The following is a 131,261-nucleotide window of genomic DNA, read 5'->3' as shown; positions in this document are numbered from 1 at the left end:
CCTGGCAGCAGCATGAGGAGGTGGTACAGGGGCCCATGACAGTTTACGGGCCTGGCAGCAGCAATGGGAGGCCGTACAGGGACCCATGACACACTCTGGACCTGGCAGCAGCATGAGGAGGCGGTACAGGGGCCCATGACAGATTACGGGCCTGGCAGCAGCATGAGGAGTCGGTACGGGGGCCCATGACACACTCTGGACCTGGCAGCAGCATGAGGAGGTGGTACAGGGGCCCATGACAGATTACGGGCCTGGCAGCAGCATGAGGAGTCAGTACGGGGGCCCATGGCAGATTACGGGCCTGGCAGCAGCAATGGGAGGCCGTACAGGGACCCATGACACACTCTGGACCTGGCAGCAGCATGAGGAGGCGGTACAGGGGCCCATGGCAGATTACGGGCCTGGCAGCAGCAATGGGAGGCCGTACAGGGACCCATGACACACTCTGGACCTGGCAGCAGCATGAGGAGGCGGTACAGGGGCCCATGACAGATTACGGGCCTGGCAGCAGCATGAGGAGTTGGTACGGGGGCCCATGACACACTCTGGACCTGGCAGCAGCATGAGGAGGTGGTACAGGGGCCCATGACAGATTATGGGCCTGGCAGCAGCATGAGGAGTCGGTACGGGGGCCCATGGCAGATTACGGGCCTGGCAGCAGCAATGGGAGGCCGTACAGGGACCCATGACACACTCTGGACCTGGCAGCAGCATGAGGAGGCGGTACAGGGGCCCATGACAGATTACGGGCCTGACAGCAGCATGAGGAGTCGGTACGGGGGCCCATGACACACTCTGGACCTGGCAGCAGCATGAGGAGGCGGTACAGGGGCCCATGACAGATTACAGGCCTGGCAGCAGCATGAGGAGTCGGTACGGAGGCCCATGGCAGATTACGGGCCTGGCAGCAGCAATGGGAGGCCGTACAGGGACCCATGACACACTCTGGACCTGGCAGCAGCATGAGGAGGCGGTACAGGGGCCCATGACAGATTACGGGCCTGGCAGCAGCATGAGGAGTCGGTACGGGGGCCCATGAAACACTCTGGACCTGGCAGCAGCATGAGGAGGCGGTACAGGGGCCCATGACAGATTACGGGCCTGGCAGCAGCAAGAGGAGTCGGTACGGGGGCCCATGGCAGATTACGGGCCTGGCAGCAGCAATGGGAGGCCGTACAGCACCCTATGACAAAATGGAACCCAGCAGCAGTGTGAGGAGACCTGAAAGTGGCACATGGCAGAGTGTGGCGATGGAGACAGCAGCAATGGGAGGCCGTACAGGGACCCATGAGACACTGTGGACCTGGCAGCAGCACGAGGAGGCGGTACAGGGGCCCATGACAGATTACGGGCCTGGCAGCAGCATGAGGAGGCGGTACGGGGGCCATGGCAGATTACGGGCCTGGCAGCAGCAATGGGAGGCCCGTAATCTGCCAGCACCCTATGACAAAATGGAACCCTGGGCTGGGGCAGGCAGAACCGCCGTATCTTTATCACGGTTTTCCCAGGCCACCGAATGGCGACGCTGCATATGCTGACGCAATGCTGTAGTCCCAACATGGGCCCCCTGGCCACGCTTGACTTTCTGGCCACATAGTCGACATACGGCTACGTTTACTTCCTCGGGCGGCTTGAGGAAAAATTGCCACACCGCCGAGTAGGAAACTTTGCCCCCGCTACTCCTCACTGGCTGACTGCTACTTCCTCCGTGCACACCGGCACCACTACTGGCCGTGGTGGTAGGCTGCAGTGGAGCTGGTGCTCTACTCCGTGGCCGTTTGCCTCCACTGACACTGCTGCGACCCTGCTGCCTCCTGGCAGCAGCAATGGGAGGCCGTACAGCGACCCATGACACACTCTGGACCTGGCAGCAGCATGAGGAGGCGGTACAGGGGCCCATGACAGATTACGGGCCTGGCAGCAGCATGAGAAGGCGGTAGGGGGGCCCATGGCAGATTAGGGGCCTGGCAGCAGCAATGGGAGGTCCGTAATCTGCCAGCACCCTATGACAAAATGGAACCCAGCAGCAGTGTGAGGAGACCTGAAAGTGGCACATGGCAGAGTGTGGCGATGGAGACAGCAGCAATGGGAGGCCGTACAGGGACCCATGAGACACTGTGGACCTGGCAGCAGCATGAGGAGGCGGTACAGGGGCCCATGACAGATTACGGGCCTGGCAGCAGCATGAGGAGGCGGTACGGGGGCCATGGCAGATTACGGGCCTGGCAGCAGCAATGGGAGGCCCGTAATCTGCCAGCACCCTATGACAAAATGGAACCCTGGGCTGGGGCAGGCAGAACCGCCGTATCTTTATCACGGTTTTCCCAGGCCACCGAATGGCGACGCTGCATATGCTGACGCAATGCTGTAGTCCCAACATGGGCCCCCTGGCCACGCTTGACTTTCTGGCCACATAGTCGACATACGGCTACGTTTACTTCCTCGGGCGGCTTGAGGAAAAATTGCCACACCGCCGAGTAGGAAACTTTGCCCCCGCTACTCCTCACTGGCTGACTGCTACTTCCTCCGTGCACACCGGCACCACTACTGGCCGTGGTGGTAGGCTGCAGTGGAGCTGGTGCTCTACTCCGTGGCCGTTTGCCTCCACTGACACTGCTGCGACCCTGCTGCCTCCTGGCAGCAGCAATGGGAGGCCGTACAGGGACCCATGACACACTCTGGACCTGGCAGCAGCATGAGGAGGCGGTACAGGGGCCCATGACAGATTACGGGCCTGGCAGCAGCATGAGGAGGCGGTAGGGGGGCCCATGGCAGATTAGGGGCCTGGCAGCAGCAATGGGAGGCCCGTAATCTGCCAGCACCCTATGACAAAATGGAACCCAGCAGCAGTGTGAGGAGACCTGAAAGTGGCACATGGCAGAGTGTGGCGATGGAGACAGCAGCAATGGGAGGCGGTACAGGGACCCATGAAACACTGTGGACCTGGCAGCAGCATGAGGAGGCGGTACAGGGGCCCATGGCAGATTAGGGGCCTGGCAGCAGCAATGGGAGGCCCGTAATCTGCCAGCACCCTATGACAAAATGGAACCCAGCAGCAGTGTGAGGAGACCTGAAAGTGGCACATGGCAGAGTGTGGCGATGGAGACAGCAGCAATGGGAGGCGGTACAGGGACCCATGAGACACTGTGGACCTGGCAGCAGCATGAGGAGGCGGTACAGGGGCCCATGGCAGATTAGGGGCCTGGCAGCAGCAATGGGAGGCCCGTAATCTGCCAGCACCCTATGACAAAATGGAACCCACCAGCAGTGTGAGGAGACCTGAAAGTGGCACATGTTTGGGTCATGATTCATGGCGGATTTAGTCAGTTGTGTCAGGAACTGGTGGTTTGAAATCCAGACTAATCCACGCCTGATTCATTTTCACAAACGTGAGTCTCTCCACACTTTGGGTGGACAGTCGTGTCCTCCGCGGAGTTACAATACCTCCTGCCGCACTAAACACGCGCTCCGATGCCACGCTACTGGCCGGGCATGACAGCCTTTCAAGGGCAAATTCAGCTAGTTGGGGCCAAAGGTCAAGTTTCGTTGCCCAGTAGTCAAGGGGATTGTCTACCTCGGTTGGCAGGGTGCTGTCCAAGTAGGCCCAAGCCTGTTGTTTGAGCTCCTGCTCCAGGTCCACCTGATGCTGCTGCTGCTGCGGCTGGTTAGTAGTTTCCTCACTGCGCTGGTGAAGAAAGCTACTCATCATCGACTGCAGACTGAGGCAGCCGCTGCTGGTGGAGCTGCCACTGCTCCTACCACCCCACCCCTCCCCTGCTGCCATGGCAGCGGAACGCGAGCGCACAGGGCCCACAGTGTCTGAGGATGGACGTTGGCGCAGAAAGGCAGAGACCAACTGACTACATAGGTGGTTTTTATAGTACGTTATTTTGGCCTCCCTCTCAGCAGGTGTGAAAAAGGCCACCATTTTGGAACGGTAGCGAGGGTCCAACAAGGTGGACAGCCAAAAGTCATCCCTCTGTCTGATGGTTCTTATTCGGCTGTCGCTATGCAAGCAACCGAGCATGCTATGGGCCATTTGTGCCAAGGAATGCGAGGGACTCCCTGCCTCCATCTCCACAGCATACTGCCACGGTGCGTCTGGGTCCTTTGTCTCCTCCTCCTCCTCTACCAGATGCTCCTGCTCCTCCACTCCTGTCCGCTGAGTGGAAAAACCACCCATTTCACTCAATAATTCCTGAGCACCAATGTCCTCCTCTACCTCCTCCTCTTCTTCCTGTCCTGCCCCCACAGGGGTCATGTGGCGTTGAGATCTGTGCGCCACGTCTACCGCACCCTGACCAGCCATTGTTAACAGCATTTGTTCCAGGACGTGCAACAGAGGAATGACGTCGTTCATCCCATAGTCCTGCCGACTCACGAATAGCGTGGCCTCCTCAAAGGGCCTGAGCAAGCGGCAGGTGTCACGCATGAGCTGCCAATGGCTGACATCGAAGTTACACAGGGGAGTACCTTTATCCGCTTGTAACATCAGGAAATCGGTGATGGCCTTTCGCTGCTCGTAAAGGCGGTCTAACATGTGTAGGGTTGAATTCCACCTTGTTGCAACGTCGCAGATCAGGCGATGCTGTGGAATTCCGTTCTGCCGCTGCAGCTATAGGAGGGTGTGCTTTGCGGTGTAGGAATGGCTGAAATGCATGCAAAGTTTACGTGACATTTTAAGGATGTCTTGCAGTGGGATGGTGGATTTTAGGAACCGCTTGACAACCAGATTGAACACGTGAGCCATGCATGGCGCATGGCACAACCTTCCTTGACGCAGAGCAGACACCATGTTCTTTCCGTTGTCGGTCAACATGGTTCCGATTTTCAGTTTGCGCGGAGACAGCCATCTGTCGATTTCTCTGTTCATTACACTCAGAAGTTCCTCCCCTGTGTGACTACGTTCGCCAAGGCATACCAGGTGCAGCACAGCGTGACACCGTTGCGCCCTGCACATGTGATATGCCGGTCGGGTAATGGGACTTGGCACGGGGGTGGCGGCTGAGGACACGGCGGAAGAAGAGGTGGTAGAGGCGGACATCTTTGCTGGACCAAGGACGTGCAAACGTGGAGGCAAAAGCGGCGTGACCTGTCCAAGTTGCTGGTGCGGCTGTGCCGGCACCACGTTCACCCAGTGGGCCGTAAATGACATGTACTGTCCCTGACCGTAGTTACAGCTCCACACGTCGGTGCTGCCGTGCACTTTGGCAGAGACCGACATGCTCAAAGACTGGCCCACCATCTCTTCTACATGTGAATGCAGGGCTGGCACTGCCTTTTTGGCGAAGAAATGACGGCTTGGCACTCTCCACCGCGGCGCGGCACAAGCCATCATTTCTCGGAAAGGTGCTGAGTCCACCACTTGGAAAGGGAGGGACTGCAGCACCAGCAACTTGGACAGGAGGACGTTCAGCTTCTGCACCGTCGGGTGCGTGCTCGCAAACTGTTGTCTCTTGGAAACGGATTCCAAGAAAGACTGCTGACGGAATCCGTGAAGAGGAGTAGCAGGAGAAGGAGCATCTGAACGAGCGGAAGATGCCAACGAGCGACAACTCCCCTCAGCAGAGGTGTTGGACCCTTGACTGGCTGATAGAGGGCGATTGACGTCGGGTGACGGAGCAAGTAACGGAGCGGGTGATGGAGCGGGGGCTGGGGCAGGCAGAACCGCCGTATCTTTATCACGGTTTTCCCAGGCCACCAAATGGCGACGCTGCATATGCTGACGCAACGCTGTAGTCCCAACATGGGCCCCCTGGCCACGCTTGACTTTCTGGCCACATAGTCGACATACGGCTACGTTTACTTCCTCGGGCGGCTTGAGGAAAAATTGCCACACCGCCGAGTAGGAAACTTTGCCCCCGCTACTCCTCACTGGCTGACTGCTACTTCCTCCGTGCACACCGGCACCACTACTGGCCGTGGTGGTAGGCTGCAGTGAAGCTGGTGCTCTACTCCGTGGCCGTTTGCCTCCACTGACACTGCTGCGACCCTGCTGCCTCCTGGGCAACCCACCGACTGTTTTGCTCACTGCCAAGCTGGCACCCTCTTCTCCTGATGATGCAGAAGAAATAGCCTGATGACGACGAGGCTTGCAAGTGCGATCAGCCTCCTCATCATCAATTAGGGTCTCCGCCTTACTACTAGCCCCCTCGGCTGCGTCTGGGTCAGGAGACAGACCTGTCTCTAGACCGGCTACCGAGCCACTCTCCTCGCCAGTACTTCTTCGCCTGGCTGCTGAAGAGGCCGATGTCTCCCCCCGTTCCTGACCGCCCTCTGTTAGCTCTTCCTCACTGTACAGTGGGGCTGAGCCCACAGCATGCGATACTTCGCTTGGTGAGGGAACACCAAAGGACAGGGGCAGGTAGAGGACACGTGATTTCAGTGGGCTTGCTCCCGGGCCATGCCAACTAACGGTTGTGTCTGACGTACACACCGACCGTTGGCTGTAGGTGTCAGAGGTGACCTGGGAAGAGGAAGACGACCGAGCCAACCAATCGATGACGGCAGGGTTGTTGGTGGAGACACGACCGCTGGATGACACCGGGAGCACTGGCCTCTGGCTGCGACTAGTGCTGCCTCGACCCCTTCCTCTGCTGCCACGTCTGCTCGCTCCTAAAACATGGCCTCCTCTGCCACTCCTCTGCGTGTTGTCTGACATACTCTTTAATTCAACGATTCTGTGTCCCTGAGTAACGATTCTGTGTCCCTGAGTAACGATTCTGTGTCCCTGAGTAACAATTCTGTGTCCCTGAGTAACAATTATGTGTCTGTCCCTGAGTAACAATTCTGTGTCTGTCCCTGAGTAACAATTCTGTGTCCCTGAGTAACGATTCTGTGTCCCTGAGTAACAGTTCTGTGTCCCTGAGTAACAGTTCTGTGTCCCTGAGTAACAGTTCTGTGTCCCTCAGTAACAATTCTGTGTCTGTCCCTGAGTAACAATTCTGTGTCCCTCAGTAACAATTATGTGTCCCTCAGTAACAATTCTGTGTCTGTCCCTGAGTAACAGTTCTGTGTCCCTGAGTAACAGTTCTGTGTCCCTGAGTAACAGTTCTGTGTCCCTCAGTAACAATTCTGTGTCCCTCAGTAACAATTCTGTGTCCCTCAGTAACAATTCTGTGTCTGTCCCTGAGTAACAGTTCTGTGTCCCTGAGTAACAATTCTGTGTCCCTCAGTAACAATTCTGTGTCTGTCCCTGAGTAACAATTCTGTGTCCCTCAGTAACAGTTCTGTGTCTGTCCCTGAGTAACAGTTCTGTGTCCCTGAGTAACAGTTCTGTGTCCCTCAGTAACAATTCTGTGTCTGTCCCTCAGTAACAATTCTGTGTCCCTCAGTAACAATTCTGTGTCCCTCAGTAACAATTCTGTGTCTGTCCCTGAGTAACAGTTCTGTGTCCCTGAGTAACAGTTCTGTGTCCCTGAGTAACAATTCTGTGTCTGTCCCCGAGTAACAGTTCTGTGTCCCTGAGTAACAGTTCTGTGTCCCTGAGTAACAGTTCTGTGTCCCTCAGTAACAATTCTGTGTCTGTCCCTGAGTAACAATTCTGTGTCCCTCAGTAACAATTCTGTGTCCCTCAGTAACAATTCTGTGTCTGTCCCTGAGTAACAGTTCTGTGTCCCTGAGTAACAGTTCTGTGTCCCTGAGTAACAATTCTGTGTCTGTCCCTGAATAACAGTTCTGTGTCCCTGAGTAACAGTTCTGTGTCCCTGAGTTACAGTTCTGTGTCCCTGAGTTACAGTTCTGTGTCCCTAAGTAACAATTCTGTGTCCCTCAGTAACGGTTCTGTGTCCCTCAGTAACAGTTCTGTGTCCCTGAGTAACAGTTCTGTGTCCCTGAGTAACAATTCTGTGTCTGTCCCTGAGTAACAGTTCTGTGTCCCTGAGTAACAGTTCTGTGTCCCTGAGTAACAGTTCTGTGTCCCTGAGTAACAGTTCTGTGTCCCTCAGTAACAATTCTGTGTCTGTCCCTGAGTAACAATTCTGTGCCCCTGAGTAACAGTTCTGTGTCCCTGAGTAACAATTCTGTGTCTGTCCCTGAGTAACAGTTCTGTGTCCCTGAGTAACAGTTCTGTGTCCCTGAGTAACAGTTCTGTGTCCCTGAGTTACAGTTCTGTGTCCCTGAGTAACAGTTCTGTGTCCCTGAGTAACAGTTCTGTGTCCCTGAGTAACAATTCTGTGTCCCTAAGTAACGATTCTGTGTCCCTAAAGTATCTGTGGCCCTAACTCTGTCCCTAATACAGAGAGGTCTATCTCTCTTGAATGATCGGAGGCAAATGGAGAATTGTAAGATGGCCGCAATTTATAGCTCCACCATTACACAGTGCTGGCTGGCTGCTGATTGGCTAATGCGATCACATGTCATGAATGAATGCATTATGGGTCTGCGCGCCTTCCCAGAGATCCCCGCTCCGTCGCCACACATGTCGCCGCCATTTTAGGAAAAATTTCGATTCGCGCATCCGAAGTCTGCTAATTTTCGGATTCGACGCGAATCGAATTTTTCCTAATATTCGAAACGAATTCCACTTCGCCAAGTTCGATTCGCTCATCTCTAGTCATCCAGGTGTCACCTCCAGTCTAGAAGCTGCTCTGTCCTTTCAGATGCTAATTGGTGAACATATGTCTCTGACTGAATACTGAAAACAGATCTGTAATAACATGGAATGAAACTAAATTTACAATGACATTGTCAGGAATGGACTTGCCAATAATGGTGGGACTCACCTGCCTTGTGGGCTGCAGTACCAGGGCTGGCCAGCGGGTGCTCTCAGCAATCAGAGACTCTACCCTGCAATCAGCCAAAACACCTGAGGCTGATTGCAGGTGTATTTAAGGGATGGCCAGACCTGCAGTCTGTGCCTTGGTGTGTGTTTTTCCATGGGCCCCTGTATCTTGTTACCTGCATTCCTGTTCCTGTTCCTGTCTGACTGATTTGTTGCCGACCCTGATCAAGAAGGAAGAGGCCGGTTGCTGGGACAACATGTTTCGCGCGCATGCGCTTTGTCAAGTCTTGCTCCAGCAAGAGTTCCCCCCCTCCGTCTCTCCACATCGTGGTGACGTCATCCAGGACGCTGGGACGGGCCGTCCATCTTGGAACCTGGCTTCCTAAAGCCACAGGCTGGTTATTTATTATTGTTTTACCATATGACTTATTAAAGGCACACCTCCATACAAGGTGTATTATTTTTATCACAAAACTACACAGCGCCTGGCTCCTGTTCATAGCTCTTCCCCTGGGGCAGACAAAAAAAAGAGCTGGAGATGAGAGACAGAGGTGAAGCTCCAGGACATCACTCAGCAACAGTCTCAGCTGAGCCTAGCTATGGACTTCAGGCCAAGAGCCAGAATCAGCTTGTGTAGCAGAGAGGCCAGTGCAGCAGCTTTCTGAATTCAACAAACTACTTAAAGGGAGTGTGTACATACCAGCCATCAAACTCAAAGTAACAGAGAGGACAGTGTAGTGCAATACTGTATGTGTCTGGGACCAAGATGACTGCTTTAGTGCAGTGCAAGACAGACAGGAGCAAACCCAACATCTCTTGCTTAGGTCAAGAGCAGCCAGTTGCCATGCAATACAGCCAGGTGCTGCATCTGCAACTTTAACTTTTGGAACTTTTGTTCATCATTTCTTCTGCGTCATTACTCCCACTGGTGTGCAGCTCAGTTTGGAGTCAGTTAATAACAGTCAGAAAATTTAGTAGGTCCTCAGATGTTCATTTTAAGTTTCTTCACTTATGGGCATTCCATGTATCCCCAATCCCCATCCAAGTTAATCATTCTACAATAAACCCTAAATAATAACTCCGGGATAGGCAAAACAAATCACCCATTAGCACACCCTCCTACATAAAATAAACTAACCTGTTTATAAAAATTCTCCATTAAGGAGAAAAGTCTAACTGAATTTTCATGACCTTATCTCAGTGATTCAAATGATAACAGCATCTGCTCTGCCAATCAGGAGGTGTAACAGCAGGGATTACATCAAATCCTCTCTTCTCTCTACAGTAAAAAGAGACTACAGTTCCCATCAACCACAGGGAATTGTAGTGAATGTGGGCAGGTACACTAGGCCTGTACATGTTTAATGTGTCTGAGTCTCGGTTCGCCCACCACTGCAAGTGGGGCTGAATTACTTTGCTGCTTTCTGGAGAAAGAACTACAGAAGGGACGTGCCAAGACCTTTGGCTGGGGGAATAGGAGGCATAGCAGCCACTGGTCTTACAGACAGGAAACAAAAGAGAATTAAAGGCTTGATTTTAAAACTAATAGGCTATTTAAGATCAATAAGGACATGTATAGATGTTTTAGCCTGGACTTCTGCTTTAAAACTAAATCATTTAGACTATTTACTAAGCCATTGGAAAGAGTGGGGAAACTTCCTGTCACTTGGCTGTGGGTGCTGTGAGGGGAGAATAGGCTTTAAATCCAGCTGCTCCTTTGGGGATACAATTAAGTGCAGTTATCCACAGCAACCAATAAGAACCCATCTACTGCTGATCTCACAAAGTGATTCCTGTGGGCAATAAAACCTTGACAAATGTTCTACATTTTGGCTGGAGCTGGATTTAAATGAGACCCATAGCAACACCACAGAAAATATATTGAGATGACTGTTTCTGTGAGTAAGCTTGTGTTGATAGAAAATGCAAATTGCATTTAGGAATATTCTACTTGCATTTGACATACGTTTTAGACTCATCATTAAATCTTCATCATTTACAGTTCATTAACAGGTACATCTGACCTGTGGTTGTTCTAATTTTGATGTATATTTACCTTCTAAGCTGCATCAACCTTCTTCAGGCTCCATGCACACTAACATTTTTTATAAGCCCAAAAAAACCTTAGGAAAAAATGCTGGATGAAAAATGCTAATAGCTTTTTGTTCCAGCTTGTAGTAGTGTTTTAGTTGTGTTCAAAAGCTTTCAGGAGCGTTAGCATTTTATTAGCGTTTTTACAGTGCATGAACAAAAAAAAAAACTGGAAAAAAGGTGTTAGGAACATTTTAGTAGCGTACAGGAGCATTTAGGAGTTTTTTTGAGCTTTCAAAACGCTCCAAAAACTCTACAAATCAATTTAGTTTTTCTGCCTCTAGTCGCTGAAGCTCAAAAAATGCTAATAGCCTAAAGTAGTGGGCATGGACACAATTGTTGCCACTAGATTTTAGTTAGGGGTATTAGAGTAAAGGGGGCTGAATACAAATGAACGTCACACTTTTCAGATATTTATTTGTACAAATTTTTGAAAACCATTTCTTATTTTCCTTCCACATTACAATTATGTGCCACTTTGTGTTGGTCTATCACATAAAATCCCAATAAAATACATTTACATTTTTGTTTGTAACATAACAAAATGTGGAAAATTTCAAGTGGTATGAATACTTTTTCAAGGCACTGTATGTTTGTGCTACTCCTAATCATGGCCCTGAGCTAATGGTTCATTTTTCTCATAATTTATAGTTTTGTTTTACTCTTTTTGACTCTCTAAACAGCAAGCTCCATATAGAGAGAGCAGGCCTAGTTTAAAATGGAAGTAAAACCTAACTATTACTATTCTTAAAATTGTTCTCCCCATCCTCCTACCTATCCTGCCTACCCTGTTTAAAATATCTGTGTTCTTTCTTACTTATTTTTAATATGCTCCAGTCTGGCCACGTGATCTTGCAGTTCGTTTCCCTGTGTCTGAGAGGTTGCTGCAGGGGAGAAGAGGAAGTGCTGACAGCAACTGAGCCATGGGAGCCTATGGGTGATGCCATGGCTCCTGGAATTCACATCTGTTGTTGAGTAGTCTCTTACACATTGGAGGCGAAGATCGCATGACCAGTGTTGATTGAAAATACACTATATTGCCAAAAGTATTGGGACCAGGTGTTCCAATCAGATCCATGGCCACAGGTGAATACAATCAAGTGCCTAGGCATGCAGACTGCTTCTACAAACATTTGTGAAAGAATGGGTCGCTCTCAAGAACTCAGTGAATTTAAACATGATACCATGATAGGTTGCCCCATGTGCAATAAGTCCATCCATGAAATTTCCTTGCTACTAAATATTCCATGGTCAACTGTTAGTGGTATTATAACAAAGTGGAAGCAACTGGGAACAACAGCAACTCAGCCACGAAGTGGTAGGCCACGTAAAATAACAGAGCGGGGTCAGTGCATGGTGAAGCACACAATGCACAAAAGTCGCCAACTGTCTGCAGAGTCAATAGATAAAGACCTCCAAACTTCATGTGGCCTTCAGATTAGCACAACAACAGTGCTTAAAGAGCTTCATGGAATGAGTTTCTATGGCCAAGTAGCTGCATCCAAGCCTTACATCACCAAGTACAATGCAAACTGTTGGATGCAGTGATGTAAAGCACGCCACTACTGGACTCTAGAGCAGTGGAGACATATTCTCTGGCATGACAAATCACGTATCTTTGTATGGAAATCTGATGAACGTGTCTGGGTTTGGCGGTTGCCAAGAGAACAATACTTGGCTGACTGCATTGTGCCAAGTGTAAAGTTTGGTGGAGGGGGATTTTGGTGTGGGGTTGTTTTTCAAGCATTGGGCTTGGCCCCTTAGTTCCAGTGAAGGGAACTCTTAAGGTGTCAGCATACCAAGACATTTTGGACCATTTCATGCTCCCAACTTAGTGGGAACAGTTTGGGGATGGACCCTTCCTGTTCCAACATGACTGTACACCAGTGCATAAAGCAAGGTCCATAAAGACATGGATGAGCGAGTTTGGGGTGGAGGAACTTGACTGGCCTGCACAAAGTCCTGACCTCAACCTGACAGAACATCTTTGGGATGAATTACAGTGGAGAACTGCGAACCAGGCCTTCTTGTCCAACATCAGTGCCCGACCTCACAAATGTGCTTCTGGAAGAATGGTCAACACTTCCCATAGACACACTTTTAAACCTTGTGGACAGCCTTCCTAGAAAAGCTGAAGCTGCTATACCTGCAAAGGGTAGGCCAACTCAATATTAAACCCTACGGACTAAGACTGGGATTCCATTAAAGTTCACGTGTGTATAAAGGCATGCGTCCCAATACTTTTGTCAATATAGTGTATGTAACGATACAGATCTTTTTTATATATAGTAAGCAGGATAGGTAGGAGGAGGCAATATGTTTAAAAATAGTTTATGTAAGGCTTTTCTTCCACTTTAAATAATAGAAGAAATGTTTTGTTTGCTGAGCAGAAATGATCAAAATTGAGAACTTCCATTTCACTGAAATGTTTTTTAAAAAACGTGATTTTGGTAAGTAGAAGTGTTTTTTTTTTATGGTACAGTGGGTTTTATATGCATAGGCAGGTGCAGCCTATTTTCTCCATAGTAGGTGGCACTTGTGGTACTGCAACTGGAGGGGAAGTCTAGGGAAACTTGGTTTCTCTATGGTTCCCTCAGTTTCCTGGAGCAGCATTCTGGTTGGCTACACTGCATCCAGGTGACCCTGGCAGCCATCTTGGGTCATGTAGAGCCAAATCCCTGCCCCCAGGCAAGCACTGTTTTCAGTTTGGGCCTACTACTGCTAACTCTCCTCTGCACTCCGGGCCCCTGTGTGTTTACTGCTGTGGCATCACACGGCAGCTAACCAACAGCTAACCAACACTTGGCGGCAGTCAGCAGGATATGCACCCACCTATACTAGGTTCCTGCCCAACTGATCTTGGAGTTGGCTATCAACTCCCTGGAGGATGACACCTGCAGAATGGTGATGGTGCTGTCAGAGGATGCCCAGTCTAGCCTGGAACAGACTAGCCTTGAGGGTATGTTTGGGTAAAATGTGACAGTCCTCGAGTTGAGGTGGAGGTTCTTCATTCGCAGACAGTAAAAAGCCTCACCCATTTTTCTGGTAGCCCTTGAGAACCTGTGGAAGAAAAAAAGGATGAGCACAGTTGAGCCGACATCACCACCTCAGATAAGCTGCTGGGAGAGCAGCGTCTCCACCTGCTATGACCATGTATACTAAGTGAAGAGTGTTCTACAAAGACGACCATGAAGAAACCAGCTCCACGGATATTCCACCTGTGCAGGAGGTTCCTTAGAAGTGGTACCTGCCACCCCTTTAGCTATAGCCTCCAACCCCTGTGGGCCTGGAAGAGGCTGGCCCCAGCCTGGGGTCTATGGACAATACAGAAACCTCAGCCCCACAGAATGCAAGTTCTGCTAAATCCCTGTACGGTACAGTAGCCTCTAGCCCAGAAGTAGGGTATGCAGTTGGCTCTGCTGACCCATAATGCTTTGGAGCCACAGAAGCCTGAGTAGAGGACTATGATTCTGGCTGTGACCTCACATAAGACGTGCTTTCCACTGTCCAATTAGGTCTAACCATGGATATTTACATGCAAAGTATTTTGTTTAAAAGTTTTTTGCATTGATATTTGCATTATCACTGTTTACACCATTCTGCATTGTGTTCAATGCTGCGGACAGTATCAAGGGGGGGAGGGGCGTAGGCAAGTGCAGTCTATTTTCTCCACTGTAGGTGGTGCTCATCCAAAGCGGTACTGCAGCTAGAGGGAAAGTCTAGGGAAACTTGGTTTCTCGATAGCTACCTCGGTTCTCTGGAGCAGCGTTTGGGTTGGCTACGCTGCATCCAGGTGACCCTGGCAGCCATCTTGGGTTATGCAGAATCTTTTTAGTCCCTATCCCCAGGTTTTGGCACACATTTGCAAAGCATACCCATCTAGCAGGGACAGCACTAATGGTAGGGACAGGCTCTTAGAGGAGTATGGATAGCTCAGGACCTTCATCTGCACTTCAGCAAGCTACCTTTTGGGTTGGACTGACCAGGCCACCCCCTTTGGCAAAAGCTGTCTTCAATTAGGGCCTACTACCACTGACTATACGCTGCATTGACTGTAAGTTCCCGCTCGGGTGAGCTCCCCCGTTGGGTTGTTGTACTGTTTGCAATTTCTTCAATGCATCAGTTACTGCATTCCAGCCCTCTGTGTGTTTACTGCTGTCGCACCACACTGTATCTACCCAACATATGGCTCCTGAGCTTTATGTAAGATGCTTTCAAATATCCTTATCCCATACTGGTGCCATAAAATGCCTTCCCTTTAGTCTCATTATTTTAGTTTTTCACAAAAAAAAACAGAATTGACTAAAAACACCATATATTTTGGCATTTTTTCATGCCCAGAAAGCACCAGCCCGTAGAAGTGAATGGTGCAGCTGCATGTGCAAATTGTCATGCAATTTCATTGTTTGAAATCACATGACAAATGTCATTGTCCACAAAGGAAGCAGTCAAATCGGTGCAACTCTGACTCTGATTTTGAAAGTGCACTACTTTGCGCACGTTCAGGGGAGACTTGCATAGACATTTGAGCATAATGTTGCACAGATGTCTTCCAAGTCGCACCTAAAGTTGCACTGACATCCAACTTTGAAATTGTGCGAATTCAAGTGAAGTTGCAGGATTTCAAAGTCGGATCCAGTGTGACCGAATATTAACAGTACCTTACAAAAAAGTTGCACTAATGTAATATCATTTTAATCAGTGGACTTTGTTGCTTACATTTTCGAGTAAATTTATGAGGGTGTGCAAATTACATACATTTTGCTTTAAGAAAAATCACAGAAATATGTATTTTTCTAATCTTTTCCTGTTAATTCCCTATAAAAGCCAATCAAGTAAAAATATACATCCAAATTCACCACCAGAATAAAGCCCTATCTGACCTGAAAAAATGTATAACATGTTAGGATAGACCATAAACCCTAAAACATGTAATGTGCTGAACCAAAATATCACCGAAATAGGGTCCTACTGTTTCTGGGACCCCTACGTCAGTGTGGGAGAAGAGGCTCTGGAAATGCTTCCTCCTGCCTGCAGCAGACCAATGACATCATCCCTGTGTAGTCAAAGTCACTGGGCTGGATCTCAGGAACTACTTTCTGATGATATAAGACAGATTTCTTGAATAATGATGCGGTATAGATATTGTAATATAGGGGAGCCAAGGATCACCAGCCAGCCATATTGGTAAAAGCAAACAGTTCTTTTATATTCTAAAGCAGGCAAACAGGAAACAACTTTCCTTTCATCCCTCATAAAATTTGTCCCTTAAAAGTTCCTGCATGACTCAGGGGTCCCAAAAAGGAGGTCTCTACTGCTTAGCAACTGTGTCCCAGTCACAAGCCAATCCACACTGCTCACCCAGTTCTCCTGCTCCACTCCATCTCACAGGCACCTTCTTCCTGCTCCATTTCAGGTCCCTCCTGCAGGCAGATTAAGCCTTTCAGGACCACAGTTAGGTAAGGCTTTTTCCTACCCAAAGTCTTTCTGAGCCTCCGAACTCCGGGTCCCAAATGAGGTTCTACCAATTGTGAGAGAACTGTAAATCAGTTTTCTCCTTTCCAACTGGGCCACCACAGAACCCCTCACCCAGCATTGGTGAGAACCTCTGAGTACTCAAAAAATGTCTTTTATAATCCCCCTTAAAGGAATCTCAACCCAAATAACGAGGACACATATTTCCAGTCCAGGTCTCATCCTTGGTGTCTTGTAGAGTATGTAAAATAATTATGTATATTGTGACATGTAAACGTTATATTCAAGTCTTTGTTATATTGGTTGAAACATTTTCCCACGTGCCCAACTGAACCACTGTGTTTGCCCGGCGTAGCCGGAGGCAGGCGTGAACCAGAAGTGATGTATGCGGAAGTGCGGTCTATGGTTGTTAACTTCATATGTGATGTTAATGGCGTTTTTACAAGTTTAAACATGTAAGTGTAATATTTTTAATAAAATTCATATATTGGAACATACTGAACTATTGGAGATCCCTCTGTTTCCTCTACATGGGTGAAGGAAATTTGATCCTAAGCGACCCTTAAAGGGACCAGTCTTGTAATTGGGTCCAGAGACTGGGAGGAAAGAAGGAGGGCCCCCAGTGGTCAGAAAGTGGTGGCGAACCAGGAGAGTGAAGGAATCCCAGTATATTAACCAGTATAAGTGCATTCAAATTTATTAAAGGTTAGAGTTCTGTGAGCTCTGACTTGGCACAACCTGAATGTATGCAGCACTTAAAGAGACGGTGATGGTCTTAAGAGCACGCAAGAAATCCTATGGAATTTTGAGGGATATTTGATGTAAAACCTCATTCACTTTCACTGTCATAACTCTTATTGCATGGACTTATTTCAATGGACATTTTGTTTTTTAGCATTTATATACCACGTCATATGCACTGTATTATGCACATTCGATTATTTGATTTATTTTTCATTTTATTGTTTTCATTTGTGATCATTTGTTAGATAAATTACTTTAATACATGTTTTCACATTAGCAGCGCAGCATTCAGCATATTGGTTTTATTCGCAATTACGTTGTGGGAACACAACTTTTGATGCTAGCAGCAGCTCACAATACATCATTTAGTACATTAACTATGTATGTATTTAGGTATTTACCTTGATTAATACCATGTTCTCCTACCCACACCCATGGTAAAATTTGGAAATCTGGCAACCCTGGATAACCTATTGTGACCCCAAGAGGTTTGATACCCTCCTTGTGGCTTCCTATAACACTTTCCCTACAACAGGAGGATGCTCAAGCAACTGGACTTTCCTTTCTTCCATTTTTCCTTTTCTTTTTTCTTTCTTTTTCCTCTAGTTATTTCTCTGCTCAGTTCCTGCACTCACCCTAACTGATTTTTATCCTTTCCCCACCTCCTCTCCCCTTCTTGCTTCCCCTCTTCTTATATCCTTATCAACCCTTTTACAATTCACTACCCTCTCAATTATGCATGGATATAGCTGTAGAATCCACCTTTCCTTCATGCAATTGATGTTACAGTGATAATGCTCTGACCAGGGGCAGACTGACCATTTGGAAACTCGGGCACTGCCCGAGGGCCCGGGGTCAGTAGGGGGCCCCATGAGATGCCCCTGGTACCTTTTTCATAGGCTTTTTTGAGTTTGGACAAGGACACAGGGGCCCCATGATCCCCTATTGCCCGGGGGCCCCATGAGTTGTCAGTCCGCCCCTGGCTCTGACAATTGACATTCTAATCTTTTGCCCTATTGTTATTGACACCAGCCCTGGAAAAAGGCATATATAGTTTAGCTATTATAGCTCTTAGGATCACTTTTTGATCTCCTGTCCTGCAGCTTGTGCAATATGTCTTGTTGCCTTTGTTTTGATTTCTGTCATTTTTATTGCCTTGCCTAAGGCTGGAATGCCTATTATTATGTCAATCATCCTTCATTATTCACAAAGTTTCCTTCTTTCTTTGCCAAAATTCAATAAACATTTTGTAAAAGAAAAATATTCCTCCTTTTGAACTCATAAAAACAGGTGTTTACATATGCGAGATATTATATTGATAAAATGTTTACTAAGTCACTTTGTAATATTTACGTCACCTACCTAAATAAAGCAGACAGCAGCTGTGAATGATTTAAGTGATATTTTTATTAGACTAATGAATATTTAAAAACACTTTGATGAATAAAACAAAAAAAACAATCCGTACCCTTTACTTGTGCACCTTCTGAGTATAATTATAGTGTGTATAATGCATAATACATATTTGAGAACTTTTGTGAAATATTGTTTGAGGTGTGCCATTTTTTTTTTTTTTTTCAGTTTGCTAATGTTTTATTGCTTTTATTACTTATGATATGATTTAAATATTTGGATATGTTTGATTTAACAGCTTGTATAATCTTTGACACAGATTTTTAAACACTGAAAAAAGAAAAACAACCTTAGAAGAATGTTATAAAAAACAACTGAGTACCACATGACGTTACAAAATAATGTGTCATCTTAGACACGCCTGATATGACAGTCCAGGAAAAAACAGGTCTAGGCGTTACCATACCTGCATGTTAATATGTATTTACTAAGTGTGTGTGGGTGTGTTTGTGTGTGTTTGTGTGTGTGTATGTACCTGTCATCAATACAGATTAGCAGAAACAGATAGATAAATAGTTTGAAAATATCGATGGAACATCGTGACAACCAGAGACCTTCTAGAACCAAATAATTATTTATGGTTGAATTTTTGTAAAACAAATATTGATGTATTTAGAAATAATAAGACCAAACCATACTCTTAAAATTTATATTTTATTTTATTTTTTGGGGAAAGTGTTCAATTTCAACAGACACTTTCATAGTTTTAAATGATTTCCATGTACATTAACACAATTGTAAAAAAAAAACATGCTGAAAAACTAGAATACAAATAATATTCTACCTGTCACCATCCAAAGATGCGTCATTGGTAGATTTTACCATTTAGTACTGAGAATTCAGGAGGTGATTTGCAATAAGATCAGGGAAATTTCCTTTTCAATTAATTATCCATTAACATTCTAAGGTGCTTAAAGTGAACACTTTTAATTGTTTAGTAAGTCTGTCCCTCACTGCTTTGTAGAATGATTTTCTGCTGTGTGGCTCTCAGCGCTACTTACCTTCTGCAATCCAGTGCCACCTCTGCTTTTATAACATGGGGTAGCCTGCACTTCTGGGTTTTACCTGGACTGTCAGGGATATAGCCAACCAAAAAGGTGCCTTCCCCTGAAAGGTTCCAGCCAATCAGAATAGATGCAATCAATTAGGTTGGTGCTCTTTTCTACCTGTCAGGACTCATTCCATCTGAGCAGCACCCTTCTCCCACTGTCGGGTTGCAGACAATTAGATTGGCTTTCTTTCTTTGGGCTACCTTATTTAAACTCAATGCAGCTCTCAACTTGATGCCCTAGAAATAATTTTGCAAGCTAGATGCTCTAATGATCTTTCCAATATCCTGCCTGCATCTTGTCCAATGTGTCTGTGTACTGACCTGTGGCTCGCCCCTGGTTATCCAAGTTTGCTGCCTTGACCTCTGGCTTGTTATGATTATCTGTGTCTGCTGATTCCTCTGAACTCTGGCAAGTATCCCAATCATGCACATCTGCAGCCAGCCCCTACCTCTGGACCTTTGCTTGATGACCTATTCTGCTCTATCATTGTCGGCAGTTTACCTATCTACTACAGAGATACAAGATTTCCTGGTGTCTTCTAACTTATGGTCCATGGTGTTGAGCAGGGTGAACCCAGGGGTCAAGACTTGGGGTCAGCACCCAGCTAAGTCCAGACTTCATTTAGAGGGTTCCTGGTGAATACTGGCTGGCTCTAGGCTTTGCACCCTAGGGGATCACACATCACAAGCTCTCAAGAGGAGCCATCCATGTACTTTGGCAACTGATGATCTGTTCCTGTGTGATCCTATTCTAGTTCCCAGGTCTTATCTCTATCAATATGGTTTCTCCTTCGTAGATCCAGCTTCCAGGTTTAACTTGTTCCTTGGTGCTTCACTCTACTAAAAGCCAGCTGTCAACCTACACATCCCAGGTCTGCCTACTGCCTTTTACTGGCTATCCCACTCAGTGTAGCCGGAGGGTCCACACTGGTGAAGTCATCATTCTGACAGTTCATCCTTGAAGTATAGACAACAGACTTTGCCCACCAGATAGTGACTACTAATCTTAAAAGTGTGTAGAACTCAAACTCATGAATGCCAAAATATAGCTTTTGGGTTGCCCCATGTTGATCAATATATACACATACTTGGTTGTGCTATAATTAAGAGTAAGCTCCAGGGCCTGGCAGACCCCTCACCAGCTTCCCCTTTCACCTTGGAAAACGTTTAAAGTGTTACTAAACCAAGGACCCTGCATTCATTATATCTCCCACAGTACACAGAACAAGGAAATTAAATTATTTTATATATATAAACTGCTAAATATCTTTTCTCATCAGTAGTATATAGCAGTCTGTGACAGTGTCCAGCTAAGCACTGGTTAAAGCTTGTAGGAGGAGTTTTCATTCTGCTTTGACTGTCCTATGTGACTGCATAACCCCTGATCCTCTATCTGGACCTGTGCTGATCACAGGCACCCTCCCAAAGATGCACCCTAGCCATACACACTAAACTGAGCATGTGCAGAGTGACTCCTAGAGCTCTGTACTATCAGCATATAAATTGGGTACTATGCAAGAAGGGGAGGATCAGAGAAGACAGAATCAAACAGCCTTTTTACAGAATGTGAAGGATTAACACCTAAAGTTCCACAGTTAGTATAACAAGTATGCTTTACTGCTTATACAGACTGAGTTTACTGTTGTAGGTTTAGTAACACTTTAAAGGGAAAGGATCATTCGTGATTTGGAGCTTAACTACTATATCCTGCTTAAAATAAACCTGTTATTACAGAAACATGGAAGCTGTCATAGATGACCTCTTTTTCTGGCATTGTTAGATTCCAGCCATAATGCTGGCACATGCTAAATCAGTGTGGCTCCTAATCATGTGATTACCAAGACAGCCAATCGTAGTATTCACATGCAGGCTGAAAGTCATTCACAAAAATAAACCAGCAACCTGAAGATAGCAGTATGCCTACTGTATATTTAATATAGTAACTGTCAGATACAATTATAGTATGGAGAAAAATATACATATAAGTAAAACCTAAAAAACTAGAACAAAATAACACAACATTTTTCCCCACATTTTTATCTAGTTGTCAGACTTTAATTATAAAAGATGTTCATGTCCCTTTAAACCTGATTTAGGTAGGAAAATGAGCATATAATTATTGTCAAGGTACCTAGGCTTCGATAATGGTCATGAAGGGGGAAAAATAATCTGGTCTTTTTGAATCTGAGAGCTTATTCATAGTCTTATTAAAGAAAGAAGAAGAAAAAAAGTGGATCTTTCAAATTATGACCCCTCAGCAAATGAATTCATTTGGCTATAAAATATAAAACAAAATCTTTATTTGTATACAAATGGTTAAAAGGCCATATAGAACATTATATTGATGTATTGTATATCTATACTTTACTCCCAAATCGGAGGCTACATCAAGAGGCAGTAAGTGAATTATCTAAATACAGTATATAATATATTGCATTGATATCTGTACATCTGGAAAGTTCACTTACTGGCTCTTGATGTAGCCTCCTATTTGGGTGTAAAGTATAGATATACATCAATATTTATTGTGCTGTGTAGCCTTCTATATGGCTTTTTACTATTTGTATACAAATAAAGATTTTGCTTTATATTTTATGTTCTGTATTTTATGTTATGTTATATTTTAAGTAATTAAACTGCTGAGGTGTCGTACCTTGAAAGTCCTGTCTTTTTTTTTTTAAATCGTCTTTCTTTGGTATGGACTTTATGGGATGTAGTGTGAATATATGCCCAGTGTACTATATCCCCATGCTTGCATACAAAGTCTTAGAAGTACAGAAGCCAGAGTCAGCATTAACTACTCTGAAATGGCTGCTTTTGTATTTATCTCATGATGTGGATGGCATCATTATCAAGACAAAGTTGCACAGGACCTTTATCCAAGGCATGCCTTCACTCCAAAGTTAAATAAGACTCCAATGTCTATTATTAAAGTAGAAAACTAAATCCTTCAATTATTTTAGTGTTAGGTTGAGCTGTCATTAACTAAATATTATATGCAATCATTTATTTTTATTCTCAATAAACAAATGTACAAAAGTGCCATGCAGTTCCTCTCACATACTGTGAATCATAGCATACAGGTAAATACCTTTATTATACTACAAATGCAATGCTACATTTGGCTGTACATTTCAACACATAGCTGCGGACAAAACAAGCTTGAACAACTACTGGCTATACTTAGATTATATATGGTTTAAAAATGATGCTTTGCAAAAGCAATCTGCTAATAGCTAACTCCATTTCCAACATTAAAAATACATATAAAAGCTTTACATTACAAACACATTAGTGGGACAACCTGCTTTATTCCCTTGTTTAAAATTCTGTTCCAAAACTGAGCAGAACAAAGTGAAGCTAATTTTCAAAAGTCAATACTTAGGATTACAGTGGCTGTTTTATCTGCCATTACAGGTATCAGAGACAGATTGCTTGACTAAACAAAGGGGCAGGGGTAGTGAAAGGGAACAAAAAATCAAATTCTCCCAGCATCAGTCTTGAATATGGGTTGTTTTTTAGATGTGACAAGGCCTCTTTAAGTGCTGAACTTGCTTAAAGTATATTTAAAGCCAAAACTTTTTTCTTTCTTTTATGTCATTTTTTGTTAATGCCATTAGGGAGATTTCCTTTCACTTGCTGCCCTGTAGGTTAAATGGGCAGTGAGGGAATATTATTACAAATGTGAGGGAAATCCTCTTTTAGACCATTGTCATGAGAAAATGTGTCCCCGTTGGAAAATTTCTCCTCTATCGATGTTCTGTTGGCAACTTTCATTCTGGGTAAAATTGGTAATCAGGACTATTAGAGATAGAGAATCTCCCTAACAGGGACACAAACAGCAGTAGAAAACTGAACGTGATTCATCACCTGGCTATTCAAATCTAAAAAATAGGATTTTTGTACCTACTGTAAAAGCATTTTCTTGGAGTGTATTAAGGGATACAGGAATTGTTGGATAGTCTGGTTATACCTTCACCTACAGGAGAAATGGACACTGGTAACAACAAATAATGTTGTCCAGACTAAAAACCCACCCATAGCATGACTCGTTTTTGTAGCAAAGTAGTACCAAGACTAAGAAAATAAACAAGATGTTGATTGGGAGGCAGGACCTGACAATCAGGATGATTGCATCGAGAGGGTGTCATGACATCTTCCACAGCCCAAGAAGCTGACATCTATCTTGAGGATCTTCCAGAATAAGAGAATGAAAGTTTTCCCCTAGAGCTGGGTTCCTGAGCCACCAGGCCAAGGACAACCTATTCCTCAGTGCCAGCTGTATAGGTCTGTCCAGGGACACAACTTACTTATCCTGTGACAACAGAATGTTGCATTGTAGAGGCCTAGAGTGAAACTGGGCAAATGGAGCTGCCTTGAAGGAGGCTATTATTAGGCCTAGGACATGCAAACGCAAAGAGCTAGCAACTCCTGGACTAAAAACCTGAACCTGAGACCACAAATTCTAAATATTCTTCTGTGGAAGATATATTCCAGCCTGAATCAGTTCCAGCAACAATTTCTGAATTATCGCGATTCACTCAAACCACTTCAACTTCTAGACAGTCAAAGCCACATTTCCCAAAAGAGCCAGCACCATGTTCTTTCAATAGGAGGTTGTCTAAGCATCCCACAATAGTTTAGCAGGGTAAATGCTGCACATTGGTGGACACCCAAAGTGCAGTCAGGTGTAGAAACGTGTAGTGCCCAACAGCAAACTGTAGGAAACATAGATATGCAGGCAGGTGTCCTTGGATTATGGATTCAAATAAAGACATTCAGAGCTTTGAGATCCAAGATGAGGCAAATTCCTCCTTTGTGTATGGGAATGCTGAACAAATTGGCTTAACCCCCCTGAAACTGTTTTACTACAGGAACAATGATACCTTGATCCAGAAGACCTGAGAGGGCTTGATGAAGACCTGATAATCTGTGGCGTGACACAGGAAAAATTAAGGTGAGAAACCAAAAAGGGGGCAAGGAGCAAAACTCCTGAGAAACTATGTCCTGGTCCAAGCATCAGAGATGCAAAGTTGTCCAAGCACTGCCATCATTCTTGAAAATGGCAGCTTATCTGTATGCCAAGGAATACTTGTCTGAGGATTTGATAGAGTCTAAATGCCAGGCTTGGAGGGTTTCAAGGAGGTAGCTGAGAAAAAAAATGAACATTTCTTAACAGTCAATGAGGGAAAGACTTGTTTAGCTTTCTTCCGCTGAGGAAGATAGGTGATGTTGCTGTCACTAGTGTTCTAAATACATAATATCTAGAATCGATCAGAAGAGACGTTGTCCCTCAAAGAACATGCAGGTCAAATGCTTCTTAAACAAGAATTTTGCAGTCCAAGCACCTTAACCAGGGAGTATAGGTCTGAATACTGACAGGAGACCCATGTAGTAGCCAAACCAAGAAGCTTTTAGCAGACTGGCACAGCTGAAATTAATAATGACAGCTATTTGCCCACATGATGTCCATGGTTTGACAAGCTGACAACCCCAATAAGAATAAAACACATTCTCAGATGTGGGTGTAATAGTCACAGACTGAATTCAGTCTAAACAATTCTTCTTTCACAGAGGGAAGATATTCCACATCTAATAACAAAACCACCTAAGGTCCTGACTCAATCCAGAAAAGTCAAGCATGTCTGTGTCAGTTTTAGTAGAAGGGTTCAGATGCCCATGGGTCAGAGGTTGTCCCCAACAGACAGTTAAACCAGACCATAAGGAACTTCCTTCCCACAGGAGCCAAATGGGACCAAGTTCTGTGGTGCACTGGCATTAGAGCAACCCCACTTCTGTTCACAGAGATAGAAGTGAAGGGCAAACAAAGCATGCTAAGTGTTAAGCACCAAACTAATTCCCCAACTGTCTAGATGTACTGCAATGCCAGAGGCAATGAGGAGGCTTGTATCTGGGCAGTATGATACCCACTAAAATTACATAGAGACCACTGAAAAATGAACAAAATCCACTGGTTGCTCGGGGGGGGGGGGGGGGGGGTGTAGGGTAAATCATTAGAAACAGAAACAGCTGCATCATGGTACGTGGAGCTATCTGAAGTTGACTGTGTAATTCCACACTAAGAACTGGGTGTACACATGGAAGAGACACAACATGTGAAGCAAATGTGCACCTTAGACTTTTAACACTGCTTATCCCAGTTTGTCTCCTTACTATGCAAGCAATCATAACGGGTGTGCATGATCAAGTGTGATCCCTGCTGACTTAGAGCTGCATCAACAAGCCAAGCAGATAAATAGAAGGGATCCTCTGTGTGGCCAACATGCAAAGTACATAAGGTGTAAGCAAGCTGAGAAAGAAAAGGATAATTTTAAGCAGTCAACTATAGTTGCTACTGTAGTAAATACCCCATACCTCACCTCAGTACCAGACAGAGGAAACCTAAATTCAGCATACGCCTGCTAGACATTACAGGAAAACTGCCTTAGCTCTGCACCATTAAGTGCATAAGGAATCCCAAGACATGCTAGCATGTGTGAACTGGTACATAAATGGGTAAGCACTGCCGACTTCAGGACTGTCGCAGAGAGAACATCAGTATAGATATTGAACTGGGAACCAGTGGGGGTTGCCTAACTGAAGAGCTGTTCTGACTGGAGAGACTTCCAGGATTTAACATATCGGGCATGAATCAACCAGGGATCATTGGCTGATTGGACAGACTTCCAGGATTTAACATATCTGGCATGAATCAACCAGGGATCATTGGCTGATTGGACAGACTTCCAGGATTTAACATATCTGGCATGAATCAACCAGGGATCATTGGCTGATTGGACAGACTTCCAGGATTTAACATATGTGGCATGAATCAACCAGGGCTCATTGGCTGATTGGACAGACTTCCAGGATTTAACATATCTGGCATGAATCAACCAGGGCTCATTGGCTGATTGGACAGACTTCCAGGATTTAACATATCTGGCATGAATCAACCAGGGCTCATTGGCTGATTGGACAGACTTCCAGGATTTAACATATCTGGCATGAATCAACCAGGGCTCATTGGCTGATTGGACAGACTTCCAGGAATGAACATATCTGGCTTGAATCTACCAGTGCTTGTTGGTTGACCTGAGTGACTTCCAGGATTTAAAATATTTGGCATGAAACTACCAGCTGTTGTTAATAGTAGAAAATCTTCAAAACAACAGAGAAAAATACATGTGAAAAAAACATATCCAATCTCCTAAGGACATTAGCAAATGACTGGAGCATAATGGTTGGTGATGGAGTTATTTTGTGCTGGTCATTAGTTATTTATTTATTTTGCCAGTGTCTATTTCTTCTGCAGCGGGTTGAATATCCAAACAGTCTAAGAAGTCCCGTGTTCCTCCATGGATAAGAAAGCTCTGCCTTTAGTTATACTTTAAAGTGACCTGCTTGGGGAAAGTTCAGTTTAATACACCTTTCCCAGCAATGCATATGCACCTTTCCTTTCCTTCCATTATGTTCAGCCAAGAACAGAAGATGCTACCCTGTGTAAGCTGCAAGTCACTCAAGTCATACTTACATAGAGATATGGTCTTATCCTATGTGACGACGCTTACTGATTCGGACAATGTTGTGTGAGTCATATGCTCATTCATACCTGAAAGTACCCAGCATTTTGTTTACTCCTACCGGCCCTTGGGGAGTGAAGGAAATGTAAATATGTGCTGCTGGGGATGGGGGTGTACAGGCAAATCTGTGGTTTTGCCTCAGTGGCAGCAGCATAGCCAGTTGCATGGGACATAGTACTGCTCTGCTTTCAGAATTACCACTGATCACCGGTGATTCGTTCCCCAATCAGGGCACTATAGCGATGACACAAATGCAATGAGGCATAATAGCACTAATACAAATGTATTGAGGGTGCTATGGCACTGACACCAGTGTAAGGGAATCACAATAGCACTGACACCAACATAGTGGGCGAAATGACTTTGCTTAAGGTCAATACTTTTATTTTATGGCATAAAAAATTAGATAATATAATAAAACAGTCTACTTTTTGCTGATGTATCTTTTGGTTCTAATACTGTATGGTAATCACTAAATCAAGTAACATACTTTCCTTTTACATGCATTTCTACTAAAAGTGCAATTATTCGATGGTAAACATAAGGAAACTGAGATGACAAATGACATACTGAGCACATTCCACATGACTTTATGAGTAAAATGACTTGGTTAGTTACAGTATGCTAGTAATTGTAAAGCCCAGACACTTTTTTTTTATCTTAATAAAGTGGCAAAGGGTTTAAAATATTTCAACATTTTATTGCAGTCTGAGTTCCTGTTTGGGGGGATTTCTCACTCCCTATTTCTGTGACAGGAAGTGATGGGAAATCTCTCCAACATGGGACACTGACACCAATTAAAACCTAAGAGCAGTTCAAATGTGTCCTCACTCTATCAAAATATGGCTAGAGGTGGGTTTCAAATCTTTAGAGCATCAATACATTTTTGTAGTAGAATTCCCCTTTCAGCAGAAGTACCCAGAGAAAATGTACGTATTTAAAAAGTGAGCATTATGCTGCAGTAGAGCTATGCTGCAATATTCTAGGCTCCAATAATGAAAAAGGTTTCAAATTTACCAGTTTACTGAATAAATAGTACATGTAACATGATTAAAAGACAATGAAGGTTGGTTACCAGGACTCCACATTTAACAACTGGTATCCTTTGATTGAAAAATATCTACATTTAAAATTGGCTATGAGTTGTCTTATTCCAGATCTGTATGGTGTTAGCTCCACCTTGAACTTTATCCTTTCTTTTGGCTTCAGGTAAGGAACCCTGCATCAAACATAAAAAAAAATAAAATTAGAAGTCATGATAATAACACCAAACTGGGGCAAAGCTAGGCCAAAATAGTAAGATGTCTAAGGCATAAAACATATCAGGAGACTGGAGGAACGTAAAGTGTTACTAAACCCACAACAGTAAAATCAGTCTGTATATGCAGTAAAACATGCTTGTTATACTCACTGTGGAACCTAAGGGGTTAATCCTCTGCATTGTGTAAAAAGGCTGTTTGGTCCTCTCTTTTCTGCCCATCCTCTTGTTCAAATGTTCATGTCTTATCTCCTGATAAGACAGACTGAATCCATAGCCATTCTGCATATGCTCAGTTTGGTGTGTATTGCTACAGAGGTTTTATTTTTTTCTTGGGAGAGTGCATGTGATTAGCACAGGGCCAATCAGCACTGTGCAGACAGAGGGTCAGGGGTTCTGCATCCTCTTAGAGCAGAAATAAAACTCCTCCTACAAGCTGTAACCAGTGCTCTGCTGAACACTGATAGACGCCACAAGACTGCTATATACTGCTGATGAGAAAAGGTATTTAGCAGTTTATATTTACTAAAATAATTGCATTTCCATGTTCTGTGTACTGTGGGAGACCAGATATAGTGAATGCAGGGTCCTGGGTTTAGAAACACTTTAAAGGATAAGTTCACCTTTTAGAAAAAAATAATAAATGCACATTTTTTGGAAGGTAAAAAAATGTACATTAATTATTTTTGTCTGCCTGTAAACCATTGCACCAGCGATCAGATTGCTGGTGCCATGCAGGTCTCCTGCAGATCTGTAAGTATTTCTGCATGCTTGTGCGGGATGTAAGAGCAAGCAGATATACTGACTGAAGAGTCAGTGAACTAAAATGGCGCTTAATAGTGCCATGGTGGTCCATTGAGGACTACGAGCTGACAGCTTCTAAGGCTGTTGGGACTTGTAGTCTCTCATTCATAGATGACTGTGAATGATTGACGCGGCCATGTGGGCAGAGTCCCGCACGGTGACTTTTTTTTTTAATTTGACAGCTAGCAAGGGGGGAGAAGATCCCCCTCACTAGCTGTCAAAGTGGGGATTGGGGGGGATTGGGGGCCGACCTGATCATAACATGTTACATGTTACACCCTGATTATGGGTCTAACATGTAACATGTTACAAAAGGTGAATTTATCCTTTAATTTGGTTTGTACAAGCATCAAGGGAAATGTAGGATATGATGAAACCTTTAAGTACATTAAGAGTGTAAATAAAGTTCAGCAGGGCAGTATTGTCAATATGACCTTAAATTGGCAGGAGGAAAGTTTTTAGAAACTATTATTTTACTGAAAGAGTAGAGGATGCTTAGAGTCCACAGTAAGAGCCCATTTACATCACACATGTTGGACCACATTGCTTAATGCCAGACAAAATTCATTGTTTCTAATAGGCTGAGTTCATACCAACTTATTGCATTGGTTAGCGCATTGTGAAAATGGAATGTGCTGCATTTAAGCACGTTGCAACACTCTGCAATGCATTACAGCACGCCACAACACTGATCAAGGATGGAAAAGGATTGTATTTTGGCTCCAACCAGGATCAATAATCCAGCACATCAATGCAACACTTTAAAATGATGTACATTAACACAAAGCAATGTGTTTACAATGGATGGCAATGTACATCCACTCAAGTGCATATAACATGCACAAATGCAACAGAAGTGTTATGAGTCTAACATGTTTAGGATAAACCTAGGTCTATTCACATACAGAAATGTTAAAACTCTTCTAAGTTTATTTTCCCTTACAGTAAAAGAAAGCAGATTCTTAAAATAGTGGTCAGAGCTTGAACTAACAGTCAAGGATACGGTCACCCATGTAACAGTTGCCACAACTGTTATTATGCATTTGACACCAGAGAAAGACCTTTCTGCAAAAATCTACACTCGCCGGCCACTTTATTAGGTACACCTGTTCAACTGCTTGGTAACACAAATTGCTAATCAGCCAATCACATGGCAGCAACTCAAAGCATGTAGACTTGGCAAAGACGACTTCAGCAAGTTCAAACCGAGCATCAGAATGGGAAAGAAAGGGGATTTAAGTAACTTTGAATGTGGCATGGTTGTTGGTGCCAGACGGGCTGGTCTGAGAATTTCAAAAACTGCTGATCTACTAGGACTTTCATGCACAACCATCTCTAGGGTTTAAAGAGAAAATATCAATATGGGAGACAATGGTCAACTTAATAAGGAAAATCTCAGGGATAAAGATAGGATTAGATACAGAAGTGTGCTTATTACATAATACAGAGCTACCAGTAAATAAATACAAGGATTTGGGTATATGGTACTATGTGAATGCAGCAAAGGGTTTGATACCTAAATTCTGGCATAGTTCAGAGGTGCCAAGAGAAAAGGACTGGGTAGAGAGAGTGAATCAGATTAGTAGGATGGAGAAATTGTGCTATATCCAAGAAGACAAGATGGAGGTATACAATAGGAGATGGGGGAAATGGGAAGATTTTGTACATCAAACGAATATATGTGAAGCAATGGGAAGTGATAAGTGAAGTTACTTGGTTTTTTAGGGAAAGATGTAAGACAGTGGGTGGGAGTTGGGATGTGGTAGGGAGGAGGGGTAGAGGGAAGGGATATAAAAAGGGGAAAATAGAAAGATATAAGATTAAGAATTTTATATGTTATATGAGATTGTTGAAGAAATGTTTTGTTATGTTTTTTTTTCTTTTTCCCTTTTTTATATGTATATATATATATATATGAAAAATTAATAAATATTTGAATTAAAATAAATAAATAAAAAACAAAGAGAAAATATCCAGTGAGTGGCATTTGTGTGGACGAAAATGCATTCCTGATGTCAGAGGTCAGAGAAGAATGGGCAGACTGGTTGCTGCGATATTCAGATGGTAGGGTCAGAATTTGGCACAAACAACATGAAAGCATGGATCCATCCTGCCTTGTATCAACAGTTCAGGCTGGTGGTGGTGGTGTAATGGTGTGGGGGATATTTTCTTAGCACTAGCAAGTTGTAGCTATGAAAGTGGCTGATGAATGTACAGTGAAGGAAATAAGTATTTGATCCCCTGCTGATTTTGAATGTTTGCCCACTCACAAAGAAATGATCAGTCTAAAAATTGAATGATAGATGTATTGTAACACTGAGAGACAGAATAGCAACCAAAAAATTCAAAAGAAATGTATGTCTAACAAATTATGCACTGATTTGCATGTTCATACAGTCATTTCACGTCAAAATATTAAAGGCTGGTTTCAGGATATACTTGAAGGGGTTATATTAATACTTACACTGCCAACAGTTGCCTGTCAATCAATCCACTGCCTTCCACTACTAAGGTGCAGTCGGTAACCGCCATATGAAGTGGGTTGGTAAACCGGATCTCCAGAGCCATTGTTTTGTGCAGCATAGCAGTAGATAGAGGCTGAAAACGAAAAGATGACAGTCAGTCATTTCAGTTGTTTCTACACAGTATTCTATGCTTCCTTATTCAAGCTTATCAATTTAAAGATCCTGCAAAGTCATAAAAATGTTGATCTGCCAGAAATGCATTCAGCTCAGTCCTACTGTGGGCAATCTTGTGGACTAAGGGTTATCAGCCCTTCCCAGTCTCCCTGTTCAGCCACCTGTCTTGGCTTTGTCCAGCTACTTGTAATCCCAGCTGAAAGATCTCTCCCAATCTATGGCAGGATTTCATTACAATAGGAAGAAGGGTCAGCCGCACACCAGAGGATAGATGAATATAGTGTTTATTTATTGATCAATAGGACACACAAAACACCAGGACATGAATACAGGACCTGTTAACGCATTTCACACAATCTCATGCTTAATCATAATAATAATAATAGTTATGATTTAGCACGAGATCGTGTGAAACGCGTTAACAAGTCCTGTATTCATGTCCTGGTGTTTTGTGTGTCCTATGGATCAATAAATATACACTATATTCATCTATCCTCCGGTGTGCGGCTGACCCTTCTTCCTATTGCATCATGTGTGGTGGCGAGCCAGAGCCTGCACCTGTTGTGGATTGATCTGGATTGTTTGCCTGAGCGGTATACCTTTTTGTTCTTAGGATTTCATTACAAATAAATATTCTATAAACTACTATGGAAAGTTCAGCAAGCACAGTGCTTTCAGAGAAAAGCGCCTTATAAAACATGTTACAATGTGTAAGGATTTTTCTTAAAGTCCTTGCACTTTAAAGTGGTTGTAAAGCTCAGACATGAAATATGAACAAACCTTATCCTTCTATAGTGTGTGCTTGTCTCTATTAAGAGCACTCACATATATGCCAACGTGCCGGCCACTTTTTGCACGGGTATGAGAGCCTATTCATTTGAATGGACTCCTGTGCCTGTGACACACAGGAAAGAAGTCCCTGCACGGTTGTGTTTTCCTGTCTGGGCGGCGTGCCATTAGAACTAATGGCACCTGCACGCAGGTCCGAATGTGAACCTAGGGTAAGTGTCATTTCTGTGTGCTGCTTTGATCCTCTGCTATCATCATGAATCACTTCTGACAAGTTTTCCTGCCACCAAGAGAAAAATGGTGACAAGGGAGGGACCTCCCACACTTTAACAGCCTCAGCTCTGTTCCTGTGTGGTGTGTGGAGAGGGGTGTATCCCTTCCCCCCAATCAACTCTCAGAGCTCTCCTCACTGAGCTCTGCACAGTGTAACTTCAGGTCTCTGCCGTCCTTTTGCTGACAGCTCAGACAAGCTTTACAAATTCTGGATATTGAACAGGTATAGAGTTAAGAAGACTGCGGGTAAACAGGTACAACTTATGTAGGAGGATTTATTTAATCTCTGTGTATCACCTGAGACCAGTCACTTCACTAGCTATATGTAAGGGTTTACAACCACTTTAAAGTGACTTATTAAATAGACAAAAAAAGTTGTGTAGCGCTGGGTGCTACAATGAAAGATCGACTTCAGGTTGACCTTACACTGCAATTCCCTGATGACATTTTTCTCCCTTGCTTAATCATTGACATTTATTCTCTACATTTTTTGGACTTATCTTCCACACCATAGGTGTTTTTGACCCTTGTAGTGCCATGAGGGTCTAGCTGTTTAGGTCCTGCTATAGCATAATGAACATTCTGTGGTCAAAGATAGTCATTTATTTGTAGTCCTGGTTGATACAGTCCTTTTGCTGAGCCAAAGCACAAATAATTCCCCTGTTGAGATTTTACAGTTGGTGTTGGAGAACACTTCCACAAACCATTTCCATAATTACTACTTCTATATTAATTGATAGGCCAGATTCCATTGTAACAATAATTTTGTTAGTTCCTAAACAAGAGTAACCACATACCTGTGAGTGGGTGGGGGTAAACGATCTGGTTGGATTGTTTTTTCCTGATTTATGACTGAAGAAGTTAAATGAATAAGTTCACAAACTAATTTGCATAAGTAATTAAAATATATTGTCTACTTTGACAAACTGCCAGTTGACCTTGCCATTCAAGCAAAAACACAGGCATTCCTACATTGGGAGCACTTGAATTGCATCACAGTTCTGCATAATCCTCTGGACCAAGGACCCTCAGTCCCACTTTTCTTCTTTACTGTTCTTCTTTTTGTTCTGATATAAAGAACTTGGTAAACAAAATTAACAGAAGTGTAATATTGCACTAGACCTTTCCCGCTACACCTTTAAATGTGTGCATTTATTTTCACACTTGAGTATTAAGAAAAAGAGGTGTCAGTTAAAATCATAGGACCCCATAGCAAAGTTATGACAGGGTCCTCTCCCTCCCTGAGTTAGACATCAGTTTCTAGGGTGATAAATAAACTGTTACAAAAAAAGTGCCCTAGAGGGGGGCTGACTTACATAAACAAGAGAAAGAGGGAAAGATTGTCCTGGAGACCTTAGGAGACTGTTTCAGGTAGATAAAGACTGTCCAGGAGAGGCTTGGGGTGCAACATAAAAACCTTTCTGATGGGCTTACAGGGAAGCATCCTGTTTCTCCCCTGACTTGGACAGAGGGAGAGACGGTCTTGCAGACGCTTCTACGAACACATAAAGTCTGTCATGAAGATGTTATGAGATTGCCCTTGGAAGAAAAGGGCTGTCTTGGGGAGCTTTAGGAGAGGCAAAAGAGAAAAAAACCTTCTCTGAAGGTCCTAAATGGAAGCATCCAGTACCTTTCCTGCTTTAAAGAGATGGAGAAGATGTCCTGGTGACATTAAGAGACTATCCTGGGGCCACAAAGAGACTGTCCTAGACACACTAAAACTCTCTTGGGAAGAGAATGACTGTTATGGAGAGCTCTGAGAGGGACAAAAGAACATTTCTGAAGGGCCTACAGGAAAGTATCCTGTTCCTCGCCTAGCCAGGGATAACTTCAAAAGCCTAATCTTGTGATTTTTTACTGTCACTTTTAAGGAACTGGCCACTGCAGTCAGTTCAGACTGGGAAAGGAACATCATAGAGTTATGCTAAACATTTTTAAAGCAATGTCAGCAAATCTTGTTCTACTCAATACAACCTGCTTGGTCCTCCCTCATCCCTGGGCCCCACTTCAGCTGCCTAAGCTGCTATTGTTATAGTTTATATCTTTGGGAAAAGTAGTGGTGACGAAGGCATTAGTGGGTTTAATCAATCTTTTTTTTGCATGAATTCTTTTTGGCCTTCCTAAAATGGGATCATGGCAGGGATCTGTGCTTTACCTATATACATTTCATTGACTATCTCCCTCTTTCCTATCTCAGAAAACTGGAAGGTTTGGTCATGGAACCCCTGTTGATTGGGATCTTTAGTGTCACTTTCTCTGCTATTCCATATCCAAGACTTGTATATCTATTACATATCAATACATGCTTTCATTGCCTTTTTCTATATGTTGTGGGGACTGGAAGCAGACTCTCCTAAATATATGTTTTTGTACATGTATAAATATTTATAGCAACAGGTCAACCATTTTATTCTACCACAAAAACAAAATTAGGACTTTCTGGGCGGTGATCTCCTATAAGTTTTGTGTTCAACATACAGTACATCTATACTGTCTTTTTATATTACCTTAATAATAATCGGTGGATTCTCCAGCACAAGATCCTTAGTGACGACCACTTTTGCTCCAAATGGTAATTCACAAAGGGCAACCATTTGAATCATATTACCCTCATTAAGACCTTTGCTGTAGTGGGAGTATGGTATTTGCAAGGAAATATGTGCATCTGGAAAGAAAATATAAGTAATAAGAACTGGCTCGCAAAAAAGTAAGCATACAAGGAAATGTGTAGTAATTAATTGTGTTTGCAATAAAAGGTTTTCCTGCCCGCTTTAAAACTGTCTGCAAGTTCACATACTAAATGAATTATCTGCTAAATTCTATATCACCTGCATTAAAGTATGAAGTGGTGTGAATGTACCATATGTTGGGGCATAACTAGAGGGGAGGCAGATCATGCAAGCACTACTGAGGTATTGAAGTGTGCTCACTTATATTAAAATACAGTAACTAGACACAATCCATTGAGATCCACTATAAAAAAGAGACATCCTAAAAACCCGTTAACCAGAGGAAGGTCAAAAAACTTGAAGCGAAACTTCACCCAAAAGGGAAGTTCTGCTTTTCCACCTCCTCCTCCTCTACCATTTTTGGACAGTTTTTTTTTTGGGGGGGAGAGTGGGTACCTGTGACATACGGTCACTTTATCTATTCGCCCCCTCTCCGGCCACAACCTTTGGGATACTTTACAGGTCCCAGAAGGCTGCAGGACCATTCACAAAGCGCAGTGCGGTTCTTGCATGCACAAAGGACAACCGGCTATGAAGTTGAGTTGCAAGGAGTTACAGCCCGCTGCCCACAGGGACCCAAAGACCAGTGAAGAACCAGCTCAGGTGAGGATGGTGCTGGATCCTTGGACAGGTAAGTGTCCTTTTATCAAAAGTCAACAGGTGCATAATTTGTAGCTGCTGACTTTCCATTTTTTTGTTCCTAGGGTGAAGAACCACTTTGAAGCTTGGTACACTTAGTTCATTCTACTATGACATCTGAATAAGTAGTTGCCTACAGGGTATGCTCTACGTCCTATTGTAGAATATTCCAAATTTTTCTTACTCTTTCATTAAAGAGCCCTTTCCATATGAAAAAGTAAACCAAGGGGTGTCCTCATGTCTTTGGAAATGAACTCAGTTTGAACAATTTTCTGCAAGGAACTTTCTGTTATTAAACAACAGGGGTGGGCATTTAATTTTCATAAGGGGCCATATGGGAAACGGGGAGTGTTGTGGAAGACCAAACTTAATTTTTCTAAATATTAATTTTGAACTGGGAAGGTCTATAACTACATAAACATGTAGAAAAAAAACACCTGTTGTTAGGAATAAAAGGTACAACTGCTCATGAAATATGTCTCTTCCAGGCAGGTGGTTGGGGGGTTGTTTTACCACCATCCGGCCATCCACCTAAATTGTAAAATAACAGTTGGACAGGGCGGTTCACATTTTTAACTCAGGGCACAAACTTTGACAAGTGGCACTGCTTGTCAGACTCACCCACTGAATTCAATGGGTCTCAGTGAGGAAGCAGACAGCGGAAACATCAATGGCCGAACAGGGACAGCCAAAGAGCCAGGTGTGGCCCTGGGGCTGCAATTTGCCCAGGTCTGTTATACAAGGTATTCATAACCCATCTTTCCTAGGTGTTCCTTGTGTTATCGGCTGGTTGACATTATTGATGGCATACTAGCAGGGGCAGACTGACCATTTGGAAACTTGTGCATTGCCCGAAGGCCCAGGGTCAGTAAGGGACCCCATAAGATGCCCCTGGTACCTTTTTCATAGGCTTTTTAGAGTTTGGGCAAGGACACAGGGGCCTCATGATCCCCTATTGCCCGGGGGCCCATGAGTTGTCAGTCCGCCCCTGCATACTATTTAAATATCAGTTATTTTGATAATCTAAAAAAAAATATTAAATTTTTTTTTTTACCTTTTTATTAGATTTTTTTTGTATGATATAGGAGTGTGGCCCCTGTTCAGAATCAGCACTGGCATTTAGATACATATCTGTCTTTCAGTAATTCTGAGCCAATCCCAATACACAGGCCATAATTAGTAGAATCTATTTCTGAAATGTTTTTAAAGCCTTTAGAAAATAATACATTTAATATGTGGAAATGTTAATATTATGTTTAAGTATCTTTTTAAAAACAATAGAAAAATAGGGATGACTTTGCTTTCTTTACATTCCTCTTGTGTCTTTCCCAACCTATAGAAAGTAAAACAGTGCAGCCTGGTGGACACTTTGTAAGCTGCAATTATAGCTTTCAGAGTCCTCTGTGCTAGAGAGACATTGTGCATTGCCATGACACCTGTAATGCTAGTCGATGCTTGTTGCATACATGCATTTTAGGGATGTGACCATTTATTTTTATGGAGCCCCCAATGTGGATTCCTGTATCAAACAATGTACGTGATACAGGCAAGGCAGTGCATTGCATACACCAGATACCTGCTCTGCATTGCAATGCATGTGGAGGGAACCCACAACACTGGAAAACTCATATTTGGAATTAAATGCCAATACCAAATTAACGCTTTGGTCAATTATAAAAAAAAAAAAATGCAGAGCTACACAGTGCACTAGTAATTTTGAGTCTAGCAGCAGCACACAAACTCTATGTATGCGCCTGGTCAGTAGTGCTTAAATTATATGTAAACCCTCACCTTGTAAAAGAACCCATTCAGTTTAAAATAGATATGAAAGGTAAAACATTTGTGTACACATATGAAAAAAATATTAACACCTTTTTTCTCACTTTTATAAGTGATCACATAATCTCTGTTCTCAGAAGCATAAGAGCTAAGGGAGGAGATACAGCAGCACACTAGTCTTCCCTCTGAATGGCTGTGAATATGAAATGTTGGGATTACATATTCTTTAAATCCCAACTTCAGCCAGCTTGTTATTTAATTTTGAATAGAGTAGGGAAGCATTAGAGACTTACTTTATCTGTTCATCTGTGTCTTTGTTCGAGAGGTTTTTCCTCATCCCCATCATCCCTTTGGAAATATGTCCAACATATTTTTAGTAGAATGGAGAAGACTTTGAACTTGTGGAAAATCTGTGGAATTAACTAAGCTTTCTGCGCCATTAACCTCTTGGTGCTGAGCGCACGCAAATATGCAGCTTCTCGGCCACTGGGCCTTGGCCCAATATTTGCGTACCCATTATAAACAGATGTGCCAAGAGTGTGCACCCTGCGCACTCCCAGCACATTTACCGGCTCCTCATGGAAAGGTACCGATAAGTACTTGCGTTTGGGAGCTTTCTGATCATGTGACCGCTCTGACAGCCAATCATGGCGGTCACATGACCCTAAACCAGGGGCGGACTGACCATTTGAGCACTCAGGCACTGCCCGAGGGCCCGGGGTCAGTAGGGGCCCCATGAAATGCCCCTGGTACCTTTTTATAGGCTTTTTTTGGTGTGGGCAAGGACATAGGGGCCCCATGATCCCCTATTGCCCGGGGGCCCCATGAGTTGTCAGTCCGCCCCTGCCCTAAACCCCACCTCCCGGGGTCACAAATCCCTTAAGGGCCAGGAGGTGCTGGCGCCAAGGGGTTAACATTGGTAAAGGAAACTGTTGTGAGTGTCTTGCACCACATTAACTGAGCAGATGGACCTGTTTCAAGTGTATCTGCATCACCTGCGTCAGTTTCTGTTTCAGAATTGACTGGGGCAGGGTCTGCACCTAATTAACAGAAGAGCACTACAGAAAACTCCCACAGATTCCTCCCTGGTCTGACGTGGCACACGGGATGCCAATGGTAATTCAACCACACAAGCAGAGTCTGCAGGGTTAACAGCCCTCATCCTCATACCCCCTTTGAGCTGATCTGGGGTGTGGACAGGCAGAGAGTTCGGAGCATGCAGTTCCAGCTCTCCTGTTCTCTGTGCTGATTCTGTCACAGGCTGGATTTAGGTTTTAACAACTAAATTTGAAAATGTAATATAATCTCTAAAGATGCAGGCATACAACCCACGTGCCTGCATCTAGTGATGCCACTGATTGTAATAAACAGAAGCTATATTATATAAATTCAGAACAGTTACTTTTATCGTGGCTGTTTCAGAAAATTTTTTCATAACAGTAATTTCCTGCATTTTCCTTTAGCAACAAAATTGTTCTCATTGTTATGCTATGGTGCAGAATTGTTTTGACTAGTGAAATTTTTTAAGGTCTAATATTATCTAGTGATACCTGAACAGTACAATTAGGCTCTGTTCACATATAGGCATTTTAGGTATTTGTTGAACAAATTTTGAGCTCCAAATATTCTGTCTCAGCTATATATTTACTGAGGCTCTGTTCACATATAAACATTTTGAATCATGGGTGGAATCAGCACGATTCTGCCTGAAATCTCAAAATGCGCTGTTAAAATGTCAACTCACACATCAGGGTGTTCAGGTGGCATTCATATCAACGGCACCTAAAACACGGGGTGATCCCACCACGATTGTCGCACGAAAAATCGCACTGTAACAATGAAAACCAAATCCAGTGACATATGTTGCTGGATTTGGTTTGCACGATTGCGGCACACAACAATCGCGGCAGAATCACCAGGCATTTTTAGGTGGCCTTGAAATAAATGGCACCTGAACACACTGATGTGCGATTTGACATTTTAACAGCGCAGTTTTAAATCGCAGGCAGCATCGTGGTGATTCCATCCGTGATTCAAAATGCCTATATGTGAATGAAGCCACAATAAATATATAGCTGTGATAGAATATTTAGAGCTCAACATTTGTACAACAAATCTACCTAAAACAGTGATTTCCAGAAGAAGGAACCAACTTACTGCCTAAAGAATGCAGCCATTATTGTGCATTAGAATGATTAAAATAATAATGCTGTATTCAATTTTATTATGGAGCTAATAAAGTATATGGGTATTGTGATCTACTCCGATAAGAAGAATTAATTGACACTAATTTAATGCCAGGAATACTCTTCTAACTTACATTTAATACAATAGAATGTTTTTTGACGTACCTTGGTTTGGGCTGATAATCAACGACTTCTGATCTGTGAATATGTCATTCACTCGTTTCCCAGTATAGAGAATAGCAGAAGCACTAAGAATAACCTTAACTGGTCTGTGATAAGGTGTAAGATTTTTAAGAACCAAAAGCAGGTTAATATCATCTCCTATCACCAGGGGACTGAGGAGTTTAAATTTCCCAGCAATATCAGTCCCTGCAGATGCAGAAGAGGAAGGTTGTGAATGAGCGGCAGGCCTATAAGCATTTGCTGAATTTGATGCATTCGCTGCATGACCAGAGAACAGAGAAGGTGATGATGGTCTTCCAGTTGGAGCAGCTGGTGAAGGTGATGCAGGCCGATATCCAGTTCCTGAAGAAGGGACAGGGGATGCATGACCTGAGGGTAAGGCAGGTGATAATGGTCTTCCAGTTGGTGTAACCGTTGAATTTGGAGAAGGTGATGAGGGCCTGTATCCATTTCCTGATGGTTGGGCAGATGATGAACGACCTGAGAAAGGCACAGGTGAAGATGATCTTCCGCTTGCTGCAATTGGTGAATTTGGTGATGGCGAGCCAGGCCGGTATCTGCTTCCTGAATGTGGGGTAGGAGATGAACGACCAGAGAACAGAGCAGGTGATGATGGTCTTGCAATTGGCGAAACCAATAAAGGTGATCCAGGCCGGAAATCATTTCCTGAAGGCTGGACAGATGAGGAACGACCTGAGAAAGGCACAGGTGATGATGACCTTCCCCTTTCTGTAGCTGGTGAAGGAGATGAGGACCGGTATTCATTTCCTGAACGTGGTGGAAGTGTACGACCTGAGAACATGGCAGGTGATGATGGTCTTCCAATTGGTGAAGGAGATGCTGGCCGGTATTCGTTTTCTGAAGGCTGGGCAGGTGATGGTCTATTTAAGTACCTTGTAGGTGATGATGGTCTTCCCCTTTCTGCAGCTGGAGAACTTGGTGATGGAGATGCTGGCCGGTGCTCACTTCGTGGTTGCACTGGCTGACCTGAGAATGGTGAAGGAGATGATGATCTTCCATTCATGTTGGAATTTGGTGTAGGGGTTGATGATCGCATTGGGGAGACATTTCTATTCCTGTTTGTCATATTACTGGATTCTGTGCTTACATTTTCCATTGGTGGTACATAACTAGGCATGTTCTTGCTGGCCTTCTCAAATACCTGCCTTTCTTGTGGAGAGCCTGTTTTAAAGAGCGTACAAAAACATTTTAAAATCTGCTTTTGTAACATTTTAATGAATAACATTTAAATATTAAAGCCATGTGCATTTATAAATGTTCCAGAATACAGTATGTTTTAGTACAGTATGTTATTCCTTATTAAACCCCCAAAATTCCAAGTACAAACATTGGCAAATGGCCACCGATGGAAATGGCCCAAGAAGACGCAATGTCCCAAACTTATATAGTGGCCACTAAATTATGCACCATTCACATTAATTTCAATGAACACGAAAAAGTTCATAATCTAGACCACTATCGCACTCACACACTTTAGGAGCAATTTTTGGAGAAGGTCAAAAACATGATTTGAGGATGTGGGAGGAAACTGTAACACCCAACATAAACATGGGGAAGAAAATACAAACTCCATGTGAATGGCTTCTTTGGTGGGAATTCAGAACTTTGACTATCATCCATTTTGAAAAGATCAGTCTGAATAACGTATGCTGTGATTGCCGTGTTTGTAGGATTTAGAGTGGTTCTAAAGGCAGAAGGTTTCTTTACCTTAATGCATTCTAAAAGCCTTCCGAGTTCCAGAAACAACAGTGCACATTTTTTTTAAATCTGCCTAAAACACACTAAGATTAACTGCCGCGATATACATTTTTAAAAAGTTTCGATTTTATCCTACCTAAAATACACTGACCCTGACCTTTGACCCCAACGTTTTCACCTGACCAAGCCTTTGACCTTATCCTGACACTGACCTGGATTAAACTCTGATCTAGCTATTTTTTTCTCATTTATTTAATATTATTATTTCTTTTTATGTTTACACATACCTCTTTATTTACATTTTTCTCCTCTTGCAAAGAGAAAAAGATGCAATGTATATTTTTCTCCATTTAAGAGGAGAAAAAAAAAATAAAGGGGCAGTGACTGATCAGAGGCTATCACAGTGATCGTGTAATCGGGAACTGGGCCTCCTAGTTCCCCATCATTAGTACAGGTCCCAAGGCTCTCGTTAAGAGCTTAGTCTCATAGTGCACTATGCAGCATGCTCCCAGCACAAACAAAAATAAAGACCCACTTTTGTGAGGTTGTATATGTGTTCATTTGTTGGGAAGGGTTTAAAATAGAAGATTTCTAATGTTCCACTTTCATGACAAATCCAAAAATAAAAGGTTTATTTCCAATTTTAGGTTAATAGTAAAATTATTCCTTTTGCAAATTATTCATTTTTCTCCTAGGTCAAATTTGCACACAGAAACACTGTATCTGTACTATATACCTGCAGTTCTGCATGGACACTATGGCTAGGAGCTTAAAGGAATGGTTTGCATGACCCAACTCAAACTCCTAAAATGAGGAGTAAACATCTGGTGATTGGAGAAAGACATACAGACACCTTCTCATTTATAAAGGCTCTACTGCATTTGGCTGCATTATCGTCATAAGCTACAGTATATTTGCATGGGAAAGTATATCCAATGAAAAATTTCATCTCACATCTGAATCTGACTGAATTTGGGCCTGAATAGTTTCCTGAATTTTTTTTCGGGTGTTATATCATCATCTTCAATTAAGGAATCAGTAATAATTTGATCTGTGTTAACGTGAGTAGTAGTATAGGCCAGCGGCGGACTGACAGCTCATGGTGCCCCCGGGCAATAGGAAATCATGGGGCCCCTGTGTCCTTGCCCACACTCAAACCACACCCAAAAAAGCCTATGAAAGGTTCCAGGAGCATCTCATGGGGCCCCCTACTGACCCTGGGCCCTCGGGCAGTGCCCGAATGGTCAGTCCACCCCTGGTATAGACTCAATCCTTGCATTCTTGTTTTCTACGAGCATAAAAGAATTACTCATATTCGGAGATGGTGGTAACTATACCTACTGAATGAACAGTAGGGAATACAATTAATCCTATGTTCCTATAAATATATATATATATATATATATAGGCTTTAAAAGTTCCACTAGTCTGCTCGCATTTAGCAGGCCATGGGCTCTGGCCGCACTGGGAGATGCTGGTGCTGGATGAGAGAATAGCTTCCGTGTGTGATTGCAGGTACCCGGGGCTGCTGCTGGTGGGGCGAATCTCTGTTTTGAGAGGCTGAGGTAACAGACCTGGATGGGAGGGAGGGAGTGAGGGAGGATGGACACTTTTCTGGGAGAGTCCCCATCTTACACAGCTGTGAATACTGACACATCCCCAGTAAGGTGAAGCCCTGCATACAGCTATCTTCCAGTGTTAGAGAGGAGAGGAGAGGCTGTGTGTCTGCTGTCTCTAGCTGTGGTTGGTGGTATAAACAGCTGTGTACATATGCCTGATCATTATTGACCATCTTATCACAGAGGGCTCATCTTATCATGAGAGGGGTCTCCTTGTGTCCAGTGAGGGGGTGATGGGGCTCCATTAGCATTCAGGCTGATGATTGTAACTGTATTGGGGACATTGGGGGCAATGCTGGGCTTGGCCTGGCTGGTCATACATGGGGAGATGTCTTGGAGCCACTACAACATGTTGGTTGAAAAATAAAGGAGGGACATCATGATAGCAGTGACACGGGGGCTTTGCCGAAAAAGGTGACAATCATGTGTGCTCAGAAACCTGAGATACTACATCTCCATGTTAATATCATTAAACTTGTTAATATTTATTTTTGTAACTTTATCAGTGTCATTTCATGAGATAATTTACGAGGGAGTACATATATCTGATAAAACAATATACAATTTTTATAAATGTAATTTTGTGTTTTGTGATAAATCAGACGTGTACAGTATATGATTGTAGCGACTTGACTGTAAATAGATTGTCATTTGTTTTATCATTGCGTGGTCTTTACCCACATGGAAGAAAAATATATGTGAAATATATTTTTAAAATATTCTTCCCAAATATATTGCCATATATTTGAAATGCTACAATTTTGGCCATATTCAATATATTTTAAAAAATATTATATTATATATATATATGTGTGTATATATACTGCATGTTGAAATGCGTTTTTATTACAAAATATATGAAACATATTTTTTAAAATACATTTCAAATATACGGTATGTCTTTAAATGTTTTTTAATGTTAAAAAATCTGAAGAATATTTTTTTAAAAATATATTTTTTTAAAAATATATATTTTTTAAATATATTCTTCAGATTTGTTTTAACATATAAAAGTCATTTTAACATATATTTTTACATATATTTGTAAATACATTAAAAAATGTAGCTTTTTATTTTTAAAGACATACAGTATATTTGAAATGTATTTCTAAAAATATTTTTCATATATTTTGTAATAAAATTGCATTTCAACATGCATTATATATATTGTTGTGTTGCACAATTTGATTTATTATTATTTCTCTGTGACTATCACTTGTTTATTATTGCTCTGTGTCTTTAAGCTGTCTCTTTATGTCTAAGCTGAGATCTTTCTCTCACCGTACTTGTGTATACTCCCCCCTGCCTCTCTCTGTAATCATTCCACTATATCCTATCTTACCGAATGCATCTTTCCATGAGGCTACAACATTAACATTTTTCTATCTATGATTACTCTCCATTAAATGGAACATTTGTATGGGTTTCCTCATCCCACTTCCTCAACATGTGAGTTTATTCATTGAATTAAACTATCTGACCCAATGCAAGGGATAAATTCAACACCATGTGGTATAGCTGTATACATCGCTGGAGATAAAGTTTATGGCCTGGTAGTTGAGTCAGAATAGTAGAAAAATGGAGTTACAGCCTAATTACAAGATTCCTGGGTGAAAATATTGATACAGACAAGATTTATTGCTCATTGCAAAGCAAGAAGACAGCACGTGTAACCCTCCATAACTAGCCCAGGCCATCTGATTTCCCTCTTGTTTATCTGTCAGTCATTATCTGCCTTTTTCAACATGAGTTACAAGAGCTCTGTCTGTGAAGAGATGTCACACACAGCAGACCAAGAATCTGATCCAGCTGTGTTACCCAAATGCTCAGTTAAACCAGCTTGGAAAATGATGGCAAATTATGAAACTTTAAAAACTGAACTTATAACGAGCCTGAAGTTATTATGGGAAAAGATTGTTACTCAATCTAACACACTGTCTGTTGAACATGAGGTATGGCCACTAGAGGGCGCCATCCAACAACTTTCTGCCTCATATGAGCTTTATCAGTTTACCAACAATAAATTCAATAATAATTTACAGAGTATGAACATGGAAGATTCGTTAAAGGAATTATACAGATTCCAGGTTCTTAATCTAGAAAGAGACAGTTTTATCCAACAAACCAAACTAAAGCCAGAAGCAAAGATAAAGCTTCTACAAGACACTGCATCTCACAGATAAGTTTCTACAAGACATTCTAAAAAGTCCTTAGTTCAAGATGTTCTACACTCAGTGACGGACTTATTAGTGCCCGCGCTGATGTGGAAGCCAGCAAGGTGCAGACTGCATATGAAAAAAAGAGAGCAGAGTTAGTAACTCAGAGAGCAGAGTTAGCAACTCAGACAACAGAGTTGGAAATTCAGTCAGCACGCCAAAGAGCAGCAACAGAACTCTTAAACGAACAATGTAAACATGATACAGCTATGGCAAAACTAAGGGTCCTAGAACAAGCTATCAATGCAGATGGAAGTGCAAGTGAGAAAGACAGCATTTCCTTAAACATAGCAAATATGGAAGATCTCCTCAAGCATACTACAGACTATGATGTAAGCCACTGCAGTGGACACTCTATTGTCCCCAATGCTCCTGACAACATAGAGACTTCTTTTCAGAATCAAGTTAAAGAGGTTCCAGCAACTTCATGCATGCAAAATCACTCCAACACCTTTCCTGCCTATCTACCTAACCTTCCTTCATACGTCACAAAGCACCAGAGCAAGTTGCAAGCAAGTCATCAATTTCCTGTCATCAGTATAGCCTCAAATAAATGTACCATTGGAGCAACTGACTTCAAGCAAGAAACTCATCTGAATGCATCTGCTGCACCATATTTCCCTGTGTCTTATAACAGCGATGTCAAAGATAGCAAAATCAGCACCGTTCAGCCAACAAAATCTTGCATAAAGTCAGAGACGACTGAGACAGCAGAGTTTGTGAGGTACATACTTTGCAGAGAGCTCACAAAAACTGGTCTTACAAGTTTTGATGACCAACCTGAAAACTACAGAAGTTGGAAATGTGCTTTCAGAACTGCAACCAATGATCTTGGTATTACAGCTGCTGAAGAGTTGGATCTGCTGATCAGATGGCTTGGTCCTCTATCTGCTGCACGTGTTAAGCCATTGATCCTCAGCTCTACCTCTGAAGAAGTGCGTGCGCACAAAACACGTCAGGTGGAGCCCAGGACGCCATTGACACTACGCCGCCGGTGCCACGTGGAGGCCCAGTGGCCATCTTTAATCTCAAAGGGTCAGTCATTTAATTAAACCTGGCACCATTCTTCTGCAGACCCAGATTGATCCCTGCACCAGCCTTTGAGAGGAGGGATTTTCCACTTCACACACTTTTGTAAGGATTTCTGTGACCTGCTGGACCTCCATTTCGCCACACAAGGGCGCTTCATCTCTACTATCTCCAGCTCTTGCCCATTTCCAGACCAGAAAAGAGAGGGGAATCTCCATGATATCATATACACATGCGTATTATTAATACGTATCTGGTTAGTGCGCATTTCTAACTTTTGCACTGGGAATCAGCGAGCACCATTACTGAACTGTGATTTATTTATTGATTGATTTGTTTATTCATTTATTAATTTGCTTTGGTTTCATTTATTATTTATATCTGCCCACAATATAGTAACATCACACAGCGCTGCATTATCTTTATATATATATTTTTGGGACTTTTATGTGTTTTCCTTGAATGTTCAGCTGCTGACCATTGGAGCGCTCACTGTATTTTTTTATACTCTCAAGCCATTAAGATTGGTTTTCATGGACAATCCTACAGCAGGTCTCACAGCTGCATGGGATCGATTAGAGCAAAGTTATGGCAGTCCAGAAGCTATAGAAAATGCTCCGTTCATACATCTGGAAACTTTCCCAAAGATATCTGGTAAGGACAACAAGGAGTTCCAGAGACTAAGTGACCTTCTTGAGCTTCAGCTAGCCAAGGCAGACCAAAAACTACCTGGACTCAGTTACCTGGACACTGCTAGAGGGGTAAACCCAATCGTCTCCAAGCTCCCATATGGTTTGCAAGAAAAATGGTCCACACTAGGGTCATCATACAAAAAACAGAACAATGTTTCCTTCCCTCCTTTCTCTTTCTTCTGCAAATTCATGAGGAACATTGCAGAGACCAAGAATGTCCCAAGTTTGTCCTACAGTGAGTACAGTCTCTCTTCATCCTTTCCTAAGAGTATCAGTCTTCAGGCCAACTATAGGAACCGTAGAGGCCCAGTATTCGTGAAAAAGATTGACATCCTTTCCACTCCTACCACAGTTGTGGCTGCAAATAAACAGAGTAGGAAGATTGAAAACACTAACCGAGAGTGTCCCGTTCACAAGAAGCCACACCCCCTCAAAAAATGCATAGGCTTTCGGAAAAAGCCTCTAGAAGAGTGTAAGGAGCTTTTAAAGTAATTCGGGGTATGTGTCAAGTGTTGTGCTTCTACTGAACATTTTGCTAAGGACTGTAATATGTCCATCAAGTGCATAGAGTGTGGCTCAGAAGAACATGTGCACATCCTCCATCCACTTGAGCCCAGTTCTGCACAACCTGTTAACTCTCCTCCTAGGTCAAGGCAAGGCAGACCAAGTGCCTGATTCCACCATAATTTTTTCATCCTGTACTGAAGTTTGTGGGGAAGATCACTGTGATAATTTGTGTGCTAAATATGCCTGGTGAACATATACCATGAAAGTCAACCAGAAAAGACTCTAAAGGTGTATGCGATCTTAGATGATCAGAGCAATAGATCACTTGCAAGATCCAAACTGTTGATCTATTTGAAATAAAGGGTGAAGGTCATCCTTACACTTTGGGTACTTGTAGTGGAACTACAGAGGTTTTTGAAGGAAGGGCTCATGGACTCATGGTATCTCCTCTCAAAAGTAACCTGCAATTACTTCTACCAACAATTGTTGAGTGCAACCAGATACCTGCAAACAGGGAAGAAATCCCTACACCAGCTGTTGCCTTCCATCACCCTCACCAGAAGGTAATAGCAAGTGAGATACCACCACTTGACAAAGATGCTCAGATCCTTCTTCTGTTAGGAAGAGACATTCTAAGGGTTCACAAGGTACACAAATAAGTCAATGGAGCCCCAAAGGCCCCATTTGCCCAGCGTACAGATCTAGGTTAGATCATCATAGGCAATGTCTGTATAGGCAAAATGAAGAGACCTACCAACATTTCATCATTAAAGACAAATATTCTGCCACATGGCTGAAACACTAACTTTGAGCCATGCTCACATCATTACTGGGCGAAAGAGAAGATAGCCAGCTGCAAATGGTGACATAGTGTCCCAGGTAACACAAGCCATTTCTCTCCCCATGACAACTACCTCGGCTCTACAGTGTTTAATACAACCAGTGAAGACGATATACTGGCGCCTTCAATGGAAGACAAAGAATTTATCAGAGTAATGGACAATGAGTTCTTTCAAGACGACTCCAATAACTAGGTAGCACCCCTACCTTTTCGTCTCCCAAGAGAGAGATTGCCCAACAACTTACAGCAGGCCATCCACCTTAAAACGCAACTTAAGCAGGAAACCAGAGATGCAAAGGCACTTTGTGGACTTTATGCAAAATATTTTTGACAGAGATCATGCAGAGCCTGCACCCCCACTAAAGGAGGGAGAAGAATGCTGGTACCTTCCATCCTTTGGCGTGTATCACCCACGGAAACCAGACCACATCAGAGTTGTCTTTGATTCCAGAGCTCAGCATGAAGGTGTTTCTCTTAACAGCATGCTCCTTACTGGGCTTAACTTGAACACCAGTCTAACAGGCGTCCTCTGGCCTTCAGACAAGAGCCCATGGAAGTAATGGCTGACATTCAACAAATGTTTCACTGCTTTATTGTTAAAGAAGACAACAGAGACTACCTCAGGTTTCTATGGCACAAAAACAATGACATCCACAAGGAAGTGATAGATTATCGAATGAAGGTACATGTCTTCGGTAACAGTCCTTCCCTAAGGAGAATGGCTCAGGCTGGAGAAAAGGAATATGGATCTGATGCCCGCCAATTTGTTGAAAGAAACTTCTATGTTGACGATGCACTCAAATCCTTTTCATTTGCTAAAAAAGCAATCAATCTTCTCACCAGAACAAAGGAGATGCTGTCTGTAGCAAACCTTAGACTTCACAAGATTATATCTAACAGCCAGGAACTTATGAATGCCTTTCCTACTGAGGACTATGCCACTAGTCTAAAAAACCTTGATTTAGGTACAGATGTGCCTCCCATACAACGTAGTTTGGGTTTGCTGTGAAACATCAAACAAGACACATCCACCTTCCAAGTGTCAACTTGTGACAAACCCTTCACTAAGAGAGGAGTCTTGTGGATGGTGAACAGCATTTATGATCCACTGGGTTTCATTGTTCCAGTCACCATTCAAGGTAAGATCCTGCTAAGACAGTTATCTACTGAGAACATAGACTAGGATACTCCTTTACCTAGTGAGAAACAACACAACTGGGAAAGGTGGAGATGTTCTTTGAGGTCATTAGACAAACTTCAGATTTCATGTTGCTATGTTCCAATTTCCATTTCAACTGCTGACCATAAAGAGATTCATATTTTCTCCGATGCATCAGTTGAAACTATTGCTGTAGTAGCCTATTTAAAGACCTCTGTAATTAATGGAGAATCACACTGTAGTTTTGTTCTAGGCAAGGCAAAACTCACTCCAAAACCTGCACATACCATACCAAGACTTGAACTCTGTGCGGCTGTGCTAGTGGTAGAAATTGCCAAAGTCTTACAAAGTGATATGGACACTAGAATTGAGTCTTTCACCTTTTATACAGACAGTAAGGTAATACTTGGTTATATATACAACCAAACAAAACAGTTTTACATGTACGTCAGCAACAGGGTAGAACATGTAAAGAGGTTCGTTCTACCAAGTCAATCGCATTATGTTCCCACTGAACTCAACCCAGCTGACTGTGGGACCAGAGTTGTGTCAGCAGCAGCTCTTCAGAACAGCTTATGGCTTTCGCCTCCAAGGTTTTTGTGTGAGAACTCCTGCTCACTCCCTACTGACGACACCTATGGACTAGTAAGTCCTGAAAATGATAAGGAAATAAGAACTGTGAACATCACATTCAACACTTCTGTGAGTACAAAACAGAAACTGCAGTCACACCGTTTTGAACATTTTTCTACGTGGTCATCTACTGTAAGAGCTATTGCTCGCCTAATTCACATTGCTCGTTGCTTTGTGAAGAACTCTACATCAGAGTGTCATGGCTGTCACATTTGTTCCGGATGCCCCACAGCAGCAGATATTGCTCATGCAGAAGAGGTAATTATCTGTTGTGTGCAACAAGAGGTGTATCAGGAGGAATTTGAGAGAATCAGAAATTGAACTGAATTGTCCAAAAACAGTTCACTCTTCAATCTAAGCCATGTAGTTGATGCCAATCAGCTACTGAAGGCTGGAGATCTTATTCTCCTAAAGGACAAGGAAGTTTGTCGGAATTAATGGCCTATGGGTCTTATTACTAAAATTATGCCCAGTGATGATGACAAGGTCTGGAAGGTAGAGGTCAAGGTAACCAAGGGAGGATCAACACAAACATTTGCTCACCCAATTACAGAGTTAGTATTCCATTTGCCAGGTGATTGACTTATGCTATTGCATGGCAGGGAGTACATTGCTGCTTACCATAAGTTTTTTACTTGCAACTTTAGTATTCTCTGAAGATGTCCCATGTTGGATTACTACATGTTCTGCCATTCAGTTGAACTCATATTTATGTTTGCTTGTTGTATTTCTCTGTGACCATAACTTGTTTATTATTGCTCTGTGTCTTTAAGCTGTCTCCTTCTTTCTAAGCTGAGATCTTTCTCTCACCTTTTTTGTGTATACTCCTCCCCCCTGCCTCTCTCTGTAATCATTCCACTGTATCCTGTCTTACCGAATGCATCTTTCCATGAGGCTACAACATTAATTTTTTTCTACCTATGATTACTCTCCATTAAATGGAACATTCGAATGGGTTTCCTCATCTGACTTCCTCAACCTGTGAGTTTATTCATTGAGTTAAACTATCTGACCCAATGCAAGGGATAAATTCAACACCACAAGGTATAGCTGTATACATTGCTGGAGATAAAGTTTATGGCCCAGTAGTTGAGTCAGAATATATATATATATATATATATATATATTGAAATATGTTTTGAAATATACTGAATATGGCCAAAATTGTAGCATTTCAAATATATGGCAATATATTTGGGAAGAATATTTAAAAAATATATTTCACATATATTTTTCTTCCATGTGGGTAAAGACCACGCAATATGGGTACCCATATGGGTACCTTCAATGAAAATTTTATTGTGCTACAAAATCTGTACATAGACATAAAAAGAACTCAGGAAAATAATCAAGGCATTGATGTTTATGTTAAACCTATGCATTTTATACTAATTGAGTTGGCATGCTGGAAAGCTGGAGGAGGCCCTGTCTTATACTGATTTAAATATATAGTTGGTTGATGGCTGTCTTGATTATTCATTTAGACTTCCTGACATATTCAAGGCTTTTTAGACAAAAGATAAATTTTTTTCTTAACAATGTTACTTTGTCTCTCTTTATTTGGTCTCTACCTAGCAGTTTTTTCAGCCTGGGTTCAAGAAGTGTGGATCCCTCTGTGTAAGCACAAGGAGGTGTCTGATGCAGTGGTCCAATTTTAGGTGAGGTCTACTTTAAATTGAGATACACATGCTTTCTAATCTAACACACTACTTGTCTTCCAATTTGAATCTTACCTTCTGGATATTTGTAGTTGAGTGTAACATCCACCCGGGAGTCATTTCCAACTGCTTTGGTGCTGATGCTTTGGCCAACATATTTAGTATCACTGTGGGCTCTTTCCTTAGATCCGTCTTTTTGAACAACCCATGTAGCTCGATCAGCATTAACCTCAGCAAACACAAAAGGAGTATCATAACCCAATATTATATCTCCTTCTTTCACTGCAATCACAGATGTTGGTCCGCACCGATGTACTCCTGAAAGACAGAAATGTGCTTAATTTTAATTTCCTATTTAGCAATGTGCTAGATATCCCAATAAGCTATATGTTTTAGGTTTATACTTGGTATGTAGGTCTACCAGCTTTGAGGTACAATGTATGGGTTGCCTTTTATTAAAATGCATTTTAAATAATGTGCCTAAAATGGAATGTTACTCGAATGTTAACATACAGCTTTGTTGGATTGGATAAACAATACTTGTTATTATTATTATACAGGATTTATATAGCTTTACAATTGTTTTACAATATAAAGGGAGACCGTAGAAGTACAATACAATAAAATACAAGAGGGTAGGAGGGCCCTGCTCACAAGAGATTACAATCTAATAGGGTGGGGCAAGTAGTTCAAAAAGTAATAAATGTAGGGAATGAGCTGATGGAAGTGATAAAAGTTCAGTTAGTTGGAGGCTTGATAGGCTTCCCTGAAGAGTTACTTTTTCAGGGATTGCCTAGAGGCAGAGTAGGAGACAGTTGGACAGAATGTAGTAAAGAGTTCCAGAAGATGGGAGAGGCTCTGGAGAAGTCTTGGAGATGAGCATGGGAGGATGAGAAAAGGGAGCTTGAGATTAGGAGATCATGAGAGGAGCAGAGGGGACCTTTGGGTGATATTTGGAAACAAGATTGGTGATGTAGCTCAGGGCAGAGTTGTGAATGGCATTGTGTGTCATTACTAGATATTTTGAATTTAGTTTGCTGGGCAATCGGAAGCCAGTGGAGGGATTGGCAGAGAGCGGTGGCAGACACTGAGCGGTTGGTGCGGTGGATGGGTCTGGCAGCAGCATTCATGATAGAATGGAGAGGGGATAGCCTATGGAGAGGTAGGCTTATGAGAAGGTAGTTGCAATAGTCAAGGCGAAAGATAACAGGGGAGCGTATGAGTAGGTTAGTTAAAAAGGGGCGACGTTTAGAGATGTTAGAGAGGTGAAGTCTACAGGCTTTTGACAGCAATTGGATTTGGGGCTGAAAGGTCAAAGTCCAGAATTACACCTAGTACCCTGGTGTGAGGGGAGGTACTAATAGTTGCATTATTGATCTTGATGGAAAAGTCACGGAGGAGGGTATGATTGAGCAGGAATATTATCAGCTCAGTTTTAGAGAGATTTAGTTAAAGGAAGTGGTGCGACATCCATGATATGTCAGTTAGTAAGTTAGCAATGCGAGAGGAGACTGAAGTGAGTGAGGTGAGGAATAGAGAGACAGATTTGGGTGTCATCAGTGTAGAGGCGGTATTGGAAGCCATGGGAGGTTACTAGGTGACCAAGCGAGAGATGTAGATCGAAAAGAGAAGGAGTCCAAGAACAGAGCCTTGGGGGACCCCTACAGAAAGTAGAAGTGGAAAGGATGAGACAGAGTTATAGGTAACACTGAAGGAATTCTGTGATAGTTAGCAGGTGAACCAGGACAGAGCAGAATCCTGGAGGCCAAGGCAATGGAATTTATTGCCTTTTTTATTGCAGTTTATTGGAAGGAGCAGGTTATCAACAGTATTAAACCCTCAGAGAGGTCTAGTAGTAAGAGTATGGAGGAGTATGGAGTAGTGGCCATTGGTTTTAGCAGTTAGTAAATAGTGAGCTTTAGTAAGGCAGTTTCTGTGAAGTGCTGCAAGGGGTCAAAAAGGTAGTTTACTGTGAGGTAGGAGCTAAGACGGTTGTAGACTTCTAAAAGTTTAGAGGTGAGTGAACGAGATGAGAAAACAAAAAAAAAACTTAAAGTGACAGTGTAAAAAAAAAATTAAAGTGCCCCCCGCACCCCAGTGCTCAGGCCAAAGGTGAACACACACGCTGATCCCACATGCACGCATGCAAACAGCAATCGTCCCACGCATGTGAGGTATTGCTAAGATCATCAGAGGCTTTTAAATCACCACCTATGAATAGTAAAATTTACGCTGCTTGTCACTGTTGCCTGGGTGTGCGCAATTTTAAAACGTGACATGTTTGGAACCTATTTACATGGAGTAACATCGTCTTTTATATTTTACAAAATAATTGGTTTATGTATTGTGTATTTTTTCCCAAAAATTGCATTTGAAAAACCACTGCGCAAATACCGTGTGACATAAAAAAATGCAAAAACCAACAATTTATTCTGTAGGGCCTCTGTTTTAACAAATGTATAGTGTTTGGGTGTTCTAAAACATTTTCTAGCAAAAAATACTCATTTTAAAATATAAACAAAAAACGCCAGAAATGGTCTGAAGCTGAAGCGGACATATACTGTGTGTGTGTGTGTATATATATATATATATATATATATATATGTATGTATGTGTGTGTGTGTATATATATATCTATATATATATATTTTTTTTTTTTAATTATTATTTTTCTGCAATACTCCCCTTTAATCCAGAGCTGTCTCCCACTGTATTTTCTTATCACCATTAAATATAACCAGTCCTCCAGACCGAATGGTGGCCAACATCATTTAACCTACTTCTTGTCAGCCCAATCTGCTATGGGCCCACCCTTGGGGCATCAATTGTAGAAGAGTATTGTGCAGTCGCCACTGCATCCGTTGAGCAGTAAAATTGCTCCGCCAAGTGACAGCACGGATAGTGAGGTGGTGATCCTCAGTTCGCCCATGCACTTCCTTGTTAGCTGCCAAAAATATACATAGTGATCAAATGATCGCTGCTTACCTCTGGGATTAGAGGAACCTTGCAGAGGAGTGACTTGCCTTACCATGGAGAAGCATGTGTCTGATTGGACAGAGAGCTCTCCTGAGATTTGTACAGCCATCTTATATATAGAGACACTATATACGTATAGCCTCTGATGGGTCATTTAGGCATGCCCACAGTGTGGGAAGTATGTAGACAGGGACAGCGACTCGTTTGTTAGGGAAAAGTGGGCTAAGCCTAGGGCAAGGTTCCCAAGGAGGAGAAATAGATTAGAGATGGTCCTGCATACCTCCTGGAGACTATCTGACACTGGAGAAGGACCTTATGTCCAATGAGCTAACTTGATTGGTGCATTCTATGGTGTTTTACAGAAAGAATAAAGTTTTGCTTGTGAAGCTGGCACAATACCAGATACCAATTTTCGTTTAATCAGTACTGTCTTCAAAAATACAATACAATACATTACATCAATTTCAAATTCTGGCGTACAAGAATTTTCCTAACCTTATTAACCTTTTCACTTTCGCTTTGAGGCTAGCATGCAAAAAAAAAAAAAAGCAGACAATCATTTGTCCGATATTCCCGTGTGTTTTTTCGGGGCCTTACCTTGGCTTTCCTCCTGTGGTGTTGAATCCAGAACTTGCCAGCCACTGTAATAAAGGCCAAGGTCCCGTCTTAAGAACCAGGATTCATTCCACACATGAAAGTTCCTGCATTGTAAATAGAATTCAGAACACATGGACCAATGTAATGGTGCAAAAATATCCATACCTTGAATTCTTTTTTAATGTTGTTACTTTTATTAAAGAAACTTTACCTGTGTTACAGTCAATATATGTTCAATGATTTCAGTGCCATAGAAAGGGTTAATTAATTAAGGAACAACAAATCCAATTTAACAGCTAGATAAACTGGAACATCATGGTAACATTTGTTTTAAAACAGTTTACTCCAATAGCTTCAGTGTTGGTCATAATCCCTTATGAGCAATTAACAGGGAACAGGTTAGGTTGTTACTTGTTGTCATGCTTTGTTTACTTACAACTTAGAGTACATTTATATTTCAAGCTTTCTTTTTTGTTTTTGAGCAGGGATAGAGCTTATCTCTTGTGAAGGAATTTTCACTTCCTGTATTGGCTTGTGGTTTTACCACCCCTCAGCCTCACATGTGAATGAGCTCTTGGTTCACATCTGTGAATCTGCTCATTCATTTCAACCCACAGAAACACAGGGAAAGAATTCCCCAATCCTTTTTTTTTTAAATTGTGTCGCACCAAAAACGCACTGTGTTTGCCAACACGTGTGCTGCTAAAGAGCGTCGTATTTCTCTGCATGTCGATTTTGTGTGTGTTCCCCTAACACACAGTAATGTGAACCAAGCCGTTAGACTTTACTATATAAATACTTTTTAAGGGCTTCCTGACTTGAAAAAGGTTGAGAAACACTGCTCTAAAGATACATACCAAACCCTTATCAAGGGGAACCACCACACGAAAAAAGATACAAAAAAAAAAAAAAGGCTTAAAGGATAAGTTCATATTTTTTTTCTTTTATTGTTCTTAAAAAATGGATTACACTAGGGCAGATGTGCGCTCTCTTCCTTTCTCTGTTTCTAAAAATAATAAATGCACATTTTTTTGCAGGTAAAAAAAATTGTGAATGTATTATTTTTTGTTGCAAGAGCCTGTAAAGCATTGCACCTACATTTAACAGATTGCTGGTGCCATGTAGGTCTCCTGCAGACCTGTCAGTATATCTGCTTGCCCATATGGGATGTACGGGCAAGCAGATATACTGATCGGAAGAATCAATGAATTACAAGCCAACAGCTGCCAAGGCTGTTACTTTATAAATACTTTCAAGGGCTCCCTGACTTGAAAAAGGTTGAGAACACTGCCCTAAAGATACATACCAGACCCTTATCCTGATGAAGACCTGGTATAGCTATCAAGGGGAACCGCCACACAAAAAAACGAACAAACAAAAAAAAAAGGCTTAAAAGATAAGTTCACATTTAAACTAAAAATATTAAATGCACATTGTTTTGCAGGTAAAAAAAAATGTGAATTTATTATTTTTTGTTGCAGGAGCCTGTAAAGCATTGCACCTGCAATTAACAGATCGCTGGTGCCATGCAGGTCTCCTGCAGACCTGTCAGTATATCTGCTTGCCCATATAGGATGTACGAGCAAGCAGACATACTGACAGGAAGAATCAATGAACTACAAGCCAATAGCCGCTAAGGCTATTGTAGTTCAGTCATTCACAGAACTCTGTGAATGAATGACGTGGCCATGTGGGCGCAGCCCTGCATGGCAGCACTGATTTTAAAAACTGACAGTTAGTATGGGGAACTTCTTCCCTTCTTCTACTGCTGTCACAGGGAGGGGGATCGGGCAGTGGCTGCAGCATTGGGAACATATTACATGTTCCATAATGGGTGAAACATTTAACATTTTCCCAAAGTTGAACTTATCCTTTAATGTTCCTGAAATTTCCATATAAAAATAGAAGAGAATAGAAGAGAACAGAACTGAACTGATCAGAATCTCAGAAACGTAAGTTCTGCATCACTTTTGTCAGTCATCAGGAGTCGGCTGGCTCCTGCGGGTTTAGGCAGATGGCACCTAATGACACACACTAGGTTTTCCAACCAGCCAGTGTCAGTCCTTGCCCTTGCAGCCTCCTGTGGAATAAAAAGTGGATATCCCAGGAGGCTAGGCAAGAATGACGGTGGTTGGTTTTTGTTTTTTGTTTTTTTTACAAAACAAAAAAAAATCTTTTAACTTTCTAGGGGGAGGGTGGAGAGTGCAGGGAGGTAAGGAGGTAAAGGTATTTAGTGGAGTGAAGATCCGCTTTAAATGAAATTCAATTTAATTAGTCACTATTGGACCTTAAGGAGAAGTATAGCCAAATCTCTTTGTTTATTGTATGTTTATTGAACTTTAAAAAAAAATAAATAAATTAGCCAGCTATCTGGGGATCACACATGTTGTACATTTCCTACTTAGGTCACCCTGTTGTTTACTGCAAAACACAACTTACCAAATGCTGTCATCGGAGATTTCCAAGAACTTCCCATCTGTGTCATAGTGCATGTCTATGACCATGTTCCCATCCGTGTTATGGGCGGAGTTGAAATTTGTGATGACTCTGGTTGGGATGCCCAGACACCTGAGGACTTATGCAGCAAGAGACAATCATATAATTAGTATATATCATGGTGATTTCCAACAAAGATCAGAGTAAAGTATGATTTTTGTTTTGACAAGTGCATTATGTTGACCTTTTTAGTGATAAGGCAGGTTGATTTATTACATTCAGCATAACATTTATTGGCTTAGATCAAAACTTGTCACTCCCTTTTTCATCTTGGATAAAAAGTTATTTTGACAGGTTTACTCTAAGGTGTATCCAAACTCAAGAGCAAAAATATAATATAATATAATATATATTGCAGCATGCCAGCCCTTAGATGTGGTGTCTGTATCCACTTGACCTCCAGAGGATTTACCCCTCTTAATGACCAGGCCTCTTTTTGCTACTCGGCGCTGCACTAATTCAACTGATAATTGCGCGGTCATGCAATGCTGCACCCAAACAAAATTTACGTCCTTTTTTTCACACAAATAGAGCTTTCTTTCTGTGGTATTTGATCACCTGTGAGCTTTTTATTTTTCACGCTATAAACAAAAAAATGCCAAAAATTTTGAAGAAAAACAATATTTTTTCCTTTCAGCTATAGAAAATATATAGTAAACTCAAAGTTGGTTATAAATTTAGGCCAAAATGTATTCTGCTCCATGTTTTTGGTAAAAAAAATCCCAATAAGTGTATATTGGTTGCTTTGTGTAAAAGTTATAGCGTCTACAAACTATGGTATAGATACTGCAATTTACGCCATTTTTTTGCTATACAGCACTGTGCTAGTTTAACCACTTGCCTACCAGGCACTTATACCCCCTTCCTTACCAGGCCAATTTTCAGCTTTCAGCGCTGCCGCACTTTGATTGACAATTGCGCGGTCATGCAACATTGTACCCATATGAAATTTTGATTATTTTTTTCTCACAAATAGAGCTTTCTTTTGCTGGTATTTAATCGCCACTGGGCGCTTTACTTTTTGCGCTATAAATTAAAAAAGTGCAAACAATTTGAAAAAAAAAAAAAAGTTTTGTTTCTATTATAAAATTTTTCAAACAGGTATTTATTCTCCTTCACTGATGTGCGTTGATGAGGCAGCACTGATGGGCACTGATAGGCGGCACTGATGGGCACTGATAGGCAGCACTAAAGGGCACTGATAGGCAGTACTAATGAGGTGGCACGGATAGGCGGCACTGATAGGCAGCATTAATGAGGTGTCACGGATAGGCAGCACTAATATGCAGCACTGATAGGCGGCACTGATAGGTGACACTGATGATGGGTACTTATAGATGGCACTGACTGGCATCACTGCTGGGCACTGACTGGTGGCACTGACTGGCACAACCACTGGGCACTGACTGGTGGCACTGACTGGCAGCACTGCTGGGCTGCACTGGTGGGTGGCACTGGTGGGCAGCACTGGTGGGTGGGCACAGGTGGGTGGCACTGGTGGGCACAGGTGGGTGGCACTGGTGGGCACAGGTGGGTGGGCACAGGTGGGTGGCACTGCTGGGCACAGGTAGGTGGTACTTCTGGGCACAGGTGTGTGACACTGCAGAGTGGCACAGGTGGGTGCACTGCTGGGCACAGGTGGGTGCACTGCTGGGCACAGGTGGGTGATCTGCTGGGCACAGGTGGGCGGAGCTAGTGGGCGCACTGCTGGGCACAGGTGGGCGGAACTTGTGGGTGGCACTGCTGGGCACCGATCATCAGGGCACTGATCATCAGTGGCCCTGATGATCGGTGCCGATCCCCGCTCTGACAACTGCCGGTTCTCGGCAGTACTTTCCTCACGATCTGACAGCGTGAGGAAAGTGCAGCCGAGAACCGGCACTTGCATTTCCCTGTGATCAGCGTGTCATTGGACACCGCTGATCACGTGGTAAAAGGCCGGTATGATCGGCCTTTTACCACATCTCGTGATCAGCTGTGTCTGTAGGACACAGCGATCACGGAGATTGCCGAGTGCGCGCCCCCTGGGGCGCGCAGGAGAGCGCGTTTTGGGGGGGCGTCATATGACGTCCACCCAGAACTGGCCGGCCGCAGTGAAGCCGTCATTCGGCTATCTGCGGTCGGCAACTAGTTAACGGACAATTGCGCGGTCATGCAATATGGTACATAAATGAAATCTACATCCTTTTTTTTCCCACAAATTGAGCTTTATTTCGGTGGTATTTGATCGCCTGTGCGGTTTTTATTTTTTGCGCTATAAAAAAAAGGCTGACATTTTTGAGGAAAAAAAACAATATTTTGGACTTTTTGCTATAAAACATGTCCAGTAAAAAAAAATTTAAAAATCAAATTTAGTCATAAATTTCTGCCAAAATGTATTCTGCGACATGTCTTTGCTAAAAAAAAAAACCAATACATGTAAATTAATTGATTTATGTGAAAGTTATAGTGTTTACAAATGGCGGGAAAGATACTGGGATTTTTAGTTTTTTGTTATACTAATAATGGCAGCGATCAGCGACTTATGGCAGCGATCAGCGACTTATGGTGGGACCGCGGCGGACATTCTGACATTGGGGGTACTGACTTGGGGTCACTGACATTCCCAGTGACACCAATACAGTGATCAGTGCAAAAAAAAAACCACTGACACTGAACTAATGGCACTGGGGAGGAAGGGGTTAAGTTTATTTTTCAGGGAAAGGGTTAACTGTGTGAGGGGGAGTGTTTTACTAGGGGGCGGGGGTGTGTACTGCAGGGAACACCACTGATCGAGAGAGAGAAACTCTTCTTTCCCGATCAGCTTGTCCTGGAGCTGTCAGGGAACTGACAGAAAGCACAGTTACTGCAGCTGTGCTCTGTCAGGGATTGCCGCCGATCGCCAGGAAAAAGCCGGTAAGGACCGGCTGTGACCCGGCAACTGACATCCGCGGCAGTGATCGGCAGGACAGGTAGGGCCGCGGCGCACCTCGCGCGCGCCCCCTACCTGTTTACAAAACACACGTTTTAAAATGTGGTTTTGCCCAGCCATGCCACCCTGCCACTGTATTTATACAGTGGCTGGGCGGCATGTGGGTATTCATGATTTTTTTTTAAAGCTAAGAATATTTACTGCAAGCAAAGAAATTGATTTATTAACCTGCTAGAAACCTAGTGTCCTTGTCACTTCTTGCACTAAACTGATCTTCCGCTGTTGCACCCCCCCATCCCCCGCATGTAATGGAGATGAGAAAGAGGGAGGTGTTTGTAGCACAAATCAAAGGAGCCACCTTGGGTGACAACACTGCTCCTTTATAATACAGTACAGTAAGTGCTGTCACCTTAGTACTGGAAGTTACTGTCAGGATCACAAAATAAAGAACAAAATCCTGAACAATTAAAATGAATGCAGCCAACACATCTAAAGGCTGGTAAGCTGAAATACTGTATATTACATTTTTAAATGTCATTATTTCTTCATTTGTAGTTTACTTAATTTTTAATGCATTGGTATCTAAATTGCCATTGTATTTTAATCAGCAGTCAGCTATGGTTTTCAAGAACTGTCAAAATGATGATTTGCCTCTGCATCCAACATTGGCAGCATACTTTTTGTAAAGAACACTCCCAGATTCTAATTCCCTGCTCATCTGGTTGCCCCACTGCCTGTGTGAGCAGGTTATTACAAAATTGAGAGTGATCATGCGATTATGGCAGATACACCCTTTCCTTGCCCGGTATACAGGAGTTCACGGAATGGCCTATATTAGTATCTAGAGGGAAAAATCTTGTATAAATATGTAATGAAGTTTTTTCCTGTTTCAATATGTACAACTAATCTGGAGAGATTTTTTTTTTACAAATAATGTTTCATTTTGAACCAGAAATCCAGTGTAATATGCTGTTTTAGTTTATGTATGGAAAACACTTGCTGAATATGCCTTATAGGTACAGTATTTTAATTATGCATCTTGGCATTCAGGGATTTAATATTTTATCTTATAATTAGAGATGAGCGAAGAAATGAAAAATTCGATTCGACTGATTCGGCGAATTCGTGGACAATATTCGATTCGAGTCGAATAAATTCGCTGTGAATTTAACTTAAAAAAGGGTGTTTCTAGGCTTCAGAGAGACTTAATATTAGTGCAGAACACTGTACCTTTAATTTAAATGCCCTTGGAGTCTGCTGGGGAAGAGAAATAATACTGTCTGTCAGTATGACATGCAGATGAGTGCCGTCGATCTTAGAATCACTGCACACTTCACTCCTTTGGCCAGTCACGGGGCCAAAACCAGTGTTTGGAGCCACAGTGTGGCGGTGGAGGCAGCAGCAATGGGAGGCCATACAGCAACCTATGACAAAATGGAAACCAGCAGGAGCGTGAGGAGACCTGAAAGTGGCACATGGCAGAGTGGGAGCAATGGGAGGCGGTACAGGGACCCAGGTCACACTATGGGCCCAGCAGCAGCGTGACCAGGCGGTACGGGGGCCCATGGCCGATATGGGGCTTGGTGGCACCTATGGAAGGCCTGTAATCTGCCAGCAACCTATGACAAAATGGACAACCGCAGGAGTGTGAGGAGATTTCAAAGTGGCACATGGCAGAGTGGAAGCAATGGGAGGCCGTACAGGGACCCAGGTCACACTGTGGGACCAGCATCAGCGTGAACAGGCGGTACGGGGGCCCATGGCCGATTTGACCTCATTCATCCCATAGTCCTGCCGACTCACGAATAGCGTGGCCTCCTCAAAGGGCCTGAGCAAGCGCAGGTGTCACACATGAGCTGACAATGGCTGACATCTAAGTTACACAGGGAGTACCTTTATCCGCTTTTAACATCAGGAAATCTGTGATGGCCTTTAGCTGTTCGTAAAGGCGGTCTAACATATGTAGGGTTGAATTACACCTTGTTGCAACGTCACAGCATGAGGAGTCGGTACGGGGGCCCATGGCAGATTACATGTCTGGCAGCAGCAATGGGAGGCCCGTAATCTGCCAGCACCCTATGTCAAAAAATTTAACACACCAGCAGTGTGAAGAGACCTGAAAGTGGCACATGGCAGCAGAGTGTGGCGATGGAGACAGCAGCAATGGGAGGCCGTACAGGGACCCATGAGAGACTCTGGACTTGGCAGCAGCATGAGGAGGCGGTATATAGGGGCCCATGGCAGATTAGGGGCCTGGCAGCAGCTATGTGAGGCCCGTAATCTGCCTGCACCCTATGTCAAAAAATTTAACACACCAGCAGTGTGAAGAGACCTGAAAGTGGCACATGGCAGCAGAGTGTGGCGATGGAGACAGCAGCAATGGGAGGCCGTACAGGGACCCATGAGAGACTCTAGACTTGGCAGCAGCATGAGGAGGCGGTATATAGGGGCCCATGGCAGATTAGGGGCCTGGCAGCAGCTATGTGAGGCCCGTAATCTGCCTGCACCCTATGTCAAAAAATTAAACACACCAGCAGTGTGAAGAGACCTGAAAGTGGCACATGGCAGCAGAGTGTGGCGATGGAGACAGCAGCAATGGGAGGCCGTACAGGGACCCATGAGAGACTCTGGACTTGGCAGCAGCATGAGGAGGCGGTATATAGGGGCCCATGGCAGATTAGGGGCCTGGCAGCAGCTATGTGAGGCCCGTAATCTGCCTGCACCCTATGTCAAAAAATTTAACACACCAGCAGTGTGAAGAGACCTGAAAGTGGCACATGGCAGCAGAGTGTGGCGATGGAGACAGCAGCAATGGGAGGCCGTACAGGGACCCATGACAGACTCTAGACTTGGCAGCAGCATGAGGAGGCGGTATATAGGGGCCCATGGCAGATTAGGGGCCTGGCAGCAGCTATGTGAGGCCCGTAATCTGCCTGCACCCTATGTCAAAAAATTTAACACACCAGCAGTGTGAAGAGACCTGAAAGTGGCACATGGCAGAGTGTGGCGATGGAGACAGCAGCAATGGGAGGCCGTACAGGGACCCATGAGAGACTCTAGACTTGGCAGCAGCATGAGGAGGCGGTATATAGGGGCCCATGGCAGATTAGGGGCCTGGCAGCAGCTATGTGAGGCCCGTAATCTGCCTGCACCCTATGTCAAAAAATTAAACACACCAGCAGTGTGAAGAGACCTGAAAGTGGCACATGGCAGCAGAGTGTGGCGATGGAGACAGCAGCAATGGGAGGCCGTACAGGGACCCATGAGAGACTCTGGACTTGGCAGCAGCATGAGGAGGCGGTATATAGGGGCCCATGGCAGATTAGGGGCCTGGCAGCAGCTATGTGAGGCCCGTAATCTGCCTGCACCCTATGTCAAAAAATTAAACACACCAGCAGTGTGAAGAGACCTGAAAGTGGCACATGGCAGAGTGTGGCGATGGAGACAGCAGCAATGGGAGGCCGTACAGGGACCCATGAGAGACTCTAGACTTGGCAGCAGCATGAGGAGGCGGTATATAGGGGCCCATGGCAGATTAGGGGCCTGGCAGCAGCTATGTGAGGCCCGTAATCTGCCTGCACCCTATGTCAAAAAATTTAACACACCAGCAGTGTGAAGAGACCTGAAAGTGGCACATGGCAGCAGAGTGTGGCGATGGAGACAGCAGCAATGGGAGGCCGTACAGGGACCCATGAGAGACTCTAGACTTGGCAGCAGCATGAGGAGGCGGTATATAGGGGCCCATGGCAGATTAGGGGCCTGGCAGCAGCTATGTGAGGCCCGTAATCTGCCTGCACCCTATGTCAAAAAATTTAACACACCAGCAGTGTGAAGAGACCTGAAAGTGGCACATGGCAGCAGAGTGTGGCGATGGAGACAGCAGCAATGGGAGGCCGTACAGGGACCCATGAGAGACTCTGGACTTGGCAGCAGCATGAGGAGGCGGTATATAGGGGCCCATGGCAGATTAGGGGCCTGGCAGCAGCTATGTGAGGCCCGTAATCTGCCTGCACCCTATGTCAAAAAATTAAACACACCAGCAGTGTGAAGAGACCTGAAAGTGGCACATGGCAGAGTGTGGCGATGGAGACAGCAGCAATGGGAGGCCGTACAGGGACCCATGAGAGACTCTAGACTTGGCAGCAGCATGAGGAGGCGGTATATAGGGGCCCATGGCAGATTAGGGGCCTGGCAGCAGCTATGTGAGGCCCGTAATCTGCCTGCACCCTATGTCAAAAAATTTAACACACCAGCAGTGTGAAGAGACCTGAAAGTGGCACATGGCAGCAGAGTGTGGCGATGGAGACAGCAGCAATGGGAGGCCGTACAGGGACCCATGAGAGACTCTAGACTTGGCAGCAGCATGAGGAGGCGGTATATAGGGGCCCATGGCAGATTAGGGGCCTGGCAGCAGCTATGTGAGGCCCGTAATCTGCCTGCACCCTATGTCAAAAAATTAAACACACCAGCAGTGTGAAGAGACCTGAAAGTGGCACATGGCAGCAGAGTGTGGCGATGGAGACAGCAGCAATGGGAGGCCGTACAGGGACCCATGAGAGACTCTGGACTTGGCAGCAGCATGAGGAGGCGGTATATAGGGGCCCATGGCAGATTAGGGGCCTGGCAGCAGCTATGTGAGGCCCGTAATCTGCCTGCACCCTATGTCAAAAAATTAAACACACCAGCAGTGTGAAGAGACCTGAAAGTGGCACATGGCAGAGTGTGGCGATGGAGACAGCAGCAATGGGAGGCCGTACAGGGACCCATGAGAGACTCTAGACTTGGCAGCAGCATGAGGAGGCGGTATATAGGGGCCCATGGCAGATTAGGGGCCTGGCAGCAGCTATGTGAGGCCCGTAATCTGCCTGCACCCTATGTCAAAAAATTTAACACACCAGCAGTGTGAAGAGACCTGAAAGTGGCACATGGCAGCAGAGTGTGGCGATGGAGACAGCAGCAATGGGAGGCCGTACAGGGACCCATGACAGACTCTAGACTTGGCAGCAGCATGAGGAGGCGGTATATAGGGGCCCATGGCAGATTAGGGGCCTGGCAGCAGCTATGTGAGGCCCGTAATCTGCCTGCACCCTATGTCAAAAAATTTAACACACCAGCAGTGTGAAGAGACCTGAAAGTGGCACATGGCAGCAGAGTGTGGCGATGGAGACAGCAGCAATGGGAGGCCGTACAGGGACCCATGAGAGACTCTGGACTTGGCAGCAGCATGAGGAGGCGGTATATAGGGGCCCATGGCAGATTAGGGGCCTGGCAGCAGCTATGTGAGGCCCGTAATCTGCCTGCACCCTATGTCAAAAAATTAAACACACCAGCAGTGTGAAGAGACCTGAAAGTGGCACATGGCAGCAGAGTGTGGCGATGGAGACAGCAGCAATGGGAGGCCGTACAGGGACCCATGACAGACTCTAGACTTGGCAGCAGCATGAGGAGGCGGTATATAGGGGCCCATGGCAGATTAGGGGCCTGGCAGCAGCTATGTGAGGCCCGTAATCTGCCTGCACCCTATGTCAAAAAATTTAACACACCAGCAGTGTGAAGAGACCTGAAAGTGGCACATGGCAGAGTGTGGCGATGGAGACAGCAGCAATGGGAGGCCGTACAGGGACCCATGAGAGACTCTAGACTTGGCAGCAGCATGAGGAGGCGGTATATAGGGGCCCATGGCAGATTAGGGGCCTGGCAGCAGCTATGTGAGGCCCGTAATCTGCCTGCACCCTATGTCAAAAAATTAAACACACCAGCAGTGTGAAGAGACCTGAAAGTGGCACATGGCAGCAGAGTGTGGCGATGGAGACAGCAGCAATGGGAGGCCGTACAGGGACCCATGACAGACTCTAGACTTGGCAGCAGCATGAGGAGGCGGTATATAGGGGCCCATGGCAGATTAGGGGCCTGGCAGCAGCTATGTGAGGCCCGTAATCTGCCTGCACCCTATGTCAAAAAATTTAACACACCAGCAGTGTGAAGAGACCTGAAAGTGGCACATGGCAGCAGAGTGTGGCGATGGAGACAGCAGCAATGGGAGGCCGTACAGGGACCCATGAGAGACTCTGGACTTGGCAGCAGCATGAGGAGGCGGTATATAGGGGCCCATGGCAGATTAGGGGCCTGGCAGCAGCTATGTGAGGCCCGTAATCTGCCTGCACCCTATGTCAAAAAATTTAACACACCAGCAGTGTGAAGAGACCTGAAAGTGGCACATGGCAGCAGAGTGTGGCGATGGAGACAGCAGCAATGGGAGGCCGTACAGGGACCCATGAGAGACTCTGGACTTGGCAGCAGCATGAGGAGGCGGTATATAGGGGCCCATGGCAGATTAGGGGCCTGGCAGCAGCTATGTGAGGCCCGTAATCTGCCTGCACCCTATGTCAAAAAATTAAACACACCAGCAGTGTGAAGAGACCTGAAAGTGGCACATGGCAGAGTGTGGCGATGGAGACAGCAGCAATGGGAGGCCGTACAGGGACCCATGAGAGACTCTAGACTTGGCAGCAGCATGAGGAGGCGGTATATAGGGGCCCATGGCAGATTAGGGGCCTGGCAGCAGCTATGTGAGGCCCGTAATCTGCCTGCACCCTATGTCAAAAAATTAAACACACCAGCAGTGTGAAGAGACCTGAAAGTGGCACATGGCAGCAGAGTGTGGCGATGGAGACAGCAGCAATGGGAGGCCGTACAGGGACCCATGAGAGACTCTAGACTTGGCAGCAGCATGAGGAGGCGGTATATAGGGGCCCATGGCAGATTAGGGGCCTGGCAGCAGCTATGTGAGGCCCGTAATCTGCCTGCACCCTATGTCAAAAAATTAAACACACCAGCAGTGTGAAGAGACCTGAAAGTGGCACATGGCAGCAGAGTGTGGCGATGGAGACAGCAGCAATGGGAGGCCGTACAGGGACCCATGAGAGACTCTGGACTTGGCAGCAGCATGAGGAGGCGGTATATAGGGGCCCATGGCAGATTAGGGGCCTGGCAGCAGCTATGTGAGGCCCGTAATCTGCCTGCACCCTATGTCAAAAAATTTAACACACCAGCAGTGTGAAGAGACCTGAAAGTGGCACATGGCAGCAGAGTGTGGCGATGGAGACAGCAGCAATGGGAGGCCGTACAGGGACCCATGAGAGACTCTGGACTTGGCAGCAGCATGAGGAGGCGGTATATAGGGGCCCATGGCAGATTAGGGGCCTGGCAGCAGCTATGTGAGGCCCGTAATCTGCCTGCACCCTATGTCAATAAATTAAACACACCAGCAGTGTGAAGAGACCTGAAAGTGGCACATGGCAGAGTGTGGCGATGGAGACAGCAGCAATGGGAGGCCGTACAGGGACCCATGAGAGACTCTAGACTTGGCAGCAGCATGAGGAGGCGGTATATAGGGGCACATGGCAGATTAGGGGCCTGGCAGCAGCTATGTGAGGCCCGTAATCTGCCTGCACCCTATGTCAAAAAATTTAACACACCAGCAGTGTGAAGAGACCTGAAAGTGGCACATGGCAGCAGAGTGTGGCGATGGAGACAGCAGCAATGGGAGGCCGTACAGGGACCCATGAGAGACTCTAGACTTGGCAGCAGCATGAGGAGGCGGTATATAGGGGCCCATGGCAGATTAGGGGCCTGGCAGCAGCTATGTGAGGCCCGTAATCTGCCTGCACCCTATGTCAAAAAATTTAACACACCAGCAGTGTGAAGAGACCTGAAAGTGGCACATGGCAGCAGAGTGTGGCGATGGAGACAGCAGCAATGGGAGGCCATACAGGGACCCATGACAGACTCTGGACTTGGCAGCAGCATGAGGAGGCGGTATATAGGGGCCCATGGCAGATTAGGGGCCTGGCAGCAGCTATGTGAGGCCCGTAATCTGCCTGCACCCTATGTCAAAAAATTAAACACACCAGCAGTGTGAAGAGACCTGAAAGTGGCACATGGCAGAGTGTGGCGATGGAGACAGCAGCAATGGGAGGCCGTACAGGGACCCATGAGAGACTCTAGACTTGGCAGCAGCATGAGGAGGCGGTATATAGGGGCCCATGGCAGATTAGGGGCCTGGCAGCAGCTATGTGAGGCCCGTAATCTGCCTGCACCCTATGTCAAAAAATTAAACACACCAGCAGTGTGAAGAGACCTGAAAGTGGCACATGGCAGCAGAGTGTGGCGATGGAGACAGCAGCAATGGGAGGCCATACAGGGACCCATGACAGACTCTGGACTTGGCAGCAGCATGAGGAGGCGGTATATAGGGGCCCATGGCAGATTAGGGGCCTGGCAGCAGCTATGTGAGGCCCGTAATCTGCCTGCACCCTATGTCAAAAAATTTAACACACCAGCAGTGTGAAGAGACCTGAAAGTGGCACATGGCAGCAGAGTGTGGCGATGGAGACAGCAGCAATGGGAGGCCGTACAGGGACCCATGAGAGACTCTGGACTTGGCAGCAGCATGAGGAGGCGGTATATAGGGGCCCATGGCAGATTAGGGGCCTGGCAGCAGCTATGTGAGGCCCGTAATCTGCCTGCACCCTATGTCAAAAAATTTAACACACCAGCAGTGTGAAGAGACCTGAAAGTGGCACATGGCAGCAGAGTGTGGCGATGGAGACAGCAGCAATGGGAGGCCGTACAGGGACCCATGAGAGACTCTGGACCTAGCAGCAGCATGAGGAGGCGGTATATAGGGGCCTATGGCAGATTAGGGGCCTGGCAGCAGCTATAGGAGGCCCGTAATCTGCCAGCACCCTATGTCAAAAAATTAAACACACCAGCAGTGTGAGGAGACCTGAAAGTGGCACATGTTTGAGGCATGATTCATGGCGGATTTAGTCAGTTGTGTCAGGAACTGGTGGTTTGAAATCCAGACTAATCCACGCCTGATTCATTTTCACAAACGTGAGTCTCTCCACACTTTGGGTGGACAGTCGTGTCCTCCGCGGAGTTACAATACCTCCTGCCGCACTAAACACGCGCTCCGATGCCACGCTACTGGCCGGGCATGACAGCCTTTCAAGGGCAAATTCAGCTAGTTGGGGCCAAAGGTCAAGTTTCGTTGCCCAGTAGTCAAGGGGATTGTCTACCTCGGTTGGCAGGGTGCTGTCCAAGTAGGCCCAAGCCTGTTGTTTGAGCTCCTGCTCCAGGTCCACCTGATGCTGCTGCTGCTGCTGCGGCTGGTTAGTAGTTTCCTCACTGCGCTGGTGAAGAAAGCTACTCATCATCGACTGCAGACTGAGGCAGCCACTGCTGGTGGAGCTGCCACTGCTCCTACCACCCCACCCCTCCCCTGCTGCCATGCCAGCGGAACGCGAGCGCACAGGGCCCACAGTGTCTGAGGATGGACGTTGGCGCACAAAGGCAGAGACCAACTGACTACATAGGTGGTTTTTATAGTACGTAATTTTGGCCTCCCTCTCAGCAGGTGTGAAAAAGGCCACCATTTTGGACCGGTAGCGAGGGTCCAACAAGGTGGACAGCCAAAAGTCATCCCTCTGTCTGATGGTTATTATTCGGCTGTCGCTACGCAAGCAACCGAGCATGCTATGGGCCATTTGTGCCAAGGAATGCGAGGGACTCCCTGCCTCCATCTCCACAGCATACTGCCACGGTGCGTCTGGGTCCTCTGTCTCCTCCTCCTCCTCCTCTACCAGATGCTCCTGCTCCTCCACTCCTGTCCGCTGAGTGGAAAAACCACCCATTTCACTCAATAATTCCTGAGCACAAATGTCCTCCTCTACCTCCTCCTCTTCTTCCTGTCCTGCCCCCACAGGGGTCATGTGGCGTTGAGATCTGTGCGCCACGTCTACCGCACCCTGACCAGCCATTGTTAACAGCATTTGTTCCAGGACGTGCAACAGAGGAATGACGTCGTTCATCCCATAGTCCTGCCGACTCACGAATAGCGTGGCCTCCTCAAAGGGCCTGAGCAAGCGGCAGGTGTCACGCATGAGCTGCCAATGGCTGACATCTAAGTTACACAGGGGAGTACCTTTATCCGCTTGTAACATCAGGAAATCGGTGATGGCCTTTCGCTGCTCGTAAAGGCGGTCTAACATGTGTAGGGTTGAATTCCACCTTGTTGCAACGTCGCAGATCAGGCGATGCTGTGGAATTCCGTTCTGCCGCTGCAGCTCAATGAGGGTGTTCTTTGCGGTGTAGGAATGGCTGAAATGCATGCACAGTTTACGTGACATTTTAAGGATGTCTTGCAGTGGGATGGTGGATTTTAGGAACCGCTTGACAACCAGATTGAACACGTGAGCCATGCATGGCGCATGGCACAACCTTCCTTGACGCAGAGCAGACACCATGTTCTTTCCGTTGTCAGTCAACATGGTTCCGATTTTTAGTTTGCGCGGAGACAGCCATCTGTCGATTTCTCTGTTCATTACACTCAGCAGTTCCTCCCCTGTGTGACTACGTTCGCCAAGGCATACCAGGTGCAGCACAGCGTGACACCGTTGCGCCCTGCACATGTGATATGCCGGTCGGGTAATGGGACTTGGCACGGGGGTGGCGGCTGAGGACACGGCGGAAAAAGAGGTGGTAGAGGCGGACATGCTTGCTGGACCAAGGACGTGCAAACGTGGAGGCAAAAGCGTCGTGACCTGTCCAAGTTGCTGGTGCGGCTGTGCCGGCACCACGTTCACCCAGTGGGCCGTAAATGACATGTACTGTCCCTGACCGTAGTTACAGCTCCACACGTCGGCGCTGCCGTGCACTTTGGCAGAGACCGACATGCTCAAAGACTGGCCCACCATCTCTTCTACATGTGAATGCAGGGCTGGCACTGCCTTTTGGGCAAAGAAATGACGGCTTGGCACTCTCCACCGCGGCGCGGCACAAGCCATCATTTCTCGGAAAGGTGCTGAGTCCACCAGTTGGAAAGGGAGGGACTGCAGCACCAGCAACTTGGACAGGAGGACGTTCAGCTTTTGCACCGTCGGGTGCGTGCTCGCAAACTGTTGTCTCTTGGATACGGATTCCAAGAAAGACTGTTGACGGAATCCGAGAAGAGGAGTAGCAGGAGAAGGAGCATCTGAACGAGCGGAAGATGCCAATGAGCGACAACTCCCCTCAGCAGAGGTGTTGGAGCCTTGACTGGCTGATAGAGGGCGATTGACGACGTCGGGTGACGGAGCAAGTAACGGAGCGGGTGATGGAGCGGGGGCTGGGGCAGGCAGAACCGCCGTATGTTTATCACGGTTTTCCCAGGCCACCGAATGGTGACGCTGCATATGCTGACGCAACGCTGTAGTACCAACATGGGCCCCCTGGCCACGCTTGCATTTCTGGCCACATAGTCGACATACGGCTACGTTTACTTCCTCGGGCGGCTTGAGGAAAAATTGCCACACCACCGAGTAGGAAACTTTGCCCCCGCTACTCTTCACTGGCTGACTGCTACTTCCTCCGTGCGCACCGGCACCACTACTGGCCGTGGTGGTAGGCTGCAGTGGAGCTGGTGCTCTACTCCGTGGACGTTTGGCTCCACTGACACTGATGCGACCCTGCTGCTGTCTCCTGGGCAACCCACCGACTGTTTTGCTCGCTGCCAAGCTGCCACCCTCTTCTCCTGATGATGCGGAAGAAATTGCCTGATGACGACGAGGCTGCCAAGTGCGATCAATCTCCTCATCATCAAGTAGGGTCTCCGCCTCACTACTAGCCCCCTCGGCTGCGTCTGGGTCAGGAGACAGACCTGTCTCTAGACCGGCTACCGAGCCACTCTCCTCGCCAGTACTTGTTCGCTTGGCTGCTGAAAAGGCCGATGTCTCCCCCCGTTCCTGACCGCCCTCTGTTAGCTCTTCCTCACTGTACAGTGGGGCTGAGCCCACAGCATGCGATACTTCGCTTGGTGAGGGAACAGCAAAGGACAGGGGCAGGTAGAGGACACGTGATTTCAGTGGGCTTGGTCCCGGGCCATGCCAACTAACGGTTGTGTCTGACGTACCCACCGACCGTTGGCTGTAGGTGTCAGAGGTGACCTGGGAAGAGGAAGACGACCGAGCCAACCAATCAATGACGGCAGGGTTGTCGGTGGAGACACGACCGCTGGATGACACCGGGAGCACTGGCCTCTGGCTGCGAATACTGCTGCCTCGACCCCTTCCTCTGCTGCCACGTCTGCTCGCTCCTAAAACATTGCCTCCTCTGCCACTCCTCTGCATGTTGTCTGACATACTATTTAATTCAACGATTAGGTGTCCCTGAGTAACAATTCTCTGGCACTCAGTAACAATTCTGTCTGTCCCTGAGTATGAATTCTGTGGCCCTGAGTAACAATTCTGTGTCTGTGCGAGTAACAATTCTGTGTCTGTGCAAGTAACAATTTTGTGTCTGTGCGAGTAACAATTCTCTGGCACTCAGTAACAATTCTGTCTGTCCCTGAGTAACAATTCTCTGGCACTCAGTAACAATTCTGTCTGTCCCTGAGTATGAATTCTGTGGCCCTGAGTAACAATTCTGTGTCTGTGCGAGTAACAATTCTGTGTCTGTGCAAGTAACAATTTTGTGTCTGTGCGAGTAACAATTCTCTGGCACTCAGTAACAATTCTGTCTGTCCCTGAGTAACAATTCTCTGGCACTCAGTAACAATTCTGTCTGTCCCTGAGTATGAATTCTGTGGCCCTGAGTAACAATTCTGTGTCTGTGCGAGTAACAATTCTGTGTCTGTGCAAGTAACAATTTTGTGTCTGTGCGAGTAACAATTCTCTGGCACTCAGTAACAATTCTGTCTGTCCCTGAGTAACAATTCTCTGGCACTCAGTAACAATTCTGTCTGTCCCTGAGTATGAATTCTGTGGCCCTGAGTAACAATTCTGTGTCTGTGCGAGTAACAATTCTGTGTCTGTGCAAGTAACAATTTTGTGTCTGTGCGAGTAACAATTCTCTGGCACTCAGTAACAATTCTGTCTGTCCCTGAGTAACAATTCTCTGGCACTCAGTAACAATTCTGTCTGTCCCTGAGTATGAATTCTGTGGCCCTGAGTAACAATTCTGTGTCTGTGCGAGTAACAATTCTGTGTCTGTGCAAGTAACAATTTTGTGTCTGTGCGAGTAACAATTCTCTGGCACTCAGTAACAATTCTGTCTGTCCCTGAGTAACAATTCTCTGGCACTCAGTAACAATTCTGTCTGTCCCTGAGTAACAATTCTCTGGCACTCAGTAACAATTCTGTCTGTCCCTGAGTAACAATTCTCTGGCACTCAGTAACAATTCTGTGTCTGTGCGAGTAACAATTCTGTGTCTGTGCAAGTAACAATTTTGTGTCTGTGCGAGTAACAATTCTCTGGCACTCAGTAACAATTCTGTCTGTCCCTGAGTAACAATTCTCTGGCACTCAGTAACAATTCTGTCTGTCCCTGAGTAACAATTCTCTGGCACTCAGTAACAATTCTGTCTGTCCCTGAGTATGAATTCTGTGGCCCTGAGTAACAATTCTGTGTCTGTGCGAGTAACAATTCTGTGTCTGTGCAAGTAACAATTTTGTGTCTGTGCGAGTAACAATTCTCTGGCACTCAGTAACAATTCTGTCTGTCCCTGAGTAACAATTCTCTGGCACTCAGTAACAATTCTGTCTGTCCCTGAGTAACAATTCTCTGGCACTCAGTAACAATTCTGTCTGTCCCTGAGTAACAATTCTCTGGCACTCAGTAACAATTCTGTCTGTCCCTGAGTAACAATTCTCTGGCACTCAGTAACAATTCTGTCTGTCCCTGAGTATGAATTCTGTGGCCCTGAGTAACAATTCTGTGTCTGTGCGAGTAACAATTCTGTGTCTGTGCAAGTAACAATTTTGTGTCTGTGCGAGTAACAATTCTCTGGCACTCAGTAACAATTCTGTCTGTCCCTGAGTAACAATTCTCTGGCACTCAGTAACAATTCTGTCTGTCCCTAAGTAACAATTCTCTGGCACTCAGTAACAATTCTGTCTGTCCCTGAGTATGAATTCTGTGGCCCTGAGTAACAATTCTGTGTCTGTGCGAGTAACAATTCTGTGTCTGTGCAAGTAACAATTTTGTGTCTGTGCGAGTAACAATTCTCTGGCACTCAGTAACAATTCTGTCTGTCCCTGAGTAACAATTCTCTGGCACTCAGTAACAATTCTGTCTGTCCCTGAGTAACAATTCTCTGGCACTCAGTAACAATTCTGTCTATCCCTGAGTATGAATTCTGTGGCCCTGAGTAACAATTCTGTGTCTGTGCGAGTAACAATTCTGTGTCTGTGCAAGTAACAATTTTGTGTCTGTGCGAGTAACAATTCTCTGGCACTCAGTAACAATTCTGTCTGTCCCTGAGTAACAATTCTCTGGCACTCAGTAACAATTCTGTCTTTCCCTAAGTAACAATTCTCTGGCACTCAGTAACAATTCTGTCTGTCCCTGAGTATGAATTCTGTGGCCCTGAGTAACAATTCTGTGTCTGTGCGAGTAACAATTCTGTGTCTGTGCAAGTAACAATTTTGTGTCTGTGCGAGTAACAATTCTCTGGCACTCAGTAACAATTCTGTCTGTCCCTGAGTAACAATTCTCTGGCACTCAGTAACAATTCTGTCTGTCCCTGAGTAACAATTCTCTGGCACTCAGTAACAATTCTGTCTATCCCTGAGTATGAATTCTGTGGCCCTGAGTAACAATTCTGTGTCTGTGCGAGTAACAATTCTGTGTCTGTGCAAGTAACAATTTTGTGTCTGTGCGAGTAACAATTCTCTGGCACTCAGTAACAATTCTGTCTGTCCCTGAGTAACAATTCTCTGGCACTCAGTAACAATTCTGTCTGTCCCTGAGTAACAATTCTCTGGCACTCAGTAACAATTCTGTCTGTCCCTGAGTAACAATTCTCTGGCACTCAGTAACAATTCTGTCTGTCCCTGAGTAACAATTCTCTGGCACTCAGTAACAATTCTGTCTGTCCCTGAGTATGAATTCTGTGGCCCTGAGTAACAATTCTGTGTCTGTGCGAGTAACAATTCTGTGTCTGTGCAAGTAACAATTTTGTGTCTGTGCGAGTAACAATTCTCTGGCACTCAGTAACAATTCTGTCTGTCCCTGAGTAACAATTCTCTGGCACTCAGTAACAATTCTGTCTGTCCCTGAGTAACAATTCTCTGGCACTCAGTAACAATTCTGTCTGTCCCTGAGTATGAATTCTGTGGCCCTGAGTAACAATTCTGTGTCTGTGCGAGTAACAATTCTGTGTCTGTGCAAGTAACAATTTTGTGTCTGTGCGAGTAACAATTCTCTGGCACTCAGTAACAATTCTGTCTGTCCCTGAGTAACAATTCTCTGGCACTCAGTAACAATTCTGTCTGTCCCTGAGTAACAATTCTCTGGCACTCAGTAACAATTCTGTCTGTCCCTGAGTAACAATTCTCTGGCACTCAGTAACAATTCTGTCTGTCCCTGAGTAACAATTCTCTGGCACTCAGTAACAATTCTGTCTGTCCCTGAGTAACAATTCTGTCTGTCCCTGAGAATGAATTCTGTGGCCCTGAGTAAGAATTCTCTGGCACTCAGTAACAATTCTGTCTGTCCCTGAGTAACAATTCTCTGGCACTCAGTAACAATTCTGTCTGTCCCTGAGTAAAAATTCTGTGGCCCTAATAACGTTTCTGTGGCCCTAAGTAACAATTCTCTGGCACTGAGTAACAATTCTGTCTGTCCCTGAGTATGAATTCTGTGGCCCTAACTAGCGTTTCTTTGTCCCTAAATAACGATTCTGTGGCCCTCATTAACAAGTCTGTGTCCCTGAGTAATGGTTCTCTGTCCCTAAGTAACTTCTCTCTGTCCCCAATTCTCGTTTCTGTGGCCCTAACTCTGTCCCTGTCCCTAGTACAGAGCGGTCTGCCTCTGTTCAATGACTGCAGGCAAATGAAGATTTCCAAAATGGCCGCTATATATACCTCGACCATTACACAGTGCTGGCTGGCTGGCTGCTGATTGGCTGATGCGATCACATGTCGTTGAGGAATGCATTATGGGGCAGCGCGCCTTGTCTGCGCGACATCCCCGCTCCGTCGCCGCACATGTCAGCCGCCATTTTCGGAAAAATTTCGATTCGCGCGTCCGAATTAGGCTGTTTTTCGGATTCGGCACGAATCGAAATTTTTCCGATATTCGACTCGAATTCCACTTCGGATACTTCGATTCGCTCATCTCTACTTATAATCATCGAACGAAAAAAAATGTCTCATGTTTTAATATATGCTAGTCACAGCAGACACCCTGTAGGACTACAGGTTACTTAAGGTATGTAAATGGTTTTCACAGTAGTAATTAGGAGTCATACCTGTGTGATCACTAGGAATATCCCTAAATACATCATAGCATATTCCTACATCTCATTTCTAAATCCCAGCACCAGTTTTGGGAAGCAGTTACCCTCTTTGCAGTTACTCGTTTCGTATTGTAAGAAGTTCTCTGATTTATAAAAGGGGTAATGACAAAGTTTAAAGTTGAATTCCAGGCAAACATTAAAATACAGAGATGGAATATATATAAGGAGGCTGCTTTACCCATAAAAGTATTTGTATTTCTGTTCATCCAGCTGTGAGATTTACACAGCTCTGTCACACAGCACAGCCCTGCCTGGCAAGGCAAGGAATCTAAATTTTCTGTGCTGTAGCTAATGCAGGCCATACATGAGTCGAAGTCCAAAATCGAAAACGTCGTTCACTCGGTAATCCGATGGTGCCATCAATGATTTCGAAAATTGGCCGACCAAGTCATAAAGTTCACCCCATATAACAAGTGAACCTTCTGTTTCTTCCAGGTCACGGCTCATGTGCATCTTCTTTTTGGAAAAACAATTGTACGATTTGACCATCATTGAGTCGAAAATCGTTAGTTTTTCACCAATTTTCCAACATGCCCAATCACCAAAAAGGGGAGGAACCAGGAAAATTGGCCAGTGCCATTGACCCACTGACAGAGCAAAAATTGGTCGATTATCTTAGGTCCGATTTTCGGACGAAAAATCAGTCGAGTTTCAACCCATGTATGTCTGCCATAAGTAACACTTAAAGCTGCTTCACACCAGATGCAGTCCATAGATTGGAATGACCCAAGCTCACACCAGTGCAGTTCATTCCAGTGCAGTCAACAAAAGCAGAACATGCTGAATTTTTTTCTGTATGGAACACATCTGGAATGCAGCAAAACGCATCAAAAACTGACTGGAATCCACTGGAACTCATCAAAAAGTACTTAAACGCACTTGTCCTTCAAGTGATTCTAAAGGTTGCAGTTGAAAAAAAAAGGTATACTTACCTGCTCTGTGCGATAGTGTTGTGCACAGTGCAGACCTGATCCTCTTCTTTTTGGGTTCCCCATCAGCAGTCCTGGCTCCTCCCCCCCAGCCGAGTGCCCCCAATAGCAAGCCTCTTGCTATGGGCTCATTTAAGCGGGCTCACTCCTGAGTCATGCTCCTGTGAATGGATATTGTCCATTCACACACAGAATGTCACTCGTCCCCTCCCCTCTCTCCTAATTGACCCACTGGCTGTGATTGACAGCAACAGGAACCAAAGGCTCCCACTGCTGTGTGAGCCAGTGAGGAGAGAAAGACCTGGTAGAGCCTTGGCTCTCATGCACATCGCTTGAGCAAGCTGGAGCTCAGGTATGTATAAGGGGAGGGGGCTGAGGGGGAAGCTGCAGTCAGGTTTTCTACCTTCATGCATAGAATGCATGAAGGTAAAGAAACCTTCTGCAATTAAAAACACTTTAATTGACATGAAAAATAGAGGGGGATAAAAACACTAGAATGCATCAGAAATGGATAAAAATGTACTGGTATGCAAAAAAATAACACATCAAAAACACACATGCAGAAACGCATTCGAAGTGCAGAAATTGTGGGGAAAACCAGCCCTTACAATTCATGTCCCTCCCTCAGCCTGTGCCTGGACAGTGAAAAGAGTAGCAGAAGGTTGAGGAGCTCACTTTCTGCCCCTCTGCTCTCTCCTCCTATCAGCTTGTTACTTTTATCTTATGCGGGGCAAAGTGACCTACAGTAGTCTCTGCAAAGGAAATCCACCAACCCCCATATACTCACCTTAGCTTCTTGCTCCTCTGTAGCTGGCACTGAAATTGGCAGTGTTAGTGTCTCCCAGGTGGAGGGAGCTCACTGCTTTGGCCATGTGACAGTGTTTCGGCGATTGGCTGCTAGGCCCAAGCACTGTCATGGGAAAGCATGTCACATGCTCCTCCATACCTGTAAGTGCCAGGTATTCCTGCTGACTGTAGTGCAGCAAGTAGTGGTGAGGAAGTGCAGGTAAGATGACCGTAGAGACACTGTCACTATTCCATGCATGGTCATGGTCCCCTGGCTTTTGCACATATAGACTTCCATAAAAGGAACAAGTCAAAAATGCACTCAAAATATAATTATGGACACATTGCACAGCAGCAAGATAAATTATAACAAAGGCTTACCTGTACACATCACTGCTGCAAAGACCCAGCACTGGCCATACTTTACTGGCTTGTAGTTGTCATTTTTCCATTTCCAAAGAATTTCCACACTTCCATTCCAGCTGTTTGGGTCAACCCCATCTGAAAAGTCTTTTTCCCACTTCCCCTCGAGCACACCAAAATCATCATTGCTGTTGACCTGGGACCACAAACAGAATATTGTTACTATGGTTTTCTACTCTCATTGATACTAATGGATATAACCAAGCTGAGTGATCCAACTGTGTCTTCAGAAACTATTATACATTCTCAGTTCCATAGCACTGCCTTAGTGATAATTGAACTGCTCTTTCTGACACAGGGGAGAAGTTCTGGAACTCCAAGCCTCATATAGTATAAATAATAAGTGCTCAGTACAGGCTTTGACTAAACTAATGCTAGTGCAGAAGGTGCCTGTAGACCAATGTGGCTGCTGAGCCGTTGAAGGGGATTGGGCTTTTTCTACATATTGGGTATAGTGGATCGGAGTGTCAATTGGTTATACTGTAAGGCAATTTTACAGCAATTGCATCCACTTTATATCTTTTTTTGACTGCTACCCAATCAAAGGATTTAAAATGGTCTTTCTCCCAACATTTTCATGATTTTGATTTTTGAAACTCTTTGTGGTAAGTTGTCCTTATAAATCAGGTCATTTTTGTAATTAAAGGCTGGTAGTAGGAGTAGATGGCCAGAAGAATTCCAGACAGACACAGCAATTTTCTGACAATATTAGCTACTTCTACCAGATTTTAATTGCACAAATCAAAGCAATATGCCATAAAAAGTTTGCAGTAGGTTGCTTAACCCCATTTTCATGCTTTTCAAAATGAAAGTTAGTTTATAAGTTATTGAAACCAACTGAAACTTGCATTGTAGATGGCCAAAATACGAGTTGATATTTCCTCATAATTAGATTCCGATTTTAGACTCAGAGCTAAACCTGATCTATGGGCTTGTACAGATCCCAACAGTACTTAGTACTGATATGGTAAGATGTATATTTCCAATGCTTATGGAGACTTCAGATGTCCTCCATACTTTAGGTTATCAGCTAAAAGGACAATGCCAAGATTGTAATGTTCTTTATAATGGTCTTTATAAATCAACCTCATTGTATTCCAAGGATCTCTGTACACAAAATGATCCCTTCTTACCATAGCACTGATGATTCTTCCCACATAGATAGGACTGTGCCTCTGGGAGCAATCTAGAGCTGAGTCTTTCTGATAGTTCAAACTTCTGTCCATGATGTCCAAGCAGATATTCAGAATATTATTTTCAAACTAGACAAATTAAACATAACAGATAAATATCAAATAGAGTCTAAACCATGTAGGCTATGTACAAACATTAAATATAATGTTATAAATTGATGTGGAAGAAGATATAGAGCTTATGAAAAAGACTATTAAGGTACATAAGCCCAAACTGTCTTCCATCACTCGACTGATATATTCACCACCCTTTACACAACATTGACTGCATAGGTTTAGACAAATCAAGAGTCTTTGTAGCCCAAAGTCAACAAAAAGTGATGTTGGCCATCTAAAAGTTTTTGTGCATATCCAAATTTCAGAACTTATTTCATGGAAGGCTTGTAGTCTAGTTTGGGAGCAGATAGAATAACTAAAGTTGGCCATAGATGCACTATTTTTTGAAGAGGTTTTCTGACAGCCGGTGGACTGATTAAAAAAAAAACCCCAAAAAACAGATTCCCCCATCTGCACAAGTGAGGTGGATGGGGGAATCCTCCCCTCTGTGATATTTGACCCCTTGGGGGAGTCAAAATAGGCTGGACTCCTTAGCAGTCAGAATATAGTGATTAGCTGATCGAGTAAAAATTTTCCAGCATTCCCGTTCGAGAGAAGCCAATCATTAGATTTACTTCTCTCAAGTGGGATCAGCCATAGATGGAACTAAATCTTGCCAGTTCAGCAGTGACTGCCTGATTTTCAATTCACCTATGGCCAGCTTTAGTTATCCCTCATCTCATGTTCATGTATATTTGCTCCTCTATTGGCTGCATAACAACAACCATGGCAATATGAGCCAAAAATGAATGAATTTTCTGCTGCTGTGCATATGTTCATAAATGGTCATTGATAGATATCAGATACACTCTATATATAGATATATATATAGATATATAAAATGTCTGAGGAACGCACCTGACCATAGTTCCATCCCATCCCGGTTACATGATTCTCATTTCCCATGAAAATGACACCATGGTCATTTAGGATGTATTCTTGCCTTTCTTCTTCATTGGCCATGTACACATCATCATCTGTAGAGAAGAAGTTAAAACATAATCTTCATTGGACGCTTAGTTATAAAAAATACATGGTTTGGTTACAACATTTAGGTAACCATTCAATATTTTTGTTATCTCTTTATAACCGTGAAAAATGGAGATTGTTGGTACAAATTCTATCTAACAACATATCTATTTTTCTACATTCCATTGGGCTGTAGATTTGCCTTCTATCATGCTAGAAGAAAGGCAGACCGGCATGTGCTAATACAGTCAAGTACATTTTCATTTTCATAAATTTAGAAACATAGATGTTCTTTCCCATATTTCATTTACAGAATACATAAGAGCCTTCAAGGGCAGTTTCAAAATTGTCAGTGTGATAATATGGGGGAGTTTTACTAAAATTGGTGCACACATAATCTGGGGCAGCTGTACACAGTAACCAATCAGCTTCCAGGTTTTATTGTCAAAGCTTAATTAAACAAGTTGAAGTTAGAAGTTGATTGGTTACTATGCACAGCTGCACCAGTTTCTGTTTGCTCCAGTTTTAATAAATTTCCCTCTACGGCTAGGTAGTTGATTGCAGTAGAGAAGAAAGGGGTCACAGGATATTTGGACTCGGGGCTTATGAAGTTTAAATCTGACCCCTTCTAAAAAAAAAAATGTAGAGCCACACAAATAAATTGTGTGAATGTGAAAAGTGTTACATTCTAAATATTTATATTTCAACTCATTCCTTCTTTGAAGCTAAACTCCAACCTAAAATCCGTGGCCAATGTATTGCTTCCTCTGCATAACTCTTTTATCTAGCAGAACACTCTAAGAAGCTCACAGTGTGCATTAGAAGATGACTACTTCTATATAGCAGCTGAGTCAGTTTCTGAGTGGATGAAGACCAGTATCATCCTGCCTTTTCCTCCTGAGCCTGGAGTTTGTGGCCCGCCAATTGTAGGTAGATGAATAGCTGCTCTATCTTTTACAGTAGCCCTGTGTCACATATAGGTGTAACCGTTGATGATCTGCAAGCTAGAAATGCCAACCCATCATGAGTGATACCTGTAACCCTGCCAGGCCTGCCACCATCCACAGCGGGTGGCATAGGTGAAGAGACACACTGATGACACAAAATATTTATAGTGTACCCCCAAGGATCTGATAATGATACTCTGGGGTTGTTTACCTAAAGGCAATTAGACTGTGCACTCTACAAAGTGCAATCGCAATCTGGAAGTACAGTTTCTCCAGAACTTAATAAATGAGCAGAAGCTCTGCTGATTTCCATCATCCAATCATGTGCAAGCAAAAATGCTATTTTTTTATTTTCCTTGCATGTGATTGGGTATTCTTGGCAAAGGGAACTTTACCTCGTTTATTAAGCTCTGGGGCAACTGCACTTGAAGAATGCAATTGCACTTTGCAAAGTGCAGTCTAATTGCCTTTAGTAAATCAACCCCACTGATTCCTTCCTCAATTCTAGTGCAAACAGCCAGGCACACGGAATTTCCCTTCTCCCTCTTGCTCAATAAACAGTGGGACCAGGGAGTGCCTTTTATGCTGTTATTTTGTGGCTTAGACTTGGATGGGGTAAACGAACATAGAATACCCCAAGAGGAAAACTCTGAATTATATGAGGACACCTCTCTTCCTGCTAATCACTCACTGTATCACAAATCAGACAAAGCAAAGCTCTCAAGAAAATCACCACTGGCTGAGTAATGTCTAGTGCCTTTTTGGAGAACAGAAATTTGCACACAGTTACTAGGGCTCTGAATTAGTCAGTCAGTACTCACAATGCCACAGGATCATCGGTTGCTCCTGATATCCAAATGGCACTCTTCAGTGAGGGAGAAACAAAACTCACAGTACCGCAGGACAGATGGACACCCTCCTCCATCTTCCATTGAGTACAGTTTCGTTAGCTCTCCAGACCAAAATTCCCAGATCAAACTTTAAAAAAGGCCCCCCAGTTATGCTACAACCAAGACCTCAATGCCTTCAAGTGAGATTCCAGCAGATTGTCCTTAGGGGCAGAGGCCCCTGGGCATGGGCTTCTTCTGCAGGACTGGATACTAAACCAACTCCAACTCTTGCCCCAGGACTCAGACGATATATAGGCTCTTTAGCCACCCACTGAGTGCACCTTCCCAGGGATTGGATGTGTCCTAATAAATATTCAGACTGCCCTCCTGTATTTCCTCCCACTGTGACTCCAGAACCCTCTAGAATGCAGGAGGAAACAATCAGACCAGCAGCCTGTGAAACACTGAGCAGGCTAAAGCAATCAACAGCTGCTCCATTTGCTACAGAGGAGCCAGAGTAAATTGACCTAGTATCCTAAATCTAATTAGAATGATGCTACATATTATATATCAAAACAGCACAGTGTGAGTACAATGTTCTATTTGCTGGCGTAATAGGGGTAAACTGGAAACCAGTGAGGTTATAATTTTCATTGACTAGAGTTTAGATTGAACAAAGTATTTTAGTGTCCTCAAATTTACAGCCATTAAAAATTGTATATGTTATAGTTTTCCAACTGCTGCAAAGGATTTTCATTGTTTTGAAATACTCATCGTTAATCACATGCAACTCATAGATGTAAAGATCCTTGTAAAAAAAAACTGTCTACAGTCATCAATACTGATGTCTCCTAACTCCTCCTCAGATAGTTATTCCAATGTTCACATAAATTGTTAAAAATGGAAATTGCTATATAACAAACAGATGTTTTCCAGTGCTCCAGTCTGTTAGGCCTTACCTAGACACCAGGGGTTGAAGAGCAGTATGAATTTTCCAAGTGAATATGTAACAGTCTGACCCATCACAGAAATCCGAACACTGAGGTCATATCTCCCTACGACCGCAGTGGCAGGACTGGACATGATTATCCGCAGGGAATTGCCAGGACTGGACTCTAGAACTGCACTCCACATGCCACTGCTCCATGAGCTTGACAGAGGAAACTCCACATTTGTGTTGACATATGTTGAGTTTGAGGGACCTTTTAAGGACATACAAAAGACATAAAAATGCATTAGTATGCATGCTGAGAGGGAACATATAAGCATATTGTAACCAGGAAAGTCTAGAAAGCACAATAAAAGTATTAATTCAAAACTTTATATTGTCAATATAATTTTTGTGTCAGTTATTCAGTGGAAAATAATGCTATACCAAAGCACCTATTTCATGTTCAAACTTTCTGACAACTTTTAGTACAAAGTATTTAGAAAAATGACGCTCTCCTGCTACATCTCCAGTTAAACATCCCATAAAGAAGTAATATGTAAAGATGATTAGAAAAAAAAGTGCTTCTTTCATCACTACCTTTTCTTCATATAGTGTTTTCCAAATAAATCCAATAATAGATGGCTGGATGGATGGGTTAATAAGGTACATTTTTTGTCAGAGTTGCAGTGTTACCTTCAGTCTTGCACATTTGTACATGACACTCTCCTGTACTGAAATTGCTTACTCCGATTTCACTGCACACTGTGAGCTTTTCCATAGCAAGTTCAACAGAGCCCTCCTCATTTCCTGACCAGCATTATCTTGTTCTTTCTTCCACAGACTTACTGTCCATGGCCCACCCCTTTTAATTCATTCGATCTCAGTTCTTTAAATCATTGAGGATAAACATCAAATTTGGCAGATACCTAGGGCAGTCTACATGCAAATTTAGCCTGCCTAAGATTGCTCACTCCTCCAGACTAACATCCACCTCCTAAGAACACAGCCCCTATTGTGCAAAACTACTGGGAAGCCATAATGGACATTGCTCATGAATTGGATATCTGCTCATTCTCAACATATTAGTTGTTGAGAACTCTTATGTTTGCTCCTGTAGGATGATACATCCTGGATAAATAAATCTCCAGACAGGCCTGAAGCTGGAAAAAAGAGCAAGGTCTGCCTGATAGGGTTTGGAGGGGCTAGGGCCACAGGCAGTCAATAAAATAAAAAAATATGTGGTGTTATTTACTTGACACTTATCCCAACTGGAGAACTGGGATGAGTATAGAAGTGATAACAAATGTGAGGAAGACTGCCCAGTGCTTAGATGAGTAATGCAATGTCAAATGAGCATTTTACCCTCAGACCCCTAATAATATTTTTTTTTTCCAATTGGAACATATACTAGCAATTTATTATAGAGTACTATTTGTATCTAATACTTTGTCACTTTAGCATGGTGGGGCCATAGAGATTTTGAAGGCTAGTATTTGATCGGGTTTAATGGAAATAGGGAAACCATCCCAGGTATGGTGTTCCTTAGCTGCATTTGAAGCTGGAGTCCATATTGGATCTGAGGTGGTTATGGCCAAAATGTCCTCAGGTCAATGTTTTGGGGGTTCCCTTTTGTATAGCTATGGATACAAATGCGTTGATTAATAATATGCTTTCAAGAACCTTGCTGCCTTTGCACATGCTTTCTCCTGATACAAGAACTTACAAATACAACAAGAAATTATCCAGTTTCTCAGAATTTGTAAAACAAAACTGTGAAGTGTGGTCCATGCAGTGTTTTCCCATCAACCTAGACAGTACAGCTCCAAACCTATTCCATACTATGATAGCACCAATGAAATGCCAGACGAAAGATACCTGTGCGTGCAACGAACACTATGCTCTTCCAGTCACGTAGTGGTTTGTTGAATTCCAGAGTTAATCTGCAGGACTGTCCTCTACGCAGTATCAGCTCAGAGCTGTTATACATGTCCGTATGGTGGGCCTTTTTATTGGATTCTGCAGGAATAAGAAGGAAATTCATTTTAAAGTAGGAATGGGAACAAAAGGAAATTACATAGTTAACCAGGTTGAAAAAAGTCCATCTAGTTCAACCAGTAGAAACAATAAATAAATAGAAAATAGAAAAACCTCTATACGCAGAGCCTTATACCCACAGTTGATCCAAAGGAAGGCAAAAAGCCCTTTAAAGCATGGTCCAATGATTATTGTTCAATGGCTATTCAATTGTTGTTCAAGTAAATAAAAGATGTGTACCACCTTCTTAAAGTAGATCTAAAGCTATTTTTTAGTTTGGGATAGAGTAGGAATTGGTTACCACCACTGGCAAGTTTTGTTTGCCTTCTAGGTCCCAGTTGAGACATTTCTCTTAGTTCCTGTCCCATCCCATAAAAACAACAAGAAGTAAACTTCTTGGATAAAAGTTTTGGCTTGTAAATGCACTTTAATCTGATGGATGACTCAACAAATGGATACTGACTATTACTGCCTTGTTAATGATAATGAATATTTGTATATATGTAATTTTATATGTGTATATAATAAAGTTGCATATTGTTTTACCATGGTGCCAATATAATTGTCTGGCTACCATGTTTCATAATAATAACAATAATATTTAACATTAAGCCATCTAGCATTAAGCCATCCATTGTAGATTAAAGGTGCAAATCATGCCTCATATTCTGTAGAAGGCAGGCCATAAATGATGCAATTTTCTTTTCTTCAACCACGGGTTGCAGAAAAGAAAATCACCGAATTCCCTCATCAACACTGTGGAGCTAATTTGTTGGGGGTGGGTAGCTATCTCTGCTGGGCAAACACAGTGCTAACTGATAGAGGCTATAGCCACTGGCAATAATCACAAGCTAAAGATCTGACATGTTGTACACTAGTTAATCGATGGACTGACTTGGGTACAATCAGCCTGTCCAAAGATTGATCGAATCTTGCCCGGTGTACACTTGTGCTAGGGCCATGTTTACCTTCACAGAGATGCACAGCTGTTTGGTGCATCCTTGTGTAGACAGTTCCATGTCAGTTGGGACACAGTGGCTGCATAGACACAGCTGTTGCTCCTAACTTGACATCCGTGCGGGTGTATGGATTCATACACACAGTATCTGCTGCTGCCACTGCATCCCACTTGCCATTAAAAGGACTGCCTGCACGGGTATGCATGGAACATCTTTGCATTCTGTGCAGGTAAACACAGCCCTTACATAGGTGTATGCTGTAGTATGCCCATGTGAACAAGGCCTTAGTGAAAGTAAATTACCTGTCTGTTTCTCTCCCCTTTCCACCTCCGCATATGTATTAGTGAACTATTTAGTAAAACCGTGCCTTTAACAAACTGGCAGGAAATTAGCGGTCATGTGCCCTTGTCATCATGTGACCAGGGGGCTATGGTTGGGCTTCAAGATTGCTGCAAGATCAGAACCTTCTGTTCTGAAGTGCTCTTATATAACTACATTTTCCCTACATGCCTTTACATTGCTGTTGGAGGGCTGGGGATGGGGAAGACTTTGTGCCTGGTCCACATCTTTGGACTCACTTACACAACTACAGTGAACCTGGTGGCTCTATGATGCAACCATCCTGTACATTGAAAGGGTGTGTCCATGACTGCCTGAGCTCACAGAAAGTAGTTTGAAGACACTGGCTGTCATTTATTCAGGCAAGGGCAGCACCCAAAGAAGAAGTAGGACTTGTGGGCAACACAGCGTTGTAGACATTGAAAAAAGTGACAGGTTCTCTTAAGCAAACATATGTCCTTTACAATTTAATCAGTGTATAATTTATGGGGAGGGGTCCATCTGACTCTTCCGTGAATTTCATAATTGGTTTAGGTTGTCTAACCAAACTGAGTAGTTCTGCTTTCCACCTGTGATTAAATGTTCATTATTCCGCAGTAAATGACACAGCAAGATCCAGTTTTTTCCTAAAATAGGTTGTACAGCTTCTTTCATCTGTATGGAAAGATGACAGGTCACTTTGAACTCCTGTGTGATGTATGGAATGCCATTGGATCACGGACATATCAAGTAACAAACTTGAATGTACATAATGACACGGGTGACGATCCTGTACCTATCGACCTGTGGTCATTTTACATTACTCAGATGTTAATCTGTCTCATTTGATTTGTATTGTATGTGCATGCCCAAGTCATCCCTCTTAATGGCAAACTATTATTAAGGATCCTGTTCCTGTCAGAAGAATAATATTTTAGGATGAGTATAATCTGCTAGGCCTGCTGAACACATGGTAGAGGCAAGGTGTACAAGCACACTCTCTTAAAAGGGAAGTTTTATCACAAAGAAAACATTGTCTATTTACATGTATGCTGGAATTCACTAGCGGGTTATCTAAATAGGAATATACTTTCAAACCCGTGAGTACACAAGGAAGCCATTGTGCAGCATGACAGTGGTATCATGCTGGCGGTGGTTATGTCACAGGTTATGGAGGCTTCACGTGCTAAGATGTTACTAGAAAGAGGCTTATTACATAAGAATAATGTAAAGGTATAACAATTAGTTAGCAGTCATTTTTACTAATCTGGTTGCCCTACACTGATAAAAGGAGAAATTTAATTGATTGGTTGGTACAGATTCCTACACTTTAAAATGGTTGTAAACCTTATTTTTTTTCCTTAAAATGATAAACATGTCATAATTACTTGCTCTGTGCAATGGCTTTGGACAGAGTAGACCTGATCCTCCTCTTCTGGGGTCGTCTGCTGGCACTCCAGGCTCCTCCTCTTCAGCAAGTGCCCCCATAAAGCTGCTTCCTATGGGGGCACCGGGGCAGGCTCGCTGTCTGCATCCATTGACACAGACAGTGGGACTTGGCCCCGCCCCCCACTTCCTCATCATAGGATTTGATTGACAGCAGCGGAAGCCAATGGTTCCCGCTGCTATCAATCTGGCTAGTGAGGAGGAAGCAAGAGGGGAGACACTGCCCTCATGCACAGTGTTGGATAAGGATCAGGCTCAGGTAAGTATAAGGGGGGTGAGGGGGGGATTTTGTTGTATATAAGTTTTTTTACCTTAGTATAAACTAACAAACTTGAATGTACATAATGACGCGGGTGACGATCCTGTACCTATCGACCTGTGGTCATTTTACATTACTCAGATGCAGGGGTGGACTGACCATTTGGAAACTCAGGCACTGCCCGAGGGCCTGGGGTCAGTAGGGGGCCCCATGAGATGCCCCTGGTACCTTTTTCATAGGCTTTTTTGAGTTTGGGCAAGGATAAAGGGGCCCCATGATCCCCTATTGCCCGGGGGCCCCATGAGTTGTCAGTCCGCCCCTGCTCAGATGTTAATCTGTCTCATTTGATTTGTATTGTATGTGCATGCCCAAGTCAACCCTCTTAATGGAAAACTATTATTAAAGATCCTGTTCCTGTCACAAGAATAATATTTTAGGATGAGTATAATCTGCTAGGCCTGCTGAACACATGGTAGAGGCAAGGTGTACAAGCACACTCTCTTAAAAGGGAAGTTTTATCACAAAGAAAACATTGTCTATTTACATGTTCTGGATGCTGGAATTCACTAGCGAGTTATCTAAATAGGAATATACTTTCAAACCCGTGAGTACACAACGAAGCCATTGTGCAGCATGACAGTGGTATCATGCTGGCAGTGGTTATGTCACAGGTTATGGAGGCTTCACGTGCTAAATTTACTCTGTGCAGATGTTATTAGAAAGAGGCTTATTACATAAGAATAATGTAAAGGTATAACAATTAGTTAGCATTCATTTTTACTGTTCTGGTTGCCCTACACTGATAAAAGGAGAAATTTAATTGGTTGGTTGGTATAGATTACTACACTTTAAAGTGGTTGTAAACCTTATTTTTTTTCCTTAAAAATGATAAACATATCATAATTATTTGCTCTGTGGAATGGCTTTGCACAGAGCAGCCCCGATCCTTCTCTTCTAGGGTCGCCTGCTGGCACTCCAGGCTCCTCCTCTTCAGCAAGTGCCCACATAAAGCTGCTTCCTATGGGGGCTCCGGTGCAGGCTCACTGTCTACATCCATTGACACAGACAGTGGGACTTGGCCCTGCTCCCCACTCTTTCATCATAGGATTTGGTTGACAGCAGCAGAAGCCAATGGTTCCCGCTGCTATCAATCTGGCTAGTAAGGAGTTAGCAATAGGAGAGACGCTGCCCTCATGCACAGTGTTGGACCAGGATCAGGCTCAGGTAAGTAAAAGGGGGGTGAGGGGGGGATTTTGTTTAATATAAGTTTTTTTTACCTTAATATAAAGAATGCATTAAGGTAAATTTCTATAACTACTTTAAAACAGCTATTGTCAACTAGGGTTCCTCCAGATATTGCTAGGAGGCCTTTGAGCTGTAGCAGATTCACCTCCTATTTGATGGTGCCTAGATACTTTCAAGGCCAATGCCACTTGAAAGAGCCAGTAGCATGACTCTTTTTATTTGTCTGTACAGATGGCTTCCTGCCTATTACTGTAAGAGGGTCATATTTCCCAATGCCCATCAAAGTTAGGAGCATTGTTGCCACTGCCTGGTAATAAATTGGGTTTTAAAGAGATTCCACTAGACTTAAAAATGTTTTCAAGGGTTCCTTGAGAGTAAAAGGGTTGGGAAGGACCACTTTAAAGTGGCACTAAATTCTGGTTTAAAAAAAAAAAAATCTACTCAAGTATGGATTCTTATATAAAAACATTATCATTAACATGATCATTGTAGGCTCTTCGGTCAGTGTAATATGGTTTGTCCCAATGCATGCAAAGGTGGGGTCTAATATAAATAAAAGCATGTGATATAAAAATGGAATTCATATGCTGAATGCTATCATTACAGATATTAACTCAATACAGTTACCAGAATACTCACACAAAAAAACTTGTAAAAACTTGTATGCGTAATCACAATAAAACCCAGTACCCCAATTAAAATGTCATATCATTATGAAACCATATCATAAAATCCTGCTACTATACATGTCTAACTAACATCTGGATGGTTACCACATGGACTTCTGTCATATAGATGCCTCATTGGTTTGCGCTGCCTCCAAGTATTTTTTAATCATTATGTTCCCAATAATTATTTTATGGTCGATTATTCAGGTTGCTCCAATTATTTTCACAGGAATTTTTATAGTTCCAATCTTTAAAAGAAGGTAATCATATAAATATTGTGTTATGTGCCATCCCGTTGATAGCTATACTGCTGAATTCTACAATCTATTTACAAATTACTGATGCTGCTACTATTGGGAATGTTAAAGCTTTGCAATTATAGCCTAACCAGTTCCAGCACATTACTAGCATTTATTGGAATTTTCTAATATCATATAACTGAAAAAACTCTGCTGATATAAGTTTTAGTATTAATTGCAGAACAAAAAGAGTATTGTAACAGATGCCTAGCCTAATGTGGGAAACCGCACACTAGATCCATTGGCATTGCATGCAAGTGGTAAAGGTGGATCACCACCATTGGGGATAGGATTTTTTTGCTTGTTGAAATAAGGTGTGGGCCACTGGATATCTCATTGTAGTGATATCCAATCAGGTTTTAAGCAGCGTAGAAAGTGAAAGATTATCTTTGACTAACTATACACCATACAACCATTGAGGAACCCTTAAAATAATTTTTAGGTGTCAGGGACCCCCACTAAAATTAATTATATCTACAGTTCAAGGTACAATGGCATGATCAGTAGGTTGTAAATAGAAGAATATGGCATATCTACAGTATTTGATACCCAAAGTCAGATAATTTTTAATGCCACTAGTTGTATACTATAAAATATTTTCACTAATATTAATGATATTAACATTTAAAGATAAATAAACATAAAAATGGCCAGATAAAAATGCAGACAAGGCCCCCTACAGTCATTCTAGTGGTCCATACATTGGTTGTCAGTTAAGAAATGCACCTTTCACTGCTGGTCAGTGGCTAAAGCACCTTACTATGATGGTGAATGGAGAAGGGCCTACTTTACTTTGTAAGTCAGTGGAGAAGTGCCCTACTTACATTGGGGGTCAGTAGGGATGTGCCCCCTTAATCAGTAAGGGAAGGGCCTATCTTACATTGGTGGCCAGTGCAAGGAAGATCCACCTACATTGGTTGAAAGTGGCAGGAAGAACACTGGTTATTTAACTGATGAGATGCTTCACTGGTGCCATACTAGTAAGTCTGCAGGGTGACATTTTTTATGGAATTATGCAGATACCATCAGATAGATCTTTGATCGATCACTTCTCACGGCTTCTATAACTTCTGGAGGAACCCTGGTTGAGAAAGACTGCTCTACTCTTTTTATCTTTATAGTTCTTCATTCTTTGAAAACCACAGCATAAAATGTATTAGGTAACCTCTGGCTCGGGAAGAAGTTACCTTGAAGCACATTTCCAAGTTGTGGGTGCAAGCCACATTAAAAGGGTGATTCACTAAAGTCTAAGTGTCAGACTGGGCCAAATTATTCATTTCCAACATTCAAATTAGGAGCAAATGACTGGCATTTGCTATTGAGTCTTTCAAGAATCACTGACTGTGAATTTATTTAAAACATTTCCCTTAGAAAATCATGCCTTTATTGTAGAAAACAGCAATAACATTTTCTTAATTATATACATTGTATACTGGGTTTCTGCAAACTGTGGTTATGAGACTTGTTTTAGAGAGCTGACGTTTGCTTTTTGTAAATCTGTTGTTTCTTACCTGGAGATCTTGCCAGTAATAGCAGGGTGACAACTCTAAGTCACTGCCATGCAAATAGCAGCAGCGTTGTCAACCTGCCATATGAGCTCTTTCAGTAGGCGGTTAGGCTGTCTGTTGGATAGACCGGAATCTCAAGGAAGTAAAACTGTATATTGTGATGCCAAACACACTCAGATTTTGAGTTTAGGTACATTTTAAATTGTAAGTTCAGCTAAAAATTGTCATAGGCAGATTTTACCCTCACTTTGGGGAGGTGTCTTCTCATTTCTGCCTCAATGAAAGGAAGTAAGGGGAACTTTTTCCAAAGGGAACAAAGTTGGCAATTAACATGTAAGAGTTTCTAATCTTCTATACCCCCCTCCATCGTGAAAGGTTTGGCTGATGTTCTACTTTACAGTATGACTAAATGCGAAACTTTTTTTTAGTTTTGGATAGAGTGGAGAGAGATAAGAACACCTCTTAGGTCTTTATTGTTGTCTGTGTCTCATTTGGGAGAGCCACACTGTGTATTTGACTTGGTGACCATTATCACTCAAAGTGAAAATAAAAGAAAATTTTAAATCTTGGGTTGTCCCCAAAGCAGTAAGTACTGTTTCACATGAGGCAGATTCCATTTTGAGAAGCAGGGGATCTGTTCACTGATCCCCTTCTGATCAGAGCTGAGCGGGTGCATGAGCCATTCATGTCCGTTCAATTTATGCAGAGCAGACACGGACAGAACCCACACTGCATTATTGGTGGCTGGGAGTAACTGACTCTGCTGTCTATTTACACACAACTGCCCTCTGATCTGACAAGATGGAGGGGGACAGATCCTCTTCTGTTTTTTTTTAGGGGACTGGATTGAACTGGAGGTAGGCAGTTATAAACTGACACAAGTCTGTGTACACCCACTGGTCTATAAAGGTGAATGGACCATCCAATCAGATCCATCTGGAAAACTGACAGACGCACATGATAGGACCCTTCGTGTGAAAGGGGCCTTATAGAGAGGAAATCTTCCAATGAAGACACTAGCTTTGGTGACGTTGGTGATAACCAGGGATTTCCTTTGGATGGATTTCCTCTCATTTTCTGTTTTGGCAATGGGACAGAAAATTAAGGGAAATGGTACATACTAGATGGCCTTACAGGAGTTACAACCCTCTCTTACTCTATCCAAAATGAAAACAAAAATTTCACAAAGCTTGAATTTGCTGCTTTGCAAAACTGGTTGGATGGACTGGTTATGCCAGATATTCCTTTTCATTATGACGACAAACAATAACTTTATAGGCTCTCCCACAGACATTACGTTATGTAGAAGATGAACACACACGAATATGTCTTACAAGGGTCCCCATTTTTATTTTTGGAAATGTCCAGTAATTTTCTAAGTAGTTCCAGTGAGTTAATTACCAATCATGGGGCCTTATTTTACTTTAATTTTGTGTAGAGCAGGGCAAGGTTAAAAACTCCTTCTTCCCTTAGACACCTGTTACCAGAACCATTGGAAACTTTTTTTTCCAACAGTCTGACAACTGTAAAAGGCAAATTTTCCTATCACTTTCGGTCCCAATGACAATGGTTACCAGGAAAAAACAGTGTGAATCTTGCAGCAAGGATACAGCAATAAAAACCTGACAGGGGTTCTAACAAAACAAACAAACATATGATTTCAATATACTGCTGACCAAACTTTTGTAAACAAGATTTTCTTAAGCTCCTGTGTAGTTAAAGACTAGTACACACTTCTAGTTTTTTTTTTTCTTTCAACCCAACAGGCAGGAGTAGATGTTATACTAATTATCTGATGTTAGCACAGCAATCTCCTCCGCTGTGCTTTTGTGTTCTGACAAGGGCGATGGCCATTGGCTGAGAGCGCTGATCGGGAGCAAATTCGGAAACCTTTTTCGGTTATGCCCCTTCCAACATAAGCCTGATGTTTAGTCGGCTTCTGTCAGACTGGCTGCCCTACACATGGGCCAAATGTTGGCTGGTTTCTATTGAACGATGCCGCCCAACATTTGGCCCATGTGTACTAGGCTTCAGAAACCTATGTGGCCTAGTAGCTTGCAATTAAGATCACTAGCTAAGGACCCTGAGTGAAGGAGCTCTGTTTTCATAAACCGCCTAAGAATGTGATGATGATGGTAATTGTATTACCAGCAGATAATTATTGTGACTAATCAGACACATTACATGCACATTATGGCAAATGCTCACACAGCTAAGTCACCCCCCCCACCAACACACACATATACACGTAATTCAGCTTTATATTTGGAATATAACATGCAACAGGATTAAAGCAGTTGCACGATCTGCTATTGTCTAACTAAACACACTGACAATCAATGGGACGCCGTCATTTTACAATTCTTCAAATCAGCACCATCAATAAATAAAAACACTTCTTTTTTAAAGTTCTTTAAAAGTCATTCTAAAAGCACTGTTTTTTTTGCAACTCTTTTGAACTCATAAAAATGTGGACTTCTGCAATATTTTAAAGCTTACTGCTCCCTTTTTAAGCTGTATATACTGAGGGACACTACAGAAGTCCAAATGTTAAAATGTATTTAAAATAATTAATTTTCCCAGCCCACTCTTTGGATGTGCTTTATTTCCTTCTGATATTTTGGACGCTTGTTTTTTTATACTTATATATATCTTTTTACATTGGAACTATTATTCTTTATATGTTTGACTTTTATGTATATATATTTATTTGTATTTTGTTTGATAGATCGCAGCACATTTTCATTCCATTTTGTTTTTACTATGTAAATATCACATAGTATGTCTGCAGCTTCTGTATGACTTTTTGGGGTACACACGAGCACAGTGCAATACTTGATATTTAAAGCAATCAATTACCTTTAAAATCTTTAACAAATAATTAAAGGTCCATAATAAAGGAGTATTTTATGTGGAGATGGTGCGAGTCTGAAGTATTACATTATTTTGCAATTTCATACAGCACAGCAGCAGTTTGTATGGTGCAAATAAGAGATTCATTTTTAAAGTTTTCTTATGGCTTTACTAAACCTTCCCATAAATCTGTGGTGCAAATGTGCTGTTTTTAGGTGCAATAATTACTGGGGTTCTTTTACATGTTAAAGTGTTTGTAAAGACAAAACTTTGTTTTTTTTTCATTATTACTTTCCAATTACTTTCAAAGACATGGTCACCAGGTTTAATGGTGAGAATGAATATCCCCAGTGGACATAGAATGCAATAAAAATCAGAACTGAGATTCTAACCCTTCCACATTCTATCCAAAATTAAAAAAAAAAAAAAAATAATATGTTGGCTTTGCATACACTTTAATAACTAAACATATGATTTCACATAAAATATGACCTATTGCTTGGAATCACTGTACAAAGTGTACTGTTTTACTGAAAGTTTGTATATTCTATTGCGTTTTGTACAGCTTTATAATATTAGTATATATTGCATTGTATTTTGTATGGCTGTCAATTAAATATTTGTACTATCTTGTATTGTATTTACACTGTGGATTCAATTATAAGAAGACATCCAGTTAGAAGATGAAACTTTGATTCAATAAAATAGTACAAAAAACTTAAATTACCTTCAAGCAATAATCTACCTTTTGCTTTATATTACTATAGAATATTACATGTATCTTTGTAGGTCCTATGGTTTTGTAAAAATAATTTTAAAATCAGAAAAAAATCAGTTAACTTACCATCCATGGTGCCTTGATGTCCTCTCTGTCTGCTTTGTGGTTTAGATAGTGCTTGGACAAACTACCGGATGAATGTGAATCAACCATTATTTGTATCACTCACTGCCCTCACTATTAAAATTCCAGTGACTGAATGTTTTATGAGAGTGTTAATGGGACATGCCTTAATGCTTACACTGAACACTCTCTTCCTGGTCTGCTGCAGTGCACACATGATATCCGGAAGTGCCAAACTGAAGAATCTACCAAAACCTACCAACTCCCTGGCACGCACTCCAATATCTACAAATGAAAACTGTCTGGAACGTTCTTATGTAAATGCTTATCTTGTGACTGGGAACCCGTCTATCAGTATGAACTGCTCCATGGAGTAAATCATATTTTTACAAGCTCCTGCAGACAGTTCAGATTAAACCTTCAAACATGCCTGGCCTAGTTTTTGCACATGTCCCAGCTAATTTCTACAGCCTGGGACATGCTGTGTAGTTGTTTGTTTTACACTAAAATTATTGGGGTGGTGCAATAGCACATTGTATTACACAGACACAAATGTTGCTTTTGAAGTTTATGTAGCTATTTAAAAACCTGTACATCACAGTGTCTTCTAGGTTTGGGCTGAATTCACCCAATTGACACTTTAGTCAAAAATACGGATTGATTAAAAGGCTACATTCACCATTTTGAAATAAATAATAATAATAATTATAATAATAAAATAATAATAAAAATAATAATTTTGCAGGTAAAAAATGTGCACTTATTATTATTGTTTTTAAATTAGGAGCTTGTAAAACATTGCACCCACGATCAGCAGATCGCAGATGCAGTGTCAGGGTCTTACAGACTGTCAACAATGGACTACAAGAGCGCTTACCAGCAGTGCGGGGGGGGGGGGGGGCTTACCAGCGCTCTCTTAGTTCATTGAGAGCTACAAGCCCACAGCTGCAATGGTTAACACTAGTTGTAGTCCATTCATTCGCAAAACTCTGTGAAAGAATGACACAGCTGTGCGGCTGGAGCCCCATACAGCCGTGCACTTTTTAAATTGTGACAGAGGGTGCGGGGGAAAATATCCCCCGTCCCCTGTCACAATGGGGGGGGGACTTACCAGAGCCCTCTTATTTCATTGAGAGCTACAAGCCAACAGCTGCAATGGTTGACAGTAGTTGTAGTCCATTAACAACATCGCCAAAATCCGCACGTTCCTAACTCCAGAAACCACTAAACAGCTCCTCCACTCCCTCATCATATCACGACTCGACTACTGCAACTCCCTCCTCACTGGCCTGCCTCACCGCTGGCTATCCCCGCTTCAGTCCATCCTGAATACGGCTGCCAGACTCATTCACCTTTCCAACCGCTCTGTTTCCGCCACCCCCCTCTGCCAATCCCTCCTCTGGCTTCCGATTGCGCAACGGATCAAATTCAAAATCCTAATGCTGACGTACAAAGCTGTCCACCATACTGCCCCGAACTACATCACTGACCTAATATCCAAGTACCGCCCAGCACGCACACTCCGCTCCTCACAAGACCTCCTTCTCTCTAGTTCCCTGGTCTCCTCCTCCCATGCCCACCTCCAGGACTTCTCCAGGGTGTCACCCATCCTCTGGAACTCCCTGCCCCAACCCATCAGATTATCACCTACTCTCCTCTCCTTTAGGCGCACCCTGAAAACCCATCTCTTCAGGGAAGCCTACCCCACCCCCTGCTAACTTGCCGACCTCCTCCACTCTTCCTACCACTCCATCCCCCACAGCTATCTCCTCCTGTGCCACCATCCCCTCCCTCCTAGATTGTAAGCTCGAAAGAGCAGGGCCCTCAATCCCCTCATGTTTTGCATTGTATTGGTATTGTTCTGTCACATGTTCTGTCCCCCTCTGTAATGTACAGCGCTGAGCGAACTATTGGCGCTTTATAAATACTGTATAATAATAATAATAATTAATTCGCAAAACTCTGTGAATGAATGACACAGCTGTGTGGATGGAGCCCCATACAGCTGTGCACTTTTTAACCTCTTGGTGCCGGCCGAACACGAATGTGCGGCCTCCCGGGATCTGGGCCTAGAAGTTGAGCGGCCGCACATTTGCGTTCTATTAAAAAAAACATGTGCTGAGAGCGCACGCCCTGCGCGCTCCCAGCACTCATGTCCGGTACTCACGGAAAGGTCCCGATCTCCTCTTTTGATCGGGACCTTTCCGGATCATTTGACGTCGTGTCACGGCAGTCACATGACCTTAAACCCCGCCCCCACCTCCCGGCTTCTGAAACTATTAAAGGGCCGGGAGGTGCCAGCGCTGCCGGGTTAAATTGTGACAGAGGGGGTGGTGGAGAATATCCACCACCCTCTCTGTCACAATGAGGGGGAGGGGACTTACCAGCGCCCTCTTAGTTCATTGAGAGCTACAAGCCGACAGCTGCAATGGCTGACAGTAGTTGTAGTCCATTCATTTGCAAAACTCTGCGAATGAATGACACAGCTGTGTGGATGGAGCCAGCCTTAGTGAAAGTCATTGGGGACTTACCAGCGCCCTCTTAGTTCATTGAGAGCTACAAGCCGACAGCTGCAATGGCTGACAGTAGTTGTAGTCCATTCATTTGCAAAACTCTGTGAATGAATGACACAGCTGTGTGGATGGAGCCCCATACAGTCATGCACTTTTAAATTGTGAGAGAGGGTGTAGGGGTGAATATCCCCCGCCCCCTATCCCAATGGGGGGCGGGGACTGCTGAATTAGCAGGTGTAACACGTAACATGTTATGAAAAGTGAACTTATCCTTTAACCACTTTCACGCTCTCCTATAGCAGAAGTACCTCTACAGGGCGGCAGGGCTGCACAAAATCACGTATATATATATATATATATATATATATATATACAGGGCTTTCTTTCTGCCGGAACGCGGCGGTACTGCGTTCCGCCACCTTTTTCTTCTTGTCCCCGCTCACCGACTGCCTCTGCAGAGCTGACAAGCTATGCAGAGCAGCGAAAGTGACAGGTGCCGGACGCGGCTTGTTTATGTCATGCTTGCGCGTGCCCGGCACCTGTCACTGCCGCTGCTCACAGCCGGTGAGCGGGGACATGCACGCTTCACCCCCCCCCCCTCTACCGCCAGCGTGTAAACATCGGGGGCGCGGACGATGGGCGAGGACACTATGCACGCTTCACCGCCCCCCCCCGCCGGCGTGTAAACATCGGGGGCGGCGCGGCGACATCAACGGCAGTGACAGCGTGGACGCAGGGGCCGTACAGCTTGGAGTAGGTAAGCTGCGCTCGGCTCCCTGTCACTGACTGCAGTATCATGTATTGCTCTAAATTTTTACTCTCTCCCCAGCCTGTGCCCACCTAAACTATCCCAACCACCTGTGCCCACCTAAACTATCTGAGCCCACCTAAACTATCCTCACCCACCTGAGCCCACCTAAACTATTTCAGAACGCAATTGCTCAGCGCTCAGCGGCGCCGATCGAGAGCGCCCCTCCTGTGCATGAGGAACAGGAAAGATAAATTCAGTGATGGACGGTATTTTTTGGAGGAAAAGGTGGCAACCCTAGGGGAGCCTGTAGGAGCAGGCACATCTACCAGACAGGGTACACATGCATGCTAGACTGATTTTATATCTATGCTGGACGTTTACAAACGGCCTGCCATGATTTTATATCTATGCATGTGTTCCTGGTGTCAGTACGGTACTGATTTTATATCTATGCGTGTGTTTCTGGTGTCAGTACGGTACTGATTTTATATCTATGCATGTGTTTCTGGTGTCAGTACGGTACTGATTTTATATCTATGCGTGTGTTTCTGGTGTCAGTACGGTACTGATTTTATATCTATGCATGTGTTTCTGGTGTCAGTACATTAGTCATTTTATATCTATGCATGTGTTTCTGGTGTCAGTACGGTACTGATTTTATATCTATGCGTGTGTTTCTGGTGTCAGTACGGTATTCATTTTATATCTATGCATGTGTTTCTGGTGTCAGTACATTAGTCATTTTATATCTATGCATGTGTTTCTGGTGTCAGTACATTAGTCATTTTATATCTATGCATGTGTTTCATGCAGATCATGCAAGAGGCAGCCGGGGGTCCGATGACATCATTTCCCTTATATGGTATGTACGGGAAATGATGTCATCGGAAGCCCCTCCCAAATTTTACTTGCATTCCTGTTCTCTAAAGGGGTGGTCCTAGGGTTTGATGGGGGCGTGGCCAGGTTTGGGTGGGGGAGTTCCACCACCTTTCCTCTGAGAAAAAAAGCCCTGTATATATATATATATATGATTGCATTTGGCGGCTAGGGATGTCAATCACTCGTCGATCGTTGGGTAAAGCTGACAGGGGAGAGACCTGTGTGTAAACAACACAGGTCTCTCTCCTGTCATCATGGACATGTTGTTTTGTATCTGTCTGCACAGCAGTTTCCCATTGACTTGTAGTCATGTGTAGAGTTGCAAGCCCGAAGATTGCTACGTCAGGTCAACTTAGCCATGGTCCCGAATCCCCCACTGTTGCCTATTGCAGTTTAAAGTGGTAGTAAAGCCATCTGTTTGATTCATACCTACAGGGAAGCCTATAATACAATTTAGGAGATATTTACCTTAGTAGCAGCTGGTGATGTCACCGATGCATGCGCACTGGCACAGTCCAGGAGTCCCACGTGCAGGAGTGACTCCATCATGGCTTGGCCATTCAAATGACTGGAGCCCTCAAACCTAGAAGGAAGACAAGTGACAGATTATACTTAGCATACGTAAGGTGCACAGGTCCAGGGAAGTTCACAGAATGGTACAGTACAAAACATACCCTAGCAAACTTACTGTCTAGCCAACAAAAACCAATGTACAAACTGCTTTATAATGCTGCTTTTAAAACAGAGGTTTTTGTTGCATAAACTTACAAATACATGTAAAGCCACACTGCCATGCAGCTGTCCAAGGGCGCCTCTGCAAGTGTGGACCCTAAGGTTACCTTTGAAGATGAGTTTGGGTGTCCTCTGAACTCATCTCTAACTCAAACTCTGAACTTCCACATTTTTGTACTTCAGTGAGGTGTGGGCTGGAGTACAAAAACCAGAGTTCAGACTTTGGGTTAGAGATGCATTCAAAGGACATCCAAGCTGATTTCTGGTCACCTTGGCCATAAAGAGCAAAGTTCAGTGTTTCTGCTATGGAGTCCCTGGACCCATTTATTCTCACCTTGTTAGCACTTGCAGGCTGCTCCTGTCTCCTTTGCAGCTGGCAATTCCCATTATCTATAACAGTGGTCTCCAAACTGCGGCCCTTTGCTTGCTTTTATCTGGCCCCTGGGGCAATGTTTCATCCACTGACACCAACAAAGGGGCACGGTTCCTCCCAATGACATCAACGATGGGGCACAATTCCCACCAATGACAACAAAAATGGTGCACAGTTTCTCCCACGGACATGAACAATTGGGCCCAATGACACCAATGATGGGCATTGTTTAATCCCACTGATGCTGTCATATTTTCTACTCCTGATGGGCACGGTCTAGCCCCCCCCCTACAGTCTAAAGGACAGAAAACTGTCCCTTTGTTTAGAAAGTTTGGAGACCCCTGATTTATAGTAATGGGGGAACATGTGATCTTCTTCCCTGTGAAATTGTTTGAGTCTTGCGGTCAATCACTTGACCTGAGCACTATCACATAATGTCACCACCCTTCCTGTCACTCACATTGGGGATTTTACTGCCCCTTTCTCAACATATTTAACATGTAGGGACCATTGAGATAATTTCCCAGGGTTTAGGGAAACTAATAACTCTGTATCTGTAGCTCACAGTACTGTAGTGTCAAGGTCACTGGGAAGAATGCTTCTTATACTTGGGGTCATTGGGAAGAATTTCCCCACAGATAGCTAAAAAGATCAAAGGTTATTCATCTAGGAGGCAAAAGTTGCTCATAGCACAAGGAACCCCTAGCAACCTCTGCGAGAACCCTGCTTGAAAAAGGCCGCTGTAGAATGCACCCAATGACTTTCACTAAGGCTGGCCATACATGAGTCATTTTTTTAATTCAACCGGAGAGAGGCAGAACATTTCCAACAGGCCCTGCTGAACCGGCCAAATTTCGATCCATGCCTGGCCATCTGGCATGCAAAGAATGACTTATGACATATATTTCCAGGCATGTAGAAAATAATTTTTGCTTCATTGGAAACATTGACAGTAGCATACAAAACAATCTTCAGAGCATATAGATGTTGTATAAAAAAATAAAGTGTATATATACTAAAATAATTTTATATTTGTCCATATTTTTTTTTTAATAACACCATTATGTGCTTAGAAGTCCTGTTCACTTTAATATTGGACATTAATATTTCAGGTTATGCTGTATTTGTGTTAATTATCTGTATAATTAATGTGTTCATTAATATTCCACATTTAGTATCCCTAATGGGTTTTGAATTGCATTTAATTATCAATAGGAGCAGAATCAGCTTGTCACGCTAGTTCATTTACATAGCAGAAGCTATTCTAAGCAAAGCTGAACTCCAGACAGATATTAATGACATACATTACCCAGCTCTTTATTCATTAATATATAGTTTGCACCCAAACAAAATATAATATCCATTTTTTTCTTAAAATATAAAAGATGATGTTACGCCGAGTAACTAGATACCTAACATGTCACGCTTTAAAATTGCATACGCTTGTGGAATGGTGGCAAACTATGGAACCTAAAAATCCCCATATGCGACGCTTTAAAAGCCTTTAAAGGTTACCTGTTTAGTGTTACAGAGGAGGATTGGAGCTAAGATATTGCTTTTGCTCTGACGTTCGCAAACAAACCTCAAAAGTGTGGTGCGATCACCATTTACATCTGTGTGTGGGAATTAATTATGCGTTTGCATTTGCATGAGCAAGGGGGGGGGGGCGCTTTACATTTTTTTATATTTTTATTTACATTTTTTATTTACATTTCTTTTAATCAACTTTATTGCTTTCACAAGGGATGAACAACATCCCTTCTAAAAGCATGGGCCGTGACAGGTCCTCTTTACGGAGAGATTTGGGGTTTACTAGGGCCAGGATCTCTCCTCTGAACTCCAATGCTGCTAATTAGAGACAGATTGGTCTGATCGGCTGCTTTCCTGGCCAGGTAACTGCCAAGTAAACAAAGAGCCGAAACTGGAAGTGACAAAATCATGTCTCCTCTGGTTTCCGGGGTTACAGAGAGGGAGAAACAATGTCAGTTCCATGGAAGTTTCATGGGGCCATGAAGAGGCACTGCAGCTTATGCATGTATTTGCAAATGTGTGCAAACTAAACCCGTTTTTAACGGAAACTGTTAGATAGGACAATTTGGTTGGTTGCAGGCTGGTCGGTAAATTAAGCTGGGAATACTTTTTTTTTGTATGACATGCGTCACCCATGTGCTCCCTGCTGCATAAGCCAGTTATAGATTGGGGCAGTTCCCATTTGCATGCACACATGGGCACTGCCCAGGGGCCCCAGGTACATGATCAGGGCCAGGACAAGGGGAAAGGGAAGGGGGTGCTGTGTTGGGCGGTAGCAGTGGCGATTTGGCTGCTTGTTCCACTCTTCTTTGACAGGAGTAACTGCAATGTCACTTCTGTCAGAAGGAGCAGTGGCTGGCCTCTGCTGGAGAGACACTGTGATGGGGACATCTGATGAATGGGGACACCTTATATTTATGGACACTGTGATGGGGAAATCTAATGGATGGAGGCACTGTGATGGGGACACCAGATATATACAGACACTGATGAGGACAGCTGATGTAATGTGACATTGTGCTGGGGACCTAATGCAAGCTGGTAGGGGCCCCAGTGCCTCACTTTGCCCAGGGGCCCATGATGCTATTAAGATGGCACTGTCTTATATTGGTGGTGAGTGGGAAGAATGCCCCTAACAATGGTGCCAGAAGGATGCCACCTAAAGTGGTGGTTAGAAAGCCACCTTTACCAGATAATTGTCGCTGGGGCATGCTGGTTAGATGGCATCATAATGGAGCGGGGCAACCCAGGTGACCCCGCCCCTTAGATATTTAAGAACTGTCAGGCTGGCGGAGCTGTCACATGGCGGCAGGCATCGTGATTGACGATGGATCTACAACGGGACAGTTTTTTATTTTTGTCTTTTTTTAATAAAGGACTTGTCAAAGACTGTGGTCTTTTACACTACACTTGTACCATGTACTCCATACTCATTCAATGGGGGGGCCAGGATCTGGGGCCTTCCAGATTCTGATAAGCCCCCCACCCACAAACCCCCACAACCACAGGCCAGAGTTGTGGGGAAGAGGCCCTTGCCTCCATCAATATGGGGACAAGGTGCTTTGGGGGGGAGCCCCCCTGCCCCAAAGCACTTGCCCATGTTGAGGGCATGTGGCCTGGTAAGGTTCAGGAGGGGGGGGGCGCTCGCTTGTCCCTCCCCCTTTCCTGACCTGCCAGGCTTCTTGCAATAATAAGGGTCTAGTATGGATTTTGGGGGTATCCCCAGGCCATTTTTTTTTTATTTTGACATGGGGGTTCCACTCAAAATCCATACCAGACTTGGTATGGATGGGGGGGGAGAACCCCACACTTTTTTTTTTTTAATTAATTTTTAATTGCCAGCAATTCTTGTTTTTTACATTCAGCTGTCATCAGGAAACCTGCTGACAGCTGATGAGTCATCTATTATAAAGGGATGTGCAGATGGCTTCCAAAAGGGGAAGTTCCGCTTTAATGCTTTGTCCCCCGCTCCCCATTAAAGATTGGCACGTTTGGCGAATTTTGACAGGTACCCGCTCCCACTTGTGGTTCAATCGAAAATTGAAGTTGTCCTCCCCCGTAGCCTTCTGGGATACGTGACAGGTCCCAGAAGACTACAGGACCATTCACAAAGCGCACCGCTTCTCACGCATGCACAGTCGGCACCTGGCTGTGAAGCCACAAGCTGTCGCAGCCGGGTGCCCACACTGAAGATGCCGGCACCAGGGAGAAAAGACGGCCGGTGAAACCAGCGGTGGTGAAGACACTGCTGGACCGAGGGACAGGTAAGTGTCTGTTTTTTAAAAGTCAGCAGCTACAGTTTTGTAGCTGCTAACTTTTCTTTTTTTATTCATCTGAAACTCCACTTTAGCAACCAGCTACTGTGCGATAAATTACCGCATGACAATATGCCAATCTTTAATGGGGAGTGGGGACAAAGACTTTAAAGTGGAGTTCCACTCACTCTGTAATAAAATAAAAGTCAGCAGCTGCAAAAACTGTAGCTGCTGACTTTTAAAAAACAGCCACTCACCCGTCGCACGATCCCCTGTTGCCCCCGGTGCAGCCCATATTCCAGGCGCCGACATCTTCAGTGTGGGCACCCGGCTGTGACAGCTTGCGGCTTCACAGCCGGGTACCCTCTGCGCATGAGCGAGTAGCGCTGCACTTCCTGAATGGCCCCGTCGTCTTCTGGGACCTGTCACGTGTCTCACAAGACTTCGGGGAGGGAGCAAATCACGTGCAAATTCTGTGCGGTATGATTTGAGCCATACATTTAGTATGGCTCAAATCACACCGCATCCGCACCAAAAAGGTGCAGGACCCTTTTTTTTGCCCACTCTAGAATCAGATCGCTTGGGTATTCTCTTCTGTACATCGTACCGTGTTTTGAAAACCGATTTCGGGGTGTTGTTAACTTAACATACTCTCCCGCAGCGGTTCGCATGAACGGGGTGCGATTATGAAGCGGTGCAGAATTTGCACAAAAACCAGTGCGAATTCCGCACATCAGTGTGAACCCAGGCTCATGGCATTGGCAGGCTGCATTATTATAAACCTCGTGGCCAGGGCACAGACATCTTGGTTATTAACGTGTGAATCCTATGTTTGTGTTCTATGAAGCATTTATTTGCAGTGGTTACATGATCAGGGGCGGACTGACAACTCATGGGGCCCCCAGGCAATAGGGGATCATGGGGCCCCTGTGTCCTTGCCCAAACTCAAAAATGCCTATGAAAAAGGTACCAGGGGCATCTCATGGGGCCCCCTACTGACCCCGGGCCCTCGGGCAGTGCCCGAGTTTCCAAATGGTCAGTCCGCCCCTGTACATGAGAATAAACTCAAGTAGAATAGCTTGGAAGTCAGCTACAGACTTCAAACTACTGTAATCCTCCTACAGACAAGCCATTAACATTATGGGATTAGCATAGGCCGTGGGTGGGGACATACATCCTTCTAAAAATAGTCGCGCTAATCTTTGGTGATGATTGCGAGGTTATGTACAGCGATTTATAACCGTGTATTATATGCAGTGATACTGCAGTCTATAAATACCTGTTGGCCTTTTCCAAGGACTACATTACATTTACAAGCTTCTATAATGCCCAACTTGGCATTTAGCCCTTTCACTGCCGGGGCTTTTTTTTCATGTTCCACACACCTATTAAAATCTGCATTTTTGGCTAACACTATACTTAAAACCCATTATTCTGCAATCAGAGGCCCTGTGGAATTAAAATATATATATATATATATTTTTTTTTTAATCTCCAGTTTTTTGGGAGAAAAAAAGACGAGGTTGTGTTGAATAAACAGATATCTATATATGTTAGACCTTCAAAACTGTAAGTTATAGGAGGTTTTCCGCATGATTGCCAACATCCCTAATCTCAGATTCGCTTATGACAAAGTTTGTCTTAAAAAAGCAATTAAAAATAAATTTTATTACATAAAATACCAAATACCACCCAACCCGTACTCTTCGCTCCTCACAAGACCTCCTACTTTCTAGCTCCCTGGTCTCCTCCTCCCACGCCCGACTGCAGGACTTCTCCAAGACTTCCCCCATCCTCTGGAACTCACTACCCCAATCCATCAGACTGTCTCCTACCCTCCTCACCTTTAGGCGCACCCTGAAAACCCATCTCTTCAGGGAAGCCTACCCCACCCTCACTTAACAGCTGATCTCCTCCACTCCTCCTACCACTCCATCCCCCACAGCCACTTCCTCCTGTGCCACTATCCCCTCCTTCCTAGATTGTAAGCTCGAAAGAGTAGGGCCCTCGAACCCCTCATGTATTGTTTTGTTACTGTATTGTCTCATGTTCTGTCCCCCACTATATTGTACAGCGCTGAGCAAACCTTTTGGAGCTATATAAATACTGTATAATAATAATAATATTTAAAAGATATTGTTATAGGCAACTAATGTACAACTGGTGGCTCCAGTGTGTCAACATCCCCAATGAGTGTCGGTGTGACCGGCGGGAGGAGAGCCATCCTACGTGTCCCCGGGAGCGGTCCCTGACTGACAGTGCTTTTTTGGGGTGGGCTGTTTGGTCGAGCCCCCCCCCTTTTTCAAGGTGGATATCTTGTTTGAGTGTCCTGGTCTGAGGAGTCTGGATTAGCTTTATGCCAATTATTACTGGATGTCTGGTGTCCCCCTGCTGGTTAGAGGAAGGAGCATCCCTACCAGAGTGACAGCCTGCTAGATCAGCGTTTTTCAACCATTGTGCCGCGGCACACTAGTGTGCCGTGAGATATTGTCTGGTGTGCCGTGGGAAAAATTGCAATTTCATCCGTAACATAGACCTTTTAATCCGGCCCGCGGAGCGTGATACTGTCAGGATGATCTGTCCCCCTCGACGTATCTGCGCATGTGCCGGAGATCGCCGATCGGCTGCTAATGCCTGAAACTGGCACATGCGCAGATACGTCGAGGGGGACAGATCCTCATAGGAGACAGATTTTCATGCTACACCGGAACGGCGAGAGGAACGCGCGGAGCAAAGGTAAGTGAATTGACACAGGGGGGGCTTGGGGACTTAATATGGGGGATGAATTAATATGGGGGATGAATTACTATGGGGGATGAATTACTATATGGGGGATGAATTACTATGTGGGATGAATTACTATGGGGGATGAATTACTATAGGGGGGATGAATTACTATGGGGGATGAATTACTATATGGGGGATGAATTACTATGGGGGATGAATTACTATATGGGGGATTAATTACTATAGGGGGGATGAATTACTATATGGGGGATGAATTACTATATGGGGGATGAATTACTATAGGGGGGATGAATTACTATATGGGGGGTGAATTACTATGGGGGATGAATTACTATGGGGGATGAATTACTATATGGGGGATGAATTACTATGGGGGATTAATTACTATATGGGGGATGAATTACTATGGGGGATGAATTACTATGGGGGATGAATTACTATATGGGGGATGAATTACTATGGGGGATGAATTACTATATGGGGGATTAATTACTATGGGGGATGAATTACTATATGGGGGATTAATTACTATGGGGGATGAATTACTATGGGGGGATGAATTACTATATGGGGGATGAATTACTATGGGGGATGAATTACTATGGGGGATGAATTACTATATGGGGGATGAATTACTATGGGGGATGAATTACTATATGGGGGATTAATTACTATGGGGGATGAATTACTATGGGGGATGAATTACTATATGGGGGATTAATTACTATGGGGGATGAATTACTATGGGGGATGAATTACTATATGGGGGATTAATTACTATGCTTACTATGGGGGAATATTACTATACTTACTATGGATGACACATACACATCATTCATCTACTCTTGGTCCGGCCCCCGGGTCCAATTATAAAATACTTTATTATTTCATAATAAAGTAATTATAAAATAATTTCTTTGTGTTTGATTCCTATTCAAGAGAATTACTTTATATATAGTCAATATAGGCACAGAGGTAAATTTTTTTAACATTTTCTAATGGTGGTGTGCCTCGTGATTTTTTTCATGAAAAAAGTGTGCCTTTGCACAAAAAAGGTTGAAAAACACTGTGCTAGATGACCCACATTGCTTCAGCCTTCTAGTACCAGGAGTGGTCTGACAACTCAAATGCGCACATAATGCGCTTTCTGGTGAGTGCCTAATATTTACCCACCTTTGAGCACGGAGTCGACAACTTTTGCACCTTTTTACTGGGACAATTGAACCATTATCTGAGGACGTTGTTTTCATTTTAATCACTTTAAGCACTTTAGCCACCACTCATCTTATTTGTTTTTATTCATATTCATATTTTATTAGATTTATGATTCATGAGTCATCTCTTTTTAGCGCTGCATATGTTATTATTATTTATAATGTACAACATTGTATATATGCAAGCAGAGACTCTAGACCGAGTACCCAACATGTTTTGGAGGCAACGCTCCTTCTCCAGGGTAACTCTGCATACAAACGATAAGATCTGTAGCAAAATTAAGAATATACATTTTTTTACATTATACAAAAGAAAAAACAGCATAAAACAGCAAACAGCTCTGGTACCCATAATTATCAATAGGCAATCTTTTAATTTTCTTTAGCTCATTAGTTAAGAGAAAACTGTTAAAAAATGTGGAACCTAGAGTTATTTCTCTATTCCTCCTACAAAGTTACAATATACAGTCTGACCACTGGGGGAGGAGAAACTGAGGAAATGCTTCCTCCTCCTTCTACAAAGTTACAATGTACAGTCTGCTCACTTAAGGAGGGAAGACTGAGGAAATGCTTCCTCCTCAGTCTACAAAGTTACATTGCACAGTCTGGTCACTGGGTGAGGGAAGACGAGGAAATGCTTCCTCTCCTTCTACAAAGTTACAATGTACAGTCTGATCACTGGGGGAGGGGAGACTGAGGAAATGCTTCCTCCCCTGTCTAGAAAGTTACATTGTACAGTCTGATCACCATGGGAGGGGAGACTGAGGAAATGCTTCCTCCTCCTTCTGCAAAGCTACATTGTACAGTCTGACCACTGGGGGAGGGGAGACTGAGGAAATGCTTCCTCCCCTGTCTAGAAAGTTACATTGTACAGTCTGATCACCATGGGAGGGGAGACTGAGGAAATGCTTCCTCCTCCTTCTGCAAAGCTACATTGTACAGTCTGACCACTGGGGGAGGGGAGACTGAGGAAATGTTTCCTCCTCAGTCTGGGAAGTTACATTGTAAAGTCTGATCACCGGGGTAGGGGAGACTGAAGAAATGCTTCCTCCTTCCTTCTACAAAGTTACAATGTACAGACTGATCACTGGGGGAAGGGAGACTGAGAAAATGCTTCCTCCTCTGTCTAGAAAGTTAGATTGTACAGGCTGATCACTGGAGGAGGGGAGACCGAGGAAATGCTTCTTTCTCTTTCTAGAAAGTTACATTGTACAGTCTGATCACCAGGAGAGGCGAGACTGAGGAAATGCTTCCTCCTTCCTTCTACAAAGTTACATTGTACAGTCTGATCACCAGGAGAGGGGAGACTGAGGAAATGCTTCCTCCTTCCTTCTACAAAGTTACAATGTACAGACTGATCACTGGGGGAAGGGAGACTGAGAAAATGCTACCTCCTCTGTCTAGAAAGTTACATTGCAGAGGCTGATCACTGGAGGAGGGGAGACCGAGGAAATGCTTCCTTCTCTTTCTAGAAAGTTACATTGTACAGTCTGATCACCAGGAGAAGGGAGACTGAGGAAATGATTCCTCCTTCCTTCTACAAAGTTACATTGTACAGTCTGATCACTGGGGGATTGAGGAAATGCTTCCTCCTCCTTCTACAAAGTTACAATGTATAGTCTGATCACTGAGGGGTTGAGGAAATCCTTCTTCCACCTTTTGCAAAGTTACAATGGCATGCACTGTGATATCTAAGATGTGCTGCAAAATCTGCACTTACATACATTTGCGCACTCTACACACAGGTTTGCATTCATATGAGTAGATATGATGCCACTTTCCATGTTTATTGCTACAACAACGAGGCAACCAACCTCCCTTTGTGAAAGCTCTGGGTAGGTGAGAGGGACTCTTTATGGAGACAACAGGGTCTAAAAGACCCTTTATTGTCTCCCCTGTCCTCTGCTCCAGGGACCAAGTACAGAATGTGCTCGATTTGCTTTTTACCCCACTTTGAAAATGGGATTTTAACAGCCCCAAGCCTGGAAGTGGTCAGAGCTGATCACTTATGTGTTCACACGCTGCAAAAGACACGGGGGAATGGGTGTTGCTCAATGTCCTTTTGCTTGTCATCCTGAATTTTTTTTTCTAGTCCCAGGAGAAATGGGAGAGCCCAAGCTCTACGGAGGGGGCGGGGCCAGAGGGCACCTTGTGAATAGTAAGCTTGTTTTCAAGTAGTTCTAAAGTCTAAACTTTTTTTATTTATCTTAATGCATTCTAAGCATTAAGGTAAAAAAAACGCTCCACTACCCATCCCCAAACACTTACCTGCCTCCTCTCACAATCCAGCACTGTCCTATCTGTAGCACCACTCCTTCTCTTCCTGGTCTCACAGGAGATACAGGCAGCAAAGGGGGCAATAGGCTCCTGCTGCTGTCAGTCAAATCCTGTGAGGAGGGATCAGGGGCATGATCGAGCAGCACTGTGTACATCTATGGACTGCCTGGTGGGGGACTCCAGAAGAGGAGGGAGGGGACCACTCTGAGCAATACCATTGCACAGATCAGGTAAGTATAATTTCTTTTTTATTTAAATTTTTTAAAAATTGCCTTTAACCACTTGGCAACCGCCTCCTGTAGGAGTATGGCGGCAGAGCGGCTCTCCTGTCCCGGATCATACTGAAAAGTGAGACAGGGTAGAGCTCTGTCAATGTAAAAAACACAGAGCTCTGTTTTGGTAGCAGGGATGTGCCTTTTTTTTTTGTCTTTCTGCAAAGCAGGGGAAAAAAACGGCACATCTCTTAGTGAAAGCACCTCACAGTACACACATAAACACTGGTTAGGCACACATTTAACCCTTTGATCATCCTAGATGTTAACCCCTTCCCAGCCAGTGCTATTAGTACAGTGTCAGTGTATATTTTTAGCACTGATCACTGTATTAGTGTCACTGGTCCCCACAAAGTGTCAAAAGTGTCAGTTAATGTCAGATTGCCTGCCATACTATCGCAGTCCCATTATTAAGTCACTGAATGCCGCCATTACTAGTATAAAAAAACAAAAAAAATAAAACTTCAAGTATACAGTATATACCATAATTTACAGATGCTGAAACTTTCATGCAAACCAATATACACTGATTGGGATTTGTTTACCAAAAATATGCAGCAAAACCTTTCTGAAGAAATTTAGATTTTTTTAAATGTTTTTATTTGAATATTGTTTTATAGCAAAAAGTTAAAAAATATATTTTTTTAAAGTTGGTCTTTTTTTACTTATAGCGCAAAAAAAAAACCCCAGTGGTGATCAAATATCACCAAAAGAAAGATCTATTTGTGTGAAAAAATGATATAAATTTTATTTGTGTACAGCGTTGCATGACCGCACAATTGCCAGTTAAAATAATGCAGCGTCAGAAAGCAAAAAAAATGGCCTGGTCATGAAGCGGAGTAAATCTTCCAGAGGTCAAGTGGTTAAAAACACTTTAACCTATTCAAAACCATGACACATCATTGCCAGTAAAAGGCTTAAGCTTAAATTAGCTAGTTACATAGTTTATAAGGTTGAAAAAAGACACCGGTCCATCCAGTTCAACATACGCTATATTGCCAAAAGTATTGGGACGCCTGCCTTTACATGCACATACAAACATTAATGGCATCCCAGTCCGTAGGGTTCAATATTGAGTTGGCCCGCCCTTCGCAGCTATAACAGCTTCAACTCTTCTGGAAGGCTGTCCACAAGGTTTAGGAATGTGTCTATGGGAAGGTTTGACCAGAAGTGCATTTGTGAGGTCAGGCACTGATGTCGGATGAGAAGGACTGGCTCGCAGTCTCTGTTCCAAATTCATCCCAAAGATGTTCTATCGGGCTGAGGTCAGGACCATTCAAGTTCCTCCACCCCAAACTCGCTCATCCACCTTTATAGACCTTGCTTTGTGCACTGGTGCGCAGTCTTGTTGGAACAGGAAGGGTCCATTCACAAATGGTTTCCACAAAGTTGGGAGCATGAAATTGTCCAAAATGTCTTGGTATGCTGACGCCTTAAGAGTTCCCTACACTGAAACTAGAGGGCCAAGCCCAACCCCTGAAAAACAACCCCACACCATAATCCCCCCTCCACCAAATTTTACACTTCACACAACTCAGTCAGGCAAGTACCGTTCTGCTGGCAACTACAAAACCCAGACATGTCCATTGGATTGCCAGACAGAGAAGTGTGATTCATCACTCCAGAGAACATTTCTCTACTGCTCTAGAGACCACTGGTGGTGTACCTTACACCACTGCATCCGATACTTTGCATTGCACTTGGTGATGTAAGGCTTGGATTCAACTGCTTGGCCATGGAAACCCACTCCATGAAGCTCTCTACATACTGTTGTTGTGCTAATCTGAAGGCCGCTCGAAGTTTGAAGGTCTTTAGATATTGACTCTGCAGACAGTTGGCGACTTCTGCGCACTGTGTGCTTCAGCATGCATTGACTCCACTCTGTCATTTTACATGGCTCACCACTTCATGGCTGAGTTGCTGTTTTTCCCAGTTGCTTCCACTTTGTTATAATATCACTAACAGTTGACCGTGGAATATTTAGTAGCAAAGAAATTTCATGGATGGACTTATTGCACAGGTGGCAACCTATCACGATACCACGCTTGAATTCACTGAGCTCCCGAGAGCGACCCATTCTTTCACAAATGTTTGTAGAAGAAGTCTCCATGCCTAGGTGTTTGATTCTATACACCTGTGGCCATGGAGGTGATTGGAACACCTGAATCCAATGATTTGCAGGGGCATCCCAATACTTTTGGCAATATAGTGTATATGTGTGTGAGATTTTTATTCTCTAACGATTCCCATATTCTGCTTCCTGAGGATAACAAGGAGTAGGCCGGCAAGCCAGCTGCCACATCCTTGACAACCGATGACTTATCAGCTTCAGCAGGGTTCCCCACTGACAGCTGAATGTAAACAAAAAAAATGCCAGCAATTACATTTGAGAAAAAAAGCAGCATGGGGGTCTCCCCAAATCCATACCAGGCCTTCGTGTTTGGTATGGATTGTAAGGGGAACCCTATGCCAAAATACAAAAAAATGGTGTGGGGTCCCCACACACATCCACCCCAGCCCCTTGGGTCTGGTATGGATTTTGAGGGGAACACCACAACAAATTAAAAAAAAAATAATGTGGGGTCCCCCCCAAAATCCATACCAGAAACGTATTCTAGCATGAAGCCTGGAAGGCCAGGAAAGGGGGATGGGGGAGAGAGGACCCCTCCTCTGAATCATACCAGGCCGCATACCCTCAACATGGAGGGTGCTTAGGAGTAACATGTTGATGGGAAGAAGGGTCTCTTCCCTACAACCCTGGGCGGTGGTTGCGGGGGTCTGCATACAGGGGGGCTTATTGGAATCTGAAAGCCCCCTTTAACAAGAGCCCCCAGATCCTGCCCTCCCCCATAAAAGAGTATGGGGTACATTGTACCTACTCATTTTTTGACAAGTCCTTTATTCAAAAATAAACTTTTTTTTTCAACCCTCAAGTTATAGCATTGTTGGACCTTAGACTACACAGTTTGTCACAGGTACTGAAGTCTCCTTTGATATATTTGTACATTGTAATCATATCCCCTATTAAGTGCCTCTGCACTAAAGTGAATAACTGTAATCTATGTGATTGGTCCTCAGAGCTGAGGTCCTTTATCCCCTTATTAATTTTGGTGCTATTCACTGAACTCTTTTTGATTCAACAATGTCTTTCCTGAGGATTGGTGACCAAAACTGAACTACATATTCAAGGTGAGGATGAACCATTTTTTTTAAAGGAGTAGAATTATTGATGTATCTCTTGAATGTGTGCCATTTTCAATGCAAAAGATTTTTTGCTTTGTTAGCACTGGCTTGGTATGTTATCGGTATGTCTGTGATCTACAAGCACCCTCAGATCCTTTTCCATTACTCATTCCCTCAAGGGATCCCCTCCTAATGTGTAGTTTGCATGTGTTTTTTGGTACCTGAGCATCCCCATGATTAAGCTCTGGGGGAGTAAAATGCATTGGAGATGTGGCCTGGCCAGAGCCCGAGCTGAGACTGCCACATGCTCTTATAATGGATTTGCAGCGATGTACGGCTTGAGGGATTTTTTCTTCACTACATGCTGATGTTTGTAGCCGAGTTGAGCTCCGTTCCCAGCCGGCATTCTCAGCAGTTGGCGACAGACTAGGATCCTCTGGAGCCTGAGGGGAACCTACATTTGTACATTAACCCAGGGGCGGACTGACCATTTGGAAACTCGGGCACTGCCCAAGGGCCTGGGGTCAGTAGGGGGCCCCATGAGATGCCCCTGGTACCTTTTTCATAGGCTTTTTTGAGTTTGGGCAAGGACACAGGGGCCCCATGATCCCCTATTGCCCGGGGGCTCCATGAGTTGTCAGTCCACTCCTGCATTAACCCAAGTGCCTAACTTTACATTTCTCACTATTAAGGATGCACTGCTACCCTTTTTTCATCAGCAAGTATGAGTACGGATACTTTCAATCAAGTACTCATCAATACCAAATATTGATACTTTGTGGTGTGATTTATGTCCATACAAAATGAAAGGGAGCAAACTGCACTGCAAAGAATAGCATACGATTTGAACAGGAATGCAATTCTTTTACAAACCACTTGCAGGTCCTTCACCGCTCCTGTGTGAACCCAGGCTTGTCATAGCTTGAGTTCACACAGGAGCGATGCAGGAAAACTCCCTGCACCGATCCCATGCTATCACACCACGAAAGCTGCTTCACAGGTCTGGGGATTTGAAATCCCCATGGCTTTTTCTCCTTTCCTTGCAGGGATGACAGTACAGGCTAGACAGCATCTGATTGATCAGCACCATGATGGCTGTCTAGCCCATTGCAAGGAGAGGAGAGAAAGCCATGGGTATTTCAAATCCCCAGCCCTGTGAAGTGGCTTTTCATTCTATGACAGCATGGGATTGGTGCAGGGAGGTTTTCTGCACGGCTCCTATGCGAACTCTGGCTATCACAAGCCTGGGTTCACACAGGAGCCATTGGGAAACCGAATACAATTTGGACAAGAGTCGCATTCCTGTTCAAATCGCATGTTATTCTTTCGGGTGTGAGTTGCGCCCATTCATTTTGTATGGATGCACCGCAAAGTATAGGTTTCGAATATTGGGAGCATTTTCACGAGTATGAGTACTCATGAAAATACTCAGTATCGGTGTATCCCTACTTAGTATTGAACCTAATCTGTTTTCCAACCCCCTATTATAGTCAACATCTTCCTGTAATGATGCTATATCCTTTGCCAAAGTTATTTCCCGGCATAATTTAGTATCATCAGCAAAAACTGAATTTTTACTTCTGATTCCAACCTCTATATCAATAAAGTAGAACTATATGCAATTTTTTTTTTTATGTTGGATGGACAAAGGCAGGGTAATAACCTCTGTCAGATTTTTTTTTGGCATCTGTGTCCCCTTGGGGAGATTTCCCAGGGGAATCCCTTGGAGGCCCCCAGTTCACCAGAACTAAGGTGTCCCCATTGAAAGATTTCCTTTCTATTACTTTTCTGGGGACAAGCCAAAATTTCGGCATGTTCTTTCACTTTATTTATTATTACAGGTACTTATATAGCGCCATCACATCAGCTTCTGCCCTCAAGGAGCTTACAGTCTAAGGTCCCTAACTCACATTCATACATACACATACTAGGCCAATTTAGAAAGGATTCAATTAACCTACCAGCATGTCTTTAGAGTGTGGGAGGAAATCAGAGTACCCATAGGAAACCCACAGAAGAAAATGGAGAACATGCAAACTCCAGGCAGGTAGTGCTGTGGTTGGGATTCTAACCGCTAGGTGGAAGTTCTAACCACTTAGCCGCTGTGCTTTTCACTTTCAACATTAATGTTAAACAGGACAAATAGAGAGGGTGAATATTTCTAATGGAAACAAGGACAGCAATAAAAACCTAATAGGTGTTCTAATCCCTCTCTACTCTGTCCTAAACTAAAACAAAGTTTTGTCTTTAGTTATACTTTAATAAACAAATTTTCTACTCAAGCCCTAACTGCTGTCTAAAGAAAATGAACTGTACGACTTTGCGCACCGGAAATGTATTTAGCTAATTTAAACTGAAAGCTCAAGTGGGCTTTAAAGTATACCGGTCTTGCAAGAAATATAGAGACCTGCCATGACTTGCTTCATAGTAATATTCTGTGTAAACAATATGACAGCAAAGTTTCCACTAGGGTCTCTCACATATAGATGTATGCACCCTGTATTAAACAATACATCTCCAATTTAGATACCAAACTTCCAATTTAGACAGTCTGCTATACACACACCTGTAAAACAAGTCTTGCATGTAAAACCACAAACCAGGACATCAGCCAAGTCCTAATAATTATGTTTACTATGCTTCGGCTTCACATGCTGCACTTAAGGCTGCCTCCAAGTGACTACAGGCTGATCCTACACACAACAAAAATAATATACTATGTATGAGTGTACTTAAGAGATGAATAATTCATTATATAATATAATCATTATTAATCATCATTATACCATTTTTACTTATTGTTTTATCACAAAAAAACATAATTTAGTGGAATTTACAAGCAAAACGTTTTTGTTTTAGTTTTGGATAGAGAAGACAGAAGGTAGAATTCCTTCTCAGTTTATTTTTTTGCTGTCTGTCCCGCTGAGGAGATTTATTTTCACTTCTGGCTCCACAGCCGCAGCAAGATGTGAGAGAAATTCTTTAAAAAAGTGAGAGGATATTTCCTCTTAGACAGTTGTCACTGGGAGAACTATGCCCCTTGAAGGACATACTCCTCACCTATTGTTTGAGTGACAGTAGAATTTTGGATTTCCCATACATTTCTGGTAATTCCAGTGGGCAAACCTAAGGGTTAAGCTCTACGAACGTAATTTAGCACCCTCCCAGTTAGGTGCTAGCTAGGTTAAGTAATTTTAATTCTTTAGCTCCTCTGTAATCAGTGGAGCATTTAGTTATTACTTTGGTCTGCGTTTAGTTTCACTGGTTGTGGGTTTACTATTTCCCCCTGGTTTCTAGAGAGTTATGAAAAGTAGTAGGCTGGGAGAGTAAAATCAACAGTTTGAATATATATGTGGTCACAGCCAATCCCTGAGGGAGGATACCCAGTAAGTGGATGGGGGGTGGCATAAATAATTTAAAGCCTAGAGCAGAGAGGCTCTTGTCCAGGTGGAGATGTTTCCAGCTTAGAGGGCTACTGTCCTTCTGGGCAATCCAGCTATGCTTCTTCATTTGGTCATTGAGGTCCCAGCTTTATTAGCTGGGGGGCCTTATCTACTGAATTTTGCTTGAGCTAACCAAGGGATTTACCTAGTGATCTGGTCTGAAGAACCCAAAGAAAACATGTCTGGCTGATGTTTGAAAGAGGAATCCAAACATCCAGGGACATTTATGAGTACTGACCGGTGTGTGAGATCCCAGTGACTGCTACTATCCCTCATACATCAGTGCCAGACTGTGATGAACAGTGGATATTTTTTACGGTGTTCCTGTGTAGTTCAGTCTATTATTTGCTGCTGCAAGGACTGAGATAGGAATCTTTGAGAATGAGATAGGTTATCTGGGACGCACCCAAGTTCAAGTTAATAAAACATTCCCAATGTCTCGGACTCTTGTTGGAGATGTCACCTGGCTAAGGGTACACTTGTGCACATTTGGTGGGACTGCCCACTGCTGCAGCCTTTGTGGGGGAGAGTTCAATCCACAATTGCACAAGTAACCACGTATAGCCTAGAGCTTACCCCTGCACAATTTCTACTGCATCATTCCTCACTCCCATTCCGGACATATCGTAAATCACTCGCCATGCATATGGTTAACACCGCAAAAACAGTGTGTCCCAGTCCACTGGCGCTCGACAAATATTCCCACTATCCGTGAATGGTTTGCGATGATCAATAGAATGGAGGAAATGGAGGAACTGATCTCTGTTGCCAAGAAACATCCCGAAAGATTCAGGGGAACTTGGGCCTGTTGGAGGCACATTAAAACCACCCCTACTTACCACCTACTAGTGCAGTAATGATTGACTAGACATATTCTGACACTGGGAAATAACCTCTTTTCTGAGATACCTTTTGATATATGCCTAGTCGTACCTTAGTCTTTCACCAAGGCTTACTCCCTTAGAACTTGTATCCGCATATTACCCGGTTGACTACTTTGATACGCATCACGTCTTAAGCTATAAGAAGATATTTTTAATGTGGCTCATTTAACATGTTGAGAGCCACCTATCCGCAAGCATGCATTCCTCTTTCCATTCTACCTCACCCTAAGCCCTCCCTTCCCAACCCATTCCCACCTCCCTCCCCCTTTTTTTTTTCTTCTCTCTCTCTTCCCTCTTCCTTTCCTTTCTATATACTTACCTTTATCACCACACTACTGTACTTACTAACTAACCTTTTCTCTACCTGAGCTCTAGCTCCCACCTATATTCTACTCCTATCTTCGTTTTCGTACCATAACCGATACTGTCCTTCAAACAGACGTACTACGCCCCATATCACTCACACATCCAATTCTTGGACACGCAAAACAGATCTAAAGCTTTAGCATGTGCTGTTCATATTCAATATCACACACTTCACACTTCCCTGACAGAAAATCCTGCTCAAAGGTCAAAAGATAATATATCTCTCTGCTCACTTCTTATATGACGTACATTTTCCTGGATTGTAATCATGATTTTGCACTCTCCAGCTTTAGTACATAAACCCCATTGGGTTTCCATGCTATCTAGTGTGTCTTGTCATTTGCAGTAGTAGCCCTTGCCAAATCAGTCTCTTTAACGGAATTGTGTTTGGTAAGTGAAGTTGGTATTCAGAAAGGACAAAAATGTCTTTCCTGAACAGTAGCACTTGCAAACTGGAATCCTGTATTTTCTGATCTGTATTTTTTTAAGGGCTCACAAAGTTAAACGGTAACTGCACTTTAAAATAGATCTATAAAATGTATCCAACATATAGAATTGCTATACAATGCTTTTTTTGATAAATTAAAGAAACAATTATATAATTAAAAAATATTTAACACCATCATGGCATCTTGGGATCGGGTTATGTAATCAGATTAGGGTGTTTCAACCAATTTAGAAACCTTCCATCATGTTCTTGAAAAACCAACATAGTTATTGGTTTTAGGTAACTGAGTAACCAATGTGGAGCTAAAAATAGCAGCGTATGTTCCTAAGACTTGGAATTTAATTGGGTGAGCAGTTAAATATTACAGAAAAAGTCCATCTGAAGGTGTCTAATTATTACTACCCTTATAATTTAGTGTTAATAAAAAGCTACCTCTCTAATTCAGTCTGCAATTTTGGTGAAACAAAATTTATAAAGTAATAAAAATCTTCACCAGCACACTTTGGGATAATGACAGCCTTGTCCTTTATTCATTTAAAGCAGCAGCATCGAACTCCAATATTTTTAGACCTCTAGGATCCCTTTCTCAAGATAGAGGTCTAGAAATGTCAGCTTGTGATACCCATTGCTCTATGTGATGAAATCACAAGACTGTCAAGCCCGAAAGGTGTGTGACAAAAACAATACAAATTCTCTTTCGCACAAAATACAAAATACCTGACTTTCTTGTATTGGGGTATTCCGTAAACCATTGCTGGACAGGCCTTCCCCAGTAATGGCATTTACTTTGTTTGTGATTGGCTCACCTTTTCTCGTGTTGCATCATTAAGGGCCCTAATTATTTAAAAAAATTGCTGTGCGGATGCCTCAGCATTTGCACAACCCTCAAGTATAATCCCTATAATATGTCTAACATGTTTCCTTCTTATGAGCATCAGTTCCATCTAGTGGCCATAATGTGGTATTTTCCTGATTGCTGTGTTTCAAAAAAAGACTGCATTATGGTCACTAGATGGAGCTGACAATCATAGGAAATAAACATATTTGACATATTATAGGGATAATTCATGATTGGTCTGAGATGGTGACACATTGACACAGCGAATTTGAAAAAAACAAACAAAAAAAAACAAAAACAAAACACTTTGTCTGATAATGCAACTAGCACAAAGACCCTCTCAACTAGGGACTCATTTATAATGGAGAGTGAATATTGCTATCTACTTTCTGTTATGCACTTTTCTCTTTGCATACACCACGGCCCATCCCAGTCATAAAATTTGGGCCATGGTGTATATCCAACAAAGCTCCACAAAGTTTGACAGGTCACATGACTATAAAAACATCAATAATATAGAAACATAGATAAATACTTGACAGGTCACATGGCTATAAAAACATCAATAATATAGAAACATAGATAAATACAACCCCTTATAACAGGGGTCTCCAGACTTTTTAAACAAAGGGCCGGTTTACTGTCCTTCAGGCTTTAGGGGAGCTGGACTGTGGCCAATGTGAGTAGAAAATGTATCTGCATAGGTAGGAGTAAACCCTGCCCCATTATTGGTTTTAACAGGAGGAATAGCGCCCCAGCAATGGTATCAGTGGGAGGAATAGTGCCCCAGGGATGGTGTCAGTGGGAGGAATAGTGCCTCATCATTGGTATCAGTGGCAAGAGTAGTGCCTCATCATTGGTATCAGTGGGAGGAATGGTGCCTCATCATTGGTGTCAGTTGGAGGAATAGTGTCCCAAGGGCCAGATACAGGCAAGCAAAGGGCCACATCTGGCCCCTGGGCCGCAGTTTGGAGACCACTGCCTTATAATGTTAACTCAATCACAGCCTCATAAGTGTATATATAACACACATTTAGGTGCCTATTTTTGACCAAAGGTTCAATTGCCAAAAGCTCACGTTTCTCATGTCAAACATCTACAACACCAAAGTCAAATGAATGTCAAAAGAAGATTGCCAGTATCTCAACATGTTTGCAGATGTGCTTCTTCAGGAGAGGGGTGTTTGATAATTTTAGTACTGAATTCCATGTCTGTAATAACCAACCTGCTATTTGGGTTGGGTCACACAAAATAAACTTTGAATTTTATACTTAAAATAGTGTTGGCTATACTTTCCTGAAAGATAGTTCACCTTGAAAGTCCAAGAACGTTGTTAGTCGCCCTACAGGACAGATTTGTCCTTCTCACTGACAGCTCAAGTATCCAATGATAATCAGGAACTAATTAGTTAAAGTGACACCAAACAAAAATAAAATCTATTCAAGTACAGGTGCATCTTAATAAATTAGAATATCATCAAAAAGTTAATTTATTTCAGTAATTCAATTCAGAAAGTGAAACTCATATTATATAGATTCATTACACACAGTGATATATTTCAATCATTTCTTTTTTTTTTTTAATTTTGATGATTATGGCTTACAGCTAGTGAAACCTCAAAATCCAGTATCTCAGAAAATTTGAATATCATGAAAAAGTTCAATATTGTAGACTCGTGGGAGGAGATTTACTAAAACTGGTGCTCTCAGAATTTGGTGCAGCTATGCATGGTAGCCAATCAACTTCTAACCTCAGCTTGTTCAATTTAACTTTGGCAATAAAACCTGGAAGCTGATTGGTTTCCTGGCAGAAGTGATCCTGATTTTTCATTCTCCAGCTTTAGTAAATAAACCCCATGGTGTCACACTTTAATCAGCTAATTAACTGAAAACACGTGTAAAGGTTTCCGGAGCCTTTAAATGGTCTCTCAGTCAGTCTGGTTTAGTAGGTTACACAGTCATGGGGAAGACTGCTGACTTGACAGTTGTCAGAAGATAGTTATTGACATCCTCCACAAGGAGGGTAAGTCACAAAAGGTCATTGCTAAAGAAGCTGGCTGTTCACAGAGTACTGTATCTAAGCATATTAATGGAAAGTTGAGTGGTAGAAAAAAGGAGCACAAGCAAGAGGGATAACTGCAGCCTTGAGAGGATTGTGAAGCAAAGGCCATTAAAAAATTTGGGGGAGATTCACAAGGAGTGGACTACAGCTGGTGTCAGTGCATCAAAAGCCACCACACTCAGATGTATTCAGGACAACAACTGTCGCATTCCTTGTGTCAAGCCACTCCCGAACCAGAGACAATGTCAGAAGTGTCTTACTTGGGCTAAGGAGAAAAAGGGCTGGACTGTTGCTCAGTGGTCCAAAGTCCTCTTTTCGGATGAAGGTAAATGTTGCATTTCATTTGGAAATCAAGGTCCCAGAGTCTGGATGAAGGGTGGAGAGGCACAGAATCCAAGTTGCATGAGGTCCAGTGTGAAATTTCTACAGTCATTGATGATTTGGGGAGCCATGTCATCTGCTGATGTTGGTCTATTGTGTTTTATCAAGTCCAAAGTTGGCACAGCCCTCTACCAGGAAATTCTTGAGCACTTCATGCTTTCCTCTGCTGACCAGCTTTATGGAGATGTTGATTTCATTTTCCAGCAGGACTTGGCACCTGCCCACATTGCCAAAAGTAATAATACCTGGTTTACTGATCATGGTATCACTGTGCTTGATTGGACAGCAAACTCGCCTGACCTAAACCCCATAAAGGATCTGTGGGGTATTGTCAAGAGGAAGATGAGAGACACCAGATCCAACAATGCAGACGAGCTGCATGATGCTATTAAAGCAACCTCGGCTTCCACAAGGTTGATCACCTCCATTCCATGCTGGATTGATGCAGTACTGTTTTCAAAAGAAGCCCTGACCAAGTATTGAGTGCATACTATACTGTACATGGACATACTTTTCAGTAAGCCAACATTTCTGTATTAAAAACCCTTTTTTTAGTGGTCTTATGTAATATTCCAATTTTCTGAGTTACTGAATTTTGTTTTTTTCACTAGCTGTAAGCCATAATCATCTAAATTAAAGAAAGAAATGCTTGAAATTTATCACTCTGTGTGTAATGAATCTATATAATATATAAGTTTCACTTTTTGAATTGGATTACTGAAATAAATAAACTTTTTGATGATATTCTAATTTATTGAGATGCACCTGTATGTACTCTTAACTAAAAAAAAAATACCCTTCTATTGCTCTCAGCCTCCTCCAAATCTCCATTTTGTTTGGTTATCCAGCTTCATGTTAGAAGATGGCTATGTTTGTTCATCATGGTACCACTAGCTTTCTGAATGCAGCCTCTCTCTCTTGCTCCCTCCCGAGGACTATGGACTAAGGCAGGGGTCAGAAACCTTAAACACTCAAAGAGCCATTTGGACCTATTTCCCTCAACAACAAAAAAAACCAGGAGCCACAAAACGCTTATGATATCTAAAATGAAGATTACCTTTGTAGTTGAATTTGCAGACTTCATCCACTTTTTGAAAGGATTTTTGCTCAGATCAGCCTTCTGCATCAGTTTCGAAATGGCTTTTATTCTTTCATCTCCATCTGGATATTTTTCAGCAAAGGCTGTGTGTTTATTCTGGAAATGCCTTGCAACGTTCGACCTTTTGTTGTTTGCCAATTTATCACCACATATTAAGCATACTGGTAAACCAGTCTCGTCAGTAGTGAAAGCAAATGAATCTGCCCACGAACTATTAAACGTTCTGTTTGCTTCTGAAACCTTTCTTGGATTTATCCATGGTTGGCCACCCTATCACAATAAATCTCATGCCGGAGGGGTGTCTGGCAGGGTGTCCAGCGGGGTGTCTGGCAAGGTGTCCGGCGGGTGTCCGACAGGGTGTCTGGCGGGGTGTCTGGCAGGGTGACCGGCAGCGTGTTCGGCAGGGTGTCCGGCACAGTGTCCAGCAAGGTTGCCCGGCAGGCTGTCAGGCAGGGTGTCCGGCAGGCTGTCCGGTGGGGTGTCCGGCAGGGTGACCGGCGGGGTGTCCGGCAGGGTGATCGGCGGGGTTACCTGCAGGGTGATCGGCAGGGTGTCGGCAGGGTGACCGGCGAGGTGTCCAGCAGGGTGTCCAGTGGGGTGTCCAGCGGGGTGTCCACCAGGATGTCTGGTGGGGTGTCCGATGGGGTATCTGGCGGGATGTCTGGCGGGATGTCTAGCGGACTGTCCGGCGGGGTGTCGCACATTGGCAAATGTGGCATATATTTGCAGCGACAGGGAGCAGCAGCAGAGTGCTGATGGAGCCACATGCGGTGGGTTGCCAAACCCTGGACTAAGGAATTTGTAGTGTGCACAATGCAGTGCACATGGCTGTAATTGCGATGTGCACTACACATTCCAAACAGCAGGAAGTGAGGGGAAAAAGAAGTTCAAGTAGTTGAAAAGGCTTAAGGTTTTTTACCTTAATACGTTCTCTGCATTAGGAAAAATCCTTCAATGTTCAGCTTACCCCATCTAGCCCTCCCTTATATTTACTGATCTTGATCCAGCGATGTGCACAAGAGCAGCGGTTCTCTCCGCTCTCTCCCTCCTCATTAGTTCATAGACAGTAATGGGCAGTTCCCGCCCCATAGCTGCATGTAAGCAAATGGCGTACTGCAGGGCGGGGACTGCCTCTGCCGCCTATGGTAGCTGCAGGATAACTCGGCAGGTTTGGAAGGTTTGCAAGGCGCCTGAGCTCCTTCCAGGAATGTAATTTGCCAACTTTCCTCTTTAGTCCATCCAGGCACTTGTAGATGGCATCATATGGAATGGATGAGAGAGGAGGGCCAACTGGGATCCACACTAGAACAATGCACTGCTTTTAAACCACTTCTGTGCTGTCCTGAGCCCCCTAGTGGTGTACCTTCCTGACCGCCCTAGTGGTGTACCCTCCTGACTCCCCCTAGTGGTGTACCCTCTTGACCCCCCCAGTGGTATACCTTCCTGTCTCCCCCTTAGTTGTGTACCCTCCTGGCCCCACCAGTGGTGTACCCTACTGACTCCCCCCTAGTGGTGTACCCTCCTGCCCCCTCCAGTAATGTATGCTCCTCACCCTCCGAGTGGTGTACCTTCCTGACCACCCCCTAGTGGTGTACCTTCCTGCCTCCCCCTTAGTTGTGTACCCTCCTGGCCCCACCAGTGGTGTACCCTACTGACTCCCCCCTAGTGGTGTACCCTCCTGCCCCCCTCAGGTGGTGTATGCTCCTGACCCTCCTAGTGGTGTACCTTCCTGACCACCCCCTAGTGGTGTACCCTCCTGCCCACCCCAAGTGGTGTACCCTCCTACTGACCCCCCCACCAGTGTCGTACCCTCCTGACTTCCCCCCAGTGGTGTATCATCCTGACTTTCCCCCAGTAGTGTACCATCCTGACCCCCTCCAGTGGCATACCCTCCTGATTCTCCTCCCAGTGGTCTACCCTCCTGACCTCCTGACCCCCCACCCCCCCAGTGGTGTTCCCTCCTCACCCCTCCTCCCGTATTGTGCCCTCCTGCCCCCCCCCCCCAGTGTACCATGCCCTCCTGACTCCCCAGCGGTGTGCCCTCCTGAGCCCCCAGTACCATGCAATCCTAACCTCCCTGTGCAGTGCTCTGATGCCCTCTGTCCAGCTCACCACTGTCCACTGCCCTACTCTTCCATGTACACTGTCCCTGTCCCCTGTCCATGTACCTACTACTGACCTTTGTACACTGTCCTATATCCTGCTAACCCCTGTACAGTTCCATACATCCTGCTGACCCTTGAACACTGCTGTACACCCTGCTGACCCTTGTACACTGCTGTACACCCTGCTGACCCCTGTACACTGCTGTACACCCTGCTGACCCTTGTACACTGCTGTACACCCTGCTGACCCTTGTACACTGCTGTACACCCTGCTGACCCTTGTACACTGCTGTACATCCTACTAACCCCTGTACACTGCCATACATTCTGCTGACCTCTGTACACTGCTGTACATCCTACTGACCTCTGTACAGTGCCATGCATCCTGCTGACTCCTGTACACTGCTGTACATTCTGCTGACCTCTGTACACTGCCCTGCATACTACTTACACTGGCCAGGACTCAGAGCGGACAGCAAGGCCTGCAACTAGTCAAGCAAGTCAGCCTGCAGTTCTAGTGCTTCTGCCTTCATGATGGACTCCTGTATCAGATTTGTGGGTATTGCTGAAGCTAACTTTTAAGTTAGGCTAAGTTTCTAATTTTACAGTGACATTAGTTTTATTATATTTTTATGTTTCCTTCGTGCACTTTGTCCTTACTTCTTGTTGAGGGCTTTTTATCTAACTCCTTAAAAAAAATGGCGCCACAACCCGGTGAACTTTGATCTCTACCATGTTGTCCAGGTAGATCTCTGCCTCTCTAAAGGTGCCTACCCCTGAGCTATGACATAGTGTTCACATGCAAGTTAGAGTCCTCACTAAGAAAAATGAAAGCTTTTTGCCTGCAGATGAACACTGCCAACTTCAGGCCATCTTCAGACAAAAATGAACCCTCTTCCACCCATCCAGCACCAGAGTTCAGTTTTAAATAGTTTATATTTTTTTAATGGCAGCAATTAGAATGGGTGGAGGGGGCTGTAGTTCAGCTTTAATGTTGTAGTTAGATTACAGTATTTAAAAGCTTATAATAAAAACTATAAAAGGGTTTTTATTTCAAAAATGTGCGCAAAATAAAAGATGCACGTATAGTGCAAAAACAAAAAAATGCACAGGCGATCAAATACCACCAAAAGAAAGCTCAAGTCGTGGGAAATAAAGGACGTAAATTTCATTTGGGTGAAATGCTGCATGACCGCGCAATTGTCAGTTAAAGTAATAGCGCGGTTAACATGCATTCCAGCAATGTAACTGTATAGATAACCTGCTTTTCTGTTTTCTATTGCTTATTGTAAAGCAGATGGCACCACCTAGTGGAAAACATATACAATAACACCCAAGTACTCCAGTAATGCAAAAGTAGCTGCACTTGTACAAATTTGTATTTGTATTTTTCCACAGTTGGCCAAATTGTGTCTACTGGTGTTAGGCTGGGTGTGGATTTAATATGCATACCAGTGGTGGTCAGCTTTCATCCTAATTCAAATGATATTCTGCCTAGCTGACTGGCTGATTGCAAATAATAAAGTGCAACCTACTTTTGGTGAACTTGTACTATGTCTATACCATTTACAGCACCAGTTAGGTGCTAGGATGAGCTTTAACACCCCAAAAAATGATCATTGCACCCCCACCAGCAGCTGCCCTGGAAGCTGTTATTTCTCTCCCTTGGTCCCCTGCCTGTCATATTGATTGCAGGCAGACCTGACTTCTTTATAGGGGAGGTGTTCCCCTACAGACCTCCAGACCTGCCTCTGTGTATTTTCACAGACAAGAACAGGAAAGTAATGCCTTCTGCTAGCATCAGCCTTCCTGCTCACCCTCCTGCCTGCTGCCATTTGCCCCCACCATTGTAAATATTCTTTTTTTATTGTGAGGAGGAGGACAATGGAAAGGACACTAAGCACTCACCACAAATGTAAGAGTGCACATTGGGCATTGACCACCAATTTAAGTGGGCTCACTGTAGACTGACCATCAATGTAAGGGAATACACTGAGCACTGACCTCCAATGTAAGGATGCAAGAGGGCTCACAATGCACTGACCATCAGTTTTAGGGGGCACTGACTACCAACAAAAGAGGGTACACTGAGAAATGACCGCCAATGTAATGAATCACACTGAGCATTGATTGCCATTGTAAGAGGGCTCACTGACCACTGATGTAGGGGAATACACAAAGCACTGACCACCAATGTATATAGGCACACTTAGCCCTGACCACTAACGTAAGGGCGCACACTGAACACTGACCACCAATGTAAGGAGGCGCACTCAACACTGACCACCAATGTAGGGGGCACACTGACCATTATTTAAAAAAGGGGGGAAAACAAACAACTAATGTAAGGGGACATACTAAGCACTGAGCACCAGTGTAAAAGCTAATGTAAGGGGTGCCCTGCAGCCAGAGACTTTGACCTCTCCAAAACATGGTGGAACATGTTGTCATGGATCGGTTCCTGAGATCTCTTCCTAATGCCATTCAAAGGTGGGTCAGCCATGGAGACCCGGCGACAGCAGAGAAGCTTGTGGATCTAGTTGAGAGGTACTTGGCAACGGAGAACCTGACCTCCTCTTCCAGAGACTCACGTACTTTCAACTCTAAGACCAGACCATCCCCAGCGGTGGGTAAGATGATACCAAGGGGTGAGGGTGGAGAGAGTGAAAGGGTGGGAGTTTTACTCAATGTCTAGCAAGAGCGGCTGGGAAGGTCAAGGCCACAGGAGGCTGCGAAAAAGATTTGCTACCGCTGCCGGCAAGAGGGACATATTGCAGCCAATTGCCCAGTGGTGGATGAGCCAATGCAATGTGACTAAGGGACAGACGTCAGTCGCTGTTTGTGACAGTCGCATGCACTGCCAGCCGGGGCACCGAGAAACATTTATGTAAAATGTCTATTAATGGAAATAATGTTGTTGTGTTGCTGGATTCAGGTAGCCTGGTAAACTTGATAAAAGAGGAATTAGTCACTACAGAGGTCTTTGGGCATAAAAAGGTGGTTGTTATTTGTGTGCATGGGGACACCAGAGTATCCAGTGTCATCCGTGTCTTGAGACCCCCAAAGGTAACATGTCTCTTCAGGTAGGGTTGGTGCCTCACTTACCAAATGATGCCATTGTGGGGAGGGATTTTCCAAAATTCTGGGAACTCTGGGATTGTCCAGACGCCCCCACTGTCTTCCCTTCAGACCAGAAAGGTGAATCCCAGAAATCCTCCTGTGGTGAGGACTCTCCCGAGTTCCCCTTGTCTGTACTAGCAGAGGAGACTCAAGGAACTAGGGAGGAGCCCACCTCTTCAGATGAAAACCTGCTGGCTGTTGAGTTTTCGGACTTAGAGGTTCATAGGGAAAATTTTGCCACCGAACAGTTGAAAGACCCCACACTGATAAAAGCACGGGAAAATGTGGTAAAAATAGATGGCGAACTAGTGAACCCAGATAAGATTTGTGCTTATCCGTACTTCCTTGTAGAAAGGGACCTACTATATCGAGTCGCTCAAGGGACGGAAGAAACCATTGAGCAACTGTTGGTGCCCAGACCTTAGAGGAAGTTGGTGTTGGAGTTGGTTCATGGACACATCCTTGGGGGTCATTTGGGTGCAGAGAAAACATGGGAGAGAGTATT

General features: G+C 43.8%; 1 protein-coding gene across 1 annotated transcript; it reads right to left on the bottom strand.

The window, feature by feature from the left end:
• Positions 1-22,574: 22,574 nt before the first annotated feature.
• On the bottom strand, positions 22,575-97,449 carry LOC149465851 (protein-glutamine gamma-glutamyltransferase E-like). The gene is made up of 13 exons (XM_089673382.1): positions 97,288-97,449; positions 86,730-86,870; positions 84,883-85,125; positions 82,036-82,154; positions 81,022-81,150; positions 79,847-80,024; positions 58,444-58,579; positions 56,005-56,108; positions 52,507-52,749; positions 40,341-41,540; positions 35,350-35,507; positions 31,606-31,739; positions 22,575-28,298 (listed from the first exon to the last, which is right to left on the bottom strand). Exons 1-13 carry the CDS (start codon positions 97,292-97,294, stop codon positions 28,151-28,153), a joined length of 2,940 nt encoding a protein of 979 aa, XP_089529508.1. The 5' UTR covers positions 97,295-97,449; the 3' UTR covers positions 22,575-28,150.
• Positions 97,450-131,261: the final 33,812 nt, after the last annotated feature.

This window comes from Staurois parvus, unplaced genomic scaffold (assembly GCF_062004578.1).
Source record: "Staurois parvus isolate SC_StPar_1 unplaced genomic scaffold, SC_StPar_1.0 ptg000137l, whole genome shotgun sequence".
NCBI lineage: Eukaryota > Metazoa > Chordata > Amphibia > Anura > Ranidae > Staurois > Staurois parvus.
The sequence above is the reverse complement of the archived record's forward strand: the minus strand, read 5'-3'. Positions and strand labels throughout refer to the sequence as shown.

Coding starts and splice junctions, on each gene's coding strand:
- LOC149465851 (XM_089673382.1), bottom strand. Junction 80,025..81,021: donor GAAGAATCATCAGTGCTATG/GTAAGAAGGGAT, acceptor TTGTGGTCCCAG/GTCAACAGCAATGATGATTT. Junction 56,109..58,443: donor ATCTCCGATGACAGCATTTG/GTAAGTTGTGTT, acceptor TTTACAATGCAG/GAACTTTCATGTGTGGAATG.